Source organism: Melanerpes formicivorus, unplaced genomic scaffold (assembly GCF_026170545.1).
Source record: "Melanerpes formicivorus ecotype bairdi unplaced genomic scaffold, bMelFor1.0.p_v2 SCAF_12, whole genome shotgun sequence".
Lineage (NCBI taxonomy): Eukaryota > Metazoa > Chordata > Aves > Piciformes > Picidae > Melanerpes > Melanerpes formicivorus.
In genome coordinates this window covers 19,150,087-19,271,982 of record NW_027142364.1, presented here as the reverse complement: position 1 = coordinate 19,271,982, position 121,896 = coordinate 19,150,087, and the positions used below count along the sequence as shown (strand labels likewise).

Sequence of the window (121,896 nt, the reverse complement as noted above, 5' to 3'; positions counted from 1 at the left end):
GTTGCATGAGTATATTTGAGTATATTTGAATAGAAGTGAAGAAGCAGCATCTTGAGGATGAGGACACATAAAAGGGGAAACAATGTGAAAGTGACTGGTATAATGGCTATTTTTTTGTTATTCATAATTTGTATCAAATTATCTGGTTAGAAACAATTTAGTAGCTTCACACAAATGTTTGCATAGCCTTTTAAAGCAGCGTAACAAGAGTAGTATTACTACTTCCCCCCCCCCCCCCCCCCCCCCCCCCATTCAAGTGTAAAAATTCCACTCTGGGAAACTGAATGCAAGAATAAGTGATATTGATAAGCTCCACTATATGTGGGGAGCAGTACAGTTGAGCCATAGTGAGTGCTGCAGGCCTTATTTCAGTAGAATTATGAATTCTAGAGGCAGAATGTAAGCGCAATGAGACAGTCATATTAATAAGACTTTCCTGTAATGGTTTGCAGAGGTGATACTTTGCTAGGTAGCTGCCTGCCAGAGTCAGATATAGTGGCTATAATGTTTTCCTTACTTCTTTTCAAATAATGTTGTTAACATGTAAATATCTCAGAGGCAAGAATATCCTTACATTGGTACAGAGATATGAAGAAAGGGAACTTGTGTTTGCCCCTTTCCTTTGTTATGACAACAGGATGGCTTTTACCTGGTCATATATTAGGAGCAGCCTGGGGATGAGTGCTCTGTGCCCATCAAGTTTCCCCCCTCCCTTAAGTTCCCTGGACTACTGCCTGCCTGCACAGTTTATCTAAGGACACTGTTAGGTTGAGGATTCTCATTTTTACTCTCCTAAACCCTACAAAAGTGATTTTAGCTACAGCCTTATAACTGTGCATATTCTCTTGATGGAATGAAGAAAAGCTGAGGAAGTGGGAAGAGCAGAACAAGACAGTGACCCAGGCTTGTCAACATTTGATGCTCAGGCTGTGTACAATTTTGGCCACTTTATTAGTTCTGGTTGGAATCTTACAAGGAGCATTGCTGGGTTACCTGGTACTCCTGCTATTTATTCATCATGATGTTCCTCTTCATTTCGGAGGAGGTCACTTCCACTGCCGCCTTCTGATACATCAAGTTTGTTTAGTTTTCTTTAAATAGGAAGGAATTTAATTCCATCACATTCCCTAATGTAGAATCAATCTGTATGTTGCCTTGAACAGCACAGGTTTTGGATTATCTGGAAGTGAAGCAGCCAGATCACTTCTGAAACTACCCTCCTAACGCCTAGACTACCGGAGCAAGATGTACTGCCAATGTTAGGTTTTGCCAATCTTGACAAGTCATCAGAATTTTCTCAGCTAGATGCTTCGTCTTTCTGAGCATCCAAGCTAAAGAAGTATAAACTGCAGTCTCTAAGAAATCATTCCAAATATTCAAAGTAGCCATCCTTCTGGCTTCTGTTGAGTGATGTACTAAAAAATTAATTAAATTTCAAAGTCTTTTGAGAAAAGCCCTCCTGAGGTTCTGTTGAAAGTTCTCATTGTATTCCAGTCACTCCCTGACCAGCAGATAGGTAAGTCTTAAATGCAGAGCAGATCACAGTTATCAAATTTTTGCTGCTATTCAAAGCTTGCCTCCTCTGTGCCCCTTCGTGTGTAAGCTGAGAATAGTCAAGCTCCCAACTTTAAAAGGCGGCACACATGCTTTTGCTCATGGGTTTAAGAAGTACAATCAAGAAGAAGCATCCAAACTGAATGTATTCCACACAGCCTGAAAACTAAAACTTTTTCATTGCTTCAATAAACTTCTAGCCATATTAGTGCTAAAGCTACAAATCTGATCTCATCTCACACCCTAGCAGTCACTAAGTGATTAAATCTCCTAGTGTGGGTTAGCAGTTGTGAGCCCTGCTCTGCAGAGAGTTTTCTAGTAGTGATATGAATGTAATCACCTTCATATCCCTTTTTACTAAATAGAACTATGTGCACATGCAATGCAAGATGGAGAGGAGGATGAGGGAAAACCCAACCAAAACAAAGCAAACAAAGCTCTCAAAGGCAGTGTTTAGCTCCTAAAATATTCCTAAGCTTGAAAGCACATTCTCCTGACTCACTCCAAAGATTTTCTTGCTTTCTTGCTTCTCTCAGGGACACTGCTCACAACCTCAGCTTTCCTGGTAACTGTATTTAACTGTTCATTTAAAGGTAGTATTTTTACTTTCCATGCCTTGTTTTTATTGGCTGCCAACTCTTTTTCCCTATAAAAGGTTTTCTTGTCAAGAGGCAAAATAGTTAGGTATTGCAAAGCCATATGATATTTTGACCAACCAGACAGCCACTAAATTAAGTAACATTTGTGGCTCAGCTTTTCCTCACCTTTCCTGTGGCTGCCTTTTCATGCAATGCCTGTTGAAAAATGGAACTTAGAAGGCTCTGTGCAAGGGGACTTTAGCAGCAGCAAAATAATGGGCATCCCATCTCCTTTCTTTCTCAAATCCAGCACTCCAGAAATGCTGCCAGAAGTTGTTCCGGGGCCATCTGGGATTTCTCATTTAGATCATACAGGAAGTAGGAAATAAGACTAACTTAACAACAATTTTGCTGCAAATCAAATGAAATTACTGAAAAGATCTACCTGTCAAAATTGGGTTTTGTCAGACAGCAGTTTATATTTACCATATACAAGTTGGGTGGAATGAGATCATTGCGGACAGACGGAACAGCCATAAAACTCCCAGAGCAAGGGCAGGAAAAGAAATTTCAACCCAAACCATTGCAGTAGCAGCAAATATGAAAACTGATGTCTTCCCTTAGGGGAATACTTGTGGGACATGCTCCTCTGCTCCAGCGGTTTTCCCAAATTGCCACTCTAGGAGTCTCCACTAGGCTTCTGAAATCACAGAAATTGTAGGCTTTAGGGCAAGTGCTCTAAAACAGATACTGACCTTCCCGTCTCTACTGGTCACACACGTGACACACTCAGTCTGTTTAATACCACAGGCTGACTTCAGAGAACATTTTTTACATTATGATGGTTTGTTGACTTGGACACAAATGCTCACGTAGACTCCCAGCTTCAGACAATTCCATAAACCCATTTTCCCACTAGTTCCTATTAATCCTGCAGTAAATGTTCAAAATAATATTTTAGTCAATTTTTCTTCAGTGTCAGTTCCTTTTCCATTATATGCTTTTCTGCATCCCTAAGCTGTAACAAAAGCAAGACTTTAAATTAGCCATTTCGACTAACTGTACATTTCAACAGCTCTCATCTAAGGCTCTGGGAAGCATTTTATAGTTTACTGGGTGATAGGAGTGAAATCTTTACAAGATCAACCCCGATCAACAGGGTTTACAAGATACACTCCGCAGGATTTAATTCTCAGTTTATTGTGCCTATATAAATATTTGTGAAAATGAATGCAATGAAAGCAAAAAATGGAGATCAGACCTTCGTATCCACCAGAAGCAGTGATGGAGGTCTAAAGCACTGGGTCTAAGGCCAGATCAGTGGTATTTATTCTCTTATGATGCTCACTGACAGAATGGGACATTGCGGCTGGAGCAATCATGTCATAAATACCAAATGATGGATCACAGACAAAAACTTAGCACGGCTTTGCATGGGCACTCCTGTCTTGCTGCTTAGTGTCAGTAAAGGAATGTAACTCTCCTTGTAATTTCAAAGCCACTCAGTCAATCTCTTGAGTAATTGTGGGATAACAGCTGATTATACCCTGGAAATTCTCCCTAACACTATTAATCTTTTGCTCATATTGGCTGTTTATAACTATCATGATAAATGAGTGAATAAAGCAAAGTAATTTCTGATTGGGTGGCGTGGGAAAGAAACTATGACTGTACCCCAAAGGATTAACTTGACTCCCAGCAGTGAAAGTTGCTGAGCATCCGCTGAAATCGGTGGGGTCTCAGCACCCCTGAGGAGCGCTGTGCAGATCTTGGCAGTGGGCTAGATCACACCCATAATAACAAGACTGGGGCAGCAACTCAAAGAAATGTTCTTGTTGAAGCTGAGGATAAATTAAAGGGAGGCAACCAAAGAGAAACTATTTTCAGACAGCGAGAGTAGAATTTCAGTAACATTTAGCTTGATTTCTTGGAAATCAAATGTCTATGGAAGAATTCTAATTAAGGTTGAACGTCTTAAGCGGTTCTTATTAAAGGCTTCTATACGCAAAGGCAGGCAATGTGCTGCATGTTTTAATGCTGTATTATTCCCAGATGGGCCTTTACATTAATATTGATGTAGTTTTGAAAAAATATACATACTTCTTTGTTTTTTTCTAAATTCTAGTTTAGTTCTCATGTTTCATTGGCTTGAGATCAAATTAAAATGGCCATGAGCATCTGAACAAAATCTATCTGAAGAACATTTTTTTTCCCTATGGCTGAGAAGGGATTTTTAAGCTTTCTATTACTTTGGAAGGTCAATTTCTATTAGTATTATTCTATGACAAGCTTTTACTTTCAGGTACCACTGACATATAAACTACTGCTATACCTTTAATTCATCATTCAGAACCAGTATTTTATTTCTATGAGTTAGACAAGGTAAATCAATTAAGTGAAAAAAAAAACCCCAAGAAGTATGACTTACTAACTCTAAGGTGGTTTAATAATCTAACCCCAAAGCTGAACTAAGGATTTCTGTTTTGAAATAATAAATTAGATCAGTGATATAATTAATGAGGACCAAAACTTGTATTTAATTCGATAGCTTTTATACACTTGATCACAGGGCTATGGTATTACCACTGTAACACAAAGGGAGGACAAATTTTATGAAACAAGAAAAATATTTGAGGGGATGAGCTAGGATAGAATGGGACAGGAATTTACTTTTTCTCTTCATGACAAATGAATAATGACTGCTGCTGTTGAAAATGGGGAATGGCTGAGTTCCTGTGACTAACATTACTCCATTTTAGCATCTAAGGGAAGGTATTCTAGTGGGGCTCTACAATAAAATAGATTTTAAGGCCTAGATGCAAGGTGAGATGAATTCAAGGACAGGCCAAGCACAGCAGGCTGTGTTCCTAAAGACAGTGAAATGAGGAGTAGTTAGAACATGTGAGAAAGGTTTCTTACAAGAAGCTTCTGTAGTTTAGAAGGCAAATTCCTATGACAGGACCTAGCTCTGGCTGGTTGCAGTGATGGGCTAGTGATGCAATGAACTATGTCGGTTTCCATTCCATGTGGCCCTAGCTATATGCTTCCTGAAAGGTAAAACTGTTAGTGGTTTGGGGAAGATGGAAGTTGCCAACCCCTTTATGATTTCTTGTAGATAATTAGGAAAGAGACAGGGAAAAGGGAGTTAGGCAGATACAGACAGGGAGGTACTGAGGCTGCAAAAGAACTATCTAGACTTCTGAGGAAAAGGCACTGAAGGAATGCAGATTGCTAACAATTCCGGAAGCTGTTGTCTCCTGCAGAGATCCTGTAGAATTTTGCCCAAATATCTGCCAGCTGAATTCCATATAGTATTGCTGATCTGTTGAAAATGCACTGGGTCTGAATATAGAAAAAAAAGTTTGGTGACTGATTGTGAGGTTAAAGAAAATCAATTTTCATGGAGACTTTCTAAAGTGAGGACGGATTGCAGTTGCTCCTTTTTGAACTTGCTCACTATTGCTGGGATCGCAGGACAAGAACACTTGGGCTCTCACGTTCAGAGCCCCACAACTAACACTAATGAACTCCCTCCCTTCCTTCATGGCTACTTAACCAAACTGAGTCATTGCCTTGTTGCAGAGGAGAAGGAAGGTTTTATTCTTTATGAAAAAGGCTTGATAAAGTCAAAAGTCAAAGAAGAAATTAGTGACAACAGCAAGAACATGAGACTGTTTCTTGGGACACTTGTACGAATTGTTTATGGAGTTAAACTCTGTAGTATAGTGTGCACACATGACACATTATGTTGTTACTTCAATTTATCTTGATTTGACAGTAAATTCTTATTTAGCAGTTCAGAGATTTAAGTGTTGAGTACACTACAACTAATACAATACTAAAGCAGCTTGCAACAGCACCAGGAGGGCTGAAGACCCTGCAACCACCAGTTCAGGCCTTGAAGTTGATATTTCTGGACAAAAATAGCATTTCTAACCCAAATGTCTGTGGAGGCAGGGTGAGAGAGAGCCCATGGGTGCTGTGCAGCTGGCAGACCTCAGTTGTGAAGTTTCAGAAGTATTTTCCCTTCCATCAGCCAGTGTCTGAGTGAAGCCTCTGGGGATAGGAGATGTTTTGGCTAAGTCTGTCACTTTGAAAGCAGTGTTTCAGATAGCTTTCAGCTCTGTTTTCTCTCTCAGGCATAGCTTGCATTTTCTAAGAACAGTTGAAAATGAAATCAGCTTTCAAAAGACTAAGGCAAATGACAAGAAAATGAAAAAGTTTCTGGTAAAATCTAGGCTTGCACTTACAGGTGTGAGCTGTATTTTTATCACCATTCCCTCAACCCACTTGTCTCATACATTAGAAATCAGGATTTGCCAGCTATTGCCTCTTCTCTCATTGTTGCATATTTACAACTTTCTTTCACTAATTCTCTTCATTCTTCCCCATTACTGTTTGCATGTACTTTTAGATAACAAAATGCCTCTTAAGGTTTCTATTGGATGCTCCCTCCCCTTTATGCCCCTTGGTTTCACCTAACAGTGTTACTTCAGGGCCTGTGTATTATTCTCTGATGAAACTACCTGCTGCTTCTGAAAGAGGTGTCTATGTATGTGACACTCAGTTGCTGATTTTACCCTCAATTCTCAGGGCTGTATTTTCATCTGCTTCCCATCCCATCTGTGGGAGCTGTGACATCATCTCCATGGTATTCTGAAATGATGCCCAACAGCCCCATCTTTTCCCGCTCAAGACTTTATTGGAGTAATTTGTTGTTTCTTTCATGGCTAATGGTATTGTGTTCTACATGTGTCTGGCAATTTAATTTCTTCTTGATGAGTTCCTGGTTTTCCAGCTTTGTAATTACACTTTCTTTGTGTCTCCAAGTATAGGTGCTACTGTTAAGCTCTTCTGGATCCAAGATGAGGTTTGATCTGTTGAGGATTTCTTTTACAATGCTTGTCTTTCTCTTTTCTACCTTAAAACTATGGCAATAGTACAGTAACTACTTTTTTCTATCTTCATTTTTCGTAGGCTAAATTTCTTATTTGAAAACTTGAACTTGTTTTTAAAACACATGAAGACAAAAGTACTTGCAGATGGTCTTGCTCCTTTTCAGCTAATGCAGTCTACATATCTGTGTAAGCTGATTCAAAGCAATAGTGCTGGTTTTTAGAAAAGTGAGGAGAGGCCATTAACAGACACATGCATAAAATGTGTTCATACTGCCTGTGTTCAAAAGATAGTTGTTTTCTGGTGAATCTCTGTATGCCTGAGAGAGGTGTCAGGGGAAAAGTAGGTCATGAGTAATTGCCCATGAATGGAAGAGTCTTTTCAGTTTACCCTATAGCTGACAACTGCAGCTTCATCGCTGCATTTTCAGTATTTCCCATCTGCTGCTTTCCTGAGTCTAGGACTTCCTTGGGACTGAGGACTTAGTCCTTTCTTTGGTTTGCTCTACCTCTCTCCCTGCTGTCTGTGCTCTACCTGGTCCAGAATGAGCGCTCCCAATTAACCACAAAAGCATCTGGGCACATAATGTAGGATCTGATTTCTGCTCTGGGTTACAACCAAAGCATGCAGCTCTTACAGTTGCAGTAGCCAATGTCAAGTCATTTTTATTTTTTTTCCCCTTCCCTTCCAATATGGCTCTAAATAAAAGCACATCTGTTAGGCCGATAGAGACATTTAGGATAAAAAATTAGGTGTCTATTTGATGATTGTATTAGGTAGATTTCAGATACATGAATTCTGCTTTCAGCACTAATTTTTGGTCCTTTGGTCCTCAAATATTATTTCCAAGGTGTAAATCCACACTGATTCCAATAGGCTGCCATCTGCTTTTATAATTTTACATTACTTTTAACCACTTAAGGTATTGCTTACAGTATTTTTTTTCTTCTAATCTTTGTTTTGCAAGAGGAAAGAGTGGAGGTGGGTCAGTAACATTTCCTGTCACGGTGTCTTCAGTAATTTGGTGATTTAGTGTGTGCTTCTTTAATGATGAAAGTGTACCAGTTTCGTGTGTTAAGATTAGGCAAACAAACGGTGTTCCTTTATGAAGATCTGAATGGTTAAAGGATGGGACGTTTGACATCGTTCCCAGCCAGGTCAGATGTGCAGCGTGGTCCCAATGCCGACAGCGCTATGCCCGTCGAGCCGAGCCAGACTCGGCCCGAGGCTGCCGGGCCCGCACCGACCCGCTCCGCTTCATCTCCGCCGCAGCAGCAGCAGGCGAGCCTCCGCAGCGCCACACACCTATGGCGGAGGCCGAGGCGGGGCTTGGCCACACGTCCCTCCCCCGGCGGCGGCAGCAGCGTGCACCCGGGAGTAGTAGCCACAAGCAGCTCCTGTTGCGCCGCCGGGTGCCCCTGCTGCCCGGGTCCTCCCACTGCCGTATAAAGCCTGGGGCAGGCGCCGGCGCCCTTCGTTCCTACCCGCAGCGGAGGAAGGAGAGGGCCCCGGGGTGCGGCGGCTCCTCAGATACCGGTTTTCACTCTCATTTACCCCGCCCCCCTCTCGGGGGCTGGCGGCGCGGGGAGCGGCGGCAGGCCAGCGGGTGTGGAGGGGGAACATGGCGTGGAGCGGCTGCCGGCCGCCGCGCCTCCTCCTGCCGCTGCTGCTGGCCATGGCGTTGCTGGTCGCGGCGGAGGAGCGGCGCCCCGGGCCCGCAGGTGAGGCACGGGGCGGTGTGGGGGTTGGGGGTGCGATGGCGGAGCCCCACGGCCCCGCCGCCTGTGGAAGCCGCATTTGGGCGCGGCATGGGTGGCTGCGGCGGGGATGCGCTGCCGGCCAGTACCGTCTCCTTTGTGCTTGCCGGCTCGGTGACGCTCACCAGGAGAGGAGAACCCTCCCGGCTCCTATGCAGGGGCTGGGAACCACTGCTTTCTCCCTTTATTAAGCCCCGTCCCAAACCCCCTTTTCCGCCCCTCACTTTAAAATGCCGCTCTGGGCGCCGGAGCGGGAGGGGGCTGCGGCGCTGGCTTGAGCTGGGCTATCCAGGTTGCCCTCGAAAGGAACCGCTGGCTGGAAGTGTTTTAATCCCACGGAGTGAGTCATACAGAAATAGATGCATAACCCTCCCTGAAAAAGGAAATAGTCCTTAATGGGAAATGAGTCCTGACTTTCTCATTATCCCCTCCTTACCCTCCGCTTTTCTTTCCCTGATACAAGGTGGAGATGAATCTGTTCTTCCAAGGCTGGGAAAAGCATAGCGTCATTTTGTTTCTTCCCTGATGTGTAGCAACCACCGATAAAGTTTCCTACTTATTGCAGAACATAGCTGAAGACTTCGGTGCCCGTTCTCGTCCCGCAGAGGCTTGCTTGCTCTTTGCTCATTGTATTTTGTAGTCCCTTTAACTTCAGGGAGACAGAAGTTTTATCTCCAGCATGTAAAATACAAGAATGCATCCAGCATAGTTTCTTCAGGGAGAGGTGGCCAAGCGCACGTATGTCCGACTACATGCCAAAACATATTTCTTGTGCTAATAGCATTTTAGAATTTCTACTTCTGACTTCTATTTTAGGCATACAAAGATATTTCATCCCACTAGATTATTACCACATGATTCTTTCTTGGCATGCTTACCCGAGAGTATAATCAAGTTATTTTTAATGTCTAGCTTAATTTTCTTCCAGTGTACAGAAGGAAGCCCCTTTGTCTGAGAAGCAAGTTTTGTCAGCAAGTTCTATTTTTAGTAGGAAAACTGCTGACTTGGCTGATAACTACTATAAAATATTATTTTCCTTTTATTTTTGAAGAAAGGTGTTGATGAATACCAGACTTCAGTTTCTTGACACTTCATGCAGCTTGGCGTGAAGCAGTACTCAAAGACATAATTTGCTTGTCGCATTTCAAAGCAGTCTGTTAGTATTGTTTGCTTCAGAAGTAAGCTGTAACAAGAGTGCCTGGAACTGATTCCCGAGCTTTATTTTTAATATGACTTTACTTGTAAAGGCTTGGAAAAGTTCTACCAAGAGAACTGCCTGTTGCACAGCAGTTGTTGCTTGAGCAGTGAGCAGTCAGCACAGCCCTGTGGCAAACCATGTTTGCAGAAATGGCTCCTGTGCTCCTTTGCCTCAGCTTTGTGTTTCAAGCAGTCAGAGAAGAGCATTGTTGAGCTGTGCAGATACAAAAGTTTATTGTGTTAACAGTTAAAGTATTTCTTGTACCCTCTATTTGCTGCATGCATGTTGCTTATCTTGTAATGCAGTCTAGGACGTGCAGAGAGCAAGTGGAAAAGATATTTGTCATTGTAGAGGCAGACACTGATCTTGGCAACAGATGTAAATTATGTTCCCACCTAAAATATTTTATTGGTCATTTGTTCTCATGGGAATGGTTTCATCACCTTTGAGTTTGTTCCCTACAGCAGCTGTAGAGACTTGGCTGGCTGCTGTGTGGCTGTGCTGAAATGTTGGGAGTCACAGGTTTTAACGGTGTCAAATGGGCAGATTTTGAGGTGAGCCCCATGGTATGTTGCTGACTGTGTGCTCCTGAAATGTAAGGGGTGGGAGGATGGGTCATGAGGGGGTTTGTTGTGGAGAGGTCCCTGGCGATGTGGGTGGCTTTACAGAGCCAGGCTGGCTGGGAGATGTGGGCAGCCTAGCAGGCTGTGGAAGCCAGCAAGCCAGCAGGCTTTCCTCCACCCCAGTGACCATTAAATGCTGGGCAGAAATGCTTGAAGCAGTAATTTCTGTCTGGGCTAGCTGTGTAAGGACACATTTGGAGATGCAAGATGTACTGTTGCCTTTTCTGGGGGGAGCTCAACCAAAATGATCACTGTGATTGATAGGTCTTTCCCTCTGAGGCACCTGTGGAGTGCAAACAAGGGAATTAGGTAATTTAACCAATTGAATGTGCTTACTAAAAGTGATGATAGCCTGCTTTGGTGTGAAGGAGAGGCCATGGAGTGCAGTGCTCTATGCTTGCATCCATCTCTTTGCCCAGTTTTCTGTTTCTTTATTTCTCTACTGGTGCTGCATTTTCTCATCTATTACTACGTTGTCTAAAACTGCTGTATAAGCTTGTGTTGAGGGAAAAAAAACCTTTAGGTCTCTTGGGAGTTTTGTGTCATTTTTGTGAGGACTGTATGAAAAAGCTGCTACCTGCCTCTTAGAGGTGAGAGAACAATGAGGCAGAGAACAATGTACTCTGCACCTGACTCAGAAGGAAGCAGCATTTGGTGTACCTGTGTCCCCAGGGATACCATCACTCTGACTTTCTGGGGTTTATCCAGGAATGCATGTAGCATTTGTGTGCACCACTTAAAATAGCTCCCACATACTTTAGACTCCAGTTCTGAAATAAATGGTGAATAACAAGCAGTGTGTGGTAGGTGGAGTGTGTGTTTGGAAATTACTTAAAAATAAGCAAACATGGCTGTGGGGGTGCAAAGAACCAAAGTCATCCTTCTGTCATTTTTTTTCCCCTTGAAAACACTTGTTCTTGAAGACACCCTAAGTTGGCTGTCTTGAGTTCTTTGTGGCAACTAGTTTAGAGGCTGCACAATACCAGTCTCTGTTGCAAAAGAGGAAAAAAAAAGTAGACTCATTTTTGGCCAGGCTGTTCATCTTTCCTAAGGAAATAGGAAGGGAATAATCAAGTCGTGTAGGTAGACCACAGTGGGGGGATGTCATGTTGCTTCTCTGTGATATGCAGTGGTATTGGATAAGATCTCTGCAACTTTGACTGTGAAATACGTTTCAAATTAAAGCAGGAAAAAGTAAAGCAGTTGTGACATTTATCAGCAGTATTTGATGCTGTAAATTGCAGTACAAGAGGCTGTGGAATAACCACCATGGTTCTCCCACTCAGGGAGATTTTTGTGTGAAACTTATTCCTGTCAAGAATCTGAACTAAGAGATTATTTCTCAGTTTTCTTTGTATTAGTAGCATATACTGGAGAGTAATGATTTGCTTCTGAGTTCCTGTGTGTTGTTTTTTTCTCACTACTGATTTCTTAAGCAGAAGTGACTTGGTCGTTTCATGTTGAAGTGTTTAGTTTGTTGAATTTTAAAGCTGATATATGCAGTATTTGTAATTAATACAAGTGAACTGTAAGGGGGGAAAAAATAGAGCCAGAAAAATGCTAAACAAAAATGGCATTGGGATTTAAGTGCCATTCCTCTGAGAATGAGTTATGTACCTGTGGATCGTAGTATTAGTGCACTGAAGGAGCCCAGTAGGGGTTTCTGCTGAAATCAGCTGTGCAGAAAATAATCAGTATCTCATAGAATTACTCTTTAATAAAATGTTTTGTACTTTCCCCCTCAAAAAAAGTAAAAATGCACTGTTTACCTCTAGTTTTGTAGTTCACATGAAACTTTTATCCAGCAGAAGTGTTCCCTTCGGCTATCCTTGTAAGTAGTTCATTAATTCTAGCTTTACGTTAATGTAAAGCAACTGTATGTGTGTTGGATCAGAATTGGTCTATAAACCTAATATCTGAACTTTCTGGGTTGAGTGTTTGATCTTAAAAGCATCTTTAAATGTGTCTTATGTGATATGTCACAGTGTCTTGTGTCAGAAGTAGGACAGATGTTTTCAGTGCTCCTTCGTGATTGGAAGGATTGAGTTGTTCAAGGCAGGGCACTCCTTGTATCTTGCACATACGGAATTTAAGTTGCTTGCTCACACAGAAGAGGGATATTGGAACAGGACAGGTTTTTTTCTTTCCAGGTTTGTGTGGCTTGCATTTCTGTTTGGAGCATTTTGCATGTCCATTATCTGGACATAGGGCCAGATGTGAACCTGTAGGGCAGATTTTTTTCAAATGAACTGACCAGTTGGGATGTTGGTGTCTACTGACAACATGAACCATGGTGTTTGCATGAAGAACAGTGAACACTTCTTCAGGATTGCTCCAGTTCTGGCTCCAGTGTCTTGTCTTTTTTTTTTTTAAGCAAAGACTAGTTTAAGGAGAAGCTGTTATTGCAAATCTTAGCTGCTAAGTTTCATTGATGGCTTGATTAGCTGTTAGAAAGCAGGCTTTAACAATGCCTGGTGCTGTGTGACTGCTTCTGTTTAAACAGCTGGATTTCTAAACAATAGCTTAAGAAGAGGCATGCTCTTCTCTAGATACATATTTATGAGAGAGACAGAGAGGGCAAGTCCATGAAAAGGCAGAAGCTGAGTAAACTTTCTCACTTAGACAGCTGATGTTAATTGTGTCCCACTCTCAGCTGCACAGCCCTGATGACAGTTTATAGCGGGGCCATCCAATTGGCATGTTCAAACAAGACCAGTCTGTGCCATGACTCCATCCACTCCCGCTCTCAAGAAGATTTTTGTGGTTTGATTGGTATCTAGACACTCATAAACAGCTGTAACCTGATCTGTTCTCCACTTCTCAGGAAGTTAGGCAGCTCTCCTTCAAGGAGTTGCTTCACGCATGGCAATGATGTCATTGACTGACTGTTGATTTAAATTTTTTTCTTATCTGGGAAATAAGGAACATATCTTTGCTTTACTGATTCATTAAACAGGGTCTCATCCAAATCCAGTGAAGCTGGTGGAAAAAGTCCTGACTACTGCTGCTTAAAATCTGGTTTTGTTGAACTATCAAAATGAGGAAATCATGTGTTAGGAGGAGTGCAGCCTGAGCACTGGCCAGTGCTGCACCCGGGACTGGCACGGGTGATTGATGAGTGCACATACAGGTCTTAATGAGCTCTTGTTGAGTGCATGTTCAATACTACTAAATTAAAAGAAAGTAATTTAATTGCAGAGACTGAATCAACTTTCAAATGTTTTGTGAAATCAGTTGTCTATTTAATAGTGGCAGCAACTGCTGATCTTTGTCTTGAAGTGTGTGTATATATATATATACATATACAAAGATTAATTACACAGATATAATCTGTGGGTTTTTATTTTTTGTTTTGTTTTTGAACTAGCTCAATTCAGCAGCTGATTTCCATGTAATGATTTTAGATGTTGTATCTGAGATCAGAAATGATGTGGTAAAAGGCAGGCATTAAGCAGCAGCTCAGTAGGCTCGCTGTTTGAGTCAGTACACGTGGAAGAGGGAAATGCTCGTTCACATCCCTGTGGGCTGTGACTTAAAACAAGAGAATTTCTTAGCATGAGAAGTCCTCACTAGCTTCATAAACTTCAGATTCTGAAATGCACAATTGCTGTAGCACTGTTCACCTCTTCATAAACAGATTTAGATGGCAGATATTTAACAGTAATGAGGCTCGCTCCTTGGAAAACGTCAATTTGGATTCAGTTAGCAGGAAAAAATGAATTGCAATGAACCGCCCCCCCCCCCCCCCAAATCAAACAGAATTGAAAACTTTAGTGTCCTGTCCAAGCCCTGTATGCTAGCAGATACTAATCTAACATAAATGATATATTATGAGAAAATTCAGAGCACCTCTTGAATAGAATAGAATAAACCAGGTTGGAAGAGACCTTCAAGATCGTGTCCAACCTATCATCCAACACCACCTAATCAACTAACCCATGCAACCAAGCACCCTGTCAAGTCTCCTCCTGAACACCTTGCTTAATATAAGCATACATTTCTGCTAGCCCAGCTTCTTTGCTCCTTTAAAACATGAGAAGATGGAAGGCCCTCTAACAGGTGACACTTACTGGGCTGAGGAGGTTGCAACATTCCCAGCTATGCAAAGGAACTGAAAGTGGCAAATTTTACTTTCTTTTTACATTCTGAAAACTTCCTGTCTGTACTAGTTCCATTCAGTGGCTCAGGATGTTGTTGGGACTTTTGATACCGGTAATTACTTCTCTGTAACATCAGCAAGGTCTACTTAGAGGGACAGAGGAAGGATTATCCACAGAGAGCCCGTGCATTCAGCCTCCCTTGATAACCACAAGTGCCAGTTGTGGTCCTAAATTGTTTGCAGCAGTTTAAAGGCAGCAGTAATTTTTTTTTTTTTAGCAGGTTGAATCATTTTGAGAATCAGGTTGCAGCGGAGTTGATACCCACATAATTACATTAGTTCTGCAATAACTACCTATCAAAAGACAGACTTCTATTTACTCGGCTTTAATTTAATATGCCTGGTTGAATGTGGCAAAGGTACTAACAGCTGTCCAAGAAGAGTGTATTACTTTGAGAAATTAAATAAATAATGCTTGTGCTGCTCTTTGTGATTTGCAGTAAAATGTGTGTGTATTGAAGTGCAGTGATTAACAGGAGGTTTGTGATACAGACCAAACTCTCGGGAGAGGTCTGTACGAGGAGGTCTGCTGCTTCTTGCTGTCCCTGGAGGTGTTTAAGGAAAGATTGGATGTGGCGCTTAAGGCATAGGCTGGACTTGATGATCTCTGAGGTCTATTCCAGCCTCAATAATTCTGTGATTCAAAATCTGTCCTTTAAGATTTATTTAAAGCATTGCTTCTTAGAAATCCCTCTCTCTCACACGAGTGTGTGTTGGTGTAGGAAATCAGTGTGCGCTACGTGTTTGGCACCCCTGTGACTCTTCTTAACATGCTGGTAATTCTAATTTAATCTATTATTGTAAATCTTGTTACTTTTCAACCTTTCATGTTTTGTTTTGGTTTTTTTTTCAAGCATGCATTTTTTTTATCTTAACAGCAATGTAATCATGGTGTTGAACTGCAGAGGATCCATTATTACAGGGGATCATGGCCATGGTTAATGGGGCTTTGAAACCAGTTTGCCTCTCTGGGAAGCAGTAAGCTGTAGGATGACTGGAGGCATGCAGCAAAGTGTTGTGTGTGAAACAGAAATGGACTGTATAATGCAAATATCAGAATAAAAAAATCCCCAGAATTTATATATCTGAAGTAGTATTGTCTGTGAACCACTCATCTTTCCTCCTCCTGCAGTGAAATGTGCATTCCTTTCCTGAGCAAAGAGGATGACCATGTTTATTGTTTCAGCACATTGTTCTGTTTCTAAAGAATCCTGGGGGAAAATGAATGGTTGTTGAGTGTCTGTGACTTTTCCCCTCTTTATGCCAGAAGTTTTATTTAACCAGAAATTCTTCTTTTGGGTTACTGCTTGCTTTGACACTGTGTGTGTCATATAAACTGATACTGGGTAGATAGAGATGTTCAAAGTTTGTGGTTTTATTTCATGCTGTGTACTTCAGATCTTTATTTGCTGCTGGATTACATTAACCAAATATATATATAGAGAGAGAGGTATAATTTGTAATCATGGTGGCATTGCATGTGATTGGTTTTTCCTGTCTGTAGCTGTTTGACATCTTTTCAGTGTATGCAGATTTTCAAAAGTTTGGGTTTTTTTGTTGCTGGTTGGTTGGTTTGTTACATAGAATCTGAAGAACTCTTACATACAGAGGGGTAAAAAATGAAATTTCCTTTTGAAGATTGTAATATTGCCTTCTTGAATGGCAAGTGGAAGATTGTGTTGCACTGCAAATCTGGATTTTGAAAGCACTCTTCAATACTTCAGCTTTTTAGTTGGCTTAACAGTTCTTTGGGTTTTGAACATATGGTCTAAGTCCATATAAATAGAATAGAATAGAATTAACTAGGTTGGAAGAGACCTTGGAGATCATCAAGGCCAACCTATCATCCAACACTATCTAATCAACTAAATCATAGCACCAAGCATCCCCTCAAGTCTCTTCCTAAACACCACCAGTGATGGTGACTCCACCACCTTCCTGGGCAGCCCATTCCAATGGGCAATCATTCTTTCCATGAAGAACAACTTCTTAACATCCAGCCTAAACCTCCCCTGGCACAGCTTGAGACTGTGGAGAAGAGAAGTTGGTTTTGGCAATATTAGTGATGCTTTAGCTATCTGCAGACCTTTCACCTGTCTCAGGAACATATCCAAGGCCCAAATATGAGCTCCCACGTGACTCTCAGCATTATCCTTAGTTTTAGGTGCCCTCAAGCCACTGTAGTAATGCCTGCAAACCCTGGTGGAAATGATGTAGTAATCTCTGTCAGCCTTTATTCAAGATAAGTGGGTGTGTCTGGAATGACTGCAGTTCTTTGTGTACTTCTCTGCCAAGGTACAAGGAGAGAGGTTGCTGCTATTTAAAGGAGTCCTGCCATGGCAATTTCTGGTGGAGATCTCGCCAAGCAAATCACTGGAGACAAAGGCTGTAGATTATAGCTCTTATTCCTGGAAACAAATTTTTTATGATGCAATCAGAACCCTGATAGCAGCAGCACAAAAGACTGAGTAAGAGTGAGACGGTTTTTATAAATAATAAAAACTAGTACATTGTGTGTGCTCTCCATGCAGTATTGTCTTTCACAACTTGAGTGCCAAAGGGTTTCCAAATTTGCATGTAAAAATGAATTGTTTGTCACTGGATATACTTTTCTTGGCCAAACACGTGCTCTCTTGGGCTTGCTTTCAAAACAGCACAGCTGTTTTCTGAATGTAACTATTGGGAAGCTCTCTGAAATAATTGCTCTCTAGTAAACTTCAGGACCCTTGTAGCTGGCATGAAGCTCTCCAGAGATTTTTTTTCACACCTTCCTGTCAAACTTCAGTATATGGTTTGCATTTCCTTTTAACATAAACTGAGTTGACTTGTGGAAGTAAATGCCAAGCTTGGTAATCCCCTCCAGTGACTGCCAAGATGCCTCTGGCAGGCTGTGTGCTGGGGGAGCCCAGCCTTGTGGCAGCCCATACCCTCTGTGGTGTCCCAGTACCCTGCGAGTGTGGAGAGCTGTGACCACCTGCTGTGTTCTTGGCTTTGTGTGTGTTTGCGTTTTGAGGATGCTGTTACCGTTTGTTGGAAAACATTACCGAGAGTGTGTGTTCATCCCCCTCCTGTGAGGGAGTTAGACTTAAACTGGATACTTTGTCTGTGTAAGACTGTAAAGCAGAGCTCCATAGCGTAGAGACCTGGGTAGAGGACAAGGCAGGAGTTTGTGCCAAAGTGGATGGTGAAACAGGGACAATGCTAGCTGGAGAGTTCATGGCATTTTTGCAGACTGATAATTTTGCACCTTGGTCCCTGGAGAGTAAGGGGCCACAGTGGTAACTCAGGATCTGAGTGACTGCAGGGAGCTTTCTGGTCTTAAGCCCAGGCTGTCTTGAAACAAGTGGTGTCTAGGAGCCAGCACAGTGATGCTGCTGGGGACTCTGGGCAAATCCCTCCACTTTTCTGTGCAACATTTAGATGTGATGCAGCCTGTGATAAGGGCTCTGTAGCTGCAAAGAACCTCTGTACTAGCAAGGCTTTTTGTGGGACCAAACTTGCTCTGCACAGCAGGGATGTGTGGATGGCTGTGGTTAAAATAGATGTAGCTGAGCACATCCTGAAATGGAAGCGGCACTTGGATAAATTTACTTCCTTGGAATCTGTGTTGTACTTGACAGTCCTGGAGTTCATGAAAGTCACTCTGGACTTGTGTTACTAGACACAAATGGGACAGGTGTTATAAGAGTTTTTTGTACCTAAATGTAGCAAACAAGGAGTAGTTTTTTTCAAAGGGAATAAGTTAAAAGGTTAAAAAGAAACAAGCAGAAGTACGTGGTCAGAAGCATTTTCTTCACTTGCTTTGACTAGAGGAAACAAGTATCTCCATGCTACACTTAGTGGAGTTCTGCCAGTAAGAGTACTGCAAGTTGTCACTTACATCTAAATAGTCACAGGAGCCTGCAGGAACTGGAGTAATCTTAGCTTCAAGTTTTGTGACTGCAAACTGAACTCAGGCAGCCTACTTAGATTGCTTCTTTGGCTGTGAGTATAATACATGTTCTTCTGCAGTTTCATGCAAATGTAATCTGCATTATTTGTCTGCTTGGCTTTCTCTGTTTTATATAGCTCAGGCTGAAATCCCTTATGATTTGGCACATCTTCCTATTCCACAAAACTGAAATAACATATGAGGCTTCATAGTGAATCTTGAAATACATGAACAGTGGGTAGGTAAAATTACTGCAGCTTCCATGAAAAGGGAGCTATAATACCACATAAAGAACAGCAGACTTTGGTGGGTTTTTGCTTGCCAAGCTGTATTGGTACATTCATTTAGAATCATAGAATCATGGAATGGCTTGGGTGGGAAGTGGCCTCCAAAGTTCTTCCAGTCCAACCCCCCTTCAGTGAACAGTTACATCTTCAACTAGATCAGGTAGCCCAGAGCCCCGTCGAGCCTCACCTTGAGTGTTTCCAAGGGATGGGTCCTCGACTTGCTTCCTGGACAGCCTGTTCCAGTGTTCCACCACCCTCATGATAAAGAACTTGTTCCTAACATTTAATCTAAATCTACTCCAATTTAAAACTATTTCCCCTCATCCTATTGCTACAGGCCTTTGTAAATAGTCCCTCTCCAGCCTTCTTGTAGACCCCCTTATGGTACTGGAAGGCTGCTCTAAGGTCTCTCTGAAGCATTCTCTTCTTCATGGTGAACAGCCCTAGTTCCCTCAGCCTGTTCTCAGGGAGGTATTCCAGCCCCCTGATCATTTTTGTGGTCCTCCTGGACCTGTTCTGTCAGATCCATCTTCCTCCTCTGTTGAGAGCTCCAGAGCTGGATGCAATATTCCAGGTAAGTTCTTACCAGAGCAAAGTGACAGAATCACCTCTCTCAATCTGCTGTTCACATTTCCTTTGATCCAGCCTAGGATGTGATTTGCCTTCTGGGCTGCTGGCACACATGGTTGGCTCATGTCCAGCTTCTCATCCACCAGCACCTCTGAGTCCTTTTCTGCAGGGCTGCTCTCAATTTCATCATTCCCCAGCCTGTATTGATACTGAGGATTGCTCCGACCTAGGTGCAGGACCTTACATTTTGCTTTGTTGTATCTCATGAGGTTCACCTGGGCCTACCTCTCCAGCCTGTCCAGGTCCCTTTGGATGACATCCTGTCCTTCAGACTTGCCAACTGTACCACTCAGCTTGGTATCATCTGCAAATTTGCTGAGGCTGCACGTATTGCACAGCACTGGTCCCAGTGCAGACCCTTGAGGGACGCCACTTGTCACCTGTCTCCATCTGGACATTGAGCCATTGACCACTATCCTTTGGATGTGATCATCCAACCAATTCCTTATCCACTAGACAGTCCACCTGTCAAATCCATATCTCTCCAGCTAAGAGAGAAGACTGTTGTGAAGGACTGTGACAAAAGATTTACAAAATGCTTTGACTTAGTGACTGTGAAAGGAAAATGCCACAGCCTCCCCTACACTACCATTTACATCATGCTGTCAAGTATAAATTCTGAAGACTCTGCTCTTAGCCTTCCTTGGGAAGGGGTAGCTATGAAATATGTCTATCCCTGACCAAATTCCATGGTTAGAGTCAGGGCTTGACTGGTCACCTAGGAGGTGTTCAAGAATGGCTTTGCTTGGCTTGGCAATGCAGTTTGGTGTGATTGAGTTCTTCTAGCTCCCTCTCATTTAGAAATGCAGTGCTTGAACAAAAATTAATCATAACCTAATCTGTTCCATAGAGAAAAAGCCTTTCCTCTGTCTTCAGTTCTGTTTTAGTCATAGTCTGAGATACCATGTTTTTTATTCATTCTGTGGTGACTTCTGTAGAATTACTTTAGGTTGGATGAGATTCAGAATAAATGATTATTGCTGTGTCAAGGATAGACGTGAGTCAGTGTGTCTGTGAATGCATTGCACTGAAATCCTCTCTGGAGACCTTCCTGGCCTTCTGAGATGTATTTGTGGGACTTTTCTCATGATTTTTTGGGTACAAAAGACTGCTAGCACAGTACTAAAGTGGGAAAAAGCTAGAACAATTATCTTCCAAAGCTGTCTGCCCCATTTTTGTGTGTGTGTTTAAGTTCAAGTGATTGAATAATTTCAAGTCTTTCCACTTTCTTTTTTGCTGTAAGTCTGGTTCAGTAGAGCAGGCAGTTAAAATCTTTACTAGGTCTACTGAGGGCAATTAGTTGTACACCCACCCCCAAACAACAAACAAACAAAACCAAGAACATCAGCAAAAAAACTGGAAGAATGTGGGAGATGTCTGTATCTGCATTTGAAGAGCTTGGGCACCGTCAGTTAAGAAATGTAGGAGCCCTGTGTAAGGCACAGAAGATGTTAAGCATTAGGGTTTGTGCCGTAGGTTCTGGGCATATATAGTGCTGTCACTGCTTAAAGGTTACATCAAGGAATGACCAGGTAAGAGCAAAGCCATGAAGTGGACTAGATGTTTCAGAATATATGGAAACTCCTTCCAGGTCAGGAAAACCTATAAACTGGGGGCTGGTAGAGAAAACAAAGACAACATCATGTATGTTTGTCTTATCATTGCTCTTCCTCCATGCACTTTGTTACAGCTGCTGTTGAAGACGGACTAGTCAAACCACTGACCTGTTAGAAGTGCTCTTAGAAGTGACCTTGGACCAGGGCTGAATCTAACCCATGTTTCAGGGGGCAGAATATGAGTGATTCCTGAGACTAGTCTCTGTAGTTTACCTGCTGTAGCTATTTTTGACAGACTTGAGTTTCATTAAAATAAATGTTTTTGTCATGTTCCTCTGCAAGACTGGGCAGAAGTACCCCAGTACTTGGCTGCAGAGCATTGCTTATGTCATTTGTGAGGCACATTTCTTCCACAGAGTGGGAAGCAGATCATCAACACGTATGCTAAGCTTGATGGCATCAAATAAAACCAAGTGGCACGTGGTGACTGATTTGAATGTTCTTAGGATGTCATCTAAGGTGTCTGTGAGCTACCAAGTCTGTGGTTGCGAGTGCAGTTGTTGCTTAAACTCATACCAGACTGGGGAACTTCAGTGTGTTCTGGGATCCAAGCTGGCTTGAAATATTTCATGCTGGATAGGGGTACCACTTTTATCATAGCTTTGAATTATGTGTCTTGGTTATGCAGTGTATTGTGGGGGCTGCTGAATGTTGTTCAGCCCTTGAATATGAAAAGAAAATTGGTTGCATGGTCATTTGCCTGCATGCAGTAAGAGGGTAAAGTAAGAACTTAATTTACAGAGAGTCTGAGTAAATAAACAGCAACACTTGCGCTCTTGTCTCTGCCCAGGGACTTAAAAGCACTAAATGTTACGTGTTGGGGGACTGGTTCCCATGGTTTCTGTTTTTGCAGTGGTGGTGTTGGTTGCTTTTGTGGGCTGATTTTGTGATTTTATTTTGTTTCTTCTCCAGCTTGCTTTCAGGTGAGCTGCTGAGATTAGATGGAGTTCCGTGGTACCATTCAGTCCTGTGATAAAATCCTCATATAGCATTAGCTCAGGCTGAAAAGTAATGTTGGTTGGTTTTTTTTTGTTTTGAAGATTCTTTCCTGCCTAGTAGTCATACTGAGTTTATTTTCTTGTCTTGAGCTAGTTGTCTGCAGAATAGATAGATTTCTTTACCTCTTCTTCCTGAGAATAATTCAAAATACATCCCTTATTTTCTATAGCAGTTCTTGCTTCCTAATGGCCTGTCATATGGCAGTGTATTTGCCTCCTCTTTGACAGGCAGACAAGTAATAAAGCCCACTGCTCAGTACATTTATTTATTTGTTCTAAACTCTGGCCTGAAAACATTAATACATCTTCCTCCTTTTTCTCTCCCTTAGACAAGCTACTAGTTTTTACTGTAGCAACTAAAGAAACTGATGGCTTTCACCGTTTCATACAAACTGCAAAGTACTTCAACTACACAGTAAAGGTATTGTATGTTTTCAGACCAAATAAGTCACACTGTGCAGCCTTTAAGACAGAAACAGAGCAATAGTAGCTGAAACTGCACTAGCTTTCTTGCATGCTGGGGCAAAGTAAGAGAGTTGCAGTGCTTGGGGGCAAGTAGGGCACTTACACATGGCCCTGCTGCTGGTGCTGTTGCTGACCTGCAGGCCCCATCTGAATGATCATAGAAGGCTGCTTCTTCCACTGCCTCAGGAACTGTTTTAAGATTAGTAGCAATTGTGATCAGCATCTTCAGTCACTTAGAGGTTCTGTCATGTTTTATCACATAACCTTGCTTTTCAGTGTGGCTGACTTTATTTGCCTGACTGTTTGAGGCAGCTGCATGACACTTTGAAGTTCTGGATGTCTCCTTCCTCCTTAAAGAAGGCTAGGTCCCTGCTGCAGTGCAGGAGGGAAGGTCACAACTGAAAGTTCCACAGATCTTCCCAGGAACCTGGAATTTCTGAGAGGACAAAACATTTCTATCATTCCTGCCAGCCTTTTCTGCTTTGCTCTGTGCCTGCATGTGTCACGTACTGAGACTGGCCTCTGTGTGACCTTGGAGAAAAAGGGAGGACACTAACCTTCTAAAGCTTCTCCAAAAAGATTCTGCAAGAGAAAATCCAGGAATCCAGATGGTATTATGAAAGTTGTCTGATGAATTGCCACAGTGCCTACACCATAATAGGAAATTTCTTGAGTCTCTAAATCTTGACTTTTACTCCTGAATCTGGCAGACTGAAAAAAGCTTTCTTAATATGATAATGCTATACTAAAGCACTCAAAGGGCCTAAACCCCTGGATACATCTTTTAGCATTCCAAATTTGTCCAAAACATCATGCAATGTAATTTTACCACATTTTGAAATTTCTAAACCCAGCATTTTTAAGAGGCATAAAGAGCCTAAGAGACTTTTTTTGATGTAATTTGTTCTAGTGCTTGGCTAGGGATTAGTTTTGCTTAGCTGATCTTTAGGAACTAGCTGTATATTGGGGAACCTGTCCTTTCCTTGGTGCAAAACTATTATGGAGCAATTTCAGAATGACTGGAGCTTGCAACTTGTAGTAGTAATAACCCTGTTACATTGAGGTCTCTGTTCCTAAAGTGTTTCTATTGGCTTTTTAAAGTCCAATACAAATTTCTAAACAATTATTGGCCTTTTTCTTTTTCTGAAGGAGACACATTTGAGTGGTAGCAGTGAATTGCTCAATTCTTGGTTGAGAAATGTCTCTCTCATGGTTTTGCAGTGATGTCATTGTGCTGAATGCAACTTCAGACATGGAAAACTAGTGATGCTGGGAGTCCTGGCTTGCTATGCTTTAATGTGTTACTTCTACTTTAACATCTGCTTTCAATAAATGATCTGCTTTAAAAAGCCTCTTGTTTAGGGGTACTAGTAAAAGTGGTGGGTTTGTGTTCTCTTCTTTTTTCCCCTTCCTTTTCCTTATTTCAGGTACTTGGAAAAGGTGAAGAGTGGAAAGGTGGTGAGCTGCCTAACTCTATTGGTGGAGGGCAAAAAGTTCGACTGCTGAAAGAAGCCGTAGAAAGCTATGCTGGTCAAGAGGACTTGGTTGTGATGTTTGTTGAATGGTGAGCAAACCTGGCTTGTTGCCTTTACATTTTAGTCTCTGTAGGCATGCAAAAGTGGCTGCAGTGACATGCTGAAAGTTGCATGCTGCTTTTCCCTCTCAGGGTTTATTTGGGAGAGTTTGCTTCCATTTTTCTCCATTCATTAAAATAGTAGAGTGCTCCTGGAGCCATTGTTACTTTGTAAATGGATTTACAAATGTAAGTAGGGGTTGTTCGTAGTTCTGCTCCCTCGAGGGGATGAAAAAATGTTATTGGGAACTGACAGGCTTCTAGGCAAACATTTGTCCTTTCCCTGTTTAGTTGTGGTGAGAGCAGGACGTGGCTGCGGGCTGGGAGTGTGGAATGGGAGGGGAGCAAAAGTAGCTCCAGAAGTAAAGTGTCTGGTAAGGGCTGGAGTGTGATACTGTTCCATGAAGTAAACGATACAGAGGAAGCTGGAAAATGGACCCTAGAGAAAAACATTTAGAACCTTAGAAGAGTTTCTTTTTATGTGTTAGAGGATTGAGACAAGTCTTGGTGCCAAATGTATCCCTGTGCCTGTGCTGTCTGTGATGGAAGGATGGAGAGGCAGTACTGTTGCAGGTGCCAGATTATTGCTCATAGCACAATTATTCTTGAACATCCTCACTGGAGGACAGATAGGTTTCTCCCTGTCATAGGGAAGAGGGAGCTTGCTCAAACCTGTTCAAATCCTGCTTTTTTTCTACTTGTTTCACTCTACCTTTTTTTCCCCTTTACTGTATTTTTTATTTCCCTCTCCTTTTCTTCCTTTGCTCCCCTGACAAGACCATGAACAGAGCAGCTAAGAATATAGTTCACAGTAACCTCCAAGCTCTTCCATACTAGCATTAACTAAAGCAGTGTTACAACTCCAAAAAGAATTGCTGCTAGGAAAGTACAGGTTTTGGCAGGATTTGTACAGCAGTCACAAGAGAGAGTGTTTTGACAGTGGTAGTCACTGGAAACTTCATTTGTTGTTTTGCACAAGGTAGTTTAGGAAAGTTGGAGTAGCCTATTTAACTGGTAGCAATTTTAACTATTTCTGTTTTCAAATTCATTATTCTCATTCATTACTATGTTTTCTCCCTGTGTGGTATAATACCTGAAGTTGTTGCTAGAATTTGGTATAGATCAAGTTCTTCTCCAACGTAATCTATTCTCTCGAAGGGCAAGTTGTCTGCTGGCATGGATGAGAGAGTACAGAGCACCATGTGTGTGAAACTGCAGATACCATAATCCTTGCAATGAATAATCACAGGATTTAAGGCCTCCCAAGTTCTTGTAGTCCATAATACCAAGTATTTCTTGATTTGAAGCTGGTGGAACTGATTCCAGATAAGAGAAAAACTAGTTTGCTGATTCTAGCATTATATTTTAAGTCTAAGGAGCTCTTTAATTCCCAGGAATCCTGTTTGCAATTTAAATATTGATCAATACAAGTTTGGAAAGGACCAATATAGTCATCATCCTTTCATTTTGCCCCCTGTTATATTCATTGTGAAGCATTTGGAATACTAATCTTGGAGAGGGGGAAAGGAAATGTCTGCTTTGCTTACTGTAACTAGGGAAAATAATTTCTAGTGAACTGTTTACTTAAACTCACTTTCTTGCCCTTTTTTTTAAGCAATATTTTGTTCTGTGGCTCACAGTTCTGGAAATAGCTTGAACTTCTGTGGACAGCTTGGGTCTAGGTGCAGAAAGTAAAATGCTTTGCCTGCATATGGAATGCTATTTAAATCAGGCATGTTTTTGCAAAAGCTGACTACTAGTTTACTTTGGATCATTTCAGACTGAACTGGCTAATGGCCAGCTGATGCTGTTACTGTTCATCCAGGATTCTCACAGCCCTCTGGTTGTGTCTTTAAAAGACTTTTGAAGGCTTACAGCTTTGGTGTTTGGTTTTGGGTTTTTTTTGTTGTGGCAGGTGTTTTTGTTTGGGGGATTTTCTTTTGGTGGTTGTTTTGTTTTAAAACATTTGTTAGAAAGTGAGAGAGAATTACATTTTATACAAAGGTGTCATCCCAGCAGGGATATGGTGTAAATGAGGAAATGGCTGTGTGGCTGAGCACTGCAGTTAAATAAGATAAGATACAGGACCTGAATTGCTGGTTGCCAGTAAGCCCTCTTGCATTTGCTTTTTTGAGCTCTTACTCTGCAACTCCAATAGCAGCAAGCCTTTTTTATTCTAAATGTTATGGATGCAAAATTGTATGCTCAAGTCTAGAGGACCCAAGCCACCATTTCCGTTTCCCTGCATGGCTGGGAGTATTGGGTGCATAGTTGGAATGCTGTGCTGGTGCAAAAGGGAAGGGCTGGGTGCATTTCTGCAGAAGGAGATGGACTAGATGACCTTTCATAGGTCCCTTCCAACCCAGACCATTCTATGATTTCAGCCCCAAGCATCTGCCATCTGAGAGCTTCAGGAAATGGGATTGGAGTTATAGAAACTTCCTGGGTTTCATGTTTGCTTTTTTCCACTTTGCTTTCTACTTAATTGGAAGGATTTATGAGAAACAAATAGAATAGAATAGAATAAACCAGGTTGGAAGAGACCTTCAAGATCATCGCATCCAACCTATCACCCAACACCACCTAATCAACTAACCCATGCAACCAAGCACCCTGTCAAGTCTCCTCCTGAACATCTCCAGCAATGGCGATTCCACCACCTCCCCAGGCAGTCCATTCCAATGGGCAATCACTCTCTCTGTGTAAAACTTCCTCCTGACCTCCAGCCTGAACCTCCCCTGGCACAGCCTGAGACTGTGTCCTCTTGTTCTGATGCTGGCTGCCTGGAAGAAGAGACCAACCTCTGCCTGTCTACAACCCCCCTTCAGGTAGTTGTAGACAGCAATAAGGTCACCCCTGAGTCTCCTCCAGGCTAAGCAACCCCAGCTCCCTCAGCCTCTCCTCACAGGGCTGTGTTCCAAGCCCCTTACCTTACTTTGTTGCACTTCTCTGGACACGCTCCATCAAGTCAACATCCTTCTTAAACTGAGGGGCCCAGAACTGGACACAGTACTCGAGGTGTGGCCTAACCAGTGCAGTGTACAGGGGCAGAATGACCTCCCTGCTCCTGCTGGCCACACTGTTCTTGATGCAGGCCAGGATGCCATTGGCCCTCCTGGCCGCCTGGGTACGCTGCAGGCTCTTCCCAGCCTGCCAAAGCAGCCTGCTTTTTCCTGGATGTATACACACTTTTTCTTCCCTGTCAAATTATGAAGCCCTGTAACTAAGTCATGTGCCTTGACCATAATAACAATATAACTATCAAGGATAGTGCTTGGACCTGGTTTTTTGATGGTCTTTAGTAGTATAGATCTGAGGTGACTGCTGGATAGACTGAATGTAGTCTAACATAGCACATAAGCAAGGCAAATCATGGATTTATAGGTCATAGTTTGACTCTGGAAGTTTTCCTGTTGCCTGGAGTGAAGCCCATAAAGCAGCTGATGGGAAAACAAACAGTAATAGGTGGAAGGCTAGTGGAGGTCCTGCTCAGGTGGAGGTGTGGTGGCAGTAAATCAATTGCCTCTTGACAAAATAGAAGGCCGTGAAAATTAGTGGAAAATGTAGGTCCATGCAGGATTCGTACTCCTACACAGTATCTGGTAGCCTGCAAAGTTTACAGTAATTGACAGTGCAGTTTAGGCACTCTGTGCTTTGTATTATATTGCTTCATACAGCACAGTTTATATCCTGTTCAAAAGCAGAGCCTGTGGCTAGCCCAGTATGTTGCTCAACTTTGGCTTTCTTTTACAGAATACAGTTCTTGGAAGCAATGTTCCATGGGTGTTTGGTTCCTTCCTGCAGCTGTAAGTCATTGCAGCAGCAGCACTGACCTGATCAAAGAGGAGAAGCACAGCCTGCCATAAGCTATTAAGTTAAAGCCTCAGACAAATCTCTGTTTTTGTCTGTCTTCAGCTTGTCTCCTGTTTTCTTGCTTGTCCTTCAGGCTCATTCTGGATTCTGGTTTTGAATTGGACTACACCAACTGAATGGAAAAAGGAGGGAAGTGTATTCCTGCATATCTGGGCAGGAAGAGGCAGTTTTTGCAAAACTGGGGAAGCTCCAAAATGTACAGTGGGTTTTTTTTCCTTCCCCATGCGTTCCTCTGCCAATGATACAGAAAAAGAAAACACTGAGAATTTTCAGAAATCCACTTACTATATAAAGACTACATAACACACTTCCTCTCCAGGATTCATACTTTGCTTTGCAGTGGGAATCTTCTTTTGCATTTGTAAGCCAGCTGTACTTCAGTTCTGAGGCCAATTGTATGAAATCCTCTTAGAAGAAGAGACTTTTTTACATTGCAAAACTGTAAAGAAGTACCAGAAATCAGTAATGGTTGATCTGTTGGCACTATGGCTGGGTAAAATGTTGTGTGCTGCAGGTTAAACCTTTTGATTTTTGGTAGCTGTACCATTCCTTTGTGCTATATCAGGGCTGATGGTTATCAGTCACTAAGGCAGACGTGGGGAATAAGAATATACCTCCACTCAGATGAGGAAGCTGTGAGGTTGCAATGCTGCCGTTAAATCCAAACATTCTGTTTCTCCACCCAGAGACTAATCTATGACATGATACTAGTATTACTGTATCATAGTTTCATGTTGTGTAAAATGATTCTTTGTTTTGTGCATTTATATGTAAATCTCAAATGCAAACAAAGGAACTTGTATTGTATTTTTATTTTTGGTTGATTGGTTGGTTGGCTTTGGGGTTTGGTTTGTTTTTTCCTTCCAGAGGCATTGATTGGGATATGGTTCAACAAGAAGAAACCACAAGGCTTGTGGTGCTACATTCTTACATAACCTCTGCCAAACCCATGCATGTTTCTTTCTGTTTTGAGAGCCCTGATCTTTGACTGTGGTTGACTGCTAGTTTGAGAGATGAGCTCTCCACCTTTAGGTCTTTGTCCTTAATATAAGATGAGGCAGGTGAAGATTTGCATAAGTAGATACTGTGAAGCCTTCTGAAGTCTTCAACACACTAAATGGGTAGAAAGACAAATTTATGTACTGTCAGGATATAACAGTTTAAGTTCATGAGCAAATAAACTTTATTGAGAAATACCTAAGTATATTCTTGATAAAACTTTTCAGAAGAAAGTCAATGATCTTGTATTTTGGAACAAGATCTTCTAGAGTTTCCCAGCAGGGGCTGCCTGCATCATTTTTTGGTCCTGCTCTTATTTTATTCTCGCTGTTTTGAGTTTTGTTGTTCTTGTTGTTAAACACATACACAGTTTTCTAAAGGTGAAAGTACTTTGTTTGGGTTTTTTCTTTAGTCACAATGCATGGAATGTGAAAATCTGTTTCAGGTCGACAAAGTCTGAAGGAAAAAGAATGTCCAAAATGTGGAAGGAGAAAAAACATTGCAAATAGAAGGAGAAACTGTATGAGATAAATAGTATTGATTGAAGTTTTTTTGTCCTAGAAGGGTATAGGATTTTTGTATAGTGATAAAATGGGATCTAATGAATTGGGTTTTTAGCATAAAAGGGCTGTCTGTGTTTTTACAATTGGAATCATCCAGCCACCTGTTTTGAACACAGAAGGCATTTAAACTAATCTAATAGATATGTCTTTAATAGATATGTCTTCCTCATTTTCAGCTATGATGTTATCTTTGCGGGAGGCCCTGAGGAACTGCTAAAGAAATTTCAAGAAGCTAATCATAAAGTGGTCTTTGCAGCAGATGGACTGATTTGGCCAGATAAAAGGCTGGTTGATAAGTATCCTGTTGTCCGGAGTGGAAAACGATTCCTGAACTCAGGAGGCAAGTGTGACTCTTGAGCGCCTTAGACTCTGGAACTTGAACATGACTTGCTTCTGTTGTCTGTTTTGTGTATTTGTGTGTGGAACTGTTCCTGAATATTCCAAGTATGAAAGCATTTGGTGTCCTTTTCTCCTCTCCTTGACACTCGAATAGCTCTTCTTCTGTACTCAAAAATAGTTTTCATTCAAACCTACGTAGTGTTTGTTGCCAGTAACTTGTAAAAAGCAGATAAACTAACAGCCTGAGCAAGCAGCTCTGCCTTGCAGTGAAGTGCTGTGCAGGGATGACCCAATTGCCGCCAGATGAATCTACTTCAGAAACAATCTAGTGCACGAGCCCAGGCAAGGCCTTACATGCTATTTTTAGGCACAGTTTAGCTGGGTCACAGAATTTCCTGACTTGGCTGTCTTGTTCTAGTGAGATCTCTGCATACAGTGCAGATATGCTCAGCCTGGCCTGTCAGTGTAGCTTAGGTGATCATCCTGGGTTCAGCTGGGATAGGGTTAATTTTCTCATAAGAAGTTGGGAGGGCCCATGATCAGGATGGCCATCTGAACCAGCCACTGGGGTACTTCATACCCTACTGCCCACTGTATAAGAGAAGGGCTGGCCCAGAGCAGGAGTGGCAGTTTTTGGAGCCAGTGGGGTCTGGCAAGCAGGTTATGTTTTATATCACTCACTTCCTAATTTGCTTTAGTAGTATTACTGTTATTCCTGTTGTGTCTTCGTCCTGTGTTGTTCTGTTAAACTTTCCTCATCTCAACTCACAGAATTTTGCATTTTGGTTCTGATTTTCCCTTCCATCTGGAGGTGGGGAGCAACCATGTGAGTAGCTGTGTGGGGCTCAGCTGCTGAGCAAGTCTAAGCCATGGCAGCAGTGCATTCCATTAAAATAATATGCTACTCCTGTTTATCTCAATGACTTGTTTACTCTGGAACCCTCCTTTAAATGTCAGCTTTGGTAATAATTTTGCAGGTGATTTATACATGTGCTGTCATGAAGTCACTTCTCCCAAGTACATGGTGCTGGGCAGCAGGCAGATCCTCCCCCATCTTCTCTACCTCACTTATCTGCCCTCTGTTGTGGCTTGAACATAACATGCATTGGGGTTTAGTTGAATTCTCTTTGTAGTTTGGGCAGAATTAGGTTCAGGCTTCTCTTCTAGCAAAAAGCAGTTGCTGAAAACAAAACTCTTGCTTTGTGGTTCTCAGGACTATCCTAAACTGGTCTGTTTCCTATTTTTTCTATTAAAATAACATCAGTGTAAAAATAATCCTCAATTACGAACTGCTTAAAACATAACTGGTTCATATCACGGGAAGAAAACTGGAATTTTGAGCCAAGTTGTATGAATTTCATACTTTGCTGGCATGAAGTTCCTGTCTGGTGGACAGCATTGGCAGAGTAATGCTTTTTTTGTGGAAATAACTCATTTATGTGTGTGATATTGCAGGATTTATTGGTTATGCTCCAAATATAAATCATATAGTGCAGCAATGGAATCTGCAGGATAATGATGATGACCAGCTGTTTTACACCAAGATCTATGTTGACCCACTGGCAAGGGTAGGTGGTGACTGTCTTTCTCATTTCTTTCTGCTTGAAATAACATGCTACTCCTCTTAAAACATCAGGGGATAAAAATAAGAGGAATGCTGTCTCTTTATTCCCGAGTGCTGTATTGACGATTGTTTGTTCTCTGGAGGTTCCTGCTGCTGGAGTGATGAACAGGCTTCCAAAGAGTCATGACTTCATCTATCATTTCAGGCTGTCTGCAGATCCAGACAGGTTGTGCTTGGTTGTTAGAAATAATAGCTCTGAGGTATATGATCAGTCACATTCATCTTAATGATGGTCCCATGTGTTTGGCAACTTGATGGCCAGAGAATGTGGCATTTTTCCAGGGTGTCACTGAACTACTTGCTGATCCAGTGTTTTATACTTTTGGCTTGCTGCCATTTCAGATCCTGCCTGCAGCTGTCTCTGACTCTTCAGCTTTTGAGCAGATATGTTCAATAAAGCTGCATAAATTTTTGGTGATGTCTCTGTGCCCTAGCTTAACAAAGTAGCAGCATTAAAGCATGATAGATGTCAGAGACATGGCCCTGGTGCTGAAAAAGAGAGCTTAGAAAAAATTAATGTTCTAGAAGCACATTGCAGAATTTTGATCATTTGTGTGCTTAAGGCAGATAAGTTTCTGAAACACACATATGTGTTTCCATTAAGTTATGCCTGGAACATCAGATGTATTTAGATACAGGTACAGAAAAAGACTATATACATTGAAAAGAACCTACAATGATCATCTAGTCTAACTGCCTGACTGATACAGGTCTGACCAAAAGTTAAAGCATGTTACTTAGAGCATTGTCTAAATGCCTTTTAAACGCTTGACAGGCCTGGGGATTTGACCACCTTTTAGGAAGCCAGTTCCAGTATTTGGCCACCCTCTTGGTAAAGAAATGCTTCCTGATGTGTGATATAATCCTCCCCTGGCACAGTGTTGAAGTGTGTTCAAACACGTGTTCCCCTGTGTCCTATAACTGGATAGCAGGGAGGAGATCAGCACCTCACTCTGCACTTCCCCTTCTCAGGAAGTTGTAGAGAGAAATGAGGACATTCCTCAGCCTCCTTTTCTCCAGACTAAATGAATCCAGTGTCCTCAGCTGCTCCTCATAGGGCATTCCTTGCAGCCCTTAATGTTTGAATTGATTTTATGGAAGTTGTCATATGCTAGATAGGCAACTGAAAGGACAGGTTATAGAGGCATTAAAGCTGACTCTGCACCAATGTCAGAAGTCATGTAGTTATCTGTCTAGACAGATTTTTGTCTTCTAGACACAAAAACATGTACCTCTGCACAGTCCACTACTGTCCTGTGATGCAAAAAGTTTCCATGGCACCTAGTTTGGGATACTGCACTATCCATTAGCACTAATTCTTTGTATGCTGATGTGCAATACTGTAGAATATGTAACAAAATCTTGGAAGACCAAAACATACTATTATCTGCATAAGGATTTTTGAGTCTGTTTTAAAGGTTGTGTACTTGGATCAACATGTTAAAACTTCAAAACATGGTACTTTAAAGAATAATCTAAGTAGGAAATACAATTTTAAGACCTTATTTTAGAACTACTAGTGTTTGCTCCTCTGATGTGATATTTAAACTTGGCTTTTGCATTTTTGAAACTGAAACACAGGACCTTTATTCCTTCAAGCTTAAATAAAGTTTGTGCACATATAAAACTGATTGCTATGCAGCTGCACAATTCAGGAATATAGAAAAAAAACTTAATATGGTTCTTAATTTTATATTGTTAAAGACCTGAATGCTTAGTTTTGCCTGATTACTTGCTGCCACTGCAGGTATAACAGCAACCTCTTTGGTACTCCTATTTCAGGAACGCATCAACATTACTTTGGACCACAAATGCTCCATTTTCCAGACCCTGAATGGAGCTGTTGGTAAGTGCATGGTTTGCATATTATGCATTTTATTAACTGTTGCCCCCACTTCTTTACGTAACTGTGAACAGCGTTCCCTAAGCATATACTTGTTTTAAAGAAGTGTTTGAATGCGTTAACCTGATTACCAGATTGCAGATCTTCTGGGTTTAATGCTGATTTCTCCCATTGATACAGTATTTGATTTAAAATAGAAAAAAACAGTTATCAATGAATGCAGTTAGCAAAAAATGCAGAGGTAAGAATCATTTTTCCATTTATCTTTCACAAACTCAATTACAGAAGTAAGATTGGTAATGGAAATTCCATTTTAGATATTCCTAAGCAGGTGACCATATAGAAAAGAAATGGAATGGTGAATAACATAGAATTTCCCTTACTTAACTGTCATGAATTTAAATTGGAAATGACATTTATGCAAACATACTTTCTTACCTTTAACTTCTAGTTATGTTCCAGTTATGGAACAATGTTTTTATAGTTAGATTGTATCTGAAACAAATATGATTTCTCTGTAAAGGGTCTTTGCACAAAACAATTCTGTTTTTAAAGCAGAAATCTCACTGAAACACTGGAGGCTGCTGATGGCACACTCAGAAGTTTGATGTAACTGTGTTTAGCATAAAGAGCTTAGGATTCATTTTTTTTTCAGCTAGCTCTTGAACAAAAGCTTCCAGATAAGTAACATTGACAGTGACAACAGCAGCAAGCTATATTGCAGCAGCAATATCCTGAGGAACTCTGACATTTTGGCTTTTATTATTAAACTGTTATTACTGTGCCATCTCTGATTTGCAGATGAAGTCCTTTTAAAGTTTGAAGAAGGAAGAGTAAGAGCCAGAAATTCAGTGTATGACACATTACCAGTCACTGTTCATGGAAATGGTCCAACTAAAGTGAGTGAGATTGTTTTTATTTTTGTGTGAAGACTGCAGTTTTACTGGAGGCAAAACCAAGTAGAGTCTGAAACAGGCACAGCACACCATGACTGCTCATTTTCAATTAATGTTATTAAGAATTGCAAGGATAAAAGCTCCCTTCTAATACCTCTCTCCATCCTATTACTCTACTGTTACTGTAACTTGATATCACTGCTGAAGCAGCTCATTCTGCTTCCAGAGCCATTGTAGCATGGGATATTAGAAATGTGTAAGCTTAAGTTGATTTACTCACTGTCACAAAACAGTTCTTGAAGCTTGTGAAGAATGTATGCCTGGTTATTAAACAGCAAGAAGAGGAGGTTTTGAGGGGCATGGAGAAAGATACACCATTATGAGGAAACTCTTGTTATGTATCACTTTGTCAATGTGTGATTCTTCTGTTTTAAACATAGAATGGAATTAAGAGGACAATAGGATTGGAAAAAGTTTTCACTAGTAGGTAATTAAACTACCCTGAAAGTGAATCCCAGAATTAATTCCAAACAGTAGAAGCTTTGTGTTTATAAGAACCTTCTCCTATGTATTTAATCTCTTCAATTTGCAGATTAGTAAATAGCATCAGTCAGAGACATTTCTTTGAAATGGATTTCAAATTATCCTGATATGTAATGCTTCTTTTTATTCCCCTCAAGTGCAATGTCTTTTTTGTGAAAGACATGGGTTTGTAGACTTTATTAGGTTTCTGAAATTATGTTCAGCAATTCTGCTTACGATCTGTCTAGAATGATTTTCAATATGTGTAAACAAACACCCACAATATGATAAAGTGCAGACTGAGTATTGGTCTGGAGTGTGTTTTGTATGGAAAATAGTAATACATCATTCCATTTTTTTTGAGAGTGGTAGGGGAGGAATGAATAGCAGCCTTGCCTCAGGCAGACTTTGTGCAATAGAGGAGATCCCTTAACCACTGCGAATGGATGTAGGGAAATGTGAAATTCTGCACAAACTTCCCATGGAATCCAAAAATACGGGGCAGTCCATCAACAGGAAGAGCACGTGTTCCATTCCACTCAGTGCCAATTCCAAATGTGTTAATGAGCTAGATGCTGCTTTAAAATGCATCCTCCCGGGTGGCTTCTGAATCTTCGTGTAGCTTGTCAAGAAAACATCATCTGCGTGTCCATCTTCTACACTTTCTGTGTCATTTTCATGCAGTCATGCTCTGTTTTGTGCAAAGTGCTGGTGATTCTCAGGTGTGGGATAATAATTGTCATATTTTGATTTTTTTTTAATTTATTGTTTATTTGGTTTTTTTGGTTTGTTGTTGGGGGTTGTGTAGTTGTGGTTTTATGGGTGTTTCGTGGTGTGGTTTGTGGTTTTTTGGTGGGGTTTTTTTTGGTGGTACGTTGTTTTAGTTTTTTTTCCTAATCATAGAATGGTCTGGGTTGGAAGGGGCCTCCAAAGGTCATCTAGTCCAGCCCTCTGTGCAGTAAGCAGGGGCATCATTGAAATCATGCCTAGCAGCTTTTGAGAGCTGAATAATGTAGAGTTTGTGCCTTGCATATCATGCAAGCATTTGAATAGAATAGACCAGGTTAGAAGAGACCTTCAAGATCATCGCATCCAACCCATCAACCAATCCAACCCACCTAAACAACTAAACCACGGCACCAAGCACCCCATCAAGTCTCCTCCTGAACACCTCTAGTGATGGTGACTCCACCACCTCCCCGGGCAGCCCATTCCAATGGGCAATCACTCTCTCTGTATAGAACTTCTTCCTAACCTCCAGCCTGAACCTCCCCTGGCGCAGCCTGAGACTGTGTCCTCTTGTTCTGGTACTGGCTGCCTGGGAGAAGAGACCAACATCCACCTGTCTACAACCTCCCTTCAGGTAGTTGCAGAGAGCAATAAGGTCACCCCTGAGTCTCCTCCTCTCCAGGCTAAGCAACCCCAGCTCCCTCAGTCTCTCCTCATAGGGATTTGGTTGATAGGTACACAGACTTTCAGTTTAGCTGAAGCACTGAATGTAGATGCTAGGAGAGTATAATCTTGGGTTTGTAAATAAAAAGGAGGAAAAGGTTTTACCTGCTGCTTTTGTGTATTTATTGTTTGGGTTGCTTTTAAACCTAACATGAAAAAAAAGGACAACAGTCAATTGCCTTTAGGTATGAGAGATTCAATCAGTGAATTCTTTAATAGATACAAATAACCATTTACATGCACCCTTAATTAATCTGAGTCGTTCATTTGTTTACCAGATACACTTGAATTATTTGGGGAACTATATTCCTAATTCCTGGACACGGGAAACTGGTTGCAGTGTTTGTGACTTAGACTTACTAGACCTGGCAACAGTTACGGTAAGAATACTTTTCACTAGAACAAAACCCTCTTGGTTGTAGTTAATGGATGTACATAGTGATTTGAGAATGGCTTCAGTATGCAATACTATGTTTTGTAGGCATCTCAGGACAAATTTTCCTGGTATATGAACTTGTAAATGTGGAGTTTTAAAGTTTATTAGAAATATCAATACCTCTCACAATGGTTTTTATCCATGTATTTTAATGTAGGTTTCACCAGTATTACTGAAAATGATCCCATCATCAAAAGCCCCTCAGATCATTACTTCTGTTCTGAGGGTGAATGAATTAGGATCATGCAAGATTCGAGTGAATAATTACAATGTTTCAGGAGGCAGAAAAACTCTTTAAGAAATTTCTGTTTTTTAACTGCAGACCTACAAAACATTTGATATACCTCAGTTTGAAAATGTCTGTTACCAATAGGAGGTTGACAGTTAATTGTAACATGGTTCCAGTTGCTGTTTTGAGAGTTTCGGATAAATACCCCAAACCCCTTTACACTGTAAAAGATAGGTACTTGTGCTGTATATGCAAATGAGTTTCTGTACAATAAATCTCATGTAATTGAGATAAAATGTCAGTCCAGGCCTGAGAATTCTTAGAGGAGAAACATAACTGTAAAGGTGAATATCCAATATTTGGAAACTAATTTTGTTTGGCTCCAAGTGTGATTTATTTAGTGTCTTTATGACTAGTTCAGCTTGTACTCAATACATTGTAGGTAGAGCAAATACTAAGATCTATCATGTGGAAATGTAAGGCATGTACTTAAAAGAGCATTCTGGTTATTATTAACAAGCTGTTTTCATCATAGTATCAGTCAGGGTTGGAAGGGACCACAGGGATCATTTAGTTCCAACCCCCCTGATGGGCAGGGACACCCCACACTAGATCAGCCTGGACAGAGCCTCATCCAGCCTGGACTTAAACACCTCCAGGGACAGGGCCCCAACCACCTCCCTGGACAACCCATTCCAGGGCTTCACCACTCTCATGGGGAAGAACTTCCTCCTCACCTCCAGCCTGAATCTCCCCACCTCCAGCTTCATTCCATTCCCCCTAGTCCTATCACTACCTGAGATCCTGAGAAGTCCCTCCCCAGCCTTCCTGTAGGGCTCCTTCAGATACTGGAAGGCCACAATGAGGTCACCTCGGAGCCTTCTCTTCTGCAGACTGAACAGCCCCAACTCTTTCAGTCTGTCCTCATAGAAGAGGTGCTCCAGCCCTCTGATCATCCTTGTGGCTCTTCTTTGGACACTTTCCAGCACCTCCACATCCCTCTTGTAATAGGGGCTCCAGAACTGGAGGCAGTACTCCAGGTGGGGTCTCACCAGGGCTGAGTAGAGGGGGAGAATCACCTCTCTTGACCTGCTGGCCTTTTGTTTCTGTTCTTTATTGAAGATTTGAATGAGAGGTCTTAGAAGGTCATGTTGAGGATAGCCTGAAAGAGTAGTGGCTTGTTATCTCTTAATGAGCAGGCAAAGTGAAAGAATTCCTGAACAATAATTATGAGCACTAGTATAAATGAAGTTTATTGCTGGAATTTTAATAGTGTTCAGATTTAATTTTTTTTTAATTTAAATGTTGCTGTGAAGGTCCAACATTCAAATTGTGTTCTACTGAAATAGTGCTTGCACTCCCAGCATGGGGCTTACCTGGGAAAAAAAGAGAAATAGTCTTTTTTTTCCTGGTGGTGTTACTTAAACTGTGGTTGAGGAGCAGTTAAATTCTGAAGCCAATAATGGGGAGTCACTGACAGTGACTTACTGCACAGCTTGCTATAGTTTATGTACATTTACTTGGAATGTGTCCTCCTTACTGTAATTCGTTCTTTGGACTTTGTACCTCACTGACTCTGCCAGCAGAAATAACAAACATTTCCTTGGCCTCAGTGGAAGTGTTTACTTCAGGCCTTTCTAAGCACAGGCAGTATTTAATTTTCTGAATGTGCTTTCTGTCCAGGCCTGGCTGGTTGCTACTTAACAAAAAATCTTCAGTGAAAAGAGCAATACCAGCTCTGTACCTGTAATCATTCTTCCAGTATGGTTTTATTTAACTTTCTTCATTGATAGACTCATGTCTTCTCTGAGGATTTTGTTTGTTGTTCTTGTCAGCAAGCAGGCAATGATTTGTTGATGCTAGCTATGTTTGGGGCTTTGAATTCGTTTAGATGAATTCTGATGTGAATGGATGGATCCTGGTGTTCTTGATTCAGTGTTCTAGGCTGGCCTTACCTACAGACCTTGACTTTAGCACTGCATACCAGATAAGCTGTACTGTAGAATGAGGAGGTCAAATAATTGTGTGTTCTTTCATGAGCATAGGTACTTCATTCCTTTTGTGAAGGTTGGGATAGGTGCATGCAAGGCAGATGGAAGCATTGCCATAGGTGACATGGGTTGTTGTGACCTAGATTCAGATTATCCAGTGACAGCTCTTCATAGTATGGTCAACCAGGGTCTATATTGGTGAACTCTGCTTTGAGGAGATGCAGTGGAAGATGTATCACAGAACTCTGCTTCATACATGGTTCTTCAAGGTTTTAGTGTAGAGCCAAGTGGTTCACACTTGGGTCTACTGAAGGAGTGCTAGTAATTCCTGCTTGTCCTTATGACCTTTGCTGATCTAACCTGAGCCTACTTCTCTGTGACCTGGAGAGTAAGGGGAAAATGGCTTAGAATTAGGGAAGTATGCAATGGAAATTATTGCAGCATTTCTAGTTCTGGTAGCACTTGTGCATGTTCAGGTTAGGAAGCCCAATGGCACAGGGTGTTTTCCTTGTCTGCTTGCAACCAGCAGTACTAGTTGCTGTGGCATCAGCCTCAATGGACTGCTGCCAGAGAATGTCACAGTTGCTGTTCTGATGGCATGTTGGTGTACTTGTCTGCATTACCTGTTCTGATGTTATTGGGACACCTGTGTGAGTATGTATGAGGTTTGCAGACAAAGTTGTGCATAAGGGGTAGTCAGAGTAAACACTGGTGCCTAATGTTTCCAGTGTGGTGCACTTGCCAGTGTGTTCCTGGATTTCCCATACAGACGGTGACGCTGTAAAATCTCAACATGCACTGATGGCTTATCCAGACACTTTACAAGTGGATGCTGGCTTGCTTAAGGAAAGCTATCTTGCAGCTTTCTATACTTGTATAAGGTTTCACTCCAAGCCTTGTATTGTCTGTTTATAGAGGTGAAAAAAAATTGTAATTAGTGCATTTCTTTGTGTAGGAATCAAGGCCTTTGAAGATTAAATTTCTGGTTTTCACATCATGTAATAAAATATTTTAGGAATACATAAAAGGCTGTCTAGGTTTGGTTTGTAGGTCATAGGCTCTGTATTCAGCACATACAAACCAGGAATTGATACCACTGTTCAAAAGATGTGAATTAACATGAAAATAATGTGGATGAAAGTTCAGTATCCTTGGATGTATTTGAGAGGCTCTAGTTAGTCAAAGGTCTTCATAAAAATCATTGAGTAGGGAAGTAATGCAGAGCCTACTTACAATGGTGAAGGGGAAATAGCCCATATAATGCATGGACAGGTATTGCAGTCTTTGGCTTAAAGCACAGATAAGTGAAATGTTTAGTGGTATTTAAATACTTTTTAGAAACTGGTCTTCCCTATGCTTTCATGTAAAGGGCAGAAAAAAAAATGAGACTCAAACAAATGGATTGCAGAAGTGATGGAAAGTTTAAATGGAAAAACAGTGAATGTTTAACAAAGAACCACGAGCACAGTGACAAAAGGAGATCCTGAAGCATCCCAACACTTCCCTCTCCCCAACTGAGGGTACACCCAAAACCCCCAGGGCTCTTTCTTTTCCCCCTCCACTGTTAGGCTAATCTCAGCTGGACAGATCTGAGATTGCCTTTTCCCCTTCTCCTCCTGGCATTAGAATAGAATAGAATAGAATAAACCAGGTTGGAAGAGACCTTCAAGATCATTGCGTCCAACCCATCAACCAATCCAACCCACCTAAACAACTAACCCATGGCACCAAGCACCCCATCAAGTCTCCTCCTGAACACCTCCAATGATGGTGACTCCACCACCTCCCCGGGCAGCCCATTCCAATGGGCAATCACTCTCTCTGTATAGAACTTCTTCCTAACATCCAACCTAAACCTCCCCTGGCACAGCCTGAGACTGTGTCCTCTTGTTCTGGTACTGGCTGCCTGGGAGAAGAGACCAACCTCTGCCTGTCTACAGCCTCCCTTCAGGTAGTTGTAGAGAGCAGTAAGGTCACCCCTGAATCTCCTCCTCTCTAGGCTAAGCAACCCCAGCTCCCTCAGCCTCTCCTCATAGGGCTCGTGTTCCAAACCCCTCGCCAACTTTGTTGCCCTTCTCTGAGGCCCTGAGATAACTCCCATTACCAGATAGGGAGCATCTCCCATGGGAGCAGTGAGGGAAGAAAGAGGAAGTGTGAGACCTTGCAGATGGATTTATAGGGAGCAGGACATTATGGGTATGAACTATGCAGCTTTCTGTGTCCACCCACTGGGCTGGACACCCGGGACACCAGAAGTGCACCCCGTATGGCAGCAGCAGGAGGCACCCAGCCCAGACTGCCACAAGGATGCTTTCAAAAATGCCTTTGCCATGCAGGTCTAGGTGTATTTCCTTACTTTTTTTGCTGGCTTTATTTTTTAAATAAGAAAGTAACATGCCTTAGTACATTGTTTTTACATCCAAGTTATGTTACTGGAATTCAGTTTGTTGGTAATACTTAATCCATTATCTTTCCTCAGACCTTCTGAGCTAGTTGATTTGGATTGTTTGAAAGTTATGTGGCCAAAGCTACTACAGCATGACATTTAGTTGCTTTTTAATATAACTAATCTTAGGTTGTCACAAAGATTTTTGTGTTGTGTTTTTTTTTTTTTTCCTTGTTTATTTGTTTTTAGGAATATCCCAGAGTAAAAATTGGTGTCTTCATTGAACAACCCACTCCTTTCCTACCTAGATTTTTAGACAGACTGTTGACTCTGGACTATCCAAAGGAGAAACTCAGTATCTTCATTCATAATAACGTGAGTATGATATTGTGCAAAGCTTCAGTTTTGGAAATTATGGTATGAATGAGTGTGTGAGGGAGTATATGGATTCACTGGGCAGAGTTAGACTGCCTAGGAAGACAAATCTTTCAGTATTTCATATGCAGAAGGGACCTACAACGATCATTTAAGCCAACTGCCATACTGCTTCAGGACTAATCAAAAGTTAAAGCATGTGTATTTATGTTTCTTTTAGTGCTGCTGTTGGGTGCCAAGGGAAAGACTGGTGTGCCCAGGTATTATTTTGAATGACAGTGTGGAAAAGTTGTGTTGTGTTTTTGTTTGTTTAATTATTTTTTCAAAATGCTTTTTGCTAATGACTTAGTAATCTGATGTTGCTGATACTTCACCAGTGACATCAGTATTCCTGATCTAAAGTGTGAGGTGTGTGTCTTTTGGAAAAACACTGAGCTGGAAGAGAAATGGGAGGAAAGTGTAATCCTGCCCTTTTTCACTTGGCACACATTATAGAACAGAAGGCCTGAGTTACTACTCAGCTTTTAAGACTTCAGTGCTCTTTTGTAAGGGGTTGTTAAAGAGAGATATGATAGGTAGACCATCCTAGGTTTGGTTGCTTCAGCCAGAAGTCATGTGGTATTTTTTTTATCATAGAGGGGGTGGAAAACCCACCCCATATTTTAACTATTCTGATGTCAGCCAGAATATGGAAAAGCTACAAGTGACACTGGGTTGGAAGTGTTGTATGCAGCTCAGATCTCTTAAATTGGAAGCAAGGTAATTAGATATTAAAGAAATGATCATGGTGGCTACATTTTAAAGAAAGAGTAACTCTGACTGTCTTACCTGGGTCCAGATGACAGCTCCTTCTGTAAAGCCATTCTGGAGTGGCATTAACTCCTGTGTGCCACTGATGTTGTAGGATGAAAGACTGTAAGATACTAAAAAAATAGTGCATAAACAGTCTGACTCCTGTATCGTTGGTTTGGAGATTCAGCTGTGATTGATATTCTGTGGTGTTGGGATTCTTTTGTTAAAAGTTTAGACAGCTTTAATGACAGATTTACTGGAATATCTTCAAATGTTGTATACCATCTGTTTGTTTGGTCTGGAATACAATGTGCTCTTGGACACTGTTTATGATTTCACAGCAACTTGTACTTTTTGTTGGCTGTAAACAATGTTACCATGATTGCAGGAGGTTTACCATGAAAAGCACATCAAGAAATTCTGGGAAAAGGCCAAGAACGTTATCAAAAACATCAAAATTGTTGGACCAGAGGAAAATCTGAGTCAAGCAGAAGCCCGGAACATGGGAATGTAAATTCTTATTTATAAATGTCTGTTAAAGTGATGCATGCACTTAAACTGTTTTTTTTGTTGATGTTGTCTGAAGAGACAAAAAAGAGAGCTTTTGTGGTTTAAAAAGATTTAGATACAGGGTATGACTTGTTGAGTATTTTATGGTTTGTGTCTAATGTGAAAAGCTGTTGGTCATTATGAAAACATCTCTGGTTTGGGCTACTTCGGTAGTCTGTCATCTTGTCTTCCAATGGAGGCATAGACAGCAGTATCATAGAATCAATAAGGTTGGAAAAGACCTCAAAGATCATTAAGTCCAACCTGTCACCCAAGACCTCGTGACTACTAAACCATGGCACCAAGTGCCACGTCCAATCCCCTCTTGAGCACCTCCAGGGATGGTGACTCAACCACCTCCCTGGGCAGCACATTCCAATGGCTAACAACTCTCTCTGGGAAGAACTTTCTCCTCACCTTGAGCCTAAACTTGTCCTGGTGCAGTTTGAGACTGTGTCCTCTTGTTCTGGTGCTGATTGCCTGGGAGAAGTGACCGAAAGTAGGCTACAAAGAAATGTGTCAGATTATTTGTATGTTACAGGTATTTTAAACATGGACATACATTAAAACATAATGAGCTGTGGTGATTTGAGCCTTAACTGGGAGTTAGGCAAGCCCTCCACCCTGTTTTCAGGATGGGTGTTAACCCACCACATGAGTATCATCATAGTATCAGTCAGGGTTGGAAGGGACCACAAGGATCATCTAGTTCCAACCCCCTGCCATGGGCAGGGACACCCCACACTAGATCAGGCTGGACAGAGCCTCATCCAGCCTGGGCTTAAACACCTCCAGGGATGGGGTCTCAACCATCTCCCTGGACAACCCATTCCAGGGCTTCACCACTCTCATGGTGAAGAACTTCCTCCTCACATCTAGCCTGAATCTCCCCACCTCCAGCTTCATTCCATTCCCCCTAGTCCTATCACTACCTGAGACCCTGAGAAGTCCCTCCCCAGCCTTCTTGTAGGCCCCCTTCAGATACTGGAAGGCCACAATTAGGTCACCTCAGAGCCTTCTCTTCTGCAGACTGAACAGCCCCAACTCCTTCAGTCTGTCCTCATGAACTAAAACTTCAATAAGTTAAAAAAAAAATTCTATTGGAATTAAATAGGTGGTAAAATAGAACTAAATTTGTGCAGAAACTTATATGTAGCAATAATTGGAAAAGAAAAGATTGAAGCAGGTGCAACTGGTAATAGAAATTGGAATTAAAAACTATCTTCTAATCTACAAATGTATTTAGTTTAATGTTCAAAATCTTTTTAAGCTGATTTATCAGGGATTTCACTGAATGGAAGTACCTCCTGCATTGGATATGCATTTAGCAAATGCTCTTTTGTTGTCAGAGTCCCTCTCCTTCCTTTGTTTTATTTTAATAACATGACATTTAAGTAGAGGTATGGTTAAAGCTTGACCTGCACCTGGAAGTCAGAGAATTAAATTTCTTCCTGTAGTTCAAAGAAACAAAAATACTTCCCCAAGTCTTCCATGAGTGTCAGAGGAGATAAATTAATTCCAAAAGGCCTTTTCCTTGCATATATTCAGCTGTTAAGACTGTATCGTGGACTGTTCACAGCATCAACTGAAAGAATGAAGGTCTAGCCTTGGGTCTCTGTTGTATTCTTGGAAATTAGTTTGACTGGGGTTTTGTTGTGTGCTGAAGCCACTGGGAACTGATGTTTGGCTGAGGTCCAAGCCTCTCCCATAGCCTTTCTCGGAAACACTGCAGATGGCCAGTGTTAGTGTAAGCAACTTTTCACATGTTTATAAATCATTCTTTCTTTATTTCCAATAGTCTTTACAACAAATGTGCCACGTTTGCTACTTTTCTGAACTAGTGTATATGTTATATGTAACTGAGGTGGAGATTTCTGCAGTGGCCTTTAATTTCTGCATTGTCACTAAATCTCACTCAAAGCTCTTTAGGCCCGTAATCTTTTGATAGTGCCTGCAGAGTTGAGACAGAAGTTATAATACCTGGGTTTTGCTTGATGTGTGGACAAAAAATAGTAATATAAATGTCTATTTGTGCAAAATTTCAAACTCTATTAATGTAAGGCAGGGAGGGAATCATACTTGTGATGTGTACCACCTGGTACACTACACTGTGCTGCTGTCTTGTCTGTTCTCTGAATACAGTTTGACCCATGTTGGTTCTTGCTTTGAAAGGCTTGTTCAGTAAAGATTCTGTCACAGAGATCTACAGCATAGACAGGAAATTTTAAGTATAATGCATGTAGAATGAGTCTGTGTTAGAACAGAGACTCATCCAGGAAGTATGATTGTTAATAGGAGACTCTTTGGTGTGGATGACGTAGCTACCATTTGATGTCGCCTTTCGGTTTGACTGAAACAGGTTCAGTTCATCTTCTTACTTTGCACAAGCTGGCTTCCAGCATAGTAACTTACTTTGTTTCCTGCTGATACTCTAATGGCCATGACCCTAGAAGAGCAATTCTTCAAACCTGTTTAATGAGTCGATTTATGGTGACTGATATATTTAGTCTTTCTGCCTTTATATGTATTACTGACTGATGCTTTGTTGGGGTTTATTTTCCCATCTGCTTCAATCATTCCCTTCCTCCCCTCCAGATTATCTTATTTTAGTACCTCTCTGTAGATTTCTAGTAGACTTAGAATTGGTCTCCTTACTTGCATACTTCACACAAAGTCTGTTTATCTGAAGCATCAAAACAGATGCTAATACAGATAGCGAACTTGAGCACTGAAGGCCTCTTTTGTTTTCAGCAGAGTACTTTTGAGTGTATAATGTAGTTGGATCAGTTTGCCCTTTGTAGCTCAGTAAAAAGTGGTGATAAATAACAGTGTTCTCAGGAAATGAGACTGTCAGTACAAATGTGAAGAAATAACTGTGTTTTAAATTTCACCCATAGCCATGCAGCAAGTTCCTGCCTACTTTTCTCATTCACATAAAAATAGTTGAAGCTTTTCCTTTCTTACTGATAAGAAAAGCCCTCTCCTGTGCTTGTGAAAGTTGGATAGGTTTTGGAAAGGACCTAACATTGTGCAGTCAGCAAAAGACCTGTTACAATTCAACAATGTTGGCAAACAGGAGTGCACAACTTTCATTATTGTGGCATGAAACAGAATACAAAGAGACATTTAAAATTCCCCCCCCCCCCCCCCCCCCCAATAAAATAAATTTGCAGTTTTTCCTTGTTTGGAGATGAAATTTCAGCAAGCTATTACAGAGTTCATTATTATGACAGGAAATGTAAAATGTTTGAAGCAATCAAGTGGGGAAATATGGAAATTTCTCTTTCAGTTCTCTGAGGTTTTGAGGTTTTTAGTTAAAAAAGCTTATTTTCAGTAATTTTTTTTGGGGGGGGGGGGAGATTTCCTTTTCGTTGTGGTTTTTGTGTGGTGTGTGTGTGTTCTCCCCCTCCCCCCAAAGACTTCAGTAATAGAACTATGTAGGATTTTTCCTGTACTTTTTAAAACTGTGAATTACCTTAGCTTTTTGTGGGAATATGTGCCTTTTAATTCAAGTTTACTTTCAAAGCCTTCAAAAATGTCAGGAATAGTAGAGAGGTTGGAATCAGAGTTTATTGACCTCCCTGTTGAATTCTGAGTCTGTGTTCCTTGAAAGAGGATGTTAAGCCCTTGTCTCTAACCTTCTATTTGGTGTAGATAAACTATGGCATGGACACAGGAGGATTCCATTTCAGTCCTTGGGGTAGGACATATGTTGGCTGTGGTTGAAGAAAGAGCAGGGACTAAGTCTGTGCCTGTCAGTTGTGAAATGATTTCTGTTGGAAACTCGGAATGAACACTTCAGTAGCTTTGGGTTTCAGCCTCACATGAAGGAGAAACATTTTGGAGTGTTGCAGAAGAAAAACAACTTTCCCACCCATATCTGATTTTAGTAGCTTCAAGGTCTGGTGACTGGTAACAAGTACTTAAGCCTGAGATGCAAAACTAAACATTAGTGCTTTATCTGTTTTGTGGCTACACTTGTTTGTTTTTTTAGTGATGGCTGATAAAACTTTCTTTAGACTGTTGTGGCTGTCTGGAGGAATGTGAAGTGTAACAAGTGGCAGGCAATGTCAGCCAGTCTTTCAATGTGTGTTACAGATTTGGATGTAAGACACCTTTCCTAGGTCTGTCAGATGGTACAAAAGTGCTCTCTGAGTTCAGATCTGGAATTATATTTCCAAACTCTGAGCAGTATGAAAATGCTAAATTGATTAATTGCAAATTCAAACAATGTCTGAAAACTAAAATGTGACCCAGTGGTAAGTAAAATGGATAGACCATCTGTCTTACCACTGTAAACAGCTAGCCCCTTGGAAGATCTCAGTGGAAAGCTTGAAAGAACAGCAATGAAACTTCCCCTTTTCAGATGAGGTCACTGTTCCAGATGGGGTTTATAACTTTAAAGCAAAGTTAAACATCCCTCTGATTGCAAAATCTCTGCTGAGCTTCGTTTCACACTTCCAACAAGAAATCTTCATCTTCTACTAAAGTTTTGCTGATTGCTGCACTGAAATGGCTTTAAATTATGTACAAAAATACAGCTTGCTTTTCCACATTTGTTCTTTATAAGCAAGTGGACTGTAAAGATTAAAGGTTTTAGCCATTGTCTTTTGATTAGGAAGTATATTACTGTACATATCTGTATTGCTATAGAAAGTACTTTCCACATGTTTCTGAATATAGGGAATAAATAGTTTCACACATTATCTGGGATTCCTGCATCTGGAGAGGTTAGCATACACTGTAAGATGCTAATACTTGAAAGTATGAGAATATCTAGAATTAATTCTATTTCCTTGGGCCAATAAAGAGGTGGTGTGTGAATTTCTGAAGGCTAGGCTTGCTTCATTAATTTTGACAGAAACTTTTACAGATACTTTTGTACATCTGAAAACTGAAGTGTTTTCTAGTGGCCTTTGTTAGTGACCTTGAACTGCAAAAGCAAAATTTGCACTTCATGTAGAATAGAATTAACCAGGTTGGAAGTGACCTTTGAGAATAGATCTTTGAGATCATTGAGTCCAACCTATCATCCAACACTATCTAATCAACTAAACCATGGCACCAAGCACCCCATCAAGTCTCTTCCTAAACACCTCCAGTGATGGTGACTCCACCGCCTCCTTGGGCAGCCCATTCCATTGGCCAATCACTCTGAGTTTTTGGCCATTGGAACAGTCTGACCTGTATCTTGAAGTGCAAGGAGAAATAGACTTTAAACATGAAGTTTTGCCATTTGGTGATCCAGTCTTCAGTGTTGTGTAAAAAGAAATAGGGCAGAAATTTTTTGAGGCTATTTAAAAGAATAATGCTCTCAAAGAGTTCTCAATAGGCTATTGAATGACTGGGCATGACTTAAAACAGAACTTTTAATACTGTGTTTAGTTTACTACATGAATGAAGAACAAAAGGATTTTCAACACTAAACACATTGGATCGGTTCTATTAGAATTCTCTGGCTTTGTATTTAAAGGGGGGAGGGGAATAAAAAAGGCAAAACCTGAGGTACCATGCAACTGAAATCTTGTAATCAATTTTCCAGTTATATTTGCCTACAATTAAATAGAAATCTGTTCCATTTGGTTTTTCTCACAGTTTCCTAATTTGAAACATTGATTCCGTTCACATTTTTGTTAGCAGCAGATAGTTTAGCTGCTTTTGGGAAGGTGCTGGCAAGTGTTGTTGCTGGAAACCTGAGTCTGGTCTTTCAGGTGTAGTTTCCTCATTAGCAGAATGAAAATAGCTAAAAAGCTGAATGTTTTTGGAACAAATTTAACATCTAATGTCAAGTGTAATATTAAAGTCAGGTTTCTACTAATAACTATGTAATTATGCTAATGATAGATCTACATCTGAATTGCTTTCAGTAGTAAAGATTTGAACAGAATAGGCTACTGATGGAAAAAGCCATAAAGATGTCATTGTTGGATTCTGGTATGGCAAAGCAAAACCTGTTGGGGCAATTATGTGAGAAACTACTAATTAAAGAATTGCTGTCACAAAAACATAAGATAGCAAACTGTCAGAGAGGGAGATGTCAGTTAAGGCAAAAACCTGAGACTAACCAAAGATGTAAACTGTGTGCGTGTCCAAATGTGGTGACCTCAGCAGTAGTGGGAAAACCATTTCTATCACTTTGACAATTTAAAAGTTTGGCTCAGATTGTTATAGCATCTTTAGTGGTTGAGTTTGAAGAGGAAGGATTGATTAGATTTATGAAAGGGGGAAAAAAAAAAAGAGCTGTACCATCCACTGTAATTCCAACATAGCCATACCTCTGGAGTCTTTTGAGCAGAAGAAAGTTTGAAAGAAGACTGAAAAGATATCGATAAGTGATGATCCTTGTGGGAGAAAGAATGCATACTGATTGAATTCTGATTCTATGAAGTGCTGTGCTTGGTAGTGGAGGGCAACAGAGGAGCAGCAGGCAGGAAGCCATGTCAGCAGTTGTCTTGACTTGAATGTAGCCTGTCAGATTTTCTGAAGCGACCAAGAGCTTTTTCCTCAGCAGAAAACAGTCACAATCAAATCAAGTAGAACTTTAACTAAAGCAACGTTTACAGAAATCTTAAAGCATGAAAGCTAAAACAATTTTAATCTTTCAAGCTGTTATAAGGGAATTAATGTAAGTTCAATCAATAATAGTGGGGAAAATAGACAAAACCAGTAATATCATCTGCTGCTGATGTAGTGTGACCTGAGGAGATTGCTCCATTTTCTCTAAAGGTGTGTTTGATTTATTGTAATCTCATACTGTTCTGTTGGCTGTGAATAAAAATGTAGGAATGTTGCATTCAATTTACTGGACCTTGGCCTAGTAAGTGTCTCCTACCAGAAGCATACCAATGTAGGCTGTGTCTTAGTTCTACAGCAGAACATGGCTTCTGCTTGGTGAAAGCTTTCTCTTGAAGGTGGGGCCATCTATGCAAATAATTTATTCTTTTGAGATCAAAATCACCAGCAATGGGAAAAGTGTATGGGACAAACTCAGTTCCTTTTTCTAATTCCCATTCATTGCTTGTGAAATTGTTTGATATTTCCCTTGACTAGCTGTATTCTTGTTGGTCCCAAAAAGACTAAGAAATACATATTTCTGTACACTTTGTGTCTTACATTCTCCATAAGATGTCAGTTAGTATTCAGATCGCAGGTCATATCACATCCATAGTACCCTTCCCCAAGGACAGTGTTACAGCTTACTGAATAACCAGCTATAAAAATTAGTGGTTTGATTTCTCCCTCCCCTTCTCATTTACTATTAGGACAGTGCATAGCAGCTCTTAGTGAACTTGGTGAAAGTTAGAGTTCACTTAGTTTATTCAAAGGAAAAATAGAAGGCATCTGATCCATGTTTGCAAATCTTCCTTTGGTTTATCTAGACAACTTTCATTTACAGTGCTATGCTGCAGAGGGCTTTTAATGCAGTGCATGAGTAGAGCACTTGTTTGTGGTTGGGTCTTTTTGACCTATTGTTTGTTTGTGAATCTTTTCTGGACATGTGTGAATTAACCATTCCTTTTTGTCTCCTTAGGGACCTTTGTCGCCAGGATCAAGCATGTGAATATTACTTCAGCATAGATGCAGATGTTGTGCTGACAAACCCGAAAACTTTAAGGCTTCTTATAGAACAGAACAGGTGTAGTATATCTCTTGATTTTATAGGATTTCCTCAAGCTTGAAAGGATTCTCTGGGGCCCATCCTGAGAAAATAAGATCCTGTTTGTTTTTGCAGAATTGAATCCTCTTTGTTTACCTGTGGTATTTGATTGTCTTAGTTCATAATGGGCTCAGAGGCCAACAATTCACAAAGCATTTTGTTCCTGTCTAGTGGCAATTCCTGATGTGAATTTTGAGTGCTTGAGAGTTCCTTGAAGAGAATGGTAGAATGTAAGCAAGTTTCATGAAATGAATTAAGATTTCACTGACCAGTGATGTCAAGGTTGGTCCCCCACAAAATGTACAAAAAAAACCCAACTTGAACAAACAAAGCAAGACCCCCCCCAAAAAAAAACCCAAATAAAACAACCCAAATACACCAACCCCCCAAACAAAACCTAACAAAAACTCCCTAGAGCTTACTATTCTGGCATTGCAGTATTATTGCATTCTTTTAAAATTACAGATGCAGTAAAATAGTGGAAAGTTACTGTCAATGAAGCAGCTGCAAGGGCCAGTATCACCTTGTGTTAGTTGGATCTCTTTAGCTATACAAGGATATGACTGTTAGCAGCCACTTCCATCTGAGTGGGCCCTCTGTGCATGCTATGCACTTCATGCTTGCCAATGTGCAGATTGCCATGTTGGGTGGGTGGGTAGGTAGTGTTTGCCTGTTCATAACGAATTGTGGAATTTCCCAAGTGTATTGCAGAAAGATAAATTATCAGTGATTATTTTTATCTACTAATGAGAATGGATGGAGCTCAAGTAAAGGTCTTGCTGCCCAATGTATTACATTGCAACATTTACTACTGTAAAAAGAGGCTAGAAGCCAGGTGCCCAAGGCAGAAGAAACAGAAGCTTTGCTATATTTATCTGCCAGCAGGCACCTCCTGAAACAAAGGCCCTTTTTATTCTGATCAACTTAGATTTTACCTTTTGACTCTGTTAAATTTTGGGTAAGCCAAATCTAAATCTTCCTGTGTTTCTGTTTCGTTTGTTTTCATGTCTTTGACTTTGATTCTTTTTGTCATTAAGACTTGACTGAAAATCAAGCCACCTCTGATAGAAACCTGCTTCTGTTACACTGATGTTATTTCTGGCCAGTAGGTGCTTGCATGCTGATTCTTGCAGCTGAAGTCCAGAAGAGCAGTTCCAAAATTTGACAGCTGTTTTAACAATGCTGTGCTCCAAACTGAGTGAAGTTGCTATATTTTGATGAGCAGTCTATGTATAACAGTTCATGTTTTCTTACTCAATGTGTCACTTAACAGAAAGATAATTGCTCCACTTGTAACTCGTCATGGGAAGCTGTGGTCCAATTTCTGGGGTGCTTTGAGCCCAGATGGCTATTACGCTCGATCAGAAGATTATGTTGATATTGTTCAAGGGAATAGAGTGTAAGTAATTGTAAGCTAATTTTAAATGTCAATATACTGACTGTATGGTTATTAGCAAAATACTCTGACATTTTCATGCAATATGCTATTATCCCTGAAGAGCCTTGGTTAGTTATGTTGTTTAGCTTTTTCTATTTAATAGAAAAGCATTTCCCTCCCTTCTGTTTTATTCTCCATTCGCAGCTCGGATGAAAACCCAAAGCACTTAGCATGATGAGTTGGTGTTAGTAATGTACAGTCACTGCTAGTACCTGTCTGATTGTGTTTGGTTACTCTGGCAGTGTGTAACACAGAAAATGGCAAGGCAAGCAAATAGCAGCCCCAAACCTCTGTATTTCAGGAACTGCAGTCAAAACAACCGATTGTTGCATTCATCAAATTACTGCTTTGTCTCTTTGGGGCAAATGTTTAATGAACTGAGCAGCTAAAATTTCTTCATGTGTTTCTTCCTGTTCATGGTGTCAGATATATCCTAAGGAAGGTCTCTTGTCACATAGCCTTTTTGAGTTTGTCCTTTCCCTAAATTAACGTAATGCAAGTTGTTCTAAGCCTGACTTTCCCATGTGGTGATGCCTTTTCATTGTCCTGGAAGAATAAAAAGGTCTGAAACAGTTTGATTGCTTGAACAGGACTGGCTTGTTTTCAGTCACACTGAAAGAGGTGCCTGTGGCACTGAGAGGGAGGAAGTCTGCAGAGTGAGCATTGTACCAGCAATATTTCTTTGTTGATACTGCCCAACTCACATAAATACATGGTGGTCTGTAGTTGGTGTGTGTTTATGTAAGGAGGTCAGACTGGCTGTGCAAAGCCTCAGTGAAGTCTTTTGACTCACTGCAAAACCTAGTTTAGAATTACTTTTTGTGTTTGGTAGTGTAGAATAATATTATAAAAGACTTTGAACTGCCTGCCTTAACTATGGAAACAAAGGACAGTTGTAGTTAAAACTTCTTGGAGAATTTGACCCTTTTCATTTATTTATTCTTTTTATCCCCTTAACTTTTACTAAAAAGTTGAATTACTGCCTATGCCTACATTTGAGATTTCCATGATGTCCAACTGTAGTTTTTTGGGTGTTTTGGGAACATTTCAGTTTAATTTTTAGGAAACTTCCTTGGTCTGGTCAGCAAATACAGGGATACTGATTTGATGTAATAGGCAACAAACCAGTTTTCATAGCTTTAAAGTATTTGTTTCTGTGTTGTGTGGTTTGCTCTTTTTTCAACAGAGGAGTATGGAATATTCCTTATATGGCTAATATATACTTAATTAAGGGACAAACTCTCAGATCAGAGATGAAAGAAAAGAACTACTTCATGCGTGATAAGCTGGATCCTGACATGGCTCTCTGCAGGAATGCCAGGGAGATGGTAAGGTGTATCTCACAGCTTGCTTTTCCATGTGCACGGACTTGTGTATCCTGCTACACTTGACTGCTTCACTTGATTGATCTTGGATGTTGCATTTTTACTTCTAATTCAAAGTACTGGCCAATTTTTATGGCATAGAATATTTCAGGTGTATTTCTCCTAAGTTATTGAGAACAGAGGTTTTTTTTACAAGGCTGCATGGTGGGTTTTATTTAAATTCACTGGCAATTCCTATTGATGTTAATGTAATACCTCCCTCATTAGCACAGCCTCAACAGATGAAAAAGGGCTGAGCTTCTCTGCTGTACATTATTTCAAACTTACCAGTGCATTTCAAGAATTTCTATTATGCACATTTTTATGCAGTGAAATTTCTGGCAGATTAAATTAGAACACTTTGCAATTTCATATTTAAAGTAATGGTGGGCAGTGTTGCTATAAAAAGCCTATGTGATTTATGAGATGGTAAGAATCTTCTTCAGGAGCATGAATGACTCCATTTTTTTCCCAGATAGATTATAACTGTATCAGAAATTTATTACCTTCATTAAGCTGTGAGTAATGAGAGAGGACTTACTTATACTGTAAAATTATGAATGTGTACATCCACATTTCTACTGATATTTACACTTAGTTTCAGCACAGAAACAAATAAGACCTAAACCAGACCTATTTCCAGACACTATAGCACTGAAAAATAATTTTGCTGAGTTGAACAAGAAAAGTTGGCAAGTATTCATTTTTTTTTTTGGTATTCCCTCATAACAAGGCATGATCTCCTTTATTTGTACTGATTCTTCAGAACATTCCCTTCCAGTTCTGTGGTATTCAAACCTTCTCTGTCAGTTATGGCAAACTTGTGCTTCCCTTGTACTCATTAAACTAATCTGACTGACTCATCAGAAAATTGCTTTCTCTTTTCCTGTCTATCAGTCTGTGCTGTAGGATGGTTTGGTACGTGCTTGGTTTTGTATTGCAGCAGATAAGAAGGGGCTGGTGGAAACAGCTTTGACATGTCTATTGTGAGCTTTGCTTGGAGATGCATGTTGTCTGTAAAGGCATATCAGCTTTTGATCAAAGGCTGCTATTTCCCTTATGTAACTGGAAACCTAATAGTCGTCAGCAAAAGAGAAAGTTTATGTATCAGAAAACTGATGTGATGATTCTCCTTCATTTTAGACTTTACAAAGGGAAAAAGACTCCCCTTCTTCGGAAACATTCCATATGCTCAGACCCCCAAAGGTGTTGATTTATGTTTTTTTTATTCATTAGTTATTATTACATGCAGTATTATTCTACCACAAGAAGATACTTCTTCTCTGTCCACTTACTCTGATGAAATACTGCTCTACCTTTCTCTTCAGTTTCCAAAGGTTCAGGTTTTTTTGCTAGGGATGGTTCTCCATGACCACCTAAATGCATCTTAAAGAGGCTCATTTTTTTCCTACAGGCAGGTTTCTCAGTGATTCTGAGATCAAGATGAGCTGAAGCTGTGCTGCTTCAGCTACCATTGGTTTAGCAGTCCTAGGAAGAACTAAAGAAAAAGCACTAGGAGACCTGCCAGGCCTCCTCAGTGATAATACAGGGCAGTTGTGAAATCAGTGTCACTTTAAGCTGTTTTTCTTGACCCAGATCCTCCTTATTCTCCCTGCTGCAGCTATTTTATGATTTGGTAAGTGCCCAGACTGGGCATGTGTTTAACATAATAATTCTCTCTAACAGTTTAACTCTTTTTCAGACAAAACCAGACAGAAATACCCAAGTACCCAAATGGTAATGTCTAGATCTGCTGCAAATCCAAAAGTCACAAACAGCTTAAAAATTAAGTTTTAGTCTGAAAAACAGTAAACCAAAAAAAAAACCACCACAGAACCCAAGTTTCTCTTACCAAAGACTATTTTCTGCTACTACTTCTAATTAAGAAAAAATTGTTAATATTTTCTGTTAATAGCTTGATAATAAAGCTCTATATTAACACATATGATATCTTGCACATATTTTGCAATGATTCCTTAGGTGAATAAATGTCAAAGTACTCAGCTGGTGTATACCTGATCTGAATATTTTTATAAGTTATCTTTGCCAGTATCTGTTTTTTTTTATTCCAGGCCAATTCACCAGAAGGATCATGTAGTGAATACTCTGAACTAAGTTTCTTGTTCTGACTTCCATTAGCTCTTTCCATTATTAGCTTATTCTTTCCAGGTTTTGATCAGAAACCTATGTCCCAAATGTTGGTTTTCTTGAGAACAGATGCTTCCAGTGAGTTTGCTTAGGCTTATCTGGAAAATAACCCAACCAATCACTTCTTTTTCTCTTTTTGTTGTTTCTCTCTATAACTGTATGTGGGTTTATGTGACAAACAACATATGGTTTGGTTTAATGTGTATAGAAAATGAATTCAAATTACGAACACCGGTTGTTAACTAGAATCAACCATTTTGAAGTTAAAGATGCTAAATGGACAGCACATGTATAATATGCATGTACAAGTGTCTCACTTATGAAAATGCAGGCACTAAAAAGACCTCTTTAAAACACAGTTGTTTTGCTAAAATGGACAGTTTTGCTAATGGCATTTTCTCTGCTTGGTGTAGGGTGTTTTCATGTACATTACCAACAGACATGAATTTGGAAGACTTCTTTCTACAGCCAATTACAACACCTCCCACTACAACAATGACCTCTGGCAGATATTTGAAAATCCTGTGGTATGCAGCTCATTGATGAAACAGTTCTTTTTATCTGAAAAAAATGTTTGTCTATTATAAGTTACTTGAGATTTAAAGACTTTCTATGTAGAATATCTTTGTCATGCACTAAATATTCATTGTGTACTAAGTGGTGTTCTCTACCACCCATTTAATCAAATGATATTACAGTATCACTAAGGTTGGAAGAGATCTTGTGGATCATAGAGTCCAACCTGTCAGCACAGACCTCATGACTAGACCATGGCACCAAGTGCCACATCCAATCTCCTCTTCAACACCTCCAGGGATGGTGACTCCACCACCTCCCTGGGCAGCCCATTCCAATGACTAATGACTCTCTCAGTGAAGAACTTTCTCCTCATCTCGAGGCTAAACTTCCCCTGGCGCAGCTTGAAACTGTGTCCCCTTGTTCTGATGCTGGTTGCCTGGGAGAAGAGACCAACCCCTTCCTGGCTACAACCACCTTTCAGGTAGTTGTAGAGGGCAATGAGGTCACCCCTGAGCCTCCTCTTCTCCAGGCTAAGCAATCCCAGCTCCCTCAGCCTCTCCTTGTAGGGCTTGTGCTCAAGGCCCCTCACCAATATTACATCCTGTCAACAAGCCAACTGAAGACTAGACTAAAGAGTTGGAAGATATGTCCCTGGTGTAACAGATTTCATGACTTGTGATATGATGAGAAGCAGCTTGCTTCCAGTAAACTGTTTCAAATGCTTTTGGTAGAGCAAATTACTGTAATTAATCTTTGTCTCTTAAAATGCTGGAACAAACCAAATTAATTTCTGAAATCCTATTTTTAGGACTGGAAGGAAACTTACATAAATCCTAACTACTCAAAGATCTTCACTGACAACATAGTAGAACAGGTGGGTATGAGTAGTTTTCCTGAAATTTGGGGGACTGCCTGATAATAAATTGTCATTCAGAACTATTTCCATGCCAGTGGTCTGTTGCTGAACAGCTCTTGGATGTTTTGCATCAGAACTAAAGTTTGGCCATTTTGAAAGCTAGAGGAGGGTAGTCTAAAATGTAGTTGCTAGATTGCTCAGAACAATGTAGTTGTCCAAGTAATTGCCTTGTCCAAAATACAGATGTGTTTAGCTGATTTAATTGAGCTAGCTCTTGCCACTGGCAGAAGGCCTAATAAAATTTCTGTAGAAGATTGCTGTGTTTTCTAGTATTTAGTAAAGGCAAGCTCATCCAGGCACCTTCCTTTTGGAGTGCCTTTCCCTATGGATTCTTAGGCTCTTTCAATCATGAATTGTGAATCCAAAACAAAGCCTTTGAAGAGGTCCTCTGATTTTTGGGGTGTTTTTCTGTTGTATTGTTTCTTTGGTGGTGGTGGTAGTATGTGTGCTTTTTTAGGGATGTTGGTTGGAGGCTTTTTGTTTTGTGGGTGGTGTTTGGGGTTTTATTTGGCTGCTTGCTTTCATACAATTCATCTGGAGAGAGCACTACTAACATAGTAATTGTTGTACTGGTGTTGGATGAGCAGTTCTGTGACAATTCAGGTAGTGACTTAAAGAATTTTGCATCCCTAAGAAACTGAGGTAAATTGTTGTATTTAAAATGATGTTACATTTTAAACTGTTTCCTAATAGCTTGTAATGTGGGAGGTGAGGGTTGTTATTCAGAGCAACCAAGGCACAGAGTAGGTGGGTTCACTAATGCAACTGTTAATGCTGGCTCCTGGCTTACAAGGCAGATCCCATTTTTTGCATTATTCTGTGAGAATGTGCTTGTGGATCTAGACAAAACTCAATTATTTAGATGATGAGAACAGCTAATAATTTTTAGAGACTAAGAGAAGTGGCTGTCCTTTTTTTAGCAGCTGGAAACAAAAGATAGCTGTTAAAGTTTAAATGAACTGAAAAAGATTCATGTAATTTTTTAACTAACTTATTTTGATGTTCCCTTGTAGCCATGTCCAGATGTGTTTTGGTTTCCCATATTTTCTGACACAGCCTGTGATGAATTGGTAGAAGAAATGGAACATTTTGGACAATGGTCTGGTGGAAAACACCAAGTAAGTAGCAGCCTGTACAAACATGGCCTTAGTGAGTGAGTACTTTTGTAATAATGTCACAGTGTACTGCAACAAACTCCAAAAACTGCTACCAAGCAGAGACATCTGCTCCGTGGCGTAACGTGCTTGGTTTAGTCTACCACACAGCCTGTCATTCAATGGATTTAGAGACATTCCTCAATTAAACTTGTGGTAGGTTTACCCTGACCTAGGGTGCCAGGTGCCCATGAAATGTGCTTGATTACTGCCCTCCCCAACTGGACAAAGGAGATAAAATATGAGAGGGTTATGGCTTGAGTAAGGACAGAGAAAGATCACTCATCAGTTACTGTCACAGCTAAAACTGGGCCAGCAATGGGTCCATCTGGGAGCCAACTGGCATTGGCTTTATCCCTCACAGGGGAAGCTTCTAGCAGCTTCTCAATCCACTCTTGTAGCCTCCCACTACCAAAATACTGCCACACAAACCCAAAATAAACAAATTCAGACAGTAACAGTGACGATGGTTATCCATGGCTTGGATCTTGGATGGCTATTGATAACTGTTCAGAGAAGTTTTCCTTGTTTACCTGTTAAGTACTAATTTGTCAGATTGGTTCCCTAAGCAATTACTCACAAATGTTATGAGCTGTTGTGGTTGTGTGCAAAAGTTAAAGGTATTCATCATCTAAAATCAGAAGAATGTTTATTCACAAATTATCATTCTTCCTTAGAAAGAAAGATAAATTACAGTCATTATTTTGCCTCAGGGAAGAGCCTCCAGAGGGCATTTTAACATACTTTAATCTTCATATTATTTCAAAGTTTATAGCATGTGAAGTTGAGGCCTATATTCTCTTGATCTGATACTACTTCAGTTACATCTACATCTTGGTAAATAAAACTGCTACCCCTGGAAGGCCTTATTGCAGCCAACACATCCAAACATTGACTCACCTTTGAAAAAAATGTCCATCTGATAGCTCAGTGTTTTTCCTTCCACAGCAGTTAGCTGTGAAATTACCGTAGAGAATAGATCTTTGAGATCACTGAGTCCAACCTATCATCCAACACTATCTAATCAACCAAACCACGGCACCAAGCACCCCATCCACTCTGTTCCTAAACATCTCCAGTGATGGTGACTCCACCACCTCCCCAGGCAGCACATTCCAATGGGCAATCACTCTTTCTGTAAAGAACTTCTTCCTAACATCCAGCCTAAACCTTCCCTGGTGCAGTTTGAGACTCCTCTTGTTCTCGTGCTGGTTGCCTGGGAGAAGAAACCAACCCCCACCTGTCTACCACCTCCCTTCAGGTAGTTGTAGAGAGCAATAAGGTCTCCCCTGAGACTCCTCTTCTCCAGGCTAAGTAACCCTAGCTCCATCATCCTCTCCTCATAGGGCTTGTGCTCCAAACCCCTCCCCAGCTTTGTTGCCCTTCTCTGGACATGTTCCAGCAACTCAACATCTTTCTTAAACTGAGGGGCCCAGATCTGGACACAGTACTCAAGGTGTGGTACAGGGAGAACTCACGTGCCCACTAAAGCTTTGCTTTGTTACGGTTTTGTGATTCTACAGACTTCAAATAAATGTTTATAGAAATGCCAGAGGTATTCCATGTCCATATTTCAAGGCTGTTTATGATGTTTGCATTAGGACAGCCGTATTTCTGGAGGTTATGAAAATGTCCCCACTGATGACATTCATATGAAGCAAATCGGGCTGGATAATGAATGGCTGCATTTCATCAGAGAGTTCATTGCACCAGTAACGCTCAAAGTGTTTGCTGGCTATTATACCAAGGTAGGGGTTTATAACTTCTGTGGGTATGGCATGACTAATTCTAAGCATTTTGTTTGATTTGGTTTGGTTCGGGAGTTTATATGTGATGTGATATAGTTTATATGTAATGGTTAACTTAGCTTTGATCAAAAAACCAACCCAAGGGCCCTGTGTGTGTGACTTGCAAGTTCCTGTGTTGAAATCTCACTGTTTTTTGTTTCAGGGGTTTGCCTTATTGAATTTTGTTGTAAAATACAGCCCTGACAGACAACGATCTCTCAGACCTCATCATGACTCCTCGACATTCACAATCAATATTGCTCTCAACAAAGTAGGAGAGGACTTTCAAGTAAGCTGGCAAACTTCATTAAAATGTGTTGTCTTTTGAGTGTCTAATAACACTTCTAAACTAGAGCCCAAAGGGATGATATACTTAAAGATCATGCTAAAGAGATGATTGTCATGATTGTGCTAAACAGATTTATTATTACTTGGCCTTTTTTGACAAGTTCTACATTTGCTTGATTGCAATATCTGGAGATATTGATGCAGTCAAGCTGAATTAGTCAAAATGATTGCAGGTGGTGGGGGAGAAGGGATTTAAAGAAAAGCATTGGAGATGTTAGCAGTTTTATTTGTAACATTTTGAAATGCTGATTTTTCTTTCTAGTCTTTTTTTTTTCAAAACACTTTCAGTAGTCTCAAGTTGGCTCAAATGGCTTTTCTTGAAGGCTTTATTTTAATGATTCTTTTTCAGTTTAGCCACAGAATGAAAAATTGCAATTGTTGCTCCTGTTCCTTTTTGTTTCTTTGCTTGTTTTCCTGAGATAATTTATTTTCTACTCTGATATTGGTTCAGATAAAGCAGTCCCCAGAGCATAAAGTAGGGCAGTGGCTGTCATGTTCAGAGAAACTTAACTGACTGACTGAGGGAGCTGGGGTTGCTCAGCCTGGAGAAGAGGAGACTCGGGGTGACCTTATCACTCTCTACAACTACCTGAAGGGAGGCTGTAGACAGGCGGAGGTTGGTCTCTTCTCCCAGGCAGCCAGTACCAGAACAAGAGGACACAGTCTCAGGCTGCGCCAGGGGAGGTTCAGGTTGGATGTTAGGAAGAAGTTCTATACAGAAAGAGTGATTGCCCATTGGAATGGGCTGCCCGGGGAGGTGGTGGAGTCACCGTCATTGGAGGTGTTCAGGAGGAGACTTGATGGGGTGCTTGGTGCCATGGGTTAGCTGTTTGGGTGGGTTGGATTGGTTGATGGGTTGGACACGATGATCTTGAAGGTCTCTTCCAACCTGGTTTGGTTTATTCTAATACAGTTTATTCTGAAGTTTATTTAACTTATTTCATTTCCAAGCCTGTATTATTCACAGTCTTTCCTAACATCCTTGAATGTGTACATCAATCTTCCTTTAGAACCCACACCTTCAATTTGGAAGGAAGAGCCAGATAAATTTAAGATGTGTTAAATGCTGTCTTAGGTAGGGACGTAGTCCTGAGAACAACCTGTGGGTATGATTTGCTGCTCTCTCATGTCATCTACATAAAGTTATTGAAGAGCTGTTAGTCAGAGTCGCTGCTTAAATTAGTTGTTATCCAGGGAGTGCTAAAGCAAAGCAAAAGGAAATCTTTGATTGCAAATACACGTCTGAAGATGCTTTGCTCTGAAGAGAGTGTCATTTAGTCAACATTGCTAGTATGGATATTAAAAGAAAAACAAATTATTGATCTATTAATAGTAGCACTGTATCTTAAGTTGTTGATACATAAAAAGGAAGTTTATTATAACAGAAGGTACATGTTTGGGTTTTTATTTTGTTGTGTTTTTACTGCAGGGAGGTGGATGTAAATTTCTTAGGTACAACTGCTCCATTGAGTCTCCCAGGAAAGGATGGAGTTTCATGCACCCAGGAAGACTTACTCATTTACATGAAGGACTTCCTATCTTGAATGGCACAAGATACATTGCAGTATCATTTATTGACCCTTAATTTTATTTTATTTGCTCCCTCTTCAAAACCAGTGTTTGACTCTTTACATAAACATTTATTTATAGATTTTTTTTTTTTTCCTTCTGGAAGATGGTGATAAAAGAAACTTTTAAGTTGCTGTTCCTAGATAGCAAACTCACTTTGTGCTAAAAGAATGAAAAAAAAGGAAAAAGGTCTAAAATTAAAGATTTCTTCTTATCTGCTCTGAGCCTCGAGTCATAAAGTTAACATGTCCTGCTTGACTTTCCGTTCTGCAGTCATAAAAGGAGGGAAAACGCAAAGACATGTTATAAACAATCTTATTTCTTTGTTGGAAAACATATCTTAAAAGAAAAAAAACCAAAAAAGGTAACAAACAGCCCTAGATACAAAATGATGTAAACATTTATTGTGGCTTTTATTTAGTAAAGGGACACAGCTGAGGTTTTCTGTGGTGTGTGTATTTGGTAGCAGCCAAATGGTTAAAACCAAACTCGAGTGAATCTTCAGTGTAGGGTTGTTGGGGACAACAATTCTGTGTGTTGGTATACCCTGAATGGAAAACTTCTCAGTAGCCTGTTTGCTTAATTTGTTTTCAATGCTGAAATGCACACCTTTAGAAGAAAAAAGGAATTAGTTGTGGGGGATGGAGCTACATAATGTAGCTGTGGAAAATGTCTTGATGATTCGCATTGAGAACTCATCCTCTTGGAAAATTTGCTTCTCTTCACCAAGTGACCTTCGTTTAAAAGGAGTTATTTTTCTAAATGATGTGTACTTGTACCCAACTGGAAATTCAATGTTTATTTTCAGAATGCTGGTAAATTTTAATAATATGATGTTTTGTAAAAAAAAAAAAACCAACAGTTTTCTACTCTTACTTGAAATTACTTGAATTTTGTATCAGGAAAACGAAACGCTGGCAGTCGGAAGGGTCTAAACTTGCCGTTTATTTTAAAGAAGTGGATTTAAAATATTCCTACTGTATCTGCTGTTTGTAATTTAAAGAAACTTGAAGCTAACTTTCTCAAAGTCTACCAGGCCAAAATGCACAGTGTGTTGGAAAAAAAAAACTTGTGAAAAAATAAAGGGTAATTTTAAGTTAATGTAACGACTTCACTTGGCTGCATTAATTTCTTTGCATGTTGCCATTGTTCTTACAGAAACTGTATTCACTGAGGGATGCTTTTACAGGAGCTGTAGATACATTTACACTGGAGGTTTCTTTAAGTGTCTTTTGCTTAACTCTGTTGTTATTGAAATGATTCCTTACATGAATTGGTGCCTGTGTACCAACCACCTTAATATTTTTAACTCTGCATTCCACCTTCAGACGACCCCAGCAGGATGTATACTTCTTGTTTTCTGTACCAACCTTCCTTTTTTTGTGTAGAAGCTTTTCTATGATCTAAATGGTAATTCCCCTGCCAGCACTTGAAGAAGCTTTATGTTACATTTCATAAACAGAAGTTTTATGTGGAGCTGAAAGAACTGGGAGAGGAGTTCAAAGATTGTTCTATTACCAAAAGCAAGAAGTGTGTTTGCTTATTTCCTCATCCTGCTGTTTTGAGGAATGAGTTGCAACCGTACTTAAAGTTGTGCCGAGACAAATGCGTCAAAATGTGGTAATTTCAATAATGCACTGAAGTGGGCAGGTTTGGAAATGAATGACATTTCACAGGAAGTTCTTTGCTTCTAATTTCTTTCTCTTTATGCTGTCAAAATGTCTCCATTTCAGGCTAATATTTAGAGACTGGTAACCCTCAAATTTGTTTATGGGCAGGCGTGGAACACCTCTGCCTTAGTGTCTCTTCCTATATAGGCTGTGTTTAAGCTAACTTCACAGATGAGAAAACAATTCAGGTTTTCAGAATGAAAGCAGCCTTTGTTGATCACCTTTTTCTGTGTGATTGGCTGTGATCTCTTAGAGTAACTCAGAGCCAAACAATGTTTTTACCACTGCGTCACTAACAGACAGTTTTCTCTTATGAGGATCTTTCTTGGAGAAAGCCACAGGCATACAGACCTGTAACACAGGGGGAAGCTCTTCTGCAGAATTTGTTTTCTGTAACTTTTACTTCAATAATGCATTTTTTTAACACTCAGTCACTTTTAAATGTGTCTTTTTCCCCTCAGCATATGAGGGCTTTACTTACTGTTAAACTCATGTTTGCAGCTCTCAATTAACTTCCATGTAGTGACACAATGCTGCTCTTATTGTGCTGCATGTTTGTTGGAAGGGAAAACGTGTGTTTGTCATGCCCATGTTACTAACATTCTCATTTTGTTTTCTTTAAATGAAGTATTTGCAAAGGCTAACTGCTTTTCAGATGGCTGCAATGTGTGTATGGAAGTGTCCTCATTGACTTAGGAACTGACAGATAACATAGAAAAGTTTGTTCTTAACAATTCATTTGAATTAGCTCTGAAAGCTATGCTGTACTCCTAGTATGTGAGCACTTGGGCACATACAATCTAAACAGAGTGGTGACTTTTAGGAAACTGTTTTAACTTTTCATTGTTTCTAAAAGTGCTTAGAGACTTCTGTGTCTGCTAGCAAAGTTCTTTGGAGCCATAAAAGACACATGCATGAGGAGGAAAGCAGCAACTTTAATTCCAGCAGTGTAGGAGAAACTTTAGGAGTACAGGGACATAAAGGTGCTCTGCAACAGATGAGATGTAAAGCATTTGATTTGTGCTGCTTTCATCTACCTTCATTTTTCACTGTTAAATACTTCAGAGATTGTGGATAAGAGGTAGGAAACAAGTATATGGACAAGTGACTTTTTTTAAACATTTTTAACCAAAAGTTGACTGAATGTAGCTTGGATTTATTTCATATCCATAAGCTGTTCTAACTCTACTCCTAAAGAGCTGCTCAGGGTATTTGGTAGTATTTTATACACACTTAATCTTTAATAGCGTTGTATGACAAGTATGTATTTGTCATAGCAACTTTTCCCCCAAAAAGGATTAATGTTCCAGTCTTACTGTGAGCTGCAAAGTATGAGACTGCCTATTTTTTATTAATTGTGGGATTTTTTTTTGGATTGCATAGCAGAGCATGAATCAGAGGGTAGAACCTTTCTAGAAAAAGCGTTTGTAGAATTGATATAGGCAGTTCCTAGAGTTAAGAGCTTTACTGGTAGAGTTAATTGTAGAGCTGCAGGAATAAGTAAGAAATTTATGACTGCCAGGAAGTCCCAGATGTTCCATTTCTTCCTTCTAGCTGCTGCCAAGAAAGATGGTCCTGACAGAAAATCAGTTTCCAGCCAACAGTAAAAATGAAATGAGAATGGATGGTACAGGATTCTGTCATACCCAAGTGGTGGAAGTGCCACTTCAAATGCCTTTCCAACATGGTTTCTCAAGTACTTTGTCCAAATACTTTCTGCATGTTCGTGTAGAAAGCTATTCTGGGTCTAACAAAGCATAGTCTTGCTCAGCAGTGCTGAAGAACCTTCTTCTTGTGTACAAATCAAATGTTAATCACAATTTGGAAGAAAGGTTTTTGTCAGTGAAATACTTTATTTGTTATTTGGGGGCAAGAGGTGGAATTTTCCCCCCGTTGTTATTTTTCCCATTTGACATAGCTTTTAAGAGCTGTATAAATGTATCTCACAAGATGGTTGCTGTCTGTAGTGCTTTTCAGGGCTGGAGAGAAGACAAAAAGAGGTCAGGGTGGGTCAAAGCTCAGGAAAGTTCAAAATCTACCCCACGGAATTGCTCCTTTTGCACCTATTGGCAGAGCTGCACAGTGTGTTCTTTGGCACCTTGATGGTAAGCTAACAGGAGGAGACCTGACAACCATTTGTTATCCTGGTGTGATGTTAATTAAAGCTGCTAAATGTAGAGAGAGGATCATAATTCTGTTTCTCTTGTTAATGTGCTGTTTCTGGAAAGTTATTTTTATGGACCAAGCAGTGCCCCTCAGGATGATTTTGCACAGTAATCCAATATCAGACCAGCGTTCTCATAAAACTAGTCTTTTAAAGACATTTAATACAGCAAGGCAACAGTTCAAAAGTAGGATTTCAGTTAATTTGGTTACAGCCTTTATTGGCATCAATGCAACTTGAAGTAGCAAAGCTGAGAGCCTGACCAGCACGGAGTGTATTGGCCGTATCAGAAACAGCGCACTGGGGCGATGCCATGCCATCTAACGAGTCAAAATCAGCGTTCCCTTGAAAAAGCTCATTTGTGATTGGGTCCAGAATATTGTTCCCTTTGCATTTCCCGGCCCCTCTGACTACTGGTTTACAGTTGTTGGAATGTCTCAGAATGTCAGAAGTTGTCAAGGGAGATGTACAGTAACACATTTATTCAGGAGCTAGCCTTTTGGCTTGAAACCAGAATTCCTCTTAATTTTCCAGAAGTTTGCTTAGTTGTAAAAGTCTGTTACCAATCACTACACCATTTTGTTTCTGCAGTCTTTGAGGAGTGGGGAGCAGTGAGAGGAAGGAAGTAGTGCAAACTCCTGGCCCAAGCTGTCAGCCTGTGGCTTGAACAGTATGCTGGTTTAGGAACTGGCTGGAGGGCCATGCCCAGAGAGAGGTGGTGGTGAATGGTGCTGGAGGCCAGTCACTTGTGGTGTCCCCCAGGGATCAGTGCTGGGCCCCATCCTGTTCAATGTCTTTATTGATGATCTGGTTGAGGGGATTGAGTCAGTCTTCAGTAAATTTGCAGATGACACCAAGTTGGGTGCAGGTGTTGATCAGTTAGAGGGTAGAAGGGCTCTGCAGAGGGACCTTGACCAGCTGGACAGATGGACAGAGTCCAACATGATGATGTTCAACGAGTCTAAGTGCTGGGTGCTGCACTTTGGTCACAACAACCCTATGCAGAGCTACAGGCTGGGGTCGGAGTGGCTGGAGAGCTGCCAAACAGAAAGGGACCTAGGGGGACTGATTGACAGCTGGCTGAACATGAGCCAGCAGTGTGCCCAGGTGGCCAAGAAGGCCAATGGCATCCTGGCCTGCATCAAAAATAGTGTGGCCAGCAGGAGCTTGGAAGTCTGTGCTCCTATACTCAGCACTGGTTAGGCCACACCTTGAGTACTGTGTCCAGAGAGAGAGAGCATGAATACCTTAAGACAGTCAGGGCCTACCCTTTGCATTGGGCTTCAAGCTTCAGGCTTTAAGCTTTCTCAGACTTGAATTGCTAACCACTCACAGTGCATAGTCACCCACAGTCATCTTTTCCACTCTTTTTATTTCTCAGTTTTAAATAGAAGTGTATTCTTCCAAGCATATAAACCATCTTCTGCATGTAATGCAGCAGCAGAAGTAGCAAAAGAACTGTTCAAGTCTTTGTTCCTTAAGTAACTTGACTGATAACAATTGTTATTCTTCAAGGGAAAGGAATGACCAACTGCTGCTAGTTTTTAAATAAGTCTTTCTCCATCCTCTGGTAATATTGAGGATGAAGAGATGGAGCTGGTGAGGCTACCTGAAAGGAGGAATTGTATCCTGCTCCAGTTGCTGGCTGCACTCAGCACACTGTTTATAGAGAAATTTGGGGTTTGCTGCTGTAGTTAGATCCAGCTTAGTTGCCATGGGATGTTTATAAAGAGTCTGAAGAAAACAGTGTGTGCTTTGTAAGGACAAACTCCTGATGTTTTAGATCCTGAATACTAGCAAGTGTCTAAGCTTCCAGGAGATGAGAATATGTCAGGTTTAACTTAATTTATTATTATTTATTTTCACACAGAGGCTTCTGACTTTGTCATGGTGGTAACTGAAGCTGTTTCTGTAATAAGTGGTGCCCCTTAATCATCTCTTTTAAAAGGAAGGTTCCCCAGCATGAAGCAAATGTGTGAGAAGTTGAAGCAGAAAGTGTTAATGGTAAACTACTAAAAGCTGTTTTTTCTCTTGAGACACTGGGTGAACACACACTGAAACAGTGAACTTCTGGCACACCCAGATTTAGAGACTCTGAATCACTTTTGCAAACCGATTCAGCACGGAGCTTCTGCAAGCATTTGGTCATTCTTTAAAAGGTGTGCAGGTTCTGGCGTATCAAACAATGGTTTGCCTTAAAAGATTCAGATCTGCCTGTCTCAGGCTTGTCTTTGCTGTGTCACCGTGACTTGTAGAGTGATGATTTTGATAGCAAAATATTAAACTCAATTCTTGTACTTCAGCTCCATGCATTAACCTGCGTGACTGCATTTGGGTCATAAAGGCATAAACTCTTTTTTCTTAGTCTCCTTGCCTGCACCCCCGTCACTTACACATCTGTGTGCGTGTCACTTTCTATCCAAACTGTGCCCCCTTCGTGTCTCATGTGTTTGCCAGATGTCAGCTTTCCAGCAGGGACAAAAAGAAGAGCATGGGTGGCTGATTGGCTTTTGCATAAATGCAGGCAGGGGCAAAGAAGGCAGAGACAAGGAATTGTTGTTTTAAAGTGTTCTTGAAATGTAGATGAGTATTTTTTTTTGACTGCTGTGTCTGTGGTGATGAAAGGTGCCTTAGGGCCAGAACTAGGGAGCTATTTGTATGTCAGTGGTATAAGTGAGGTATGTGCTCTGTAGAAAAGGATAGAAAATGTTTCCCTATTAAACTTTTTTTATTGTTGTGTATGTAGCCAGCAGGATGAGATGGGTACAGAGAGCTACTGGCAAGTGCAGGTTCTTAGATCCTGCAGGTACAGTTCTGGGCCCCTCACTTCAAGAAAGTTATTGAGGTGCTGGAGCAGGTGCAGAGGAGAGCAACAAGACTGGTCAAGGGACTGGGGGGAAAGTCTTATGAGAAGAGGCTGAGGGAGCTGGGGTTGTTTAGCCTGGAGAAGAGGAGGATCGGGAGGGGGGACCTTATCACACTGTACAACTACCTGAAGGGAACTTGTTGTATGGTGGGGTCAGGCTCTTTTCCCAGTCAACTTGTGATGAGAGGGCATGGCCTGGAGCTGTGCCAGGGGAGACTTAGGTTGGATGTTAGGAAGCACTTCCTCATGGTAAAGGGTAATTGGACACTGGAATGGACTGCCTGGGGAGGTGGTGGAGTCGCTGTCACTGGAGGTGTTTAGGAAAGATTGGGTGTGCCACTTGGCGCACATGGTCTGTTCAGTGTGGTGGTGATAGGTCATAGGCTGGACTTGATGACCTTAGAGGTCTCTTCCAGCCTCAATAATTCTGTGATTTGTCCTCACTGCATCATCACTGGAGACTGTTGGTACAGGTGACTGCTGCAGTGTTTTACTGTTGTCATGTGTACCTGGTGAAGGCTGTTTAGTCCATCAGTTTGTGTGTGTTACATACACACACTCATCCCTGATCTTTTCCATGGCCTGGCTGTATCTTGGCCTTGTTCTACAAATAGAATTTTTCATTGTGCTGCTCAGACTAGAAAGAAGTGTTTCACTTACTCAGAAATTATAGTGCGCAGGAGAGTGCACTGGCAAGGCTTAATTTTTCTGAACAACAAAGGGAATGTGAGCTTTCTGTTAATCAATTGATCCATCATAGTTGCTCAGATTCCAAAATAATACGAGATGTTCTTTAGCATGAGATGTTCTGTAGCTGAACACAGTGGTGTGGGAAATGCTGTGCATTTTTTCATCATTAGGTAGACATAATCTGTCTGAAGCTGGATAACAGAAGCCTGAAAGACTGAGTGGAGATACCAGGATGTTTCCAAAATAGCTGTGCAGGTGTTCTTGGGATGCTGTTTGAGCAAATAAAAGTATCTGTTCCTGGCAAGTTTTTTTTCTCATTCTTATTTACTTTTAGTCTGAAGGGAACAGAAGCACATTATAAAGCTGTATCAACATTCAGATGCTGGGAATTATATTGTAGGAGAGAGGGAAACTTTGCAGCCATTAAGACAACAAAATTGTTCCTTGCATGGAGTATTTTATGACCAGAACCCTGAGGAATGTAATCAAAATACTGCAGCCTGCAAACCTATTTTAATTTATATACAAATTTAACTTTCTTTAAGAATACTACCCAAAAAAAAAGCTAAAAAAAAGCTTCTAGTTGCAGACTCTCTTCCTGATGACTCTTCATGTACAACCAAAAGTGAGAGATACCAATAAAGTGTATTTATCAAAAAATACAGCCAAACTTTCAACCTTGGCATCATTCCTTAGCTGAGAAGTGATCAGTGTGCAATCTTGTATGTGATTCTGATGTCTACCAGGTCCCATGCCTGGCTTTAAGACAAGTGAGTTATTGGGGGGGGGGAAAATAGACAAGCGTGGAAATAGTTGGGTTTTCAACAGATTTCATGGAGGAGCTGAAACTGACTGCATTTGTGAATGTAGGTTTCCCATGTAAGCATTGATGCCAGCCAAAAGCTGTGTTTAGGGCTTCACTGTTCTTTGCATTCAAGTACCCAAGAGCTGCTAACTAGTTTGCAAAATGCTTCCCACTGAAATGCTAACGAATCTGCTTCCTGCAGAGAAAGTGATGCTATTTTATATTGAGACCACCATGAACAAGGGTTGAGATGACGTTGGTCCACCATTCTGGTTGCTTGGTTTTCTTGGACAAACCCCACATTTAGGATAAAGATGACAGTTGTGCAATGAAAGACTCGTCTCAAAGGATGCTGAAATCTCCTGGGGTTTATCATTTGTAATTCAAGGCACCCTCCTTGTATACAGAGGTGAATGAAGCTCTTCTCATTTTGGTGTTGTAGAAATCCAGACAGAGGTCTTTCTAATGTGTTTCTTGTGAACCTCTCGGAGCAGGCTGGCTTTGGTAGAATAGCACCAGGGCTTCACAGGAATCCAAACAAAGGCCCTGAGACAGAGCAAAGCTCCTGGAAGAGAGGAGACTGGTAGCGTGAATCTCCATCCCTGGCGGTGTTTAAAAGCTGCACAGATGTGGTGCTGAGGGAATGGTTTTGCCCCAAACTTGGTAGAGTTAGATAATGGTTGGACTGGATGATCTTAAAAGGTCTTTTCCAACCAAAATGATTCTGTGATTCTACATGCTCTGATTTTCACTTGTTTGTTTTCATGGCATTGATCTGGAGTGTTTTACTATGTTCGTTGTTTGCTTGTTGGAGTATTTTGTTTGTTTTTAACTTGGAGAATAAGGGAAACTGATACAGTCCTTGAGCAATGTGAATCACTAGAACTGTAGAAATGTATTGACGTGTAAGAACTGACTCTTTAGTTAAATATGCACAAAGCAGAACTGCAGCTACTTGCTAATGCAAAAGGAATGGTATCATAAGGCTGGAAAATAGTTCCTTACTTCATGAAGAAATCCTTTAGTTGTAACAAATGTAAGAGTATCTTTCTCTAACACAAATAGCACTACTGTATAGTTAGGCTTATTTTATAAATATAGGTTGGATTTTATCTTTCCCATATGTAAAAGAGGACACAGTCTCAGGCTGTGCCAGGGGAGGTTCAGGTTGGATGTTAGGAAGAAGTTCTATACAGAAAGAGTGATTGCGCTATGGAATGGGCTGCCCGGGGAGGTGGTGGAGTCGCCGTCATTGAAGGTGTTCAGGAGGAGACTTGATGGGGTGCTTGGTGCCATGGGTTAGCTGTTTGGGTGGGTTGGACTGGTTGATGGGTTGGACACGATGATCTTGAAGGTCTCTTCCAACCTGGTTTGGTTTATTCTAATAAAGGTTTATTCTAAAACTACTGTTTCGACTCTTTTGGTTTTGATGTGTTCATCTTCAAGCTGGAGAGTTTTATTTGCAGCATGCCGTAGTATAGTCCTCCCTGTTTACTTCAAAGACAAGCCAAGGAAGCTCCTTTGGACTGAAGGTCTCCCACAGAGTATTTGCTCATGGTAAAAACTGAAGAGAAAACTTCACTAGAATGTTATCTTCACAATATCTAAGAAGAGGTGCAAGGGGGAATGGAATGAAGCTGGAGGTGGGGAGATTCAGGCTAGACGTGAGGAGGAGGTTCTTCACCGTGAGAGTGGTGAGACCCTGGAATGGGTTGTCCAGGGAGGTGGTTGAGGCCCTGTCCCTGGAGGTGTTTAAGCCCAGGCTGGATGAGGCTCTGTCCAGCCTGATCTAGTGTGGGGTGTCCCTGCCCATGGCAGGGGGGTTGGAACTGGATGATCCTTGTGGTCCCTTCCAACCCTGAATGATACTATGATACCATGATACTCATTGCTTAATCCTAAGAATGATTTTTCTTGCTTTTAAAGCTTGCAGATCCCGGAAAAAAAACCTGCTGGGGAAAGTTTGTTGGGAATTCAGATTTGCTTTTCACAAGGAAAGAAATAAAAAATAATAATTCTTTTTATAATGGAGCCAGGTGATGGCATAGGAAATTATAAATCTTCATGCCTGGAGTTTTGGACAAAAGTGCAAGGCTGTGGAATTGATCAAGCTAGCAATATATCAATATTGATGCAATATATCAATATTGATGCAATAGCATTGCATCTCCTGGTCTAAGGCTCAGGAGAAAAATAGCCTTGTCTAGTGTCTTGTTTTCAATCCAGTTGCCAAGCTATAAAGGAGAGTGAAGTATTGATCATGTCAGAAGTTAGAATATCCTCTGAGGCCTTTTTATCTTCTGCTGTAACGCTCTGAATCCACAACAAATATATCTGATGTCATTACTGCATTTGGTTGGCTGAAAGACTGAGGATTATTCATGAGGCAACTAATAGAAACTTGGGTTCCCCTCACTCCCATCTTAAATTTAGATTTTATGCTGCTTTGTCATACACTTTCAGATAACTCTGATTAATTTGTAATTATTTTTTTCTCTCTTCACTCTGCTGTCTTCTGTGTGTGTTGCTTGGTGGAAAGCCTCATGATCCAAGCAGAGTACTAAGATAAGGCATTTCTCTATACCTCATGCTAATTTATCTGGAATCCAGTATTTTCCAAAATGCCTGTGGTCCACTGGTAAAGTGAATACAGCGATGCCTGCAGTCCTGCCTTACTGCTTTCAATAAACATTTCACTCCTCATAGATTCCTGGAAACTGGTTGTAGATACAGAGCTTCTTTCTCCATTCCCATCTGGCTTTAGTTGGGCATGTTGGTAGCCTTCTGTATAAAATGAACCTTGATAAAGAGAATATTCATCCTTTTCAGCTAGCTTGCCAGCCTCCAAAGTTTTGATTTATGTATGTTTTTCTTTCTAGTAGAGTGCTGTGGTAAAGGGGAAAACATTCCCAACAACACAGCCAATACTATTGGCAATATAAATACTTCTCCATGCTCCAGTTTCTCTCTTTGACTCCATTCCTCCTTTAGTTCAGAAGTAAATATATTTAAACCAAATGCCAAAACAGAACTGCTTTTTTCTTTTTAGAATAGCAATAGGTTTAGGACTTTCTAAAGACTTGCACAGGGAATGGACTAATGGCTTTTCAGAGCCAGTCTTGTACTCAGGAAATTATTTGAAGAAGGACTGTAACTCTTTGAATTGAATTGCAAATTGCAGTGTGTTGTGCTTTGGTTAAATGGTAACCCATGAAGCTCAAAGAAACCTCTCAGCTATAAGTAATAGTTACTTATATAGTCTTGAGAGGTTGGGGCAGAAGGCTAATAATAAGGCTAAGAATAATAAAAGAAAAAAAAATCCATTTTATATTTAGGAGTGAGTTTTGGGTAGTCCCAAAATATCCTTTTGTCTCTTGTTAATGTAGTTTGCAATCTTGAGTATGTTTTGAGTAAATATGCCATAAGAAAGGTAATTAAATTTGTTTGGGGATTACTTAAGGCTGCTTGCAAGGCTAACCTTAAAGCATATTTTAAATAAAAAGGCAGTAACAGTAATTTTTGACACAACTTAAGCAGCAATATATATGAACCTTGAAATAGTGAGAACTAAGGCCTTGGTTTAGGCCCTTAAACTAGATCTCTAGGTTTAGAGCCGTGCCTGCAAACTGCTGAATTACTGCACATCTGACTTCAGCTGCTTCTTGGCAATAACCTTTCCCAAATTAATTTCATATGTTTGTTCTATAAACTCTCTTCTGTAATTTGCTGGGAGAGGTCAGAGTATTTAATCTTGTTAATTAAAAGCGTGAGCAAACACAGGGGAAAGAAGTGCTTTGTCTTACGTGTGTACCTTCACCCTGCTGAGTAGAAGTTGAAGATGGAAAAAAGTTACCTTTATACTCTGCCTGCCATCCTGTGGCCAAAATGGAATTCTACACATGCTTATTAAAGACAAGGTGCAGTGTGAATAATAGAAATTAAGCTAGCCATAGTAGCCTAATTACAAAATTACCTAATGCTGAAGATGCAGTTTCAAGATTCAGGTCTAGTAATGTGTTCGCTTTGGGGCGTTGTGCATTTGTACATGTATACCTAAAAAACCCCATGAAAAATGCTGTAATACCCACATTTTGCAGGCAGGGGTTGCAAATTAAAACCTGAGAGAGGATGAAATAGTGTCTGGTAAGAGAGCAGGGCTTGTATAGCCTTTCATCTAAATTTCTCGAAGTATTTTGTAAGTAGGTGGGGAAAATTGAGGCTCAGAAAAACGGATTTGTTCATACTGTTTGGCAACAGATCTGGGAAAAGTTTGCACAGTCTCAGTTTGCAGTCTTGGCTTTGGCCTCCAGCTGAGTGACTCAGTAGCCAGGCAAGCATCCATAATTCGTCTGACAGCCTTCCTGGAAGCTCTCCTCGAGTCTGGGGGCTGGGGGAGGTGGGACAGGAAGGGTCTGTGAGGAGGGACATGCTTCAAATACCAGACAAAGCTCTCTGGCAGCTTGACGTGCACAGCAGTAAGGCAAAATTATCTCAGCAAACTGATGTCTAGTTGAGGATCTCTTCCCTGGTCCTATTCTGTATCTTTCTAAAAATGTCTTCTGGTATGAAACCAAAATCTCCCAGACAGAAGAAGCCAGGAGCAACACCAGCCAATGCAGTGCCATAGAAGTAACTCTTCTCTTCCCTTGTGTCTGCAGGGAGCCCTCTGCTTCTCGATGCTACCCACAATCTCCCCTGCACTGGTTTAATATTCTAATGGAAAGGTTATTTCTGACTCTCATACTGTTGTTTGAATATTAATGTATAGCAGTCCTGTTGATACAGGATGGGGCAAATAAATTCTTGATTGTTTTCTTAGATGTTGGTTGGATGTGCCATTTCAGTGTGTATGAAGTACCTGGAGAGGCTGGACCCCTTTTCCAAGCCTTACTGCTAACTATTTGGATCTGAGAAACTGTTACCTTCTGGAATGAAAAGTAAAATCACATCTGGTTTTGTTGACATCCCCTACTGTTCCAGTGATTGGAACATGATTTTATTTTGGGTGTTTGGGCTTTTTTTTTTCTTTTTGTCTTGACATTTCCAGTCCTTGCTAAAACACTCTCAGATGTTTCAGGTGGCCAGTGACACATATGTTTGGTTGCTTGTCAAAGCCAGGTTAAAAGAAACAAACAGCAAAACAAAACTCCAAACCACACAAACAAAATGCCCAAACAACAGCAAAAAGTCCCAAAGACCTCCTCCTCCCCAAAACCCACCAAACCCCCAGGTAACAACAGCAAAAAACCAGCAAGACAAACCAACTCCAAAAGAACAACACAACCCTCTTAAAGCTACAAATGTTAGCCAAATAGGAAAAGGTTAAATGGAAATACTTTGTATATTTCAATCAGTTTATTAAACTAGTTGTGTTTTGTAGGCTGCAAAGGCAGAGATGGAAAAGGATTTGCATTTCACACCTTATAACAGGCCAAGCATTTTAGTCTTGTTTTGCAAATATTTGTTGCTAATTTTATTTCCCTTAACAATTGGACAGCATCTTGAGTTACTGCCTCTCATGGCAGAGAACTCTCTAGCTCATAATTCTCTGCTGGCAAAGTTCAATTGTTTCAGTGTAATTTTTGTTGTCAAAGGAAGTCATTATCAGAAGAGGCAATTTCTTGGTGAGTAAAGCCATTTGAGTTGTTTGGATTGGCGTTGGAACTGATGGGTGTGACAGATCACAGACTACGACTGCAGAACTGTTTCCCTATTAGAGGTTATTAAGTTCTATGTGAGCTGAACCGTTGCAGTTCTGAACCACACTGAGTCGGTTCATGCCGAGTGATTTCCTTTCTACATGTGGTGACTGGAAACAGTGTTTTTAAAATACTGTCTGGGAATTAAATTCCTATACTAACCTTAAAGACTAATCCAGCAAAAAATCCGTCTTGTTTTGTGATTACTTGTGCTTCTGCTCTAAATGCACTAAATACTAAAAAGGATTGTAAAGGGTTAAGAATCTTCTTTCCTGGAAAATGTAGCAAGTATCTGATTACCCAGGGACTTCTCTGCTTGGCTTGTACAGTCAGGGTAAAGCAGATTTCTGGGGGGAGGGAGACAGAGCAGCCTTCTTTAAAAAGCAAACAGATTGCTGGAAATGTGAAGGTACATTGAATCACTCGTGTGCTGCATGTCAGGATTCTTACCCAAGAGCCGTGGTGATGGTCTCCAGTGTCCTGCTGGATGCTCTGGTGGTTCTACAGCACTCACTCCAACACAGCTGGGTAGCTCTTGCTGTGTTTGTCTTAAGAGATCATTCTTGGCCAGGAATGAATGCAGCTCTGACAATCCAGATAGTTTTGAATGTATGAAGCACTTCTGGAGAGAGCAGGGTTTCGTCATACTGGTGGAGCAGGCTCTGTGCACATCTGAGGTGCTGAGTGGTCACTGCACAACCCATTTGTTTTCATCCCTCTGCTTTCCCTCGACAACCCTCCCTGCTGCAGAGCTGCTACACTGCTGCCAGAGGATCTGCTTCTTTTATCACCCATTCAGCTTTGTTGGACTCAGCTCGTAGGGCTGGGAAGCAACAACAAAAATGTCCTGTTGCCATTTTTAGTTCTAACAGACATTTATAGCATCAGGCACAGAAGATGTTCCTCAGCTCTGTGTGAATGAAGCCACTAAATCAAGAGCTGTACAGCTGATGATAAAGCAGCTGCTTACTCATCAGATCTCCCCTCCCCACAAATTCTTCACATCTCTCATCAAGTTTCATTTCCTGGATGTATGGAAAGTATATATCCATCAAGGAAGGTGCTATTAAGGACAAATAAATGTCTGTATGTAGTATATTTCATTTGAATTGTCATTTGGGTGAAGGCACTTTCAGAAATGGCTTTTTAACAGGAAGACTATGCTGGAGCTGAAGTGATTCAGAAGAAGAATAAAGCCTGTGAAACTTGCTTTGAGCAGAGCTGAAAAGAAGCAGTAATTTGTCCCGCGTTCCATTATATAATTTGACAGTAGGTTAAAAATGCTTTCAGCTGCAGAACCAGTTCTAAAAACAGTTGAAAAGGAGAAGAGATTTCCCTGAGTCTTGACTTTTTGTGAGGAATGATGGCTCCTGTATTTGTACCCTGTGAGGAAGAAGCTCGACTCAAACACGTGCCAAAGCTCACCCTGAGAACACACAGCGTAAGCCCTGCCTGCATCTGGGCAGTGGACTCTCCTCACCCCGGTGGGAGCCTCAGCCTCCGCCAGAGAGGTGTTGGGAGCTGGGAATATGGAAACCAAGAGATGGAGTCTCTTAGGAAGGTGCATCTCTTATTATGAGACCTAACAAACCTGTGTTTTGCCCACCCTCGCTTTCTACCTTGTGGAATAAATATTTGTGCTGCAGTTTTTGTCTCCTACTATTTGGAAATCTGTTCTGGATGGACGTGTGTAAGAACTAGACAGGGAATAAAGAACAATGTTTCTGTTGAAGTTAGTGCTGTTGCAAGAGAGTGAAAAGTAGCTTGGTTTTGTTTTGGTGGTTGGTTGTGGGTTTGGGTTTTTTTAATTTGTGTGCTTGTTTTTGTTTTGTTTTTGTGATGGGCTATGCCCATCCTGAAAAAAAGCAACAGGGGGGGAGGGCTTGTGAGAGTTTTTTTGCCCTCCCTGAAGGGTGTTTTCCCCCTGGGAAACTGACTTGGTCTTTTCCACTCCCCCCCCCCACTCCTTGTCCAGCAGGGGTATAAGAGGGAGGACATTGCAGCCATTGCTCTCTCTCCCTCTGCTGCTTCCACACTTTGCAAAGGACTGGTTTTGCATCTCATATTTTTCTTTTCCTTTTCCCATCCATCCTTGTTCCTTGCCCTTGTGAACCCTGCCTGTCATTGTTATATATATATATGCTGTTTAAACAGAAATTCTTTGCCTCTTTACTTCCAAGCTGAACCCAAATTATTTCTTGGTGGATTTGCTTCCCCTCCCATTTTTTCCTCTCTCTCTCTCTATTGGGGAAGAGAGCAGGGGGGAAACAGGGGAGGGATTCTCAGCCTTGCCCCCATCTGAGCTTTTAAGCCCCAGTTAAGGCTCAAACCACCGCAGTTTTAGCAACAAGCCCTAGCAAAATTAACTTTTCAAGAAATGCACAGATTTGCTTTAAAATTTTTGCTCCACTTCAACATTTTCTCTGCCAACCAGTCTTTGAAATTCATTTAAATTGTGTCAACAGCTGCTGCAGGCTAAGCATTAATGAAAATGTTTCCAGGGCCTTTCATTAATTTCACTACTTGCATTATTCTGGTTCTTAACCAACAGATCAGTTGTGACAAGAAAGATTTCAGATGTCTGACTTTGTTTGCCAGTGCTTGGTAATTTCTGATATAAACCTACTGACTGTTAGGAAAAAAGAGTGGGTCTTTGAAATTAGGTTTGTCTGAGATGGAGTTAGTTCTCCCCAGAGCATCTTTCATAGTGCCACGTTTTGTGGTGCTTTTGGCTGCTGCTGAGCAATGCTTACACAGCACCAAGGCTGTGCTTTTCCCACGTTTCACTTCCAACAGTTGGCTGAGCAGGGGTCAAGATCTTGGGAGGAGACAGGACTGGGCCAGCTGACTCAAACTGACTATATGATGTCAGCTCAGATATGAAAGCTAAGAGAAAGAAGGAAATGTGGGGGCATTCCTTGATGACATCTGTCCTCCAGAGCTACCACTACGTGTCTTGAAGTCCTGCTTCCCAGGAAGTGACTGAACATCATCTGCTGGTGGGAAGTAGAGAATAACATCTTTGTTTGCTCTTGCTTCTGTGCACAGCCTTTGCTTTGGCTTTATTAAACTACTCTTATCTTGGCCCACAGGACCCTTGCTGTATTTTCCCTCTTCCCTGTCCGTCTAAAAAGGGGAGTGATAGAGTGGCTTTGCTGGGCCAAACCACCCCAGTCTCATAAGCTCTATTGGATGGATGGATGTGAATTCTGATTATGCTATTTATTGTGTAGACTTCAACTGACTGCAATCTAATCAGATGTCTTTAGCTGCTCTGGAGTTGCTCTTCTAGCAGTTTCTTCTTTCCTCATTCCCTAACCACATAAGTACTTTCTCTCCTAGTCTTTTATTTTATACAGATGCTCTGTTGATGATTCTTGAATGCAGGCAGGGAAAAGCCCCTTGTCATTAACTTTCGCATTTTTTTCTCCTGTCTTTGTCAGTGAAGCATTTGGCCACGTCTCCATGTTCTCTTCCTACCAGTATTGCTTCCAGATGTTTTCTCTGTGGTTCTTTGTTGTTTGCATTTGGAGTGTCACTTCATCATTAGCACTCTGTTTTTGAGAGGTAAGCCTTTGACTTGGTAGCAGCTAGACATGAACCCAAGCCACAAGTGACTGATCTTGGCTTCCTCAGTTTGAGGTTATGTTTGGATTTGAGATGTTGTTTTGGCCTATGCCAGCAGTCAAACCTAGCCACAAAGTTCATTCCTGAATCTGGAGGTTGATTTCACTAGTGATGCAAAACTGTGCAACTTAATGCTTCATGTTGGCTATGTGTAGAGTCAAACTATTGCTAAAGGTTTAACCTTAACAAAGGAAAACCAAAAGCAATCCCCCACCCCCCAAAAAAAATACCCTCCATGGACAGTTTTCATCTTCAGTAAAAATAAATGACCTGGAAATCTCAGCTTGATGTAATTTTGCTCCAGAGTGCTGTAGATATTGTCTCAGGAATGAGAACCGTCTCACTTTATAGGCTGGAAGGGAGACCATCTCTCCCTGAGGTCTGCAGTAACCTTGGCACAGATCTGAACTGTGTTGCTATGCTGTGAGGATTTGAAGCTCACTTTCTGCCTGTGGCTGCCTCAAACATCTTTTCCTTCCCTTAGCATTGTGCAGGTCCTGGAGAAGTCTCAAGGGAATCAACCTTGCTGGAGTGACAACTGTGACAGCACTATGAATAATTCCCTGGGGTCTTTGATGTAGGATGACTTAATTGCCAAAGTAAATAACAAAGCAAGCAATACTACACTGTGTTCCTCACAGCTCTCACTACTCGTGCATCACACACAAGAAAATGACTATGGTCTTTTCTTACATAGCCCAGGTACTCCCATCTCTTCCAGGTACTCCAGGCTGTTGCTTTAGACATGGAGAGATCAATTATTAGCTTCCCAGTCTTTAAGTGTTATTTGTTTCACAAGTTGCTGTTTTTGGAGCATTTCCTTCCTTCTTTGTCCTGTCCTCGGGAAGTGGAAAACGAATGGGAGAGCCACATAACTGCATTCCATCCTCACCTGTAGTGGAGAATCCGAATGGGTCCCAAATTCAGTCCATGACAGAAATGGGGACTTGCAGTCCCCCTCTGACAAAAACATAGGCGGTGTCACGTGAGTGACAAACAATTGTGTTAAAATGAGGCCGTTGCAGAAAAATCCACTCCATCCTAGGCAAGGGAGAGGCCTTCATCAAATTGGAAAAAAATTGGCTCATGCCTGGGGATCCTTCAAGACTGAGGATCCTATTTTCAGGCATCCATATTGTCAGGAGTGAAAGGATGAGAAAACCCCCAAACCAACCAATCAACATTCTACCACTGAAAGTTGCAGTAAATAACTGAAGAGTTGGGTTTGGGGTTTGGTGTTTTGTGGGTTTTTTTGGTTGGTTGGTTGGGTTGTTTGTTTGGTGGGGTTTTTGTTGTGGTGGTTTTTGGTTTTGCTGTTATTGTTCCAGCAAAATTCATGTGTTGCCTGTCAACATAAGGAAGAAGGTCAATGTAAATACCTCATTGTAAACTGTGGTTATTTGCCAAGTTGCCGATGTTCATTCCTATGGCTGATTTCACAGTATCACAGTATATTAGAGGTTGGAAAGGACCTCAAGAGATCATTGGGTCCAACCCCTCTGCCAAAGCAGGATCACCCAGAGTAGTCCACACAGGAATGCATCCAGGTGCATTTTGAAGTCTCCAGAGAAGGAGACTCCACAACCTCGCTGGGCAGCCTGTTCCAGTGCTCCATCACCTGCACTGTAAAGGGGTTTCTCCTCATGTTGAGGTGAAATCTTCTATGTTCAAGTTCCTTGTCTTATTACTGTGCACTACCAAAAAGAGCTTGGCCCCATCCATTTGACACCCACCCCTCAGGTATTTATGAGATCCCCTTTCAGTCTTCTCAAGAAGAAATAGCCCCAGGGATCTCAGTCTCTCTTCATAGGGGAGATGCACAAGTCCCCTAATCATTCCAATGGCTCTCCATTGGATTTTCTCCAGCAGTTCTCTCTCTTCCTTGAACTGGGGAGCCCAAAACTGGACACAGTATTCTAGGTGTGATTTGGAACAGACTTGTACCAAAAGTAGTCCAGAAGTGCTTAAATCTGGAGAACAAAGTTACAGATGCACGATTCGCTGTGATTCTGCTCATTTATGCTTACTTCATTACAGCTGGGAAGGAGCAGACCGTGTCCATCTTTTCTTTCGATATAGTGAAGGTGTGAAGAAATTCTCCTCTCCCTTTTCTCAGCCCACAGGAGGGCAACAGCGAGCTGGAGCTGAAACTTCACAGCCATTGCCGAAGCAGGTGCACACTTTACTAAGTTAAGAATTAATGGCTTGAAAGGAATTAGCTAATTTAGAGATACTATAGAGTGTGGCTGTTTAGTGGTGCATCGTCTGCATCCACTCTGACTTCTTGTTTGGTTGCATTTGTTGCTAGTTTGTAATTGTCCTAAATTACTTGCCTCATCTGTGGCCAACAAGACTCTGTTGTGAATAAGGCAAAGTTACTAGCTATGATTACTTTTGTGTTGTTTTGTTTTCTTCATGCTTCTCTTCCCAACCTGTATTGCATAGGTAAGTGCTGTGTTGAGGAAAACTAGGCTGCTTGGATTATGATTTAGAATTGTGGAGTTAGCTAAGGGTGATGTTAAGGACATTGTGACTAAGATTGCAGCCTGAGAATTACATGACACTGTTGGTTTAAGGTTCAGTTATTTGGGCAACATATTAGCTGTAATGTTTAATGCAGGTGATTTTCAGTAGTCATAGTAGTTGAACAAATGTAACTGCACAAAAGGTTTTCTTAAATTCTGACCATGGCCTGGAGCTAGATGCTTTGGGAAGCTGAGAAATTTGACTCAGGAGGACCTGAGAAATAAGTTATGCCAGATCCTAAGAGGCTGAGAAACCAGATCAGAGAGCTCTCTGAGGCTCTGGATGTGTGATGTTTTCAGGTTGCAGTCAGTTACAAAAATTAAAGCCTTTCTTCCTCTATGAAGGCAGTGGAACATGCTAGAAATAGAGATCAGGAGCAAAGGCACATCAGAGCAGGAATGGGAGGAGAAGTTTGGTACCTGTGTTACTGTGCTGGAGGGAGCAGGCTTAGAGCTGGAGCATTGAGAAGCAGTCCTACAAGAACATGCACCACTGTAGTTATCTTGAAGATCTAGGCTGACCAACTGAAATGAGACCATCAACCATTATGCTGATACATGAAGGGACGTGGAGATCTTCAGGAGGACAAGACAACATGCTGCTCCAAACACAGTCTGTGAGCTGTGATAGAGAAGGCAAGACAGAGGTGTTTGGATTTTGTTTTTCTCCCCCCATCATGGACAAGTAGAAACCTCTTTATCATTATTGCTGCAGACTGTTTGTGTAGGTGAAATGGGGAAAAGAAGTAAAGAATAAATGGCTAAAGGCTTTAAGGAGCAGCCTACAGGGGTGCAATATGCAGGGGCTTGTTCTACTGTCTGGTACTGATTTCCCCTTAAGGAAGCTGAGCCCTAGATGATGGTGAGAGATGAGAAAGAAAGAGAAGGCCAATGACTGTGACAGGGACATCACAAACCTTTCTTCAAACTACTTTTGCTGGATCCCTTTGACGGGCAAAACTGGTTTTGTCAGAGGAATTACCAGGGTGCCTAAACTTTCAGGTCCTTTTCTGCAAGGCAGGTGGATACTAGGTGGGAGTTCTGGTGTACCAAGCACCAGCAGTGTTGGTGTTGCTAACCAAAACGGTCTGGAGGGATAAATAAGGCAAAGTTATTTACTGAAAGTGGTGTGTTTTATTCGACTTATTCCTGATTGAGAGTCAGACTGAGTGAGATTTCAGGTTTTATGCCTGTGGTGTTTCATGGATGTTAGTTCATTCAAGTGCTTTGCAGCCTCATAGAGGCAATGCGATGCCAATTCAAACAAATTCTGTAGTTTAGAAGCTTTTTTCCACCCCTTAGCTGTGTAAGCCAAAAGCATTTTTGAAAGAGAAAGCCACGAGCCTGTAACAAGGCATGGATTTCGTGCCAAATTCCATGATTCTGCAAGAGGATAATATTTAAGTCCCTTTTTAATGCTCAAAGCAGGAAAGAATGAGTTAGGCCTCCTGCCCCCACCCCAATCACTTTTTATTTATTTATTTTAATTTTTTTTTCCCCCTAGGGAGATCCAAAGTATGTTGGCACATAATAAAAGAACTTTGAAAGGACTTTATAGGTGATGGATTGGTCTGTAAAGGATAACTTCTAGTATTTCATTGTAATTGTTGGGATGTGTATCCCCTCTGGTTCAGTCAGAAGTAAATATATAGTTTCATAGAGCCAACAAAATTAACTCTCTGTTGATAGACTGGTTTTGGAAACTAGCAATCTGGCAAAGCACAACAGGCTTGAGTCCATTTTGCTCTTTATCAGCAAATGCCCTTCTCAGGTCCTTGGAAGCCAGGCTTGCATTTGAAAGCTTTTCCAAAGCATTATGCTTTAATGGAGGGAAAAAACCAAAAATGGTCTGGAAACAACGTGGCCTTCAAACCTACTCTGGCCTTAGAGTGTTGGACTGTATAACAACAGTTTTATTTGCCTGTGCTGTCCTGGATTTGCCAGTAAGTATAGGTCCTCAGATGCACTTATTCACAGTATCACAGTATAACTTAGGTTGGAAAGGACCTCGAGGATCATCGAGTCCAACCTATCAACACAGACCCCATGACTAGACCATGGCACCAAGTGCCACGTCCAATCTCCCCTTGAACGCCTCCAGGGTCAATGGCTCAACCACCTCCCTGGGCAGCACATTCCAAAGCCGAATGACTCGCTCGGTGAAGAACTTCCTCCTCACCTCGAGTCTAAACCTCCCCTGGCGCAACTTCAGACTGTGTCCCCTTGTTCTGGTGCTGGTTGCCTGGGAGAAGAGGCCAACCCCTTCCTGGCTACAACCACCCTTCAGGTAGTTGTAGAGGGCAATGAGGTCAACTCATTAACGACAGAAGGTAAGTACAGATACTAAGGCATTAATCAGAATGGTCTCTTTCAGGATGAGTAATAAACCCAGTGCTTTTAATGTAAACTTCAATTATGCTAATAACTTAAAAATACAAGCCCAACTGGCTAGAAAAATTTGTTAAAACTCTAGTTTCTATGTGTGCATTTGAATGATTTTTGACTGGCTTTTGTGGAAAGGTTTCAGCGAGTTTGTTGCACTCATATTTTGCCTCCTCCTACTGGTTTGTAAAAGTTGAATGAGAGCAAAATGCTCCATCTTTGAAAAGGGAGAGCTGCCCAGTAAAGATAAAAGTAGCCAGTGTATCAAATCTGACCAAAATCCTCCTGTAGCACTCTATATAGACTACTTCTGCTAATGGTTACTTTCTGGTGGCAGTTCTTTCTCCAAGTCCCCTGCTCTGCTGCATTGTTGTGGAAATGCCAAACGAGCCTTTACTGCTGAGTTGTAAAAGCTCCATGGGACAAGGAACATCTCAGAGGCATCACTGTTGCTACAAGAAATGCCTGTGATGCTGGAGTGTTAAATTTTCATGGATGGTTAATTTACAGCAAATGGGGTGATGTGGTATGGAAATAAGATACTCATTAAAACACGTCCCATTAAAAGCAGATCCCTTTTCTTCCCCTACACCTCTAAAGAGAATGAAGTATTTAGACTACATCCAGTCACAGCCCAGGTTTCTACACCTAAAGTGTCCAATAGCAAAACGTCTGGGATAATCTGAAATTTGGGGAGGAGACAAGATAGAGCATTATTACAGGGGTTAATATCATTTCGACACAAAAATCAAAAGCTTCATAATAATGCCTTTATAGTTTCATAGTTTCATAGTTTCATTCAGGGTTGGAAGGGACCACAAGGATCATCTAGTTCCAACCCCCCTGCCATGGGCAGGGACACCCCACACTAGATCAGGCTGGACGGAGCCTCATCCAGCCTGCTCTTAAACACCCCCAGGGACGGGGCCTCGACCACCTCCCTGGACAACCCATTCCAGGGTTTCACCACTCTCATGGTGAAGAACCTCCTCCTCACATCTAGCCTGAATCTCCCCACCTCCAGCTCCATTCCATTCCCCCTAGTCCTATCACTCCCTGAGATCCTGAGAGGTCCTTCCCCAGCCTTCCTGTAGCCCCCTTCAGATACTGGAAGGCCACAATTAGGTCACCTCGGAGCCTTCTCTTCTGCAGACTGAACAGCCCCAACTCCTTCAGTCTGTCCTCATAGGAGAGGTGCTCCAGCCCTCTGATCATCCTTGTGGCCCTTCTCTGGACACGTTCCAGCACCTCCACATCCCTCTTGTAATAGGGGCTCCAGAACTGGACACAGTACTCCAGGTGGGGTCTCACCAGGGCTGAGTAGAGGGGGAGGATCACCTCCCTCGACCTGCTAGCCACACTTCTCCTGATGCAGCCCAGGATCTGATTGGCTTTGTGGGCTGCAAGAGCACATTGAGAGCTCATGTTGAGCTTTTTGTCCACCAGCACCCCCAAGTCTCTCTCCTCAGGGCTATATAATCACTGAAAAATGATGACAACTGCTTGCTTGCTTTGATAAGGCTGCATACTTCAAACTTATCAGTTAGGATGGTACACAGAGCAGTAGTTTGCTACTAGCAAGTACCTGAGTACTTTCTGGCCTGGTGTAATTTTTCAACTGAAAAATATTAATGCATTTCAAAGAGAAGCATGTGGGGTTTGTATCCATTTATGTGTGCTTGTCTGTAAACTCACTGACTTCAATTAGTTCTTTGGCCAATGGGCCCTAGGCTATGATTCATTGCTACTGAGACCTTCAGGAGTAAATAAGGATGTGGCAGAAATCCATGCAGCTGTAGTGATCATCTTATTCAGGGATATGCAGAATTTATGCCTAGGTCAATGAAGTAGATTAAAGGATGAGAAAAACTAACTTGTGTTTCCAAATTCTGTTACTGATAAAACTGTTCAAGATGTACTTACACTTGCATGCATATACACAAATTGTTTCCCACAAAAAACTTGACTTCTCAGCAGGCACTGTACCCTCCATGTGCAGTCCCTTTGACACTCAGCCTCCACCCCCTTGAACATTCATAAATCATTTGAAATGTATTCCTTGGCAGTGACTTCCTACTGTGGAGGAGGAGTCCAGGACTCTACAAAATGTTTTAAGACCAGCCCTGAGTGACTATAGGAAAAAAAATCTTTGAAGGACTGGGAAAATTAAGAGTGCTTTGTAAATCGGGGCTGGGGGAGGCTTGGCGTGACAATGGCTGGGGAGAGGCTGCACATTGTGTCCACAGAGAGCATTGTGGCAATAGTGAGGTTAACAAGCAGGGTTTGTGCACCGAAACTGAAGGGAAATTACCATTAGTTTCTAACAACACAGAGCCTGGTGGTGTTCAGCTGTGTCTTTGAAAGCTTTCCATGATGCAGCTGTGCTTCACGAACCGGTGGGCATGCTCTCTGGATGAGTATGGTGATGTGGTATGTGGCAGAAACAAGTCCACCCTGGTGATGCCCCTGAGCCAGCTGAGAACTACATCACTATTAGCATTAGAAGTCCTGCAGAGAAACAAATCTATTAGTATGGGCTCTGTGCTGTGCTTGTGCTGTCAGATAGCTTTTAGATCAGGGATGGCTTGTGTCCTGCCACTCCAGGGCACAAGCAGAGCAAACCCAAGTTGGCTCTGAGTGTTACATGTAGGTAAAAGATGATTTGTTTATCTAACTGTAAAAATCATGGGAAGCTCTCAGGTGGCTATAAATACCTTAATTCTACTGAAGTAACTGGCTATGTAGCTCCTGCAAACCTCTTGCTGTGGCAGTTTGGCACTTGGGATGTCATCAAAAGTTGAAATCCAGGATTTCTGAAATCCTTAACATCACTGAGGAATTAAAATCCAAATCTCTGTATCATTGGTGTAAAGAAAGTACTGTCCATATTAACTTCACAGAGTTCAGAGTTTTCATTTCCTTCTGGAATGTTCTCTAAGTGGAAATTTTCTTTAAGCAGAGGAAGAGGTGCCCATTTCAAGTTGTTTCAATAATGTGTCAGAAGAGCAGAGGAGTATGCATGGAGTAGGGGTGTGATTGATGAGTGGGTGGAGACTTAACTATTACTCTGATGTTGCATTGCAGGCTAGCAGAAACCAGAGATGGATGATTTCATTACACTTTCTGTCTTCAAGAGATGGTAAGTTAAGGATGATCCTAGACAGAAAGGTGCTTTTCAAAAACAATCAAGGGAACAGCACTGAACTTGATGTATTAGTCATTCTTTATGCTCTGAGGGATGAAAATGCAGCATGCTGGATTATGAAACTCTGCTTAGGGTATAATTTGTCATGAAAAACAGTGCTTGCTTTCTCCACCGTCTTTGTGGACCTAAATGCTTAGCATTTGTGTAGTGGCAGAAAAGAAAACCTGCAGTAGAGAGGTACAGACAATAAACCAACCTTTTCTTAGGGTTTTTGTTTGTTTGTTTTCAACTGGTTTTGATCAGAATTGTCACTCCTGGAGGAAATGCATACACAAATATTTTCGAGTGAACAGTTTAGGATCCAATATATCTGGAAACAGTAACTACAAGGAGCATGTGATGTTCCCATTTTGGAGAAGCAGCAGTATAGATGGCCCCTTATATTTGCTTTACCTTAGTAGTTCAAAATACCTGCATTGCTAGGGAGAGGAATAAAAAAAGGATTTATTTATCTTTTTAAATAAATACCATAAAGGAAAGGAAGTAAAATGATTACTATTTAAAATTTCAGATTATCTAAGTTTCTGGAGGATTTGTCTACCTAATTTAATGAAGCAATTGTCTGCCCAACAAGTGTAAGTAAATCTGTGATCTTTGTCAAATTTGAGTCAGGAATTGTTAGATCCAACGATACACTAATGCAGAGCCTCAGTGCTGGTGTTTGGTGTCTGCCTGGGTATTCCTCTAATCACTGGGAGTAGTGACTGGATGAGAGTTCTTGACTGCAGGATCAAATATTTGGTGCCAAACTCCTTTATCAAATGCGGCATTGTTGTGGTGTGATGGCTTAGCCCAACCGCACCAACAAAAAGCACAGCTGAATTCAGCCAGAGAAGTGAACAAAAGCTGCATTGTGCAGGCAATAATGAAATGCAATGAATATATACAAAATATACAGTATTTACAATTTACAGGAAAAGCAGCAACACAGAAATCCTCCTCAGGAGGAGGATCCCACCTTGGCTTCCCCTCAGCCTCTCTCTTCCTCTCTCCTTCCTCTCTAGTTAATTAGAAGAAAAGAGGAGAGTAGAAAAAGGATATAAGGAAAATTCTAGTTAGCTCAAAGCAGTTGTTAAGAAGTTAGCTGCTTATTTTATCAGTTTCATTCCAGGGTCAGCATGCATGCATTCTGGCCAAGAAACAGAAGACAGACTGAAGCCAGAGTGAGAACAGAATGTAAGATTGTAAAACTACATCCTCCTCATCTACCAATGAAATTAGTTTAGAATTGTCTTCCTTTTGTTTTCCTTTTTACACCCAAATATTCAGCTAGAGAATTCTGCAGCTATCCTTTCCTAAAGGCACAGCCTAAACTGTCACAGGCATCCATAAGACTGTAAGCTGTAGTGTTCTTTTGGGATAGACATGACTTAAACCACTAACCCACAAACCCAGTATCCTTGAAAACTTGGAAAGGACCAGCTGCTGCTAATTTGAGCTGACTAGACCGTTCTGCCTAAGGAAATCTGTAAACAGAACCACCTGACTTTGGAAAGCTGTGCTAGACATTTTGTTGTTTGAAAAGCTGCTCTTTCAAAGAGCTCATCAAAATAAAGATTTCTTTCCCATTTCTTCCTATAAAGAAATTCTACCAAACGTCAGCAGTGGTGAAAACTGTGCACAAAATGTGCCATATCAACACTGGCACCGAGCACTGGCGAAGATGCTCAGCTGTGTTTTGAAAGAGCAGAAGGAGCAGAAGACAAATTCAACAACAGAGCTTCCATAACAGGTCTTTGAGTTTGCTGTGAGTGCTGATGGTTTTCATACTTTCAAGACATATTCCATCTAGCCTCAGAAGAAAGCACCATTGACATAAATGTCTGACTATTCCATTTTTATCCATTTGCCCTTAGGTATGGCTGGTTTGCATGTTTTACATCACATCTATAATCGTAAAAGCAAGGTATTCTGACTACTGTGTCCAGTTCTGGAGCCCCTATTACAAGAGGGATATGGACATGCTGGAAAGTGTCCAGAGAAGAGCCACAAGGATGATCAGAGGGCTGGAGCACCTCTCCTATGAGGACAGACTGAAGGAGTTGGGCTGTTCAGTCTGGAGAAGAGAAGGCTCTGAGGTGACCTAATTGTGGCCTTCCAGTATCTGAAGGGGGCTACAAGAAGGCTGGGGAGGGACTTCTCAGGGTCTCAGGTAGTGATAGGACTAGGGGGAATGGAATGAAGCTGGAGGTGGGGAGATTCAGGCTGGATGTGAGGAGGAGGTTCTTCATCATGAGCGTGGCAAAGCCCTGGAATGCATTGTCCCCGGAGGTGGTTGAGACCCCGTCCCTGGAGGTGTTTAAGCCCAGGCTGGATGAGGCTCTGTCCAGCCTGATCTAGTGTGGGGTGTCCCTGCCCATGGCAGGGGGGTTGGAACTAGATGATCCTTGTGGTCCCTTCCAACCCTGACTGATACTATAGAATAGAATAGACCAGACCAGGTTGGAAGAGACCTTCAAGAGCATCGCGTCCAACCTATCAGTGGAATCGTTTCCAGAAAATACTTGTAAAGACCCTAGAAAAGGACAAGCAAAGTGAGTGCATTGCTAGCAGTTCCAAATGTGCATTAGAATTCATTTTAGAAGTCTACTGATATATCTGGAGGTAGGCATAAAACCTACAAAAAGTATTGCCTATTGGTTTAACTTTGTGGCAGAAACCTAGTGATCTTCTTGAAAGCAGAAGTTATATCAGTGTGTATCCAAGAAGGAAGTGTTAATCTGTTTCTTTACTAAATTAAACAAGGGATGAGCATCTGTGCCCCAAGATTTTTGGAATCAAGAAATATTTGTCCTATTCATTTTGTTGGTCTTCTTATGTTCACTGAGTTTTCTCTCTGCTTGATTTATAGGGCATGCATTTAGGGAGGAAAAATCATATGAGCACTACTGTATTTCCTAGGTAATTTATCCATCTGCCTAAGACTGACAGAAGCCTTGGTGTATTGTGTCTCAAACAACTCAAGGTGGAACCGTTGTAAGAGGAGACTGTAGAGGGAGAAGGATCGAGCTGTGGAGGCAGCTGTTCTCTACTGCCCCATATGGTTGGAAGACATCAGTTTGAGTATGCTCTGGCTGGTAGGTGAAACCTTGTCTGCTGTCCCCTGCTGAACTTTGGTTTTGGCCATCAGGACTAGGGACTGATGATACTATGAAACCTCTCCCACTGAAGGAACAATTTACGGGGATGTCAGAAGGATGTAGAGTAAATACAAGGCTCAGTTTCTTAACTCCCAGTATTTCTGTGCATGTGTACTCTACTCTTTGATGAAGAGAAGATCAATAGCCTTAGATGCTACAAAGAACATCTTTCTTCAGAGTATTCTTGCCAAATTGGTATTCAGCATTCCTGAGTCTGCTTGAAAAAAAGGTATAGTAGACACCTTAATTTCAGTAGCTGGGATAATAAACACCTTTTAGGCATGAAATTTCAAATGTTGAACTGAATCTCGGGTTTCTTTCATGTGCTCTGGAGATCTGACACTTTTCAAATCTCAATTACTTAAAAGGCTAAGCATAATACCACATTAGTATTCAGAATGAATGTGAATCTTCATGCCTTGTTTGATCAGGCTAAGTATGCATCCCACTTTGATTAAGACTTCGCTGATCCCAGAGTGAAATCATTAAACATTCATAAATGACCATTGCTTTTTCTCCTCCCCAAGAATGTACTGACACATTTTGTGCAATTTGTCTCAAGTATCTCCCTGAACTTTTAACCCACTCTACATTCTCTTAGGCCTACTTATAAGAAGTCAAAAAAATAATAATCTTCATTTCAAAGCATTAAAAAAACCCAAACCCTAATATTAATTTGAGCTCAGTGAAAGTAAAATTATGAAAAAGCACCCTGTTTTGAAAGGGCTTATGGCTAATTAACTACATGGGTGGCTTCCTTTGAGGAATAATTTCTCTCTGTTCTTTAATTCCTGGGTTAAAATGCCTTGGAGTCCAGGCTCACCTTTTAGAAAGATGTTTCTGAAAGAGAAAGCTGCTTGGTGTTGTTCTCTAAGGTACAGTCTGATATCACTTAGATCTCCTACTTGTGCATCTCAGCTCAGCAGTGTGAAGATAGGGAGTTTATTCCACCAGGGAGTTTATTCCACCAGGGATTTTATTTTGTTTTCCTTTTAGCCTAGCTTCCTAAGTACATAAGGTTTATGATTCTTTTAGCACTCACTGTAACCTGATCCCTCTGTTCTTTCTCATCATTTATGTATGGCCTGATGTGAGAGAGAGTCGGACATTTCCGGGGCTCCAATCTGTGCACAGGAACACTGAGCCTGTATCCAGCCCCAGGGTGTGCCACGGCTGCCAGGCACCATCTCTTCCCCAGGGCAAGACCCAAACCACCAGAAACCAAGCCTGTCCTTGTGGTGCTCATGGACCTGTTTGACCACGTGTATAAGCCTGTGCCACCCTCTGTGGGATGTCCAGCACTGTGTGAAGGAATTGTATGTAAGTAGAACTGCTCACAGTCCTGTGAAACCTCTGGGCAGTGGCTTTCCCTTACTTGTGTGCTCTGGCTCTGAGCTGGAGATGTAAAAGACCAAAAGAAACAGATGTAAGCTATTTTGGTGTGGTTCTGCAACATTTTAATGCTGAAAGCATTAAAATTGGTAGGTATGCAATGCTGGAAGTGTAAGCAGCCTTTCCCCATCATTTATTGCAAGCATAAAGGTTCCGTTTTAGAAGTCTGTGTAAAATGTTCTCAAGTATGCAGCCATTTTGATAAAACACCTTTCCTTAATGTGTTTTAGAGTTTCAGATGTCTGCTTATTGCAGCTAAGAATGATGATGAAGCCCCCACTGGCCTCAAGAGTAGGATGACGTGGCTGAAATGGCGGTGCTGGCTAGTGAAAAGTATTAGTAATCAATCTTACAGCAGGCAGCCTTCCCTGCTGTCATAACATAACTTGGTTACCATGCCATAACAATTTAGTTTTCTTATTCTCCCACTTCCTTTTTACTGCAGGATCAGAACTGCTTTCCATAAATGTAGATGCCACCCCAAAAGGCTCTCAGTTGCCACTGGACAGAAAACACTTTCCTGTAACATAACCTGTTGTGCACTGAAAATCCTCTCTCTTGCATAGCACTTTCTAGGGAGCTTTGGAGTGGATGGAAACTGTTGTGGTAGCTATAAAGATACATTTACTCGCTTTGCTCCCTGCCCAGCCCATTCTTTCTGTTGCTTGTGTTGACATGCAAGTTCAGTGATGCTATGGCTATGCAAATTGCTGCATCACTGTTTCCATGACAATAAAAAAGATCAGTAAAACATCTGTTTGTGGATGGCTGCTTGTTCTCACTTAGCAGCATCTATAGCCACAGAGCAAGTAATGTTTAGGTGACTTCTGTGGCAGACAGAATTACTGATCTCTTAATAATGAAGACAAAGTAGAGTTAAGGCAGAGAGTCTTTATCGTGGTGGAAAAAATAGCGCTTGGGTAGCAAATGCACATCACAGTGCCCTCAAACTGCCTAATTTAGCAAGCTCTGTACCTGCAAGAAAACCTGAGATTTTGTCATTGTACTTACTAAACAGCCTCATTATTGTTGGAACTCATGCTAGTGCTGCAGAGGCTGCTAGACCAGCACATTTCTTGGAAGGAAAACTGGGAGGAGAATTAAGTCCTCTGTTTATGTTCATTGGCCTGCAGGCATAACTAGATACCTCCAAGTGCACTTAAGAGACTAACAATAGCTTGCCAAATGCACTTTTAATTCTTTGTGATTTAGCAGATAGCTTAGGGGCCTTGCACTTACATTTTCCTCTTGTTCCACTTTATATTTTTAAGTGATATATTTTTCTGTGCAAGCCTTTTGTTGTTTACATTAGCATTTTTTAAAGCCCTGGTTACAGAGCAGTGATGATTACTCAGTCCTCCAGCTGTTCACAGCTGGAATTTTTTGTTATGATAAACAGAAAGTCAGTATTGAGAGCGAGGTTATGAGACCTCACCTGCAGTACTGTGTCCAGCTCTGGGACTCCCCAGTGTAAGAAAGACATGGACCTGCTTGAGCATGTCCAGAGGAGGACCACAAAGGTCATGAGGGGCTGGAGCAGTCCTCCTGTATGGACAGGCTGTGAGGGTTGGGCCTGTTTAGCCTGGAGAAGAGAAGGTTCCAGGTATACTTTCTAGAGGTCTTTTAGTACTTACAGGGGGCTTACACAAAGGATGGGGAAGGGCACTTTATCAGATGGTGCAGGAATATGATGAGGAGGTAACAGTTTTGAACTGAAAGCGGGTAGATTTAGATTGGATATTAGGAAGAAATTCTTCTCCACTGAGGTGTTGAGGCACTAGAACATTTTACCCAGAGAAGTTATGGATGCTCCCTCCCTGAAATTGTATAAGGCCAGGTTAGATGGGGCTTTGAGCAACTCAAGTTAGTGGAAGGTGTCCCTGCCCATGGCAGAAGGGCTGGAGCTAGATGATCTTTATGGTCTCTTCTCACCCAAACCACTCTATGATTATAAGATTAAGAATAGGGAAGCAGCAGAAGGTAGATGGGAATCTGTGGAGTTGCCTGCTTAGGCACCATCTTTCAAAGGTCAAATTTGGAATCAAAATTAAATCCAAAGGGACTGATTTACTTTCTTGCACATGAATAGTCTATTACTAAACTCCTCTATCTGTGGCTCAAAATTTAATTAGCCTAATTTTAATAGGATAGGATAATCTACATTTTCTAGAGACCATCTAAATTAAGCCAATTGAAAACTGTTGGTAAATTGCAAATGTAAATTGATCCTTTCCACCCACTCTTGCTTTTGAGTGGAGCTCATGTGCGGAATATCTTCTTTCCCTTAACAGCCAATCCATATGTTGGAACAACTACAATCAATACATGGACAGTGCCTGCCATTTGCAAATACATGAGGATAGCAAACAAGTCAAGTTTGTTTTCAGGGAAAGTGTAAACCACCCTAGTTTGTACATCACCATCACCATGCTCCTAACTTAGAGAAGCAGTTCATTTCCCCACAGATTCAGCTGTATCCCCTTTATCAGCAGCACTGACCAGAATTTTAACACCAGGGTACGCAGAATATGTAAATGCAGTCCTGCTTCCAAATCCATCAGTGATGATGTTTTCAGTCTCAGATATAGAATGTCCAGTTCTAAGGTCATGATGATTATGAGGCAGTTTGAACTTTTTTTGGTTTTATAATCCAGAAGTCTTAGAAAAGATCATAGAAGGACTTTAGAAGAGGGAATTTTTCTTGAATGGCACTTGAAAAGGAAAACACAGTAAATGTCAAAACAGTTTTGAGGTTTAACATCTTTCCTGTCTTTCTCTGTTTGTTGTTGTTGTTGTTTTCTTCCAGACAGCTCTATAAAGACTATATTTAGTCTACATTTTATAGGACTCTCTCACTCTAAGGTGGTTCCAAACAACTCAGAGCTTTCAATACATGGTGCTATCCTCCCCCTTTCTTGACACAAGGCAGGAAATCCCTTTTGTAGTTAGCCATGTAAGGTGTGGACCCTCTTGGTCCAAGCTCACTTGGCCAAAGGTGATCAGACCTTTCTTGGGTTTAGTGCTACCTCAGACTTTCTGTCACTTCCTGCTCACTCCTAGGGCAGGGCAATCACAGCTAATCACACAAGAAGCCTGTTCCTTTATCCTTTCAGTAATATTGTTGTGCCTCCTACATTCACTCATTAACAGCAGAAATTCTGGCTTATCTGTAATTCCTGTTGTTCCAGTGGATGATGAACAGGAATGGAGTCACAAGGTCAGTTTTTTCTCATTTCTTGAAGTTCATAGGTTACAGTTTTCTATTTGTGCCCTGAAAAGAAAGTGTGGCGCACACAGCTGTCCTGTCGGGAAAGCAGTTAAATAACCTTTGTAGAGATAAATGGAAAAGGAAACATTACTGAGGTTGACAAAAGCACTGAAGAGGTTTTAGAATAGAATAGAACAGAATAAATCAGGTTGGAAGAGACCTTCAAGATCATCACATTCAACCTATCAACCAATCCACCCACCACGGCACCAAGCACCCCATCAAGTCTCCTCCTGAACACCTCCAGTGATGGTGACTCCACCACCTCCCCAGGCAGCCCATTCCAATGGGCAATCACTCTCTCTGTATAGAACTTCTTCCTAACATCCAACCTAAACCTCCCCTTTCACAATATCCATAATATTAATATCAGGCTTGTGTATCATTACTGTAAAAAACAAACAAACAAACCAACAAACAAAACAACGTGGTGCATCTCCCACCGTCCTCAGAAATAGTTGGTTAAATATTTAGGGGGAAAAAACTGTGTGAAGATATGTTCACGTAGATGTTCTGTATCAGGTATTGTCACCACTGGGAGAAGGGGGTAAATAAATTTCTGAACACTGTAATGCTTTTTATTACACATTTTCCCAATGCTTGGCCAAAATAAATTGTTCAGAAATCCATTTGGTCAAGTGCTCCAGATTCCTCTACTCAGAATTTAACAAAATGTGTAGCAAAATAGTAAAAACCGTGCTCAGATAATAATTTCACATCCTAGTCAAAATGAAAAATAACTAGGGAGTTGATTTAACAGATTGCTGCTTTATTTTCATATTTTGAATAATTAATCAAGACAGGCTGTGGCATAAGGGTTTGTAATTAGTCTTTTGTGATGATCATGATGTTCTCCGGTGCTGACATAACCCTAACTGCTATTCATAGAGGTAGTAATAGGCTTCAGGAGTACCCATGCCCCATACTCTATATGCATTTATGTTCTCATGGATAGTCCTTTTCAGAGTCCAGAGAAGGGCAACAAAGTTGGTGAGGGGTTTGGAACACAAGCCCTATGAAGAGAGACTGAGGGAGCTGGGGTTGCTTAACCTGGAGAGGAGGAGACTCAGGGGTGACCTTATTGCTCTCTACAACTACCTGAAGGAAGGCTGTAGACAAGCGGAGGTTGGTCTCTTCTCCCAGGCAGCCAGTACCAGAACAAGAGGACACAGTCTCAGGCTGTGCCAGGGGAGGTTTAGGTTGGCTGTTAGGAAGAAGTTCTATACAGAGAGAATGGTTGCCCATTGGAATGGACTGCCTGGGGAGGTGGTGGAGTCACCATCACTGGAGGTGTTCAGGAGGAGACTTGATGGGGTGCTTGGTGCCATGGTTTAGTTGTTTGGGTGGGTTGGATTGGTTGATGGGTTGGATGTGATGATCTTGAAGGTCTCTTCCAACCTGATTTATTCTATGTATTCTATGCTTTCTATTCTATGTATTCAGAGACTGATAAAAAAAACCCTTCTTTAAAGCTGTCTCTTAAGGCATAAATCCTATCAGAAAGCAGCATTTGAGAGGGACACAGAGAATGTATTAAAAATGAAAAAAAAAATCTGCTTGTTTTAAATCCAGATGTGGTAGTCTTATTAAATCATTCCCTGCTGCTATCTTGCTGATTAGGAGCACAGATTGTGTGACTGGTCTCATGAACAGATGGTCAGATGCATACTTTCCTTCTCAGCCCCAGAGTTACTGGACAGCAGAAGTATTTAATTTGCAAGTCCTTTTACAAAACAATCCTGGTTTAGATTTATTTCTTGATGAAGGATTGTTACTGCAGAGTAATATCTGTCCAAAGCTGAAATCCCTTCCACTTTGTTTCTGGAACGATTCACAGGGTTTTTTTTCTCCAGCTTCTGCTGCATTATGTTGGCCCCTGGCTGACAGCTTGGAGTGCTTTGTTTTATTTTCTGTCCCTTGACTGCTCCTCTTCACCCATCTCCCTGTGAGGCTTGGGAGGAAGGCAGCACTAAGCAAGCTCTGCTTACAATGCCATCTTCCAGAACAGCTTGGATGCTTTCAATCACTCTGCATTTGTTCTCTTGGGTAAGAAAAGAACTGTTTCAATGCCATAAGTTCTTGAGAACTTTCAAGTACATATGAATAGTTGCATGAAGTGACTTCGTGACCATGACCAATCTTTGTATGACACTACCCAGCAGTTAAGCTCAGAAAACACACAGCTCATTCCCATCTGTCTATGCAGCACGTAGTTCTGTCTGGCAGGGTGGATCACACATATATATTTAAGCATGGTTAAATATTTCCTGGCAGGATGAGATAGGACTGTAACAACTATCAATGCTGCAAATTGCACTGCACATTTTATGAACTCACAATTTATGTTGCTGTTTAGTTTTGTTTTGCTTTGCTGCCATGTATTTTCTTGGAAAGGCCTTGAGCTGGCGATATATCAAGTGAGTTCTAAGTTAATAATTTTACTACCTTCTTTTACATTTCTAAAACTCACATTGGAGAATTTAGTACCTGTGAAACTCTAATAGCTTTAGGGCTAAATTCAATACAAGGATCTATAGCAGCAGAGCTAGCACGGCAGATAGATAACGAAGTTGCAGCACCCATTTGTTCAGAAAGAGTTGCCTAAGTCAAACCTGAATGCAAAAGATGTGAGTTTCTGGTAAACACAGAGACACACAAGACAAGACAGTTCCATATGGGCTACAGGGCTTAGCCAAGCTCTCTTCTAGTTGCTCTGAAAAAGGAAAGGATGCATGGTCTCTTCCTCCCAGAAAAAATTCAGAACAGCAGGTTTCTGGACACAGGCAGCCCTGCTGTCACAAAATAAGGTAACTAGTATAAAAAATGAGTGGCAGGTATGCAAGAGGAGAGTTCTGTTGTATTATTTATATGTCTGGGTTATCCAAACTTTATAGATCTTGCATAGTATCTTAAGTAACTAGTATAAAAAATGAGTGGCAGGTATGCAAGAGGAGAATTCTGTTGTATTATTTATATGTCTGTGTTATCCAACCTGGGCCCCTCAGTTTAGGAAGGTTGTTGACTTGCTGGAACGAGTCCAGAGAAGGGCAACGAAGTTAGTGAGGGGTTTGGAACACAAGTCCTATGAGGAGAGACTGAGGGAGCTGGGGCTGCTTAGCCTGGAGAGGAGGAGACTCAGGGGTGACCTTATTGCTCTCTACAGCTACCTGAAGGGGGGTTGTAAACAGGCAGAGGTTGGTCTCTTCTCCCAGGCAGCCAGCACCAGAACAAGAGGACACAGTCTCAGGCTGTGCCAGGGGAAGTTCAGGCTGGAGGTCAGGAGGAAGTTTTACACAGAGAGAGTGATTGCCCATTGGAATGGACTGCCCGGGGAGGTGGTGGAGTCGCCGTCACTGGAGGTGTTCAGGAGGAGACTTGACAGGGTGCTTGGTGCCATGGGTTTGTTGATTAGGTGGTGTTGGGTGATAGGTTGGACGCGATGATCTTGAAGGTCTCTTCCAACCTGGTTTATTCTATTCTATTCTTATAGATCTTGCATAGTATCTTAAGGGGCGCTACAAGAAAGCTGGGGAGGGACTTTTTAGGATGTTGGGTAGCAATAGGACTGGGGTGAATGGAGCAAAACTAGAAATGGGTAGATTCAGACTGGATAGTAGGAAGAAGTTCTTCATCATGAGGGTGGTGAGACACTGGAGTAGGTTGCCCAGGCAGGTGGTAGAAGCCTCATCCCTGGAAGTTTTTAAGGCCAGGCTGGATGTGGCTGTGAGCAACCTGCTGTAGCGTGAGGTGTCCCTGCCCATGGAAGGGGGGTTGGAACTAGGTGGTCCTTGAGGTCCCTTCCAACCCTGACACTTCTCTGATCCTATAAAGAAATATTAGTTCTTACTCTATTGATTATTTTTAATTATTACTTTTTTTATTTGACATTCCTTGCTCATTATCTGTGTGAAGGTCTAGCATGTAGGATACTGAAAACCAAGGTTTCATCATACAGATTGATCCTGAGTGTCTGTTCTCATGTTTGAAGGAGTTGTATTTTCACACTTCTTGCTGAGCACGTTATGGGATGCAAGTTCCCTGACTCACTATGTAGGAAATGGCTTGCACAAGGATAAGACATCATGTAATGGCTTATAAAAAGGGTTTTCTCTTTCTCTGTCATATAATTCAACAAAGCTGAGTCTCTGCTTGCTCTTTTACCTGATTTAGTACCCTCTCACCCAGGAGAGGAGACAAGGGAAGGTACATATCTTGCATAGTTTTTATTGCATTCTGAACTAGCCTCTTAGCTTCCCCCCTGGGTTTAATTTCTGACTGAGATAAAGCATCTGAGGAGACAGATTTGAAGATAAATTCCTGCAAGCAAAAACTGACTCCAGAACTTAGGGAGTTTAAAAGAAAATCTTGATCTTCACCTTGCAGAGAATTTCTGACTCCCTTGCTCTGTTGTCCTGACAGCACTTTTCTCAGAGAGGGGGCTTTAGCAGGAATTCCAGAAGTTTTATACCCTCTCTCACAGGTTTTCACTGAAAGAAATAACATAGCTCTATTGCATCTCTTTTCCACTAGGTTACCAACTTACAGGCTTTTCCTAAGTAGCAGTAAATTGTGGAGAGGTGACCTTATGTACTGTTATTAGTTAACACTTACAGATGGAAGTTAGCACCTCTATCACAGGCATGCAGAGTGCCTGCTACTCAAGATGCAGGCAAGCAGGTTACCAACAGCTCTGTCCAGATGTCCATTCTAGAGCTGCTGCCACACTGAGCCGAAGTATGTGCATACACAAAGGAATGCTCCTGAGAACGTTAATGACAAAGTAAATTATATTGCCTGAACATCTGATCTTTAACACAAGTCACATTTACTGGTCCTCTCAGAGTACCAAGAGCTTCCCAACTGCAGGAAACACATGGGCTGAAAAGTCTTCTGAGATGTCTAAATATGAAATTATCTCTCACAGAATCATAGAAGTTGGAAGGGACCTCTGAAGATCATCTAGTCCAACCTCTCCTGCCAGAGCAGATTCACCTCGCACAGGTTGCACAGGACAGTGTCCAGGCAGGTTTTGAATGACTCCAGAGATGGAGACTCCACCACCTCTCTGGGCAGCCCATTCCAGGGCTCCACCACCCTCAAAGTAAGGAATTTCTTTCTCATGTTTAGATGGAATACATCTGAAATGCATTTTTATTTGCTATGCCACTCTATATGGTTATCTCTTAGATACATTAGAAAATTTAGACATCTAGGGAATTGCTTTACACCGCTGCTTGAGTTTATATATGCTGTTCTGGCAGGTAAGTCATACCCTAGAGGGACCTGCTAGCCTAGAAATGATCTCAAGACTGTAGCAATAACATAACTAGTTATTTTTGATTATTTTCCAGTACAGCTATGCCTTGAACCTTCCACTTGATTGTATAGTGTGGATTTATAACCTCCTTGATGCTAAACCAACATTTTCAATATCATCTGGAGGAGGGCCATGGATCTGCCTGCTATGGGATTGATCAAATTAGCTTTCTGATAAATAGTAGGCAGTTAGACTGCCAATAGTGCAAAGCAATTCTCAGGGAACAAAATAAACTATCCATCTATAAAAAGGTTATCCTTTATTTCATAACAACAAATGGCAAATACTTGTGTTGAATATCAATATTTCTGGCAGTCAGGTCTGGTACCTAAAGATAAAAAGTTCTCTGGCACCTAAAGAGTTCCATCTAAGCAAAAATTAAACCACCCTTGTTACTTCAGATGCTTTTTCCTTTTGTTCAGTGTCACCATTGCATCTTAAGAGTAGTAGGTGAGCTGCTGAAAGTGGTATTAACTAGCTGGCTCCTGGCATTACATTTCTTCACTCTGTGTTAGGAAAACATTAGAGCTCCCTCCCATGTTTTCTTCTGGGTAATTAATTTTTCCTTAACCTTCTGTTACTCAGGTGTCCTCAGAGGGTTTACTTGTAGAGGTTTAGCTTTGCTGCTGTGGGGGCTTGATAACACAAGTCAAAAGCAGAGACTTAAGAAGGAAATGTTGCTGCTGCAACATTTACTCCATTGAGTCTATTGGACCTGGATGGCCTCTCTGTCCCCTGGATGGTTTTAGGGGGCATCTTAAGGGGACAGTTCCTTGAGGCAGAGATAGAAATCCTGTTATAAGACAGCTTTCACCTCCTAAGGGAGAAACTTGATCTTAAAATGGAGATGAGACTCTTCACTGCGAGAGTCATTCGTCATTGGAACGGGCTGCCCAGGGAGGTGGTGGAGTCACTGTCCCTGGAGGTGTTCAAGAGGGGATTGGATGTGGCACTTGGTGCCATGGTCTAGTCATGAAGTCTGTGGTGACAGGTTGGACTTGATGATCTTTGAGGTCTCTTCCAACCTTAGTGGTACTGTGATACTACTGTGATGACATCTATTCTCTTGCTGTGCCTTCCTAGGCACACCCCACTCTTGGGAGCTGAACATTGGCTCAGTTGCTCAGTCAATGCTTGTGATATTTTCAACTCTGGCTGCAAGTCTTTTTACTTAATTTCTATTTAGATTAGGGAATAGTGCCACTTTTTAAATGCAAGCAATCTTGCTAAATGAGAGTAAGTGATACCTATAAAATTAGACTTCATAACCTGTAAAATGTATCATAGATGGGTAGACAAAATGTTTCCAGCAATCTCCTTTTCAATCTCTTCAGAAGAGAAACAAGTTTGTGGTTAACATGTGTGCAACCCTGAACCCTGTGAGTTTGGCATTTACTAGCTTTACACCAATGAGAGAACCACAAATGTACATGGAGCAGCTCCTCTTATGGAAACATCATCTTTACCCTCCAAGATGCAGAGATGTTTCTGTTTATGAAAAACAGACCATCAAGTGGTAGGGTGGAACTCAGCACCACAAATCTTTGATGAAATCACATGGATAGATTTGTTCAAACTGTGCACTATATAATCTGCCTGCTCCACAAATAGAAACAAAAGAAATCAGTGTCAGATGGCCTGTGTGGACTGCATTGTGTTTGTTTAAACACATCAGTGATTCTTGGAATGTGTTGCACAGCTTCATTCATCCTGGAAATAGAAAAAGGGAGACAAGTAATGCTGTAGTTGAATAGTAACAACTCCATTTTTTGCCCCTCCCCCCCTTTTTTCCCCTGCTTGAGGGATGTAGTTAGGGCTAAACATTTCCACTAGGACCTAATGACTGCAACTGAAGTGTAAACAGTTTGCAGTGGTAGTGCTAGGTGCCATCTAGAATAGCTCAGTCTAAGGCCACTGTCCTATAGGGAGAACTTATCTAAAAATATATTCCTTGTGCCCTTATATCAGAGCAGTTATAGAATCATAGAATCAATAAGGTTGGAAGAGACCTCAAAGATCATCAAGTCCACCATGTCACCCAAGACCTCATGACTACTAAACCATGGCACCAAGTGCCACATCCAGTCCCCTCTTGAACACCTCCAGGGACAGTGACTCCACTACCTCCCTGGGCAGCACATTCCAATGGCTAACAACTCTCTCTGTGAAGAACTTTCTCCTCACTTTGAGCCTAAACTTCAGCAAGAAGGTCTCCTCTGAGGGAGCCTCCTCTTCTCCAGGCTGAACAATCTCAGCTCCCTCAGCCTCTCCTCATAGGGCTTGTGCTTGAGGCCTCTCCCCAGCCTTGTTGCCCTTCTCTGGACACATTCAAGAGTCTCAATGTCCTTCTTAAATTGAGAGGCCCAGAACTGGACACAGTACTCAAAGTGTGACCTAAGCAGTGCTGAGTACCGGGGCACAATGACTTCCCTGCTCCTGCTAATTACTTAAATTACTAATACTGTCCTGTTTTCCAGGACGGTATTTCCTGTCAGAATTAAACCAGTTGAATTTTATTTCAGGAAAACCCATAGAAGTTTTTCCATCATACAGCTGGAAGCTTCCTGAGGGTTCATGATCTCATGCTGAGAAAATCTGCTAAATCTCTCCCAGTTCCCTGCATTCAGTGCTGTGAGCACTGCTGTGTGGTTTAATCCAACAGGTTAAGTTTTGCACCTCAATATTTATGCACCTTTAACTATCAAGGTCCAGTTGGTCCTCAGATGCTACCACCCAAGATGGGTAGGTATCTTAAACTAATTTTACAAGTCATAGAAGAATGGAGCTGGAATGTCCAGAAGATGTTAGCTAGAGACTAAACTTGAGGCAGAACAGATTCTAATGAAACTTGATTAAAGCAGGAATACAATTTAGCAGCAGAAATGAGTTTGGTGAACAAAAATATAATCAAAGTAACTCAAGAAAACACAAAAGTCTTTAGGTAATGATCAAGGGGATAGCCTGTTAAGGCTGTGAGCAATCAACACAGTCTTGAGGGAGAAAAAAACAGTGGGTCAGACTCTGTTAGTAACTATGGGAAATGCATCACTGAATTTTAGCCTTCATGGAACTTTACATAGCTAACAATACATTCATAAATGTACATAACTTTTTGTTTTAAGTACCCTTGCTACTTATTTCTTTAAGGTAAGTTGTTTTTTTAATTTAATTTAATTTAATTTAATTTAATTTAATCTAATTTAATTTTATTTATGTCCATATCTAGGCAGAATGGCTCAAAACCGTTCAATAGGTGTTCAAGAGGGGATTGGATGTGGCACTTGGTGCCACGGTCTAGTCATGAGGTCTGTGGTGACAGGTTGGACTCGATGATCCTCGAGGTCTCTTCCAACCTTGGTGATACTGTGAAAACAAAAACTCCATATGCTTCATGATTTTCATGATTAAATTTTAGAGACCATCAGGAAGCCATGGCTCCTTCCCAGTCCTTGGGGAAGTGGCCTGTGTTAGGAGTTCAGCAGATGGAACTTCACCTCTTTTGCCTCTATTTTATGATGATAGCAAACATGAAAAGCAGGTTACTCAGACAAAAGTGTGTTATTCAAATGAGAGAAAACTTAGGAGGTGCTTTTCTAACACTGCTTTGAAGTGTTTCTTACACCTCCATGCAGCTTTGTTAGCAAGTAGCCTCTCATCAAATAAACATCAAAACAGTGGAGGCAAGCCTGTTTCAGCTTCTGCCCAGTAATGAACTGAATGTGTTGGGATGAAAATTGTCTCAGGCTAAGCAGAGATGTTAAGTGCTAGAGATGTAATGTTGCTGTATTTATTCTTCCTTTAAATCCTCCCCATCAAAAAGCTTTGGATTAAAATTAGATTTTATAAAAAAATTCTCAAAGCATTGATTCTATGAGGGAGAAGTGAGTTCAAGTAGTATCAGCTGTGACTTTTTGCTATAGTTAAGAAATGAACTGAAACCAGAAAGCACATCTAGAATCCATTAGAGATTAAACAGTGTAACCAAACCCAGTCTTTCTCTCTCTGTTTTGAGCAGATGCAGGACTGCCACACTGTACCTGAGCTCCTGTCCCACCCTAGGGGAGAACCAGATAAGACTCAGAGGACACAGTCTCAAGCTGCACCAGGGGAAGTGTAGGCTCAAGGTGAGGAGAAAGTTCTTCACTGAGAGAGTCGTTTGTCATTGGAATGAGCTGCCCAGGGAAGTGGTGGAGTCACCACCCCTGGAGGTGTTCAAGACGGGATTGGACGTGGCACTTGGTGCCGTGGTTTAGTCATGAGGTTTGTGGTGACAGGTTGGACTTGATGATCTTTGAGGTCTCTTCCAACCTTGGTGATTCTGTGAACACTGCTAAGGCCTCTCAGCTGGCACAGCCCAGGAATGTAGGGCTTTCTGTTTAGCTGCACAGTCTAACTTCTAGAGTGTGTTTGAGGAGCTGTGCATGCTCACCTTTTCACCTTTGTTGAGATGAGGTTTCTCTATAGAGGTGCTGACTCTCAAATCTTGAAATGGGAATAACTGCTCACCTTCCAAATGACAATCTGCAGCAAGGCATCTGCTAAAAATGTAGTGAGAGCAGTTCCTAGGGGACACCTAATGGAATTGCAATCAGTCAGAAAATCAGAAGGCTGAATGGAAAAAGAAACACCCTCTGAGTACATGAAACCAGTTACTTTATTATGATAAACCCGAGCTGTAGCAGAGCTCTGAACTTTGTCACTTTGCACCCTGCAAAGCTTGACATTTCACCACTGCTTTTCAGTACACCATGCTTCAGTCAAGTGAATAAAGGCTTGGATGGAGCTGACGAGCAAAGCCAGAGCCGTGACAACAGCAGCCACTACTGTGCCCCTCTAGGCTAGTAGGAGATACAAACTTCCTGAAAGGCTGAGATGGCTGGGAGTGATGTCACAGACAAATTCTCCACAGTAACATTGAACTTCAGCATCTCTGATGGATGTCTCTCCAAACAGACTTCTGCCAGTTTTATCAAACAAATGTCTATGTAGACACAGAAGGACAAAACCAGCTCTCATTTCTTGTTAGATGTTTATGGCTAGAATATTCCTCTCCAGATTAATGAAGTCATTACTAATTTAGGCAAGCATGTCTCGTATACCTCTTCATATAAATCCTACCTCTGTGGTGATAGCTATGAAGCAGGATGCTTTAGTGTGCTACCCACATGGCCTGCCTAGCAATCTCCCACTGCAGTAACTGACATGGGCTGTCTCGAGACACCAACTGTAGTCATGCAGGCAAAGCAGCTGACACTGCACCTCTAGCTGTACTTATAGGGACTTGGAAATGTATAATGCTATATTAGTATATAAAGCCTCTAGTTAGGCTAACTTAAAGTAGCTTTTAATCTTTGCTAATGAAAATCTGCAGTTATGATCCTAAGTCTTCTTAGGTGGCCTAAGTATTTCCCAAATACTTCTGTGGCTTTGGGTGCAATCCAATATCCAAAGCAAAAGCCTGACTGGAGAAGGCCACTTCTGCTGACAGCCCTATACAAGTCCCAGAGGCTGCCCTACATGGGAGGAGTCTGGAACTCGACAGGGGCTTTCCCTAGCAGCCCCTCATACAAGTCTGCTGCACATACCACTGGCAGCGCCAAGTCAGCAACCACTGTGCATTAAGCTCTGGCATGGGATGAGGTATCCACAGTTGTTGTCCTCTACTGGTCTTGAAGAGCTGCTGTCACAGCTCAAGTACTCTTGCAGATAACTGTTTCCTTTCCAAAGCAATTCTGAGGTTTTTGCACAACCAGAGAACCTCAGCTTCCAGTTTCTACCGTAGCAGAAGTTGCATACTTGTGGGCTGAAAAAAGGCTGATCAGTTTTGTTGTGCTTTTACTTTTCTGTTTAGCTAGAGTGGAGATAAGCCTCCGAGCAAAATATCTGCCGCTTCAAGGGATCTTTGGACTTGCCACTTGAGATTCTCTTCATAAACATCATTTTTTCCAGTGTGTTTGAGCTAGAAATAGTGAACTTGGGTATGACATCTGAGGAAAAGGGGAGCAGGTTAGGAAGCACTAATGACTGGAGTTCATTTTCAGGCTTCCCCCATACCTAAGAGAACTGAGTAATAAGTTTTGACTAGGGTAATGTTAATGAGTCTGTGAGTGTCTCACTTCTGCAGCCCTGAGGCTGCCTCACCTCAAAGGAGAGCCTGGTGCTCTGCTGGTCATAGTTTCCCTTTTGCTGGGAGGATGTCTGAAATTTGTTGAGTTTGAAACTGCTCAGCTTTGCAGGGAGAAGCAGAGATTCAGCACGTACTGGAGACTGTCAGTGTGGGGAGATGTCATTACGCAGCTCCCAGGATGAGCTTGGGCCGCTGGTGCGAACTTTGGCAAGGCACTGAGTTAAACCTCCTGTCGTTAAACTGCCATTGTATCCTTGTGTCACACTTAGAGACAGTGACAGGGAGGAAACCTGACTTAAAACTCTTCAGGACGACATGACCTTCTCTGGTGAGATGGAACCTCTGTCTCTGCAGCAGAGTGCTGTTCCAGCCTCTGCTCAAGTCCTGAGGTAATGTTTCAGCAGGCAAAACTAAGCCTGTTTAATGAGGTCCAGGGGGCATTACGCCTCTCGCCAGCTCCTCATTAGTGAGCTGACTGCACTACAAATAGGCAAAAGGCATCAACCTAATACAGTCAGATATTGCTGCTGGGTCTGTTGATGATTTACAAAGATCAGCTGTTCTGGGTTAAGCAACTGCATATGGGAACTTATTGGGAATTTCCTTGCAGTAAGCCTTAAAGTAAGTTATTTCTTTATGGGAAAATGTTTGAAAATGAAAGCATACAAGAAGGGCTGGAAGAGAAAAGCCAAATCTGGTTTTATTTTGTTATAACTTTCTATCTGCACCTGGTAAAAAAAAAAAGGAGGAAGAAGCAACTACAAAAAGCGAAGCTACTATTTCAGGGCTGAAAAAAATAATCGAGATTATTGCAGATTTATCATCAAAGAATGTTGCTGATTATTATTTTTCTTCTTTTAACTCTCTCTGGACCACAAAACTTCAGGGTTTTTTGCTTTCAGGTCTCTTAGCTGTGCCTGCTGTCATTTTCCCATGGCCATGAGTATTTCAGTATTAAGTTTTCACCTGTACTCGCTCAGAGTAGATCCTTTGTGTGGGATGGTGACTCAAAAAAGGACAAGACATTGAAAAATGGGTTGGTTTTATTGCAGGTATAAGCACATCCAGCTGGCAGCCAGTCACTAGTGGTGTGCCCCAAGGATCAGTGCTGGGCCCTGTGCTCTTTAACATCTTTATTGATGATCTGGATGAGGGCATTGAGTCCATCATCGGTAAATTTGCTGAGACACCAAGCTGGGGGCAAGAGTTGATCTGCTGGAGGGTAGAGAGGCTCTGCAGAGGGACCTCGACAGGCTGGACAGATGGGCAGAATCCAATGGCATGAGATTTAACACATCCAAGTGCTGGGTTCTGCACATTGGCCACAACAACCCCATGCAGTGCTACAGGCTGGGGTCAGAGTGGCAGGAGAGAAGCCAGGCAGAGAGGGACCTGGGGGTACTGGTCGATGGTAGGCTGAACATGAGCCTGCAGTGTGCCCAGGCAGCCAAGAGGGCCAATGGCATCCTGGCCTGCATCAGGAACAGTGTGGCCAGCAGGAGCAGGGAGGTCATTCTGCCCCTGTACACTGCACTGGTTAGGCCACACCTCGAGTACTGTGTCCAGTTCTGGGCCCCTCAGTTTAGGAAGGATGTTGACTTGCTGGAACGAGTCCAGAGAAGGGTAACAAAGTTGGTGAGGGGTTTGGAACACAGCCCTATGAGGAGAGGCTGAGGGAGCTGGGGTTGCTCAGCCTGGAGAAGAGGAGACTCAGGGGTGACCGTATCACTCTCTACAACTACCTGAAGGGGGGTTGTAGACAGGCTGATGATGGTCTCTTCTCCGAGGCAGCCAGCACCAGAACAAGAGGACACAGTCTCAGGCTGCACCAGGGGAGGTTCAGGTTGGATGTTAGGAAGAAGTTCTATACAGAAAGAGTGATTGCGCTATGGAATGGGCTGCCCGGGGAGGTGGTGGAGTCGCTGTCATTGAAGGTGTTCAGGAGGAGACTTGATGGGGTGCTTGGTGCCATGGGTTAGCTGTTTGGGTGGGTTGGATTGGTTGATGGGTTGGACACGATGATCTTGAAGGTCTCTTCCAACCTGGTTTGGTTTATTCTAATAAAGGTTTATTCTAATATCTTTGACCATAAGAAAAATACTGCTTAGAAATGTAACTCTAGCGTATCTACACTATCAGTAAACTCCTGCAGGAGAGAAGCTGTGATACAGGGTCCATCATACTTGACTGCATATGAAGGACGTAGAGTTTGTTCTTACCCTGGTGTTGTGATAGGCTACACCCATCCTGAAAGCAGGGGTGGGAGGGCTTGTGAGAGTTTTTGCCCTCCCTGGAGGATGTTTTCCCCCAGGGGAAAGGAGAGGACATTGCAGCCATTGCTCTCTTCCTTCTGCCTCACTGGAATGAAAGGGAGTTGCTGCTGGCTTGCTGCTTCTCTGCCACATGGTCCTCCCTGCTGCTTCCACACTTTGCAAAAGACTGGTTTTGTATTTCATATTTCTTTCTTTTCCCATCCATCCCTGTTCCCTACCCTTGTGAGCCCTGCCTGTTATTGTTTTATCTATATAAAGTATACATATAAATAGTATATGTATATAACAGTAAGTATATATATAAAACTATATATATATGTACTGTTTAAAGAAAATTCTTTACCTCTCTACTTCCATGCCAAACCCAAATTATTTCTTGCTGGATTTGCTCCTTCCCTTTCTTTTCCTCTCTATTGGGAAAGAGGAGGGAGGAGCAGGGGAGGGATTCTCAGCCTGGACCCCATCTGAGCTCTTAAGCCCCAGTTAAGGCTCAAACCACCACAGGTGTTAAGGGAGCAGAGGGTGAGTTTTGCCGAGTCTTTAGTTAGGAAATACAGTTTAAAAGGGAGTTAAAAGAGGTTTATCAGTCACATGGTACACGGAAAATTGTATAATTGATGGTAGCAGACAAGATGGGAAGAAATAGCTTCTGCTGCACAAGACCATACTTCCACTTCCTATATGCTGAGTTCCCAGGTTTCACAGCTCTGTGAAAAAGGCCCATGTATATCAGCTCATAGTGTTAAACATTAATTGCTAGCCACTCTGATCTGTTCCAGCATGTTTTGCCTCAAGATTTGGCTTAGAGCTTTTACACAGTGAATAAAGTTGAAGGAAAACATTTTGAGAAGTTGGCAGTGATGTACTAAGAATTTAGCAGGAAGCTGAGCAGTGCTTTTGCATAGGAGTGTATGAACTCAGATATTTTTATAAGTAGGAGGAAATGAAGCTTATGTTTTGTGGGTTGTAAAAACAAGTTGCTGTCTCCCCCACATATTGCATGCAAATAAAAGGTCCAGAAGGCTACAGTTATTCACACATGCAAAAATGCCACACAACATTTCTTCTGTGAATATCTGGAATTGATCTAGTCATTGACAGCTAAATGGAGCCTGTCCTTGTAAGGTTTGTCTAACTCCGTGGTCCATTTTTCTACTTCTCTGTAGAAGAAGCTACAGCCTTCACAGAAGAAGGGGGTGATAGGATGTGAGAACAGATGGACAAAAGTGTGCTCAGGAGCCCTGTGAGATTTCTGCAGAATAGAGCCTGGAAAACATGTAAACACTGTAGCTGCAAACTGTGGGGGATATGACATGGCAGTACAGACCCTTTCCTAGAAAAAGATGAATGCTCCTTGATTTCACATTTTAAAAGCCAGGCATTACAGTGTTGTGATTTATATTGCTGTGACTTTATAGCTACTGTATTCTGCGTGATGACTTAATCTTAGGAATAGTGTGGCCAGCAGGAGCAGGGAGGTCATTGTGCCCCTGTACTCTGCTTTGGATAGGCCGCACCTTGAGTACTGTGTCCAGTTCTGGGCCCCTCAGTTTAAAAAAGACATTGAAACACTTGAACGTGTCCAGAGAAGGGCAACAAGGCTGGGGAGAGGCCTTGAACACAAGCCCTATGAGGAGAGGCTGAGGGAGCTGGGATTGTTTAGCCTGGAGAAGAGGAGGCTCAGGGGTGACCTCATTGCCCTCTACAACTACCTGAAAGGTGGTTGTAGCCAGGAAGGGGATGGTCTCTTCTCCCAGGCAGCCAGCACCAGAACAAGGGGACACAGTCTCAAGCTGTGCCAGGGGAGGTTTAGACTCGAGGTGAGGAGGAAGTTCTTCACCGAGCGAGTCATTCGGCATTGGAACGGGTTGCCCAGGGAGGTGGTTGAGTCATCGACCCTGGAGGCGTTCAAGGGGAGATTGGACGTGGTGCTTGGTGCCATGGTCTAGTCATGGGGTCTGTGTTGATAGGTTGAACTCGATGATCCTCGAGGTCCTTTCCAACCTAAGCGATACTGTGATACTGTGATACTGTGTTTAACACATTGAAGGTTTAGGAGATCCAGACTCCCAACCCAGACAGTTATGCTACTTAATGCCATTGATATTACCAAAATTACCAGACTCCCAGTGTTTAATCACCAGCACATTTTAGTAGAAAGGGCTTTATAAAGCTTCTTTCCTGACAGGACACTGAATAAAATGGAGCTCCTAGATGTACATGCTGTTTTAATGTCTTTCCAGTCTGATTCTTCTCATTGTGGTAAAACTCCTAACCAATGCTTTCCTACAATACTACCATTATTTTCCCCTCAAATTAATTGTTTTCCATGTGTTTATTGATGTCCAGACATGTCAGCACTATTACATTTCTTCACTTCTTCATATGCTCAAAAAAAACCAACCCCACAGGAACAAAGAAATCTTCGCTATTCATTCAAGGATCAGTTCAATGAGTTGGATACAACTGATCACTACTAATCATATGCTGTATTTTAATCTCCTTTTTTTTTCTTGATATATCTTTCTCATTATTTTATGGTAAATTTATCCTAATCTGGATGGTGGTAACACATCAGTCAGTGCTTGGGACTGCTATTTTCACCTTTTTGTGGTTTTTTGCAAATGGAAGTTCTACTTTTGTTTTAACTCTGTCACAAGATATCTCACCTCTGTCCTGTGTTGCTTCTTTTAGTATCCTGGATGAAGAGTCCTTGTGTGATGAAGAGTCCTTGTGTGAACACATACATTTTAGTCTTGGGTGATGAACCTTGGACATAGTAATATTAATTGCTACAGTTCATTAGCCAAACACAGTTTTCTCCCCGTGTTCTACTGTAGAATCTGTTTAAAAGGTAAGCACGTGTTGCATTGAATTTGGGGGCTTAAAGTTCTTTAGAATTTATATCACCACTATTCTGCTTCATTTTTCTTCCTGCCTTTTCCCCCCCCACTCTTTATTTGGCTAACAGTCCTTTTAGAATGCATGCTGCCACTTCAGTTTGCAAATTTGACTTGAACTTACATCTTTGCAAACTTCAGTTTATTAATTAAGTCTTTGTCCATTGAAACTTGAACGCTTTCTTTCCCAACCTGTCTTTATTTACCTGGGTTTTAATTGAAACCAGACTTGTAAGTGCAGCAGAGCTATTATTCTGCATATATTTGTTGAAAATCTGCACTTCTGATACAGAAGCAGCTGAATATATTCTTCATTTTGAAAAGGAAAATCAGTAGTGTAGTAACAGGAACAGATGGCTCTAGAAAAGGCAGATAGGAGATTAAAAAGCCTTCTGTATGCAATTGATGGATGCCATTTCATTGGCATTAAACATAAACAGAACAAAATAAGAGCACCCTTAAGTTTTAATCTTGTTGGCAGATAGGTGCATTTAAAACTTCTGCTCATCAGAATAAAGCAGAGCACATTTTAAATGGCAGAGGTTTCAGAACACAAATCCAAAGCTCTTCTAAACACAGAATACCTGTCCACTAAGGAGTTACATTTCTAATTAAAACTTTTGCAAGTGTTTTCTAAAGCCATTTGTGAAAGATCAGAAGAATTGCTGACCTCACTGATATTTGCAATGGAAATGGAGAGGTGCAAGCTATATTATATAAGCCAATGTTTGGTCAGTTTTTTGCTTGTGCATGCATTGATAAAAGTTTCTAAGCATTAGCTCTCCGTCTAAAAAACAGGCTGCCTAGAGTTATACATATAAATACAAAAAAGGAGCTCATTTTTGTCCCACACAACTGTTACTGGGTCTCAAAATTAATGATTGCTTTTCAAAAATAATCATTATGAATGTTTTATGTCTGACAGAATGGGCTTGGAATTTAGGTACCAGATGACACGTTCCAAAATCTTGTCAGTTGCAAAGGTATTGCTCAGTTCCATACCTTCATACAAAATCATGAAGCCCAGCAGAGAGGTGAGGTTTGAGGTTTCTGACTTTAGTGAGAAGTGAGAGATTTGTAAACAGAGACACAAGGGTAGCCTCTTTTGGCAGAAAATAGTGTTTTGTCTCTCCAGTGTTTGTTTACAGCTCCTGGCTGTTATTTAAGGACGCAAGTGTTATCCTTGTGTGACCTCTCAAGGACTATGCTGGGCCTTACCATGGTTGTCTAGCTAGTAGACAAAGACCTGCATTCTATAAGCCTGACTCTCCCTTAGGAACCAGGAGTTACTAGAATAGCTGCTTAGAAAAGTAGCTCTAACAACATGTCAGAGCTGTGAAGACTAATGGTCTTCTCACTGCACCTGAGATGACTGCCTGCCTCTTACAAAAGTGCACAGCAAAGAAATGATTTCACATGGTGTTATGTTTATGTATTTTCTTGGAGTATTCCAAGCACATCTCACATCCTCCTTAACAAATTTATTGTTTGTGGCCCTGATGATCTGCTGTGGTAGATTTTAAAACACAAAAGAAAAATCTTCAGTAACAACAAGGGAGGTTGTAGACAGGTGGATGTTGGTCTCTTCTCCCAGGCAGCCAGTACCAGAACAAGAGGACACAGTCTCAGGCTGCGCCAAGGGAGGTTTAGGCTGGATGTTAGGAAGAAGTTCTATACAAAGAGAGTGACTGCCCATTGCAATGGGCTGCCCAGGAAGGTGGTGGAGTCACCATCACTGGAGGTGTTCAGGAGGAGACTTGATGGGGTGCTTGGTTGCATGCTTTAGTTGTTTAGGTGGGTTGGATTGGTTGATGGGTTGGACGCGATGATCTTGAAGGTCTCTTCCAATCTGGTCTGGTCTATTCTATTCTATTCTATTCTATTCTATTCTATTCTATTCTATTCTATTCTATTCTAACATTTCCAAGAACAGGCCAGTAGAAAAGACAACAACTGAGATATAGCTGAAGGCATCTCAACAAAGTAGGTAACAAAGTAAGGTACAGAAGGAGTGATGTATGAAATCTGTGAAAGTCTTATTAAGACAGAGAATGAGGCCTGTGGGCTGCTTTTGCTTCTGTGTCCTCAGAAAGAGTTTTCCTTTCCAATTCCATAGCCCATGTCCCACCACCATGTTATTTCTTATGCTATACCTGAGGCCTCTGAATAGTACTTTACTCTGAACTCCTGGGCTTCAGTCCCAGTGCTGACATTTGCTTTCTGTGAGCCTGAGTAAGCAATTTAAAAGTATTTGAGTCTAAGTTCAGCAAACTATAAACTCATGAATATTATTTTTATTGGCATCACAGAGAGCTTTTTGCACTTTCAGTGTCATGCAAAATATGATGCAGAATCATTGTCCTATTTATGCTAAAGACATAAGGACTTTCCTGCTCTTTTATTTAATACAACATTAGTAATTTTTCTGGTCCATATAATAAAGGGCAGCTAAGACCATCCCTTTCACTGTCATGTTTTTCACTTAGATGTTAGTCTTCTACAGTTTAATTCAGGATTCATAGTCAGTTTTTGTTATTTGTAGTCTGGCCTGCCAAGTTATTTTCCTTTTTACTTAGCTGTCTGCTGACCTGTATTTCAACATGTATTTTTCCTTCACCACTGAGTGTGCTGGACTCAGAAGCCACTTCATCAGCTTTTACACAAATACTTTATTCCCTTCTGGCCCTTTTCTGTTTTGGTGTTATCACATAGCTTTGCTGCTCTGAAAGTAATGAAAGGTTAATCACATAGGACAAAATATGTATTGAGCACAAATATTAACTAGCCTCTTGTCTGCTCATGCATACACAAATTATATATAACATGGGGACTTTTTACATAACAGTTATGCTTCACTGATGCCAGCTCAGCATTGCAGAGAGTGGAGAGAAAATAATTTACGGAGCAGAGGGCTGCTTAGGACAGATTTTAGGCCGTCAAGCACTCAGTTGTAAAACTTCAAAGCCTTCAGAGAGATTGTCCTCTAGAGGTCTGGGAACAGAGATGATGTTGATTTTGATACTTTCTTAAGAATTTTTGTGCTTCAAAATACCCTGGAAAACATTTATTGCATGCTGGTGATACAAATTGCCACCAGGCTGTGCTGGCAGCCCCACTGGGTTGGACACACCCTTTGGGTGGTGATTCAGAGTATGTGCCTTGGGAAGAAATGCGATGAATACTTTGTTCAAGTACATTCAAAGTGATAGGTTTGAATCTGGTCAGATCTAAGGACTTAAAGGCACCATGCTTTATGTGGTGGTAGGTGACAGTTTTATAAAGTCAACAGAAAATGTCTTTGTAGCTGTTTTGAGCACCTGGAAGTATAAAATTATAGCATCAGCAAAACCCAGTCCATTAATTGATTGGAGAATGCTGTTTTTTTTCTCAAAGACTTGCAACTAGGTAGCACAGTAACATTATTTTGTGATCTTTCAATCTGGATGTAAAAGAGTTCTTTTCTACACAGGAACATTATAAAAAGCAGCAGAATATCTACGCTACTTACTGCTACTCTCTGCCCTATTAAAGGTGCCAACAGGTATGTGTAATAACACCTTCTAGGCTTAGCTAGCCCAGAATGGCAAGCATTACACAATGAGCCTAAAGGAGCCTGTCTTCATTTCAGATTGCTACCAAATAGATTGAAACATAACCTTTCTGACACAGGTCTGTCACTCTTCTTTGTCATGGATCTTATCTACTTTGGCACCTTGTTTTCTGTTTCTTTACTTTTCTTTCTTAGGAGACTTTTTTGATCCTTCTCTTTCCTCTAGTTAAGGGTTATCAAGCTGTTCTTCAGTAGATTATGTAGCTATTAAAACACTGTAGAGAGACTTGGACATTTGTGGTTTCCCTATTTTGTCTTTGCTTTGATATTTACATCTCTCTTTTCCTAAGCTCTTCTTTAGGCAGTGAACTAAGGGAGGATAAACACATAGCTGTTTAGATATATTGGCACTGTTGATTTTTAAAGCAGTTGGCAAGACACTTATTTCCCTTTAAGATGCTTTGTTGGTCTAAGTGGTTGGCACAGGTGTTCAATCCTAACAGCTTTTCATATTAGAGTCTCAAAAGTCAGCAAAGCATAGTTTTAAAGTGAAGTATATTTTTATTAGACCTTGGATTAACTGCAGTCCCTTCCAAGTTTACACTTTTATAACACCAACAGTATATTTGTTGCAATACTTGGAAAAAGTAAGGTCTGAAGTGACTGAAGTCAGTAACAACCTGTAAACACTGTCAGAGTTGTATGAATGGGATTGCAAGGAGTAATGCTGGAGATGTGACTCAGCAAGCTAAGATTGTGGTGAAGAAATATCCCATGGAGTGGCTCTGAGTGAGGCAGGGGCTATGTAATGCCTTTAAATGATTCTCTTCCACTTCCTTTCAGTCAACATGCTGTCATACAGAAATACCAGGATTTGCCTTCAAAAGAAAATATTATGACTCTGTTTTCTTTTTAGAAAAAATGTGTTTCTCATTTATTTCCACCACACATGGCACACTGTCTTACTCAGCTCACCATCTGCTAACCCACCATGGAGTTTCTGTGACTCACAAGCCACAGAGAATGTACTGATATTTTAGCACTTAGGCAGAAATGTATACACTATTGCACTTGTCAATGGTACTGTATCCAGCCTGGCCTTGAACACCTACAGGAACAAGGTGTCCACAGCTTCTCTCAGCTTGTCCCAGTGTTTCACCACCCTCATAGCAAAGAACTTTCCTGTTGCATGCTACAGGCCCAGAGACAGCCAATGAGGCACACCAATTCCAGGGACTAAGAGTGGAATTTAAGCTGTGCAAAATGATTGTGCTCTCTGCCTTTGGGTGAGTTGGAATTCTGTGAATAAGTGATGAGCTTCACAAGGGACTAGTATAATAGTGATTATTTGATCTTTTGGGAGGATAATATTTTCATTAGATATTCTACACTGATGGAACTTGGTAATACTATTACTAACATACGCCTAATGTACCTGGTGATTACTGCTACCTCTGTGATGGAGAGTCAGGGATCTGGATTTGCTATCTAATTGCACTTCATTATCTTTCTTTATTAGCTGCCCAGGACATAAATCACTCTGACAGGGCCGGAAACCAAATATGCCTGCTCTGCTTTGTCCTTTGTGCTTTGCCACGGAATCACATGTACACCCTGGCCCAGTTTATTCACTCAGAAGCAGCCATGGCTTGTTATGTTTTGTAGCATGATAAATAGGATGATGTGCAAAATGAGTTTGCTCACTAGCAGGAGCCCCATAGACACTGACATTTTCAAAGTCTGGGAGGGCTATTACACATGATCACTAGAAATACTGTTAACTAAACACGCTACTTTGCAACAGACAAGCTATTCTGTTTGAGAAAGTGCCCAGTTGAGACACAAAACCAAGTAATAAGGCCCATTAGGAAACACATGACATGCAAAAAATACACCATATAGCTTTGCTAATGTCATTAGTAAGCCAGTGCTACTGTAATACTAAAGAAAGCTCTTTTTTCCCCTGATCAGTTATTGAGGAAGTTTCACACATTATTCATAGCCTTCAGTATGTGTGTGAAACCACTGAGCTGCAGGTAGCTCTGTGAGGGTGGGCTGCTTGAGCAAGTGGAGGAAGGTTTACCTAATTTTGGCCATTTTGGGATGGAACTGTGATGTTCTACCATTAACAGAGAGTCTGCTCTGTAGCCCATCTCTTACTAAGCAGATTAGTTCAGATTGCCCCATTAAATTTAACACTTGTCTCTTACAAGCAACTGGACAGTGATTTAAACCCAGTAATCATTTCTTGTGAAAGCTCTGTAATGCCCAGACCAAAGGACTGAAACAAACCAACCCAGAAATATTTAGGAAACACCTGCACATTTTTCCTGCTTGGATCATGGTTCTGTGGACTAGTAAACACAGAGTGCTCTGCTGCCTCCTTATCACTTGAGAAACTCCCAGGCCATAGTACTTTTAAGCCACTGATGTTAAACAAAGCTTGGGAGGAAGATTTCCAGAGTAACTGGACCTAAGGCAAGGATATTTTAAAAATGAAGGTTAAACATTTAGTGGCCATCTATAACTGTTTGAAGCCTGACCATAGACTATCACAAGACAAAACAACTACTGAGGTGCCCATGACAGCTAATGGAATAAGTGAATAAAATTACCCATAGTCTCCCAATCACTATAATGTCTGCTCAGTGATTGTTTCTCCTCTCCAGAGGAAATCACTCAGTGGGTATGTCTGATTGCAGAGAAAAAGTGAGACTTTAGGAAAATGTGAAGAGTCATAACTGAGGTGGACTTTGTCTTTCTTAAGTAATGGAGAACTGCTAATAACTTTAAAATGTTGTTGTTTTAGGGGAGGAACAAGCAGGGAAGATAGAACACCATACCTGGAGAAAGCAGAAGCCACAGTGAAAAAGAAAACACAAGGTAAGCAACATAGATCAGGTTGTCATTTATGTTCAGCTTGCCCATGATAATTCCAGAGGAAAATACCAGGAGCAATTTTTCAGTGGAATAATACAAATCCCTCTTTCAAACTCCTTCCTTTTCCAGAGCTGTTATGTCACTCATTTTATTAAACTATCCTTTTTCTAGTTATGCAGCCTCCTCTAAAAGCCTACAGCTTTTGGTGGAGCAGTGGAAGCTGCTTCCAAATAGTGTAATCTTTCTTTTGAAAACATGCATATAATTCATGGTGTATAAAATACTTGGTGGCAGAAAGAGCGTGTCTGTCGCAAGATGGGAGCGAATGCAGGCCTGTGTTGGACCAGGCACAGTGCTAAAGAGTCGGATAAAAGCCTGTTTGTGGCTATCATGATCATATCAGTAGCTTCTAAGTGTGGCATTATTTGGTATTGCATTGAAATAGAAAGTTGCAGGAGCATTTTTCAGGTGGTGTATTCAGTAAAAACTTAATGGCTAGGTCAGCTTTCAGATGGAAATTTGCTGAAGCCATGTTACATGAGCCCTTAAATAAGGAATCTAGTTTGAAAAAGGGCATAAGTGTGAAAATATAATGATTGGAAACAAATGGTAGTTGATGAACGTCTCCATTTTCACTGGGATGTAATTCCAGAAAGCATAGCATTAAAAAAAGTTCCTGTTATTGTTTGCTCTGGGACTTCAAAATGTTCCACACAGTAGAGAAGACATCAGAAGACCTAAAGTGGGAAAGAAACTAACCATTATGACAAAACTATGGCAGTGTTCTCCCAGTGTTTATTGCCAAAGGTTTATTATTACAGGAAATGTTTAAAATAAATAAATATATGTTTTCATCCTTGCAAACAGCTGCAAATTTCTGCTGCCTGAAGCCTGGGTTTGTTAGAATAGGAAATTTGGACTGCTGTACTTCAGCGCTGCTCTATTGGCTGATATTTAAACACATAGTCAACACATTAACACTGGAAAAATGAGCCCACTAAATGGTTTTGACAGCATATGTTGGAGATTAAAACCCAGAACAAACTCCTTGCCCCCATATTTACTTTCTGACAGTATGTGTTTGTTTCAGTGATACAGGGAAGCAGGTTAAGTGAATGTAAGGACTGGCTATCATCTCACCAAAGCCCTGTTCACCATGGCTATAAAATGTTAATATTAAGGTGCAAAATGTTAATACAAGGCCATCAAAATGGGAATATTACATTGTAATGTATTAACATTATATCAAAATAATGTATTTAGAGTTTTAGAGTCCTCATTTTGATATAGGGCATTGGACATGGTGGTTTTGGTCTAACTGCCTGCAGTTTACTATTTGAATACAGACTGAATACAGACATACAGTCTTCTGCATTTTAAGGGCAGTAAACAGAGTCCATATGAGCTCCTCCCAGGTGCAGTTAATGCTAAAGTCATAAACCTATGTGAGTTTCACAGCAGAACCCGTGTATAAGCACATCACGGTGTATTTAAGTTTAAAGTGCACCCTTGACTTTATTTGTTGGAGCAAGGATTTCAGAAGATGGTTGAAATCTTGTCATTTGTTCCTGTGAAGCTTCCTTCACTAAGGCAGCAGAGGAACTATGCCACAGTTTAGCATCAACAGATTTGGAATTGCAACCAAAATTTCATTCCAGTGTGAACTGCCTTCATCTTAATGGTTTTAGATCCATCCATGATTTCCCCCCACCCAGTACCAACCATAGAACACAAATGAGTAGCTTTCTTTTCTCATAGATCAATTCTCCTGGTCAGATAGTTCCACCTCTTTTTGGCTTTCTGTCAGTATTTTCTGAAATGCATTTGGACACTGTTTTAAAGTCCACTGACCTTCCCAGGAAAATGCTGAACTCAGCCAGCAGTGCTTTCATACAAGTGATATAAGCAGCCCTATGAGGAGAGGCTGAAGGAGCTGGGATTGTTTAGCCTGGAGAAGGGGAGGCTCAGGGGTGACCTCATTGCCCTCTACAACTACCTGAAAGGTGGTTGTAGCCAGGAAGGGGTTGGTCTCTTCTCCCAGGCAACCAGCACCAGAACAAGGGGACAGAGTCTCAAGCTGTGCCAGGGGAAGTTTATATAAATTATAATACAAATTAAAAAGTAATTCCCCCAAACATTATTACAGGAAGTATTTCCATTTCTATTTTCACATTGTTGTAAGTGAGGAATTAAAACGAGCACAACATCTAGTTATGAAATGTTGGCGTTAGTTGTGAATGTCCTGCACTGATGGCAACACACTGCTCCATCAGGGAGGAGAAGACAAAGTCCTTGAGTGCTGCTCAATTTCCCACAGTTAAACTTCTTGTCTTTTTTTTTGCAGTGCAGGGAAGCTGCACTTCTACTTCTGCCTCCTCAGCCCATCACAGAAGGGTTAAAACTCAGGAGTTTATTTGATGCTGTTAGCACAGCCGAACCTACAGAAGAAAGCAAAGCTCAGCACAAATTCAGCTTCAGAAAAGTACATAAACCCACAAAATGGATGTCAGTGACAACATACAAGGACTGAGGTTTCCTCTCATGTTTCACTCAGAGAAGTGTTGTTCCCTTATTTTCAAAGGTAGTTCAACCTTTGGCTGTTGATAGATTTTTCTGCCTTCTGTAGTCTTGGTCAAAACTATAAAAAACACTGTGGGGGTACCATGGGGAACTTTCCTGTGATGTTTCTTCACCTGTGAGAAAGAGTTCCTTGATTTATTCTGCCATAATAATGAAACCTGCTTGAAAATGCCTGGCACAGATAGAAATGATTTATTTTGTTCCAGTTAACATGTGGAGCTATTTGCACGATTCTGCATATTAATTTCGCTGTCATCACTGTGGGTGGGTTTCCATTTCCCACTGTATATGCGAGTAACGAGTTGCTAGAAGACAGTTACTTTAGGAACACAGGAAAAAAAGCTATCTGCAGTAGCCATAAAAACAGACTAGGTGGAAAATAGTCTTACCTACGGGCACTGATATTTCATTGCAAACTTCAATCCTTATTGATCAATTGCTCATAAAAATAAAGTGCTCTGGCTAAGCTGCCAAAGACAAGAAGTGCCATATATATTGCAGGCTGCAGTGTTGGGGAAGTAGTAGTGTGTTGCTCAGTTGCAGTCCCATTGAGCACAAGATGTAGGTCTTACACAGCCCAGTTAGCTTTCCTGTTCAGGAATGTGGGTTTCTGTAAATATGACACAGTCAACAGTTAACAGAAATATGTGAGGATCTCATACCCTGAAATGGAAATTAAGATGGAATTATCATAATGAGAAGTTCCTATTACCAGAGGGAAAACCCACAAATCTTTGAGCTCAGAACAGAATAGAATAGAATAGAATAAACCAGGTTGGAAGAGACCTTCAAGATCATCGTG

The 121,896-nt window shown here is 41.3% G+C and overlaps 1 protein-coding gene across 2 annotated transcripts; it reads left to right on the top strand.

Moving 5' to 3' along the window:
* The first annotated feature begins 8,415 nt into the window (after nucleotides 1-8,415).
* Nucleotides 8,416-63,351, top strand: PLOD2 (procollagen-lysine,2-oxoglutarate 5-dioxygenase 2). 2 transcript variants are annotated; one of them, XM_068145558.1, is made up of 20 exons: nucleotides 8,416-8,749; nucleotides 22,557-22,648; nucleotides 24,120-24,256; nucleotides 29,877-30,040; nucleotides 31,495-31,607; nucleotides 33,446-33,509; nucleotides 34,308-34,405; nucleotides 36,655-36,756; nucleotides 41,668-41,793; nucleotides 42,974-43,095; nucleotides 50,666-50,770; nucleotides 52,065-52,190; nucleotides 53,416-53,557; nucleotides 54,737-54,799; nucleotides 56,155-56,268; nucleotides 57,069-57,134; nucleotides 58,190-58,294; nucleotides 59,932-60,078; nucleotides 60,281-60,406; nucleotides 61,895-63,351. In XM_068145558.1, the coding sequence occupies exons 1-20, from the start codon at nucleotides 8,650-8,652 to the stop codon at nucleotides 62,048-62,050; spliced, it is 2,268 nt and encodes a 755-aa protein (XP_068001659.1). In that variant the 5' UTR covers nucleotides 8,416-8,649; the 3' UTR covers nucleotides 62,051-63,351. The 2 variants fall into 2 exon arrangements, with proteins under 2 accessions (XP_068001659.1, XP_068001660.1); XM_068145559.1 differs by lacking the exon at nucleotides 54,737-54,799 and having other exon boundaries at nucleotides 61,895-63,350.
* Nucleotides 63,352-121,896: the final 58,545 nt, after the last annotated feature.

What these genes read in the sequence shown, in the direction of transcription:
- PLOD2 (XM_068145558.1), top strand. Translation starts at nt 8,650, where the DNA reads ATGGCGTGGAGCGGCTGCCGGCCGCCGCGCCTCCTCCTGCCGCTGCTG. An exon ending in AGATATTTGAAAATCCTGTG is followed by an intron (nt 56,269 to 57,068) that starts GTATGCAGCTCA and finishes TCCTATTTTTAG; the next exon opens with GACTGGAAGGAAACTTACAT. An exon ending in GGTCTGGTGGAAAACACCAA is followed by an intron (nt 58,295 to 59,931) that starts GTAAGTAGCAGC and finishes TGTTTGCATTAG; the next exon opens with GACAGCCGTATTTCTGGAGG.